At 46.3% G+C, this 144,179-nt stretch overlaps 2 protein-coding genes and 1 long non-coding RNA gene across 9 annotated transcripts; 1 reads left to right on the forward strand and 2 right to left on the reverse strand.

Annotated features, from left to right (window-relative positions):
* Positions 1–14,555: 14,555 nt before the first annotated feature.
* On the reverse strand, positions 14,556–33,139 carry LOC139056109 (uncharacterized). The gene is made up of 4 exons (XR_011512163.1): positions 32,776–33,139; positions 29,968–30,118; positions 24,052–24,191; positions 14,556–15,306 (listed from the first exon to the last, which is right to left on the reverse strand). It is a non-coding gene; the product is annotated as an uncharacterized lncRNA (long non-coding RNA).
* An 18,648-nt stretch (positions 33,140–51,787) lies between these two features.
* Msr-110 lies at positions 51,788–120,429 on the forward strand. The gene is made up of 6 exons (XM_070533997.1): positions 51,788–52,111; positions 84,534–84,701; positions 86,698–86,790; positions 99,327–99,416; positions 114,265–114,421; positions 120,135–120,429. The coding sequence occupies exons 1-6, from the start codon at positions 51,845–51,847 to the stop codon at positions 120,197–120,199; spliced, it is 840 nt and encodes a 279-aa protein (XP_070390098.1). The 5' UTR covers positions 51,788–51,844; the 3' UTR covers positions 120,200–120,429.
* Positions 120,430–130,265: 9,836 nt separating this feature from the next.
* On the reverse strand, positions 130,266–140,871 carry LOC139052801 (ileal sodium/bile acid cotransporter-like). 7 transcript variants are annotated; one of them, XM_070529933.1, is made up of 4 exons: positions 140,155–140,871; positions 137,581–137,752; positions 135,702–136,285; positions 130,266–131,209 (listed from the first exon to the last, which is right to left on the reverse strand). In XM_070529933.1, exons 1-4 carry the CDS (start codon positions 140,665–140,667, stop codon positions 131,147–131,149), a joined length of 1,332 nt encoding a protein of 443 aa, XP_070386034.1. In that variant the 5' UTR covers positions 140,668–140,871; the 3' UTR covers positions 130,266–131,146. The 7 variants fall into 7 exon arrangements, with proteins under 7 accessions (XP_070386034.1, XP_070386019.1, XP_070386051.1 ...); XM_070529918.1 differs by having other exon boundaries at positions 130,266–131,955; positions 135,596–136,285; XM_070529950.1 differs by having other exon boundaries at positions 135,722–136,285; positions 140,155–140,870.
* Positions 140,872–144,179: the final 3,308 nt, after the last annotated feature.

Genomic DNA, 144,179 nt, shown 5'->3' on the forward strand with positions numbered 1-144,179 from the left:
GAAAGTCATTTATTATAAATAACGTAAAGATATTTGGCGCACCATTCGGCGTATCTCACCAAAAAAGCATTAGGTATTTCGTCGACGCCTGGCGACTTCTTTATATCAAGATCAAGAAGCAAGGACAGTACACCTGCTTCGTTTATGTCGAGATCATCGATGGGTGGAATATCATTTAAAGCAGCTATGTGCGGTGTGTTTCCATCATCCCTCGTGAACACAGAGCAAAAGTACTTGTTAAGTGCATTTGCAATTTTCAGTTTATCTTTCACTATGAAACCATCCACACAAATATCAGACACGTGGGTTTTCTTTGGTGATAAGTACCGCCAGAATTTATCCGGGGATGACAGAAGAAAATTTTTTAGAACAACATTTTGATAATAGTCTTTCGCTTTCGAAATCCCAGTTTTTAGCTGTAGACGCAGGTTGGTTAGCTTTTCGGCGTTAGCCTTTGAGGGTCGTGCTTTATGTTGCTTTCTTACATGCTTTAGTTTTCGCCCAAGTCGTACGAGGTCTCTTGTCATCCACGGATTCGTTTCACATACAGCTTTCCGCTTTATGGGCACAAAAGCGCCGATACAGTTGTGAACAATATTTTTAAAGAAACACCATAAATTGTCAACGGATACAACGTGAGATTCTGAAAGAGATGCAAATTCAGAAAATTTACTCTCTAAGGCATCAAGTATGTCGACATCACTAATGCGCAAGAAGTCAGGAATCGAGTACTGGTTTTTAGAGGGTTTGAACCTGAAATTTAGCTCTAGTGTAAGGCATATCATTCTATGATTTGAAATTCCCTGGAATATGTCGACACTCGGCTTACGATTGAGGACTTGGTCGTTTACAAGAAAGAGATCTAATGTGCTTTGCGCGCGAGTCGGTTGTTTTACCAGTTGAGTCAAAGCATGAAAAAGAACGATGTCAGTTAAAGGCTCAGCTGCCGCGCAAAGGGCATCAGGGAAATCAGTTGACCAGTCCACTGACGGGACGTTGAAATCACCAGCAAGCAAAACATTCTTGCCCTGTATGCCAGTTGTACACAAAAATTCATTCAGAGCGTCAAAGAATGCGTCACAATGTGGTGGGCGGTAAAAACCACCAATTATAAGATGCAAATCGTCCAGAAACACTTTCGTGATGACGCATTCAGTGCTGGCAATATCAGGTAACCTTTGTACTTGCAAACAGTCTTGAAACAACAAAGCGACTCCGCCTCCGCGGGAATCTCGATCTTTCCTGTATATTTTGTATCCTGGTGGTGTTATCTCGAAGTCCAGGATGCCAGAGTGCAACCAAGTTTCAGTTATTATCATTACATGTGGCTCATGCGCCACTGCAATGCTATGAAAGTCAGAAAGCTTGTTTACAATGCTGCGTGCGTTTAAATTAAGGCATCGGAAGCTTTTTTGAGTGCCCGAAGAAGTTCACTGTTTCTTCCTAGGTTTTTTGGTGGGTGCTAAAACGGGAATTCTTTTCATTTCAGTAGCGTCCCAGGTATACATTTCTCCCTTTATAACGATTTTGTCACGCACAAGCCTCACTTTTTCGCCGCCCTTTCTGATATTTGCCGTGCTTTCCCATAGATGCCTTCTTATTTGCCTAGTTTCTGCAGAAAAGTCTTCTGCAATCGAGATTTCTTTTCCTTTTAGCTTAGAGCAGTTTCTGAGCACTTTAATCTTTTCACGGTGGTCAATGAGTTTGAGCACAACTGGCCTATTTTTGTTTCGCTTCTTTTGTCCGATTCGGTGAATTCTTTCGACTGTTGACACCTTTACACTGAGCATATTCTCAAATATTTCGGAAACCACAGAATTTGTTAGCGATTGAAACGTTTCATCAGGACGTTCCGGTAAACCGAACACGAGAAGATTATTGCGCCTGCTCCTGTCCTCGAGGTCGATCAATTTACTTTGCATGGTATTTATGGTTGTCTCAAGACTAGAAATCTCGGCCGTAAGTTCTGTAAATGTTACTGTGGAATGTTCGACCTTGGATTCGATAGTGTCAAGTCTTGCTTGCATGGTTTTTTGACCATCAAGTATTTGACGCAATAGCTCCTCTGTGCTCGGCCCGGGGTTTGATTCTATGTCACCGCAAAGCATGAGCAATGAAAATGCAACGTCTTGCACAAGAGAACATAACCCGTATAAACAAGTGGGGCATGTCAGCTGGATGAAACAACGGTTGCTAGTTTTGATAGTCGAGTAGCTCTTACTAACTTGCACAAAATACAGAAACGGGTTCATGCTTGTTGGGGAGCCGCTGATGTGCCCACTGAAGAAGCTGTCGTGCATCCCTCTTCTTATAGTCTTCGGCTCCGATGACGTCGAACTGGGGGGCGGATGCTCCTGGTCACTGCTGCCGCCGGGGTAACAAAGAAGCCCATCTGCGCAGGCGCCTCCAGTAGTGTCTGCCGATCGGGTGGTGTCCTTTTCCGTTACCGTAGGTGCGCCGGTCAGTCCAGCCGAGCTGAGAAGTGCAATCTGCACAAAATACAGAAACGGGTTCATGCTTGTTGGGGAGCCGCTGACGTGCCCACTCTAGGTATGCCCTTCTCTGGTATGGTCCAGAGAGGGGCGACAGAGGCCGAGGGTCTCGGTCGAAGCGGCGATCAGCATATGGTCAATGCGAGGAGTACCAGTGGCTACTGCGGCAGTGGCGGGAGATGTGACTGACCCGGGAGCAAGCAAATCAAATTGGCCAGTCATCCAGTGTTCGCCACTCAGAGGGGTTCCGATATCGATTCGGGAATGGCTGTCGAGGTGCAGCAGAGGCAATGACAGAAGCGGTAGGGGTGGGACGTGGGTGGACGGCAGACTGGATTTCCATGTTTGCAATTTCTTGGTGGACAACAGCTTGAATAAGTGAGATGGTCATGTTGTCATGCGTATGGGGGCAGTGAGAACGTGGAGCCATAGCCTCAAGTTTGTGACGAATGACCTGTGTCAAGCTTGGTGTTGTAGGCGGATGTGAGGCCGGAGGGTCATTGCAGGAGGAAGTGGCAGCCGTATTTGAAAGTCGGTCGAAGCGTTGTATGATGAGTTTGCTCTTCGCTTGCTCAAAATTCCGGCATTCCTTAATGATGGACTCAACCGAAGAGCAGTTCCTGCAAAGCAGGAGGTTGAATGCATCGTCCGTGATGCCCTGCAAGATGTGCCCAACCTTATCGGCCTCCAGCATGCCTGCGTCCGCTTTATGGCAGAGAGCCAGAACGTCTTGAATATACACGATGTACGATTCGGTTGATGTCTGGGCATGAGACACTAGCTCTTGCTTGGCCTCCATTTCATGTCCTACAGGTCTTCCGAAAAGATCGCATAGCTTTTCCTTGCGGGACCCCAGCTTCTAATGTCGGCTTCATGCATCTCGAACCATACCTTCGTGCTTCCTCCCAGGTAAAAGATCACGTTGGCCAGCAAAAGTGTGGCATCCCACTTGTGCTTACCGACGCGTTCATACAACGTCAGCCACTCTTCGACGTCGACCTTGCCAGTGCCGATGAAGATTCCCGGGTGACGTAGCTGGGTTAGCACTACTTGCGCTGGTGTCTGAGCGGTGGAGGCAGCGTCGGTAGCCATAACAGCGGAACCGATGTGACGCCTGCTATGAAGATCCAGGGCCGGCTTGTGGCGAGAGTACCCCGCACGTCCACCAAAATGTTACGGGGAGAAAATATATGTATTTACAATATATACAGTTACAAGGTTGTAGCTCAGTAGTCAGGGTAACATCATCGACCGATCGTCGAGAAACTTCAACCTTTTCTCCACCTCTCAACGGCCTTTTGTCCACAGCGGCACAAACACGTACGTACAATACGTTAACTCCAAAGTAAACCGTCATCAGCGACAGCAAGCAGGCCATCGGCAATTTCGTCCGAGGTAGAATTTGCAAACAGGCGTACCATGTCCTCACACGACGCCCCCTAAGCGGCTTGAAAACCCTCGTGTGGACCCCCACTCACGCGGCTGTGCCCGGCAACGCGTCGGCTCACAGTTTGGCTCGAGATCTCGCGCGCCGAGCCTCGTCCGCGGATGCGGACGGCGTGAATGAGGAGGAGACACACGAGGAACCCTGCGAGACTTATTATGAAATAGCCCATCGGTATCGCTTGAGGCGTCGCGCGCTCCCACCACCGGCCAAGCAACTCGACAAAACGCAAGCGGTCGCGTTTCGGCGACTTCAGACAAATACATACCCACACCCAAAATACATTAACAAAATCACAGGGGGCAGGGAAAGCGACGAATGTAGGCTCTGTTCAGAAACAGGAACACTCACACACATAATGTGGGAATGCACCTCGCTCCCGTTCTCTCATCCCCCCGTCAGCAGCGAGACTGACTGGACAGCCTGGCTCAGTTCCGGGGATGTCGACCGACAATTGGAACTGGTGGACTGGTGGCTGAGCCTCTGCTTGGGCAGCTCATTTTGCAGCATTGGCAGACGAAGCATTTCCACTGGTTGTGTCGCTCACTGTTCAGAAAGAAAGCGAGAACATGAATGCGTTGCATGCAACACATTCTCTAGTGGGAGGGGTGCAGGTGAAGTAGCGCACGTGCAGTTGTGTCCGCAGCCCATGCCGGTACTTCGTTTCCATAGCGCTCGCCGCACGCCTCTTCGCCACTGTTGAGCATGTCTAGCGTGGCACTCTGCTTTCCTCCTCACCCTTTTGCCAGACTCTCCTCCTCTTTCCTCCTCACCTTTTTGTCAGACTCTCCTCCTCTTTCCTCCTCATGCTCTCTTCGCTCTCATTGTCTTTCATCTCCTGCTGTGCTCCGTGTTCGCACTTACATTCTCTGCTGCACTTGTTCACTCGGTTATGAGGGACACCGACGCCAAACGCAGGAACGGGCATCCAACACCTGCGCTCTAAATATTCTTTGCACTTGAAAAAAGGGGGTACCAGCGAAACACAAAGCACGCGCACACAAGGAAAAGGCGTTAGACACGTACAGACGCTGGACTTTCAACTTTACTTTATTGGAATTCACACTGCCGCACATAACCTCCGATGCATGCGCATTTTCATCTCCTCCCAAGTCATTTTTTTGCATTAGCCCATATTCCACACTACTTAACCCTTTCTATAAGTAGAATACAGTGAAAGACATTGAAGGCTCTTGAATAATCTAGACATATGCCTAAAACTAGGTCATTCGCCTTAAGCGCAGAACTTATAAACACCTTTTGCATCAGTAAGGCCAGCTTGGTTGATTTGTTCAAGAAATTTGCTGTGCTGTTGAAATGACCAAATATATTTGTCTAAAGAAAGTGCAGAGTTCCTTGTGCGTAACTTTTTCTAAGCAATTCGAAATAACTAGTAGAATGAAAATCAGCTAAATTAAGTTATATTTATCTAATTTTTGTCACCACCCTTGTGCATTTATATTACCTTTGCTATTTGCATTTCTTACAAAAACAAACCAGTGACAACAACGACCTCCCATGGCTATCCTATCCATTGCTAGGACATAGATATCCTAGGGATGTCTCGTATATGTCCTGCAGACATCCCTATCATGACTGTTTGGCTGCATTTTCCGTGTCCTGCAGGCATCCCTTAAATGCCTGTGAGCAACATCGTAGGGAAATTCTGCGTACATTTTATGGACATATGCGAGGACCTTTTGCGCAGTGTTTACACAGTGTTTGTTGTAATGTACATTATGGCCTTGGCACACGATGTGTGACAGGTGCAATGGGGAGAGTGCTCACGCATCAAGAACTGATACATTTTGTGTGTACATTACGCATGCCCGCATGCGTTCAGAAGTGCATCATCATACTCCTCATTCTCCTAGGCCATCTGCCACACACAAGTGGCTTATTGAACTTACTGAAGTTTTCAAAATAAATTGCATCAGAAAATTTGCAAAGTACAATGTATGCGTGAGCTGCAGACATGACAGCTTCGGACTGTAATTCGAACATGCGATAAAAAAAATTCTATTACGAGGAAACTCAGACAAAACCACAAATGGGGGACAAATATTCATGTGCGTGTATGCCAAAAAAAGTCCATATAAAGTAACCTTGGGACATGCGTGGTAGCATACCCGATACAGGTTCATTTGCAATATCCTTGGGACATCCATGGTAGGATATCAAAAAGTGCATGTCCAGTAGATGTCCTATTTGTCTCCAAAATGGTGCACGGACGTTGAGGCACGATTTGAATGTCCTACGGCTTGAAGTGTTCACACTAGGATGTTGGAGAGTTAGAACAGTTATGTGTAGTAGTGGTCCAGCCAGTTTAGGATTTGGAGCAATTTTTGGAGCAGTAAGAATGTTCTGGGGCAGTTTAGGAGCAGCTATACCAGCAGCAGTTTTGCAGCAGAAAAATTGGTCATGTTGGAACACTTGGAGTAGTACAGCAGTAATCTGTAGCCATTTGGCAAAGCTTACAGTGTGTTGCAAAAATGGTGATCCCGGTAGAGAACAATATTTGTATCATCTCGTACACTTTCTTTCATTGTGAGGTAGTTTTTCAGCTTCCTGTGTGTCATGTGGCCTCTACGAATAGGTATGAGTTGATTCAGCATAAAACCGTAACTTTTGTCTCTGATACCCGACCGACCTTTCAAAGCACTACCTTTTACTGCCCTAAAGGCTCAAATCACCCCAGGAACGTCCAAAATACCTATGAAAACCTGCCAGTACAATTATTAGGCATATCAGTGCTCGTACTATGACAGGAGATGGGGGGTGTACTCATGTATAATTAAGGAATAGATACTGTGTCCCATGACAATTGCCTCTTTCCCCCTCCTAATATGCTTCTATGCGTAACAAAGCTCCATTGAGGAGAAGCTGACTTTCGGAAACCAGCATTATGAAACGTGGTGTGCATTCCGAGCTTTGAAGCCATTGGTGAGGATTACAAAGGCGGAGTCAAGGCCACTGCAAACAGCGGCGAATTGTTTTAATGAAAAGCACCGAACAGCAGGACGCTCGGTAGCGAATGCCGAAGCAGCTAGGCCTAGGCGTTGCCGTGGTGGTGGCTACGGCTGCCAGCGAACCTGCGTGCAGAAGCACCAGTTCAAAGCGGCGAAATAATCAAAATGGCGGTGGCTTCGGTAAGTGCCGTTTCAGATCTGCCACCGCCGCCGCACAACCTCCTCGCCTCCCCCTCGCCCCTTGCGCATCCCCTATGTGGGAACCGGTTTTGCGGCAGTTTTTCTGCACTACGATTGATCTCCCTGCCATTGCCCTAGGAAACGCACAGGTCTTGCATATTGTTTGCATTTTTCTTTCTTGTTCGCGCCACTTTTTTCCTTAGCTAGGCTGGCTTGGCGCAGCGAACATTGCCTGCTGTGTTTCCTGCATTGTGCTAGCGCTATGCAGTGCTCTAGTGCATATAACTGCAGCATGTAGCCTGAAGATGGTTATGCAGCTTTTATGATACCACAAGGAAAGTGTGATGGCTTGTGCAAGAAGCAGTGGCTGTACAACATTGGCCGAAATAACTTTGTTCCGACAAAGAATAGTGTTACTTATGAGGCAAGGTGCCTTTCTTGTTGTTAGTAGCAAAACGTCCCCTAATGCTGCATTTTTAATGCATAAGCATTCTTTAGCAAGTACCCCAGTCGGTCACGCAAAAAGTGTAATGCTTTGCATCTGCACGAAAATGTGTAATCTGCGAAGTTACAACATTTAATAGTTATAATAGTGCAAATGTAGATGCAAACGTAAATGCATGGGGAAGTCTATAGTAGGGGTGGGCAAACTGAAATTTCAGTGTGGGCCAACTTAAATTTCTGTCTGGGCGAAATTAAATTTGGGGGTGGGCCAACTTGAATATTAGGGGTGGGCGAATTGAATTTTGGGGGTCAGCCAACCCAAATTCCGAGGTGGGCCAATTTGAAATTTGGGGGCTCGCGAACCTAAATTTGGGGCTAGGCCAACCTATACAAGGTCCTGAATATTTGGGTGCGCACGTTAGAAAAAGGTTTTACGCTCATCTCTGCACTGTTCTTACTCAAATTTTGCAGAAGGTTCGCATTTTGGCGTCGACTTCGTTTAATATAACACATGGCACAGTTAATTGCCTGATTTATAAAGAAAAGTGCAAATTTGCCTGCGCTTATGGGGATGTGAGCTGCTGTTGTGACGGCGCAAGAATAAACTTGTGTCGCCGCCTGTCGTCATCTGCAGAAAGCAGCGTTTCGGGAAGGGAAGTTACTCGTTCCAGAAGCAGGCAACACGCAACAAAGTGCGCTTGTAATGCATTACCGGTCCATTTTATCCCGTGGAAAATAAATTGCCATCTTGGGAAACGCCACGTGATAGCCAGCGAGCTTGCATTCCGCATCCAACCAATCCTTTCTGACACTAATGCGCTGTGAAGACATCCGAATTATCGGGAATTTCTGAAAAATTGGCCGTCGGGTGTCCGGCAACTCGGTCGTTGACAAACCCTATTGAAAACATTGCATTGCCACGAAAACACGAAAACACGAAACACGCGCAGAAGAATCAGTGGCGGCATTATCGGAGCGTGCGGCATAGGGACGAGAAGGGCCACTTGGGGGGCGAGAGTAGGCAGTATAAAAAGACCGGGTCGGGAAACTCCAGTGACTGCGACAGTGCTGAGAAAGTGCCCGATTTGATGGCAGTGAAAACAAATGGGCTTGTCGTCAGCAGTGCGCCATTCAGATGGATTGCGGAAACGTGGTGGGTAAGAAGATGCGGGACGGGGCGAATTCGAAGCTGGGCGGGTATCAGGGTGATGGGCCGAGCAGATGGTGTGAAGACCCATGTTTTCGAACTCCTGGCGGACAACTGCCTGGATCAGGGAAACCGTGACTGCACAGGTGCATTGGTGAGGCTGGAGTCGAAGGCAGCCGCATAGGCGGCCTCGATCTCACGCCGGATGATCTTGGTAACATAGCCAGTGTTGTTGGGACGAGGAGCGTCGGCACAGGAAGATGTCGCTAAGGTGTTGGGCAGACGGGCAAACTGCTGGTCGATACGTCAGCTTTTAGCGAGTTCCAGGCGGTGGCACTCTTTTATAACTGCATCCACCGTCGCCACGTTGTTGAAAACGAGCAAGTTGAAGGCGTCATATCGGCAATGCCTTTGAAGATGTGGGAAACCTCGTCAGACTCAGTCATATGTGCGTCAACTTTGCGGCACAGAGCCAAGACGTCCTGAATGTACGTGACGTAGGGCTCCGTTGGTGTCTGCACACAGCTGGATAACGCCTTCTGTGCGGCAAGTTGGTGACCGTATGGGTTGCCGAACAAGTCTCGGAGCTTTTGCTTAAGCGAATCCCAACTGGTGAGCTCATCTTCGTGCATCCGAAACCAAACTTGAGGTGTGCCACAGTAAAAGACTACGTTGGCGAGCATGATAGTAGGGTCCCACCGGTTATTGTGGCTGACGTGTTCGTACAGGCTGATCCAGTCATCGACGTCTTCCCCATCTTTGCCCGAGAATACTAATAATATATAATAATATTTGGGGTTTTACGTGCCAAAACCACTTTCTGATTATGAGGCACGCCGTAGTGGAGGACTCCGGAAATTTTGACCACCTGGGGTTCTTTAACGTGCACCTAAATCTAAGCACACGGGTGTTTTCGCATTTCGCCCCCATCGAAGCCCGAGAATACGCCAGGATCACAGGGAGTGGGGAGAGTGATGTAGGTCGTCGAAGTGGCAGCAGGTGTCGGAGCCGGCGGAGTCGAGTTGTCGCCGGGAGCCATGAAGGAAGGCTCGACGTACCGTCCACTGCGAAGCTCCGTGATGAGGCAGAGGCAACGTCCACCTCCACCAGATATGTTATGTAGGAAGACACAGAAGAAAATAAAATTTCCTTGTAAATATACAAGTACATTTACAAGGAAATACGACGCACTTGGCCAAGAGGCAACAGCCTGCGCTAGCCTCTCATCGTCATCGTCTTCACACTGTTCGCCTCTTCGTGATCGCAAATACTGTTTTGTAGCAATATCGTACTTTCGTGCAGTTGAGTGGGCGCAGTCAGCAGCAAGCAAAGCCAAATGGTGCAAATGGTGCAGTTGGACCACCACTGTATGCGCTATGACATGTATAACAAATCTAATTAGCCAAATCTGCATATTGTTTGCATTATGTGACCTAAAATATTTTAGGCTACGGAACACATTTTTAACATACATCATTCTTTGTCATTGGAAGAAACACCACACTACCAGAAAAGCTTGCTCGATTGTAATTTTTAGGCACTCTGACAACTACGAAGTGGTCATTAAGACATTGAGGAGGTCTGTACCACAGATGACAATATTTCCGAGTATGTTATTTTCATGAGTTGGAGCTTTCAGTTTTATCAGGCTATTTAGTCGCTTCCAGAAAAAAAGTAGAATTGTTCACTGCATTGTTAGAATAGGCTCCATAATAGTCGTTCTTGCGGCTATTTGTTTAGTGCATAGTTTATTCTAAACCATAAAATATGCTACTAATTATAACGTTTGATCTTTTCAACTGATTATTGCATGCACTCTGCAATAAGCTTTCACTGAAGGTTAATAACATTTGCTGTAGGCTTTATGCCTTTATTTCAGAATGACAGCTTAATCAGACATTATTAATTGTCCAAATATTTATTAGCGGAAATGTGATGAAAATCACTTATTTTTCCTGTCTGTGATCTGAGTATTTAAGGCTTGCTTCCCGATCAGTATATATATACTTGTTCATGCGTTTTTTTTTCATGTCCCTGGGACCAGAATTAACCGCAGCATCATTACAAAAGTATTATTTATAAGCAAAGGAAATGAAGCTATATGTTATTTTGAGCCATATCGCACTGAGTTGAAAGTTAGGACTACAACAATCACTGCATTGTGAGCTTAACCACAGAGTTAAATACGCGATATATGGATATGAAGTACAGCAATATACAGATGGATAATTGGGCTAGTTGACATTTCATTATTGGAATAAATTACAGCTCAGGAACGACAAGGCACAAATAAGGCGAAACAAACAAGCGCTTGTTTGTGTCAAGGTTTCTTGGTGTCTTGTCGCTCTTGTGCTATCCAACGTAGTAGAGGGCTGGGCTTTAAACCTCAATTTTATTTCTCTTCCACTCTATTTGTATGGAGCAGAAGGAGAATATAGAGGGCTATAAACTCTGATTTATTCCTTTTGAATAGCAAAATGCTCGTATTTGCAACTCCATTCGTCTGCATGCATGCAGGATAGCTTAAATGACCAAAGAGTGAAAGCTGCCCACAGTGATCATGACAATGACAAAAAAACTACATTATATATATAACTATAGTTTGCCAAGAAACTGTGACTCTTGTAAGTGACAAAGCTACGGTGAGCTTCGCCGCAAAAACACAACTTCAACCCGTTCAAGGTATTTCGCACACAAATAATGGCTGAAAACGAAAATGACCTTTTGAAACCCAGATTTTCAGCTTCTGCAACTCTCTTCCTGTGCATGTGCTATGAACAAGACCGAATTTCCCTAGCTCCCATTCTCAAGCTTATTTCTCTACGCAATTGAGGAATTTAAATACGTGGTAGTACCCTAAAAATCTGTTGGGTCAGCCAAGGTGGCAAAAAAATTTTCTGCTCTCTACGTTCTCCATGGAGAGCCAGTCAAAACTGACACACAGTTCCTCGTTCGCAATTGGTCACACCAGATTCTGCCATCACCTTTACCGACGTTCAGCGCGTCATCGACACTGCAGACATGCAGCCAATCCTTCTACACCTAGACATCTCAGAACTGTGGCCAAGCACTTCATGCCCGGATGAAATGCCGTTGCAAACACTGGCAGTACAATTCAGCCGCGCTCAAAGTCGGGTATCGCATCATCTGAAGCTTTTCATGAGCATGCAGAGACAGTGCAAGCTTCCGTTACCAGAAAGCATGCACCTATCTAGTAGACGTCTACCTTCTGGCTTGATCCGGCCAAGGCCAAGGCTAGTAGCTCTTTCATAAGCTATATTCTAAGCCATAGACCTCTACAAGCCAGCTGGCAGCTCAGCTAATGCTCCCTCCACTTACGGCTAGTACCTGCAGAGTAAATTGTTAATATTCAGGCTTGTTTTGGCTTCGCAGGTGCTAGTAGCTTAACTTATCACATTTACGAGAGCAAATCAGAAAGTCCTTGCCCATTTTTTTTCAGCCAAATTACAGCTAAATATGTGAAGCCAACACATCTATTCCCAGCGGTGCACCTTTCTTGGACTGGCCCAGCCTTATCTGCCGATAGCTCTGTGGCACGGCGCTGCTGTCAGTTGTTGAAGCTGTGCTTCAACACGGTTGTGGTTTACACGGTTGTGGTTCACAACAAGTTTGTGCTTCACACGTCCATGGCGTATGAGCAACGAAATGTGATTAATTTTCTAGGGAGCAAGGGCTGAACGCCCATCTAAATAAACAGGGAAATGCAGCCCACGTATGGGCAAAGTGTCTCGCTTTGAGACGTGCGAGTTGGTGGTGTTAAGTTCACAAAAGGCCGTCAAGACATGTATGACAATGAGCATTCAGGGAGGCCGCGTGCGTCGCTGACTGACGACAACATGGCACAGGGGCATCTCAAATTTAGTGCTGCGATGGGACAAATGTCCGAACCGGTGTGGGGACTATGTGAAAAAGTAGTGTAAAGTATGTAGAATAGTATGTATATTTGTAATTACCTGCATGTACCTTATTTTGGCTAATAAAAAATAGGTGCAAAGACTTTCTGATTCGCCCTTGTACAATTTTGGAAGGTTGAATTCTTAACTTACATGTCACAATAGCCCGTGAAAGGGACTGACCACTGTAAACTTTTCACTCAGACTGTGGTCAGTGTCTTTCTTGCGCCAAGTTCATTCTGAACCAGATGGGCTGCTGTCAAGCCCTAGATTTCATACCACTGTGATACTGTACGAATACCAGATGTCCCGATAAGCACTAATAACTACAGTGCAACAGAATATTTTTCTGAACACACAGCACGAATATCAAAATAATTGTCCCAAGATTTATAAAGAAATGCATTTGTGTTCTATAAATTGTTCTCTTGCACCTTCTTTTTAAACTGCAGGTTAACAGTTCGTGGAACAGCTACACCCTTAAGAAAATTACACCCTTTGGGTTATATCTTGCCACACAACAATAATTGTCATCTGTCTTGTCCGCATTTCTCTCTTTAACGCTGCGAGCGCGGTACTTCCAAGTCACTAACGGCATGCGTGTTATCAGCATTACAGTGCATTCTCAACAGGAAAGCAGCGAGTGCAGCGCTTCAAAGAAAGGAAATGCAAGCAAGACCGATGACGATTATTGTTGTGTGGCAAGTATACAGCCCAAAGGGTGTACATTTGTTTAAGAGTGTATGTGCTCCATGGCAGATTGTGCCAAGAAATTTGCCTAAGCTCGTGCTAGTATAAGGATTTTTAGTGAGCACAGGGCACCAGCACTCACTAACTTTCATAATGTGTAGGAAAGTTGGTAATGAAACATAATTGGAGACTTTCATACAAATTCTGACATCTGCTGCTATGCACGTATGGCAGGAAATGCAATTTTCACGAGTCCCCATTATTTAAAATAATTCAGAGCCATTCCACTCTGTGAAGGTGGATGACCAGTGGAGCTGCATATAACTATAAAGAAAAAAAGGTGCATGCCTCAGCACATTCCACGGCAAGGCTCTTACCCGTCGTCAGCAAGGTATAGGGCGCAACGGCCGTGCTGTCATTGTTTGCATATATATTGAAGATGCATTACGAACAAGCCCACATTGCAACCCTCGTAAACTTTATTGTTTGCATAGATTGCAATGCATCAAACAACCATCCATCAACGGTTTTGACACATCTGGCCTCAAATGCAGCTGGGACACATACGCTGATATGATTTTGCCTTATGCTTAAGCTACTTTAACTCTATAGATGCTACCGTCGTTTTTGCCTATGCACATCACTAAACGCTGAAAACTAGCCTAAGACAGCTCCACTGTAGAAATACTTAAGATACAGCTGAAACAGATGTTGAAGTTCATCCTAAGCACACACACAGAGTGCACAGAGTAAATTGCAGTCCACTCATTTTGCTCAGCTATTCTCAACCTTCAACACCATGCCTGTAAATTGTTCTGCATTTACAGAGTCTGAAGGACCATTGTTTTTTGACACTAATGGATTAGTACTAGCATACTATACCATGTATACTGGTCGTAATATTTCACTTAATAAATATGTTTAACTGAAATACTGCAACAAATGTACTATTCTATTTTCTTTGTTCCACATGCCGAGTAGATTGCACTGCATGTGCATCTTATGCACCAGCAGACTTTCACTGGCACAGAAATGCATGGATTCATATGCAAAATCCACATATCCAATTTCCGCAACCGAATACAGTCAATCAATGCCACTATTGCCTTAGTTAAACTGCACTATAAATGGTTGCATGAAATACTAATGGCAGCAGAACCAAGTGCAACAATGTGTGAGAGTGCATATTGAGCAAGGAAAAACATCATGCAGAAAGGCTGTTTCCTGTCTCTACACAGACACAACCTTCTATAATGGCTCATAGATACTTAAGAGAACAGTAAAAACACAGTTTATTTAATAAATACAATTGTGATGGAGTATGGTTGCCATGAACATGACTAACACAGTGGGTCCTTAGTAAGTTTGCAGAGAACTTACATTATCAATGCAATAAAAATAAAATTGTCTTAGTTAAAATTGTAAATGCAATGTTCTTAAAAATATAAAGCGGCTGATTAGCTTTTCTTTGAGAGCATCACCGTATGTAGCACACTGAATTTTCAGACAAAGCAAACATTGCTAAGTCTTGGACGGAATTGTAAGTTATTTTAAAAGACAGCAAAGGTACATTAACAATGCTCTCTTTTGAATAAGTCTTTCCAGTAACCAATGTTTTAAAAGACTCATTTTGCCTAAATAATGGCTGCAAAAACTACACCACTCTTCACATTAGCTTATAGAACAATTTCTCAAAATACACACACACACACACACACAACTGATTTGTGGTGCTTTCAAAAGTTACTGATTGGAATTACAACTGAACTTCAGCTGGTCTATCGCAAAGAGCTCGTTGTGGGCCCTGGAGCCATGTTTTGATCAGCAGGCCTACCATTTCTGCTAACTGGAAATGCTTGATTTTCACCCTGGAATACTTGGTTGCATTCTTCTATTTACAACTGGGACTCCCACGCAGAAAGTTGGTCGATGAGATGACAGGTGTGGATCTTCCTTCTTTGTGCCATGTCAGGGAAAGATGCAGCTGCTTACACGGGGAGTGGCGTGCTCAATAGTTTCAGGAATTCTGCACCAGTCAAAGAAAAACGTTAAATGTAAACCAAACTGCACATCAGAATTATTGCTCTCTTTTAAAAGCAAGCAGTGCACCTAGGAAAAATTAGAGTACAGAAAATTACAAAAAATACAAAAATTATACAAAAAATTTTGTATCCCACTGTTTTGCTTCATTAGGTAGCTGCTGACCACACAATTAAGACATGGAGCCTCAATTCCCTGAGCAGCAGTAATAAATATTACATCACATTTTATGTAAATAGTTTAAGATGTGCACCAAGTGAAGCACTACTTTAGACTTGAAGCAGGAGACTATCCACATTACCAAAACCAGTTGGCACTCATGCGGTTCCACAAACAACTCAAGTAGAAACCATTTGGCTCAATGCAGCAGTTGACGGTCTTACAATGACAGTTTCGCTAAAAGCTTTCAAATTGGCCCTTCCAACTGTGCGCTTCTTTTGGAATGCAGAACTCCTTCCCCTGTTATGCTGTTCCTGTTGAATAGTCTTTGCTTTCATCAGCATGGTCATAGTGTGCGTTAGAGCACTGCACAAGCCTGGTTTTTCAGCCTGGGCTCGGCCCGGGCATACATGACCACACCCAGCCCGGGCCCATGTTACTTAGCCTGGGCCTGGCCCAGGCCCAGTTCATTACTAAGCTTAGCAGGGGCTCTGTATGCATGACCAGGCCCAGCCCGGTCACACTGGAGGAAATTTGTTGTTGATGATGATTATCGGTCCCTTGCCCTGTGTAGCGGGTGATCAGACCGAACATCCGGTGTATACATACATTGAAATGTTACTTTACCTGCAATGGTAGTTTAGCGTTTAAGCTGTTGCGCTGCTAAGCTCTAGGATGTGGGTTCGATTCCTGGCCATGGCGGCCGCATTTTGATGGAGACGAAACGCAAAAACACCCGTGTACTTATTATGGAACGCATTGTAATCATCCCGTGGTTTTGGCACGCAATGCATCAAAATATAAACAAAATAAGTTGCTTATGCGGTACATGAAAAGTCATTACAATAAAAGCATAGCAACACCCGCTGTGGTTGCTTAGTGGCTATATAGTGTTGGGCTGCTAAGCACAAGGTCACGGAATCAAATCCCGGCCACAACGGTCACACTTTGATGGGGGCGAAATGCAATAACACCCGTGTACTTAGATCTAGGTGCACATTAAAGAACCCCGGGTGGTCCAAATTATTCTGGAGTCCTTCACTACAGTGTGGCTCATAATCAGATCAAGGTTTTGGCACGTAGAACCCCATAATTTAAAAGTATAGCGACAATAAAACATAGCAAGAAAGTTTTCAAAACAAAGTATACAACTAACATGAAAAAGCGGATAGAAGCAAACCCAGGGAATTCTCTTTAATGCGCTTGTCTACACTTCATGTTCGAAACAATAATATTACAAGTTCTTAAAAGAGGCTCCTGATTAATAATTTGTTGCAGAAGACAAAAAAGCTTAAGGTGGTGGTGAACAGAAAGCAAATGCAGATGAAATGCAAACAGTTCATATTCCGACTGTGACATGAAATGTAATCACAACGTACAATATAAGTTAGATAATCAAGCTGTCATGCACCATGCTTCGGGCTATCCGAGATAAAAGGTTCCTCCCTTTTTTATGAAATAAAGATAGAAAGTACACTTAAAATAACATGCACCGACACAACAAGACTGCAGCCGAAAACGATGCCACAAGAATAGCACTGCATGAAGGCCAGCAATGAGCAAAACTCTACATGTTCTTGTGTAAAAACAGCAGGTTGTCCAGGCCCTCCGGCTTCAAGCAGGTCTTCCCTCTTGGAGTACATACCCAGCTGCATTGAAATTGCGTTCGCTACTTACAAACTGTACCTTATGTGTCAGCCTCAGCTTCTTGGGGTTTAATCAGCTACAGTATGTAAGCAATAAACGATCAAAAGCTTTGTTTCTCTCATGAGAACATCAGTGGTCTGGCCCATTGCCTGTGTTGTTATTCTTCTGCTGGTGAGCATGAATTTACCTGGATCGTACGATTTTGTCCAGTGAGGTCCTCTAGCATGTTAATATATATATAGTCAAATTCATGAGCATACAGCATAAAATAAATGCACAAGTAGAAAGAGAATGAATGAATGAATGAATGAATGAATGAATGAATGAATGAATGAATGAATGAATGAATGAATGAATGAATGAATGAATGTGTGGTGTTTATTGGCGCAAGGGCCAGGTATGGCCAAAGAGCGCCAAGCCAGTGTTGATGAGTTTGCAGTAGAGTTATAACTTCTATGAAGTTGGTGTGACGTGGCTGTAAAGGGGCCTAAAATAGTCGCTGTAAAGTGCGCAAAAACTACATGCAATAAGATTATGGCAATGACAAAAGACGTGTACTATGAGCATTAAGATGCATTGCGAAATAATGATACCATATAAAAAATGTATAAGATTCTAAAATTCACTAGAGCACCACGGCCTCATTAGAGCCCTTAAAACACAAGGGCCCAGAGGCGTGTGCTTTACAAAACAACTATCACAGCGGCATCCTCTGGAAAGAGGATGCGCCACGAGTTTAATGGGCTTATAACATGTAGGACAACATCATTTAAAAAATTGAGGACTACTTTGGTGTTAAAAAACCGCTCACCGCATCGACCACAGATTGGCGGTTCATTTCCAGTGAGCAGAAAACTGTGGGTACCAAATGTGTGCCCTATTCTGAGGCGACAGAATAGGACATCTCTTCGGCAAGATTTTGTTGGGGAAGGCCAAAAACCTAACTGTGGCTTTATAACCTTGTCACAGAGTGCATGCCCGCGCCCCTCTCAAGATGGCCGCCATTGCCGCAGCAGCAGCAACGCCGCTTGAACGGCGATGGGGAAGAGAGCTTCCCATTGTCCCGAGCTCGCACGACCTGTTTGGTCACGTGTGTCGCCTGAGCGCGGCGGAGGGACGAGGCGGCTCGGTGAGCGGCAGAGCGGTTTGGAGGACGGAGGAGGTTGGTCGGGCACCGGGGGACAGCTGAAGATGTGGTCGGCAGGCTGAGATCTCCAGGCTGAAGCCTTCGCCGGTCGAGCGACAGACGGTGCAAGTCCGTCAGGATCTTCGGCAGCGAGGCTGCAGCAGCCCGACGCTCTTCAGATCGGGACCTCGGCAAGCACGCCCCAGATAAGCCTCGTGTTCCAGCCCGCTCTCAGAACTTTCCGCCGGACTCTCTTTTCTAATCGCGTAATCTTTCATTTGTCATCGCGTGTTAATTTTTGTATGTTCTGTTAGTGTAGTGTTTGCCGTATTTATTGTCGCGTATATTTGTCATTTGTGTCGCAGATTTTTTTGTTCTTTCGCGAGTGTTAATGGTTCGCACGTGGTGGGCTTAGTGTCGCGCGAGTGGCGTCAGGGCGTGTGTTGTGTGACCCGCACGCCTTCCGCGAGCTAGGACCCACTACTGGAAGTTTGCATGTTTTTTTTTCCATTATGTCTCGGACATGATTTGATCTTATTAAATTGAATGTGTGTGTTTTACGTTGCCTCCCGTCTCATGCCTCTTGTTCACGGTCGATCAGGCGTGGACCTTATCGCCGGTCAGCAGTCGAACCCTCACTAAACGCACGCGGGGTGGGTTTGTTGTCGCCCCATCCCCTCCTGTTCGGAGAGTGCGAATTACCCCACCATCAATCTTTGACAAACGTGCAGTTTATTATTTGTTTCTGCGTTCCACATGCGTTGCCAGTGTTCTCGCAGTTTCTTTCTTAAGAAAGGCTTCAGATCTGTGACAGGGACAGCAGCCGTGGGAAAAGTGGTTAGTGATGCGAGTGATGTGGCCATTTTGTCAGCTAGTACATTACCCTCAATGCCTCTATGGCCAGGCACCCAGCTTATTACTACGTGTCTATGTGATAGATAAATATTGCATAAGAGCAAGTAAAGTTTAATGACAACAGGATTTGTATGCTTTTGTAAAGAAATTAACGCTTTTACAAGACTTAACGAGTCTGTAAATACTATTGCTCTGTCGAGTTTTAATTTATATGTTTTGCTGCTGACGGTACTGCATAGGCTTCTGCAGTGTAGATACCTGTTAAGGGATTCAATACGTCAGATTCAGAAAATGAGGGATCAACAGCAGCAAAAGATACACCAGAATGTGATTTTGACGTGTCTGTGTAGAATTCTGAGCACGAGTACTTCGATTGACGTTCACGGCAATGCATAGTGATTTCTAAGTCAGGTGCGTGCTTTGTGACCTCTACAAAGGACATGTCACAGTCTATCACCTGCCACTCTCTGGGCTGTAATGGCTTAGCTGGAGGCATTAGGCGATGTTCGAGAACTGGGACATTCATTTCTTTGCTAAGTTCTCTTGCACGGAGTGACAAAGGAAGTCTCATGGAGGGTCTATTACGAAAAAGTGTTTCGCAGGTCAAGTCGTTTACAGTTGTGAAACACGGATGTTCTTTATTAGAGCACACTTTGAGAAAATAGGTGAAGCTGATGTATGTTCTCTGAAAATGGAGTGACCACTCATCTGACTCTACGTATAGGCTTTCGACAGGGCTTGTTCTAAAGGCGCCAGTGGCCAGGCTGATATCCAGGTGGTGGACAGGGTCTAATATCTTTAGCGCGCTCGGAGCGGCAGAGTGATAAACCACGGCACCATAGTCCAGTCGTGATCGAACTAGGCTCCTGTAAATATTCAATAAACACTGTCTGTCGCTACCCCACGTTGTGTGGGATAGGATTTTAAGTAAATTCATTGTTCTAAGACATTTTGCTTTAAGACATTTAATATGTGAGATGAAAGTAAGCCTCGAGTCAAGTATAACACCTAGGAATTTGTGTTCATTGTTCAGAGGTACTTGTTGTCCGCCCAGTTCTACACAAGGATCTGGGACCAGGCCTCTCTTTCTTGGGAAGAGAACACAAGAACTTTTGTGGGGGTTGACTTTAAATCCATTTTGGTCTGCCCATTTTGACACCTTGTTTAAGCCCTGCTCTAGCTGTCTTTCGCATACTGTGAGGTTGCAGGATTTGAAGCCTATTTGTATGTCGTCTACGCATAAGGAATAAAAAATGGCTGGTGGCAGTGAAGCACGTAGTGTGTTCATCTTAATGATAAAGATAGTGCAGCTGAGCACGCCTCCCTGGTGTACACCAGTTTCCTGCGTAAAAGGACGTGACACTGCGTTACCGACTTTTAGTAGCTTTCAATTATTTTCAACATATTTCCACGGATGCCCATTCCCGACAAGTCTCGCAAGATCCTGTAATGCCATGTTGTGTCATATGCCTTCTCCATATCGAGGAATGTCGAGAGGAAATACCGTTTGTGTACAAATGCATCGCATATATATCCTTCAATGCGCATAAGATGACCGGTTGTCGACCGCCCTTGTCTGAATCCACACTGATAGGCATCGAGCGTATTGTTGAGTTCAAGGAAATGTATGAGTCTGCGATTAATGATTTTTTCAAAAAGCTTACACGGACAATTTGCAAGAGCTATCGGACGATAACTTGCTACCAAGGAAGGGTCTTTTCCCTGCTTCAGAACAGGAACCACAATCGCTTCTTTCCATGTAGATGGTTGGTACTATCCCGCAGCCCAAATAGTTTTGAAAAGTGTGAGTAGTGTAACCTGTGTGTCAGTAAGTAAGTTTCTGATCATGTCATACATAACTCTGTCAAGTCCCGGTGCAGTGCTTTTGCATGTGTTCAAGGCAGCTCTCAACTCGGCAATACTGAAAGGACGGTTAATGGTTCATTCTGTCGACATTTTCTGATGTTTGGCTTACATGCTTCTATTTGTTTGTATTTGAGAAAGGATTGAGAATAATGGATTGAGCTCGACACGCTCTCAAAATGCTCCCCAAGTGAATATGCCTGGTCTTGCAGGGTATCGCCTTGTGTGTTTACCAAAGGGAGTGAATATGTTTGCTGCCCTCTTATCCTATTAACCCTGTTCCAGACTTTCGCCTCATTTGTATACGAGTTGATGCTCGATAAGAACTTCTGCCAACTCTCTCTTCTAGCCCGTCGGCACGTTCTCCTGCCTTATGACTTTACTTTCTTAAAGTTAATAAGATTCTCCACAGTGGGAGAGGCGCATAGCAACCCCCACGCTTTGTTCTGTTTCTTACGAGCGATCCTATATTCGTTGTTCCACCACGGGACACGCTGTTTACATGCCAAGCCATTTACTTCTGATATGCATTTAGATACGGCATCTATTATGAAGGCTGTAAAATATTCCACAGCAGCATCAATTCCTAACGAGGACATGTCATCCCATGAGATACTAGTGAGAGTTCGGAATTTCTCCCAATCAGCTGTATCAATCTTCCACCTATGAGCCTGTATTGGATATTAGTTTTCTTCAGCTGTTCTTAGAAGTATGGGGAAGTGGTCGCTTCCGTAAGGATTGTTGGTAACTTCCCATTCAAGTTCAGGCAGTATAGACGGGGAAACTAGGCTAAGAGAAAGAGAAAGAGACACCATTACGGTAGCACTAAAATAGTATTTTTGTATTGAGATTGGTAATAGTGCAATCACAAAAGCTGTAACAGGAGAACTGTATGAAGAGCGTCTTTTGTATCATTTATTTTTATTTATGCGGAAACAACATACGGTTTTGTGAAAAAATGAATGGGAACTTCATGTTTTTCTGTTTTCTTTGCTGACGTATACTAAGAGCCAGCTCTTTGCATGTGTCACTTCAGCTTGGCACAGAGTATAGCACATAAATGTTATGCAATGCTTAACATTTCTCTGTGCTCAGAGGCCCAACTTTTGCCCTTTAATGAGTGAACCCGAGCCGAGCCCGGGCCTCCTGAAAAACGCTTTGGACGGCCTGGGCCTGTGCAATGCTCTAGTGTGCGTGCACATGTCTGTTAAGTTTGGTACCATGAGACTGCCACATCAAGTTCCGAAGACATGAATCAACTTCTGTTTCATGTCCAAAGCCATACTAGACTTGGCATATGTTTTGAATGGGGGTGGTGGGGGGTATTCCTTAAGCACCCACCTAGTGGACTGTCCATTTTGGCTGCTGCTGAAGTGCTGATTGGCTAGGGCTGGGTTACCAGTGAAGAGGAGGCACGTGCCCCCAGCAAGTCTCGCCTTACACCTCCTCACTGGTACAGCTCCAGCGAATTAATGGTGGCCGAGACGGACAGTCCACGAATATCCCTCCTAGACACGCTAAAAGGTAATCTATTAATTCTAATAATACTATATTATTGTAGAAGGAATTGAGGTTCCATAGCATGATTACGAAACAGCGCTAAACCACAGGACGAAGAGAGAGACACAGACCATGGTATTGTACTAACAACCAAGTGTCCTTATTCTTCTAGTCAGCATATATATACTCTACCACTATCCCAAAGCACAAAAGCAACTGAAATTCAGCATGCACAGGGGCAATAAATTGTAATCAATGAGAGAGGAAGGCTATTTCCTTTGGGAGGAGAGAAATGGAGGGGAGGCTTACATACGTTTCACCGCTATTATGGATGTGAAAGGTTTCATAAATAAGGCGTCCACGGTCATCGTGGTATTTTGACAAGTAGGTTACATCTTTACAAAAGATGGCTTGCAGCCGCATTCATTGCAATGAAGTGACAACTGACTATCTCTAGCTTGTTTCGGTCCTTGTTCGAGTGTTTGCGCATGCGGTCATTGATGCACCACCCTGTTTGACCAATATAGAAACGCTTGCATGAAAGAGGAATCTAACAACACAGTCACAACAGTCAACAACAAACCTCTCCCTGTGCTGCATTTTACAACTTTTTTTGTTCTCGGTCACTCGACTGACTTGGTGGCAAATGCTACCTAACTTATTTTGGGCAGTGAACAACAACGTAATGCCTGCCCTGTTGACAACCTTTTTGAGATTATCCACAACCTGGTGCATATATGGGATAACCGCAACCATTTGCCATGGGTGATTCTCAGATTGAGTGGCTGCCGATTGCTTTCCTTTAAGGCCTGTTGCGAGGCTTTCAGTGACGCTAGTTTAAAAGCAGTAACGGGAAACATGCGAGCTTCAGCCTGGCTACTTGCGATTCGAAGCTTGCATTTACTTGGTGGTCACAGGATCTGATGAGGGCTACCTTCATACAAAATCCTGCTATTACTGCGCTTGCTTATCTTTGAGTGCACCGAGAAAAAGGGGAGAAGTCTCTTATGAGACCGAGGAGAATAACCCCAACATACACGTTTGTTTAAGAACAAGAGCTCCAAGTCTAAGAAACGCAGCTTATTGTCTGACGGATGCTCCGTGGTCAACTCAAAGACACCCAATACTGTGCGGAACACGTCCTATATTATAGCAGGAGCAGGCTGCGCATCAGGAGTGTTATTATTATGAAAAATTAAACAGTCATCAACGTGTCGCATCACTTTTACAGTGTTCGTCTGGCTGAGCTTAGCTTTAAGATTGCGGTCATAGCTGGCCAATAAAATTTCACTTTGAACAGGGGCAACACATGAACCATGCACACACCTTTCTTTTGTATAAAAAGCTTATTCTTCATGCTGATGAAAGTGGAAAGCATATAGAACTTTAAGAGTTCTAAAAACCTGTCGACATTGATGCCACATGAATTCTGAAACTTAAGAACACCATATTTGTCAATGCAATGGCCAACTTTGATGCACACACCTTGTTGAGGCAATAAGTAATATAAGTCTTCGATGTCCACAGAAAAGGCTTGGACAGCCTTTGGACATTCTTCACGGTGAAAGATGGAGACAGTACCTGGCGTCTTTATGAGGAAGGGGTCATCGATGTCGAGGAGGCACAAAAACTTTTGCAGGAACACCCCCACTTGTCATTTCCAGGTTCCGCACTCAGCAACAATGGCCCAGAACGGGCACAGTTCCTTGCGAGTCTTGGCACTGAAAAACACAGAAAGGTTGGTTCCTTTGCAGGACTTTACAGAGGAGGCCAGTTTTGAGAGTCTGGCTTTTTTGCAAAGCTGAACAGCCTTTGTTTTCACCTTCACAGGAACCACTCCTTGCACTTCTTTGAAATTGCCTAGAATAGCCAAATCTGCTTTGTTCTTGTACAAACCACTAAGCATCACGACAAATTCACCTTCTTTGTCAGACAGGAGCAGCTTAAGCCCAGCTTCTCGAAGGACGGTCACTGCTGTGCGGAGCCGAACTATGTTGCCTTTCTTAAACTGCTGGGGCAGGCAGTCAACACTTTCTCTGATACATGTCAGTTTCATCTGTTCTTGCTCTACCAATAGCTGTCCTGACGAGGCTGAGCAGTTCCGTCTTGTCCAGAACAGGATGCTCACAAAATTTAGGGTCAAGCTCCAGTGAATCAGCCACATTCTTGGGGATTGAGGCGTCTCTGAGTATCATGACTTCTTGACCTTAACCTGGATTCCGATGTCTTCTAAGCAGATGAACCACCAAGTTGCTCAACAAGAACACAACTGTCTGGGAGAGGAAAAAAAAAAACCCACAGGCCACAGCGTTGTGGTCTGCATCCCTTCTCTTTGACCTGTGGTTTAGTGCTATTTTCTGCTCGTAATCATGAGCGAACCAGCTCCAGCAATTTACTGGGTTGGCAGCTATTCATTATTGGGATAAAACAAAAAAAAATTTGCAACATACTCTTTAGGAGAAAAGAAAAAACTAAGTACTAGTGTCAGAGCAATGACAAATAAGCTCATCACTATTGTTTGGATATCATATTCACATTGGATATAGTAAATTTCAACAAAGAAAGGCCATTTTCCTTACTTACAAGTAGCACAACACAAAAGTTCCTTTCCTGAAGCTGACACAGCATTTAATAACAGTTCAAGAGACAACACTGCAATTTGGCAAGGTAGAATTCAGGTGTGTTTACATCTAAATCAAAAGCTAGAAGGCTCTCTTTCAATAAATTCAAGTATTGTTCACTTCCCTATGTGTAAAAAAAGCAGAGCAAGCAGGGCTGAATTAAGAAAAATGGGGGCCCTGGGCTAATGCGCATGCAGGCCCCCTTTCCCTATACTGATACACCAACACATATGTTCACTTTGTGATTAATCTGCATTCTGTTTTCAGCAAAAGCTAGGCTTTAAGGAAAAGTTTAGTGCACTCAAGACGAATAATAATGTAGAAAAGACAACACAGCTCAGATGTTGGTTCTTCTGAAGCTAGGCTTTGTTTGCATCAGTAAGTTTAATCCCGTGAGGAGACGCATGGTTGTATCCAAAACATTCTTTATTAAAATTCAAATATCAGACTGCAGTAATCGTTATACACGTTACTCTATAAATATGCAATAGACATATACAATACTTAAGGCAATACAAACACCATAAAAATGCACTAGAATACAGATGAAAATTACCAACTGTAATTACGAAACATTATTTGAAAATATTTTCGTTAAAGGTAAGGCAAGCAAGGAAGACGCCAAATAAATGTGGCACTATCAAAAACAACAAAAATACAGTTCTTTATAAGCACGCTAAATATCACAAGAAGAACGAACAAGAGACGAACAACGAATATTTGCATATCTTGAATTACACTGCTCAGCGTTTCATTGGCAACGTGGAGGCTGGGAGGCAACACAACGAACTTATTGGAACTATTCATGTATAGCGTAAATAGTCCTCTTTTAAAATGGCATCTTTCGCGCCTTCACTTTGGCGAAATCAGATATAGTCTGTTCGAAGGATAGATCGCGGAGGTCACTTTCAATGGACATGATAGCAGGCGAGTTCACCTTGTCGTCAAGGGGGCTCGAACGTAGGCGATTTTTTATCAGCGACAACTTGGAAAACAATTGTTCGGTCTCGAGTTTGCCAAGGGCATGCTTAAGTACATTCGCAAAGCTATAGAAAGGTTCGGAAGCACATCAATAAGCTTTCTTTCGTGCAGCAACTTCTTCATTCCCAGGGGACTCATGTCCTGGCATACAGAGTTGTGCAGAAAATTTGCAAACTGAACAATTTCAGCGGAAAATGCTGGCTCCAAATCATTTTTGTAGGTTTTCACCAACTTCTCAGCCTGCTGTGCCACAGAGGCCTCGCTCCCAACTTCTGTCAGCAATTTTAAGAATCCGAACCTTTCGCAGAGTTCAGTGTATAGGCAGCCTTTCACACTCGCAAAGCAGAGCCTAGACTGTCAAGTACAACATTGTAGGTCCCTACGATAAACTTTTTTCTACCTTGTAACGCACTATCGCTTTTTCCGTCCGGGTGCTTACTCAAACAATGCGTTTGCTCTCATCCTGATAACATTGATTGGTACATAGCGTGCGTGCTCTCTTCGAAGGTATCAAAGAGAGGTCGCAAAGAATTAACAAAGCCTTCTAGAGAGCCCAGCAGGTCTACAGCAGTTGAAATGTCTAGGCCTGGTTTCTGAAGTGCTACGCTCGTTTTGTCAAAGCGCTCCAAGGTTTCACTCCAGAAAATCGCTATGAGTGCAGTCTCTAGTTTTGTCTTTTTCTTGAAAAGAGAGTGCGCTTCGTTCCTAGTGTCACCGTTTTCTTCCTCGTTCTTTGATATAGCTTCAAGGCAACACAAGACTGCATTGAAATTTTTCAGAATGGCCTTGCATGATTCAGCGTGTCTTGACCACCTGGTCTCAGAGAGACTTTTCAAAACAAGCTGCTGGTCAGTTCCGCCCATGCTGTCCAAAAGATACGTCCATCGCTCAGGTGAGGCAGCAAGGAACACATACAGTCTCTGAATTACAGTGAAAAATTTGACTGCCTCAAGGCAACTGTCAACGCTACACACGCCAACTAAGTTCAGCGAATGACCAGCACACGGGACGTAGACTGCCAATTTATTCAGGTGTTTGATTTGAGCTTGCAGTCCTTTTTATTTTCCTGACATATTACTCGCATTATTATAAGCTTGGCCCCTACAATCATCATTGAGATACCACTGGTCGTCTAGAGGCACATCATGGTATCGAAAAGATACACGCTGTTATGAAATTCAATTGGAACAAATCCAAGAAAGCATTCGTACACTTTCCCATTTAAATAGTATCATATAATAACTGACAGCTGATCAAAGTGAGTAAGGTCTGGAGTCGAATCAACAATTAAAGAGAAGTATTTTGCGCGTTTCACTTCGTCAACGAGACGTTCCTTGACAGCCTTTGCCATATGCTCGATAAATTCATCACAAATGGTTTTTGACAGATATGATGGGTGACCTTTTCCTTTGTTCCCATAGCGTTTGATGTGCTCCTCTAGAAAGGGATCAAACTTGGCAATGGCCTCAAGCACTCCCATATAATTGCCATTTCTCGGAGAACCAAAAAGCTCCTCACTGCCCCTAAACGCTAGGTTGCGCTCAGCTAGAAGCTTAACTACAACGACTAAGCGTTTCAACACCTCGGTCCAGTAAGCGGTTTCAGTGACAAGATGCTTAACCAGCTCCTTGTCAATTGTGCTGCTCGAGTAATAGCGGGCGAGCCATGCTGCCACGGAGTTCCGGTGCTCAACACTATTTTAATGTGCGCAAACCTTTTCTTCTGCTCTTTTCCAATCAGAAAAGCTGTGCGTGGTGAAAGCACTGGGGTTGCTTGAAATCGAAAATAGTTTGCACATGAAACAGTAAACGGAACCTTTGGACTCCGAGTACATTAACCAGTGTTGCTCGTACGCCTCCCCATATACAGCCTTTCACATGAAAAGATGAGGTGACATATAGCGTTTCTGAGTTCTGTATTGCCTTTTGGAAGACGGAAAATTTTCTGCCCGATTTTGAAAATACAATGGCCCTTTCTCAAGGGATACACTCCGAAAGCTGTCAGTAATAACGTCCGGCCACTTAGCAGGGTCACTTCAGAGAATCTCGCAACATACCGCGCGTCGTAGGCGAAACATAACACCACCTGCCAGGCTGCCTTCCAAAAACAGTCGGCCCGACGTCTACTTCCAGCTACATCGGCACGCGGCCAGCCACACGGGCTGGGCCTCCGTCGGAGCATGGCTGGGTGCCGAGCCCGCCAAACGCTCGTCGATTCGACAAGCCGGCAATGCATCGGGCCGGCTTTAGTTGCTGATTGAACTTTGGATCAACGTATTTTTTTGTTAGACAGCATAAAGTATATTGCACTAAGTACATAACTACGTTAATAACAAGTATTTTGCATGCTGCCACAGCCGATGCAGACTGCAGAAGTCTCAGACTGCGACTCTGGACTTTTTTTCATTTTCAGTGAGTTTGCTCGTGGTTTCAACTCGCGTTTCACTAAAAGGCAACATTTTTTGTTTGTTTGCATTGGTAAAATGCTTTGCATTGCTGTTAAACTTGTAAAATAGAGTTCCTAGCTTGTACAAATTCCCTCCTTTTCTCGTTCTGGTCTCGTCTTCCTATTGGCTAGGAGCAACCGTCTGTTCTGGGAGGTTCTCCATTATTCTTTCGCCCCGTCGACGCTGAGCATGAGAACAAAGGGGAGAGGGCGACTCCTAGTGTGGGCAAAGTTACGCGCCCTCCGTCACCTCTGAGTCATCTTTTTCTACTTCTTTCTGGAAAGTTCGGCGGCCAGTCTGACCTACTTTTTCCTTCGAGCGCGCGTGAGGGTACGCAGCCACTAGGCAGGAATGGGCCCTGGAGACAGGCCCTTTGTGTCCAGCTCTCCAACTTACCCCTTCACTCTTCCACAACCCTGGCCCGAACAGTGAACATTCCATGCCCCACGGCACGTGGACAAAGGCACGTGTGACGTATTCTTTTCTTTCCTGCCTAGACTCCGCCATCAGACTCATCATTATCTGCTACTGGACTCATCCTCCCCCGCCCAAATTACCATCGCTGTAAAGAAAAGTCAAATGGGAGGCACTGTTGGGTATTGCAGCACATACTTTCTATGAGAAGGACAGCGGCGGAACTATTTGAGAAGTGGAGGGTGGCATGGTGGCGACGAGGGGCAAGGGAGATTTAGGTCCTCATCCCAAATTGCATGTTTTAGGTGTTTCCCCCTTGCCCCTCCTCTCCAGACAGCACTGGACAGACGGACTGACAGGAAACCACGAAAAATCTTCCAAGCAAACGCACCTCGCCTCATAAGAAAGAGGGCCCTGCCGGGGTGGCGGGGGATTCCTGTTTTTGCAGCTCGACAAGCTCTCCCCAAATGATCAGGCTAATGCATGCTGTTACATTAGGCGGGGGGCCCCGTCTACTCATTCTGGTTTTCTCGCTACATACATGTTGCTCGAAGTTCCGTTTCCCATAGTTCCATGTACTAAGCAGGTTAGAATAAATGGGCCCCCTTCTCCTACTGTCCGAGGTGAGGCCCTGGGCTGCAGCCCCCTTAGCCCCCCCCCCTAATCCAGCGCTGAGAGCAAGCATTCTATGTAATTAAGGTCATAAAATGCATCACATTTATCTCCGAGTTGCAGATGATACTCAAGCAGCAGTTTTGTTAGCCATGCTGCTACTGTTTTGATAGCAGAATGTGACAGCACACTGGCTCAAGCGGGGTCGTTCCTAGCAACCTCTGAAATTCAGACAACATTAATCAACAAACGCAGGTAGTACACATGATTACATAAATTAGAATAGCATAATCTGAAAGGAACAGTGCAAATGTGATAGCTCATTATTCTACAAAGAAAATGCACCTTGCGTTAGCCTTGTTCATGCTGGAAAAAAATTGTCATTGCCTTTTCTGTGCAGCCAAATGAATTCTGCATACATACCTTCAAGGTCGCATTGAATGACTCGCATTCAATTTCTCCTGAAGTGAGAAAGGGCACCAGACTTTCTTTACTATTTGGCACAGATTGTGAATTAAACAAAGACAGCTTGCATCGAGTTTCAAATGCGACCTGCCAGGTGAAGACAGGTGCTCTGAAAGATAGAAGGAGAAATTCATATGCTGAGAACAACAAAAATTAACGATACAGGCTACATTAACTTCCATTAAACATTACTTAGTGACATAACACTGCAAGCGATACAGCTGTCTTGACAGCCACACAGGTTAGTGCAGCACATAAACTATAAGTAAAAATAGAATAAAGACCAACTGAAAACTAGGATTTATTTAAAAAAATTTAAATAAATTGTATGCATTCTACAGAAGCTATACATGCAAAACTAATTTAAAGCTCACCATGATTTCCAGCTCAGCATTTTACATTTCACACTGGAACACTGAAAAGGGCCAGACAGTACTAAATTTCTTAAGCTTGTAGTCTCATTTAGCTAATGCAGAAAGGTTATTTTGTGCACTCAGAACAGCAATGCCTGACAGATTTTTGAACTGCTTTTTTATGAAAGTTGCGTGTGAATTCTGCCACTGAAAAGCCAAAACTGTTTGGTGTGCTTGACACTTAGATGAACCTGAAATATTTGGTCTGGCCCTAGCTGAGATTTAACACTATTGCTTACACCAGCCATGTCTCTCAAGGCAGCATAAAGTTCGTCATACCATTATCATTTGTCTTATCTGAAACTTTGAGAGCTTTTCTCTGGGTCTGTTTACCTTTCATATGGTTCACTCACTGTGCTCTTTGTTGTCTCTGTTCGACATACATGACATTTGAAAGGAACATATTGAAGGACTTAGAAGTATGTTCAGCACAAGAAAGTGGCTAAGAGTTTAATGTGTCTTCATAGCACGTGGGGGATCTTCTTCCCAAAACCTTACAATATTAATAATTGTGTTTGTCTCGTGCACCACTCTTGTTATGTGAAGCTACAGCCTGAGCTGCTGAGGATTTTGTTTTACTACCTTGCGGCTGTCCTTGAAACAGCATCGCAAACTTTCCTCTTCACTGGCATCATTGTTAAAAAAAAAAAAAGGCCTCAGCTGTAGGCGACCGTTGGTTTTATTTGCATTGCCTTCATGTCCGAAAGTGGAGTGGATACACTTGACTTCCATGAGCTAAATGTGAGGCCATTAGCAGGATCTTTTTTTCTAGATTTGCAAAAGATAATGTAAGATGTTGAGACTTGCATGAGAAATTTTTATGCTTACGCTTATTTTTCATCAGTAGCTGCAGCCTGCATGTGATGGTTATGTGATCATGTTTTCCTAGAGTGCATAGTGATGAAGAATACAACGGTTTAACATCACAACATGGCTGGTGATCAACAACCACATATACAGTCTGAATACACAGTTCTCATAGCAGCCTCAAAGCCAGTACCACAATCACATAGCCAAAAAGGTATTTATAAAAAATCATCCTAACAAACTTAATAAACTTGCACTCTGAAACAGGTTGCGTCAATAACTGCATGAACACAACAATCCAAAACTTTAACTGACGTTTGTTCAAATCGTGCAACATGGTTTTCAGCAAAATAGAAACACTTCAGACATAAAAATCATGCAGATCCCTCGCACTGTGGGAATCGATGTAAGCAAAGCTTTCTGTACTGTTTGTTTTGATTGACGATAATTTGTGTGATGTTGCCGGCAAATGTTTAATTTCTTCAATGTTTTGTCCAACACAAGAGTGGTGAGTTGATATTAAACGTTACCTTGCGTGCACCACTGCTGTTTGTCTGCATAGCACACAAAACACAAAGGGAGAGGTGTTTGCTTGAGGCGTTGTTGTGCGCCATATTTCATAGCCTCTGAGAGGGTTGAGCATTGTCATTGTCTCACATGGCACATCGCATCGTGGCAGATGCATTAAACATGAATTGGATTATGGGGCTGTATGTGCCAAAACTACAATCGGATTATGAGGCAGGCCGTAGGGGCGCACTCCGGATTAATTTTGGCACCGGGGTGTTTTTAACGTGTCCCTAAATCAAAGTAAGAGGGTGTTTTTTTATTTCGCCCTCGTAGAAATGCGGCTGCCTCGGTCAAATCCGCGACCTTGAGCAATGCCATAGCACTGAAGTGTTGATTTGACGTGCGACCGCTTCCATTGTGTCACCTAGACCGTGCGGTGCGCTTTAATTAATACGGCTCTGCTTCTGCACACCCTGTGTAAGTTGTCCACTAGACATATTTGCATGGTTTTACTTTTTAGAAATAGTAGAAACGCACTGTACCGTACCTTGAACTTATGTTTATCCAGCAGTTCCTTGCGTTCTCACGTCACCTACCCCCCCCCCCCCCCCCCCCCGCCCACACACGCTTTGTATATGGGAACTGCGAGCGAAGAAAGACACTTGTTTCGCGACTGCGTCGGCTCTACTGGTTCTAACCGTTCTCTGCCTCTTCTCTCCCCTCCTCTCTTCCATTCTAACTACCTTCCCTTTGGACTTGCTCGTTGTAGAACGGTAAGCGCTTGCGGGGGGTCACGGATAATTACAGCTGTCAAGAGGCTTAATGGCAACGACCCGGGAGCTTCAGGGGGCATTGTACACATTCGACGCAGTGCGGTCCAAACGAGTCCTTCGCGTCTCTTTTCTTCTCTGCCACGCTCCTTCCATGTATACGTGCACACGCTCTGAACCACTCCCCGACGCAGTGTGCCGGACAGCAGGAGTGGGAAAGTCGAAGGAAAAGGCAAAGAAAGTTTTGCTTTAATAAAAGCACTTACTGAAGTTGTTGCTGCCGTTCCTCCTAACACGATCCAAAGTTCTCCACCATAGAATAAATAACTTATCTACTTGAATACTCGCACCACAAACACGAACGAACCGCCAGAGAAAGTTTCGGGGTTTCAGATTTGACGACAGAAAAGCGCGATTCACAGGGTTGCCAGATGGCACCAACAAAAAATAGCCAAATGATCTTAATATCTAGCCCTAAAATACACGAAAAGTTTGCACATTTTGAGTCGTATATCTTGCCACACAACGATGGACTTCTTAAGATTTTCCACTTCTGGTTACCCACGGGCTGCCAGAGCTAGCCAGCATCTGTCTTGCCCGCATTTCCTTTCTTTAACGCCGCGAGCCCGGTACTTCGCAGTAACGAACGGCACGCGCGTTATCACGACAGGAATGTAGCGGGCGCAGCGTTTTCAAGAAAGGAAACGCAAGCAAGGCAGATGACGATTATCGTTGTGTGCACTCTGAAAACAGTTTGCACCCTTTGGGGCGTATATTTGTCCCACAACGATAATCGTCATCTGCCTTGCTTGCGTTTCCTTTCTTGAAAACTCGGCGCTCGCTACTTTCCTGTCGAGAATGCTGCGTCACACTGATAACGCGCGTGCCGCTCGTGACTGGGAAGTACCGGGCTCGCAGCGTTAAAGAAAGGATACACGGGCAAGACAGATGACGATATTATCGTTGTGGGACAAAAAACAGACAGGGCCGCGATTTCGTAGCGATGCCTTTTCCCGATGCCAATTCCTTTCGGCACCCCGTGCGGCGCGTCGGACGCGGCCACTAGAAACGCGAAAACCACGAAAACGCATTAGCATCGAAAAAGGCATCGCTACAATATAGCAGTCGGGCCGAATCTTATAACGGTTCGGAATACGAACCGTTCACTTCGCCGCTTACGTCACTAGATGTGCCACTCCCAAGCCGGCGGTGGAAGAAGGGGAGTACGCGACCAATAGAAGAGAGGGTGCCACCTCTGAAGTGTACGTCATTATATGACGAGCTAATCGAGGAATTGCAGAATGTTTCTGCTTGCTAAATAAATGTAAAATATAAATTAAATATTATACGCCAAGTTTTGAAGTATAAACTTATGGTGCCGGGCGTTTACGCAATGCAGAAGTAATTTATTAATGTCATTGTTTTTCATTCTCAGCCCACAGGTGGTATCGTAAGCGTAAATGAGTTGGCAGAGCGTAGCTCTATGTCGTCTGCTACCAGGAGCTCGCACGATGCATGCAACAGGAACGCACTGCCAGCACTTCTCAAGTAGCTAGCGCGACAAAGCCGTGAACTGGTTCTTAGGGACACCTTTACTAGCCGACTATATCAATTTTCCTTCTTTTTTCGCCCTTCGTCATCGGCTCAGACATGAGTTGCTCGCCGCCGCGCTGCCGCTATCGCTGCGATCTGCCCCACGGCGCGTCGTGTGATAGAAGCAATGGAACTTAAATCGAACATTACGATACACGGGCCCTGCATTGCCTGCGCGAAGTCAAATCGAAGAATGTGGTGCTGACGGTGCGCGCTGTGCCGTGAAATTGAGAAATAAAGTATGGCACTCCCGAGCTAGAGAAAAAAGGGCAGCCAAATAAGAGAGCTCCACAATACCTTCCCGTCCTGTCTGTATAGTTTTATCAGACGAACGAAAGAAGCGCTGAACCAGCCTAGGTTGAACCCTTCTGACTGCTGAACGGCGATCTGCGAGCTATTCACACTGGCGATAGCACTGCGAATTCGATCTCACCATGCAAATATCTCCTTGGCACTGACTTTGAAGCTGAGGTCACGGGAAAGCTCACCCAGCCCTTTAACCGGCCAACACAGTAATTGCGAGAGCAACTTTGTGGACAATGTCGGCAGCAGAGATCTAGGCAATTCCGATGAATGCTTCGCGTCCGACTGAGCTCTGGGAGCTGCAGGCCGGTCGCAATGAACCGCAGCGCGCAATATTCCTCCCTCTGCGTGGAATGGCCACTCGTACGCTTGCACCCGAGTCTCCTCCATTTGATAGCGTAGCCTGCAAAAGGTCTACTTAGAAAGCCAGCAAGGGCGGTGCAACTCATTATTCGTCACTTCTTCGAAAGCGTATCGCATCTGACACCGAAAGAGCAACGCCAAGCAGACGACGAAGGCAAGTAATAGCCTCCGAAGCAACCAACGCACGCGCGCGCGACGCCCGCGTGTCTCCGGGGACGCGCGACCGGCGCGCGGCGCCAGGGTCACAAGCCAACAGCCAAGACACAGCAACGGAACCCAAAGCGGACTACCCCTTCGCCGGTTCCTACGACCGGTTCGCTTTGAAGATGATTGACAGATGCGTGACGTATTCGAAAATTGCGATACCGCCCCGCTGCCTCTGACGACCTGTGACGTAATCAAAATTTTGGCCAATCAGGTGAGGCCAAAGGAACGGTTCCCCAACCGAACCGTTATAAGATTCGGCCCCAGGAGACGTACCTGTCCACGATGCCATTTCTTTAGGCCATAAATAACTCTAAATAATTGTCTGTGGCAGATAGCGTAATTTTAGTGATTAAGTTGGATTACTCAAACAGGTGGACGTTACTTCCACAAGAAATCGAAAGGCATAATCAACTAATTAGCAAAAATTCGCGAATTAACGTTTTACTTAATTCTTCTACGGCGCATGTTGCAATTTACTAATTGTAGCCGGTAAGTTCGCAAGGCGAATTCCTAGTTCACTTGGAACGAACTTTCAAGATGACACCAGTTCCGAGACACTCTTTGCCAAAATGTGCTACGAAATACATGGGCGTTCCAGTTGCTTTCGTGCTCCAATGCATAAAACGTCGGTTTGTAAAAAAAGTAAGTGGAACGCTAGCGCACTTTTGCCGTGGGTTTCACGGCGCATATCTCGAAACCCATGCAACCCTGAGAATTCTTTGCAAGTTAATATGCATTACAAACTCACCAGCTACAATTTGTGAATTGCAATACATGCGCGCCGTAAGATAACTGTATTATAGTTAATTAGTGACGTTTTATTAATTAGTCGTTTATGCGCTTCGATTTCTCGTGTGACTAATGTCCGCCGCTTCGAGTAATCGAGCTCAAAGATTACAATTACGCTACCTGTCACTGTGTAGTTCAAGAAAATACACATGGTCTAAAAAAAAAAAACACCCCATTTATTTAAGGCACGAAGACCATCCAGGTAAGAAAAAAATTCACAGCGTCTCTTACGTTATCCCTAACGACTTTAACGCGAAAGCCCAAGAGCCGATGCACATGGCGTACACATCCGCCGTAATTCGCTTAGTCTACTTCGATTAGTAATCCCTCTTAATTCGTTTACTCATCGTCTTAATTCGCTTAATCTACTTCGCTTAGTCATCCACCTTAATTCGCTGAATCATCCTCTTAATTCGATTAGTCTAATACGCCTAGTCATCCACTTAATTAGCCTATCATCCTCTTACATCGCTTAATCATCAATCTTAATTCTGTAGCTTTTATCTCGCCTGAATCATCCACTTAATTCGCTTAGTCATCCCTCTTAATTCACAAACTTGACTCGCTTTATCATCTATCGTCATTCGCTTTATCATCCATCTTGTTTGCTAACGTGGGTATGAGTTTTTTGTACCTTCGCTTCTTCGACGCGCGGTTTTGCGGGGGTGTGTGATCCATTGAGAACTGAACGATGAGTTGGAGTTGGGCCCGAGTTAAAGCTTTCTCTTAGCATCCCAGCTGCATTAGTAACGGTTTACGTAGGTAAACCACATTACAAATTGTTAAGAAATATGTGCGACAAACACTTCCTAACTTGTAGTTTAATTTACTGATCACGAGATTACACACACACACACACACACACACACACACACACACACACACACACACACACACACACACACACACACACACACACACACACACACACACACACACACACACACACACACACACACACACACACACACACACACACACACACACACACACACACACACACACACACACACACACAATCATCATCATCATCATCAGTCATTCTTGCTGCAACTGACGAAATTTATTGCCGGCGTTGCTCGCTGTATTGGTATTGTGGCACTGACATCTTGCATGAACTGAATTGCTCATCATCATCATCATCATCATCATCATCATCATCAGCCTGGTTGCGCCCACTGCAGGGCAAAGGCCTCTCCCATGCTTCTCCAATAACCCCGGTCATGTACTAATTGTGGCCATGCCGTGCCTGCAAACTTCTTAATCTCATCCGCCCACCTAACTTTCTGCCGCCCCCAGCTACGCTTCCCTTCCCTTGGGATCCAGTCCGTAACCCTTAATGACCATCGGTTATCTTCCCTCCTCATTACATGTCCTGCCCATGCCCATTTCTTTTTCTTGATTTCAACTAAGATGTCATTAACTCGCGTTTGTTCCCTCACCCAATCTGCTCTTTTCTTATCCCTTAACGTTACACCTATCATTCTTCTTTCCATAGCTCGTTGTGTCGTCCTCAATTTGAGTAGAATCCTTTTCGTAAGCCTCCAGGTTTCTGCCCCGTAGGTGAGTACTGGTAAGACACAGCTATTATATACTTTTCTCTTGAGGGATAATGGCAACCTGCTGTTCATGATTTGGGAATGCCTGCCAAACGCACCCCAGCCCATTCTTATTCTTCTGATTATTTCCGTCTCATGATCCGGATTCGCCGTCACTACCTGCCCTAAGTAGATGTATTCCCTTACGACTTCCAGTGCCTCGCTGCCTATTGTAAATTGCTGTTCTCTCCCGAGACTGTTAAGCATTACTTTAGTTTTCTGCAGATTAATTTTTAGACCCACTCTTCTGCTTTGCCTCTCCAGGTCAGTGAGCATGCATTGCAATTGGTCTCCTGAGTTATTAAGCAAGGCAATATCATCAGCGAATCGCAAGTTACTAAGGTATTCTCCATTAACTTTTATCCCCAATTCTTCCCAATCCAGGTCTCTGAATACCTCCTGTAAACACGCTGTGAATAGCATTGGAGATATCGTATCTCCCTGCCTGACGCCTTTCTTTATTGGGATTTTGTTGCTTGCTTTATGGAGGACTACGGTGGCTGTGGAGCCGCTATAGATATCTTCCAGTATTTTTACATATGGCTCATCTACACCCTGATTCCGTAATGCCTCCATGACTGCTGAGGTTTCGACAGAATCAAACGCTTTCTCGTAATCAATGAAAGCTATATATAAGGGTTGGTTATATTCCGCACATTTCTCTATCACTTGATTGATAGTGTGAATATGGTCTATTGTTGAGTAGCCTTTACGGAATCCTGCCTGGTCCTTTGGTTGACAGAAGTCTAAGGTGTTCCTGATTCTATTTGCAATTACCTTAGTAAATACTTTGTAGGCAACGGACAGTAAGCTGATCGGTCTATAATTTTTCAAGTCTTTGGCGTCCCCTTTCTTATGGATTAGGATTATGTTAGCGCTCTTCCATGATTCCGGTACGCTCGAGGTCATGAGGCATTGCGTATACAGGGTGGCCAGTTTCTCTAGAACAATCTGTCCACCATCCTTCAACAAATCTGCTGTTACCTGATCCTCCCCAGCTGCCTTCCCCCTTTGCATATCTCCTAAGGCTTTCTTTACTTCTTCCTGCGTTACCTTCGGGATTTCGAATTCCTCTAGACTATTTTCTCTTCCATTATCGTCGTGGGTGCCACTGGTACTATATAAATGTCTGTAGAACTCCTCAGCCACTTGAACTATCTCATCCATATTAGTAATGATATTGCCGGCTTTGTCTCTTAACGCATACATCTGATTCTTGCCAATTCCTAGTTTCTTCTTCACTGTTTTTAGGCTTCCTCCGTTCCTGAGAGCATGTTCAATTCTATCCATATTATACTTCCTGATGTCAGCTGTCTTCCGCTTGTTGATTAACTTCGAAAGTTCTGCCAGTTCTATTCTAGCTGTAGGGTTAGATGCTTTCATACATTGGCGTTTCTTGATCAGATCTTTCGTCTCCTGAGATAGTTTGCTGGTATCCTGCCTAACGGAGTTACCACCGACTTCCATTGCACACTCCTTAATGATGCCCACAAGATTGTCGTTCATTGCTTCAACACTAAGGTCCTCTTAGTGAATTGAATTGTCCTCTTAGAACTGAATTGCTAGTTGAACTGTAACTACTCCGTCAAACAAGAGATGTGCCAGAAATGTGCAGCGACTCTTAACTGTAATTACTTCCTGTCGATCACTTCGGTACATATGATACATGACAGTGGCGTAGTCACATGGTAGCTCACCGGGCACGTGCCGCCACCCTTGCCCCACTCGCGAGAGAGAGAGAGAGAATCATAACGGAAAGGCACGAAGGTTAGCCTGGGCACGAAGGTTAGCCAGGCTTATAGCACCATAGGCTACCCCTCTTCCTCGAAATTTCTCGGTTAGTTTGTGGCCATTCCATTCCAGTTTCCTTCCCGTTCCTTCCCATCCCCGTCCCCAGTCAAGTGGGTCCCTCCCACCCCACTCGAAAAAATATTTCTGGCTATGCCACGGATAAACGAGCAAGAAGGAAACACCTGAAATCAAACAACATATGGTTTCGTATATAACTCGGCCAGAAGTCTGTTTAAACCTAAATGTGTGAACTACACGTGAAGCCAGCAATAATTTTTTAGCACGCGATGACCCGTTGTGTCGCTGCAGTGTCACACCTGCAGTGACATTTGTTTAACGGTCAACCTTTTTTTTAAAAAAAAAAGATCGATTAGCATTCTTTGGTAACGTTACCCACTTTGCGGTATATGTCCAACCTCTTTCCCCCAGTGACCCCGGTTGTCTACTAGCTTGAGCTACTTGATATCTGCTGGCTACTGTATTGCCGAGCGGACATGGGCCACTGAGTAAGTGTCCGAATAGACATACAAATTGCTGCTGATTACTGTCTATAGGCCAAGTGGACAGCTCGGGCAACTGGTTATGTGCCCTAACAGACAACTTGGGTGCTGCATATGTGATGCTGGCATGCGCCCATTCTTGGCAAATCCTCCAGAATGGATGTAGCAAGGTGGCACAAGGAATGTGTAGCCTTAAATACGGGCTGTTGTTCACGGTGATTAGCATCTTTAGGATACTTCACGCGCTTTCCGGTGTCTGTCTGTCCGTAGCAACACTTTCCCCGCCGACTTGGGTCAGTGGGTGGTCCATGTTCTAATGGGTAAAGCATTGGGCTGTTGCACTGAGGGAACCCGGTTGGAAACCAACCGTCGGTACCAACTTGGGTCACTGGGTATATGCCGTCCTTCACTGACAAAAAAAAAAAGAAGCGTTTAAAGGTTCTCGGCTGCTGGGCGGAATCGAACTCGTGTCATATGTATTCGTAGATTATATATTACATTTTTTGTAAACCCTGACGAAGATCGGTCCACCGATCGAAACTGTCGAAATTAAATACTTGTTCTGTTTACCTTGTAGCACCACTCAAGTTCTTTACGTTTGAAAGGTAGCCTGAAGAAACCCTCTTTGCCTATATATATATATATATATATATATATATATATATATATATATATATATATATATATATATATATATATATATATATATATATATATATATATATATATATATATATATATATATATATATATATATATTCAAACACACGTCACGCGCGCTACCCGCCGTGGTTGCTCAGTCGCTATGGTGTTGGGCTGCTGAGCACGAGGTCGCGGGATCGAATCCCGGCCACGGCGGCCGCATTTCGATGGGGGCGAAATGCGAAAACACCCGTGTGCTTAGATTTAGGTGCACGTTAAAGAACCCCAGGTGGTCAAAATTTCCGGAGTCCTCCACTACGGCGTGCCTCATAATCAGAAAGTGGTTTTGGCACGTAAAACCCCAAATATTATTATTACGTCACGCGCGAACTTTGTAGCGGCGCCGACAGATGGCGCACCGTGTCCAAAGGGGAACGCGAGAGAAGAGCCCGGCTGCATACACGCCTCACACACGACTGGTATCTGCGGTGGCAATACGGTGTGTCGCTACATTGCTTCAATGCTAATCGCAGTACCGTCGACATTCATACTGAGATGGTTTCTGCTGAAATTTTTTAGACTATACAGAATTTTTAAAAAGCACGTGCCTGTGGCAAATAGCGTAATTGAAGTCCTTGAGTAGGATTTTTAGAAGCAGCGGCATCACTTGCTGAAACGCCCACGTATTTTATCGCGCACTTTGAAAAAAAAATTATGGGGTTTTACGAGCCAAAACCACTTTCTGATTATGAGGAAAGCCGTAGCAGAGGACTCCGGACATTTCGACCACCTGGGGTTCTTTAACGTGCACCTAAATCTAAGTACACGGTTGTTTTCGCCCCCATCAAAATGCGGCCGCCGTGGAGGGGATTCGATCCCGCGACCTCGTGCTCAGCAGCCCTACACCATAGCCACTGAGCAACCACGGCGGGTATCGCGCACTTGAGAATGAGTATCTCGAAACTGGCGTGATCATAAACATTTAAGTTGGTACGCCTTGTAAGCTAACCCACTACTTTTCATAAATTGGTATATGTGCCGTAAGGTAATTAATTAAGAAGTTAACTAGTGAATGCTTGTTAGTTAGTATACTATGCATTTCGATTTCTCGTCCAAGTTACGTTCGCTTATTTGAGCAATCCAGTTAAAGGATTAGAATTATGCTATCTGCCAATTATCTGTCCTCAAGCCAATATCTGTCCTCAATTTGAGTAGAACCCTTTTCGTTAGCCTCCAGGTTTACGGGGCAGAAACCTGGAGGCTAACGAAAAGGGTTCTACTCAAATTGAGGACGACGCAACGAGCTATGGAAAGAAGAATGATAGGTGTAATGTTAAGGGATAAGAAAAGAGCAGATTGGGTGAGGGAACAAACGCGAGTTAATGACATCTTAGTTGAAATCAAGAAAAAGAAATGGGCATGGGCAGGACATGTAATGAGGAGGGAAGATAACCGATGGTCATTAAGGGTTACGGACTGGATCCCAAGGGAAGGGAAGCGTAGCAGGGGGCGGCAGAAAGTTAGGTGGGCGGATGAGATTAAGAAGTTTGCAGGCACGGCATGGCCACAATTAGTACATGACCGGAGTTGTTGGAGAAGTATGGGAGAGGCCTTTGCCCTGCAGTGGGCGTAACCAGGCTGATGATGATGATCTGCCACAGGTGATATTTTTGAAAACGTTATGTAGTCTAAAAGATAAAAAGCACCTTATAATGTATATTAAAGCGATGGAGCGCCCCAATCACAACAAACACCTTCGCGTCGAACTCTTAGTGGAGAGCTATTGCAACGAAGTATAGCAGCCAGGAAACTATAGGCACACTATAGTATACGGGGTTTCAACTAAGGTGCAGTGATTACTACAACACCTGCAACGTAAAGAGAGAAAAAAAAAGAAGAATAAATGGGTGCTTTACTGGAGAAAACCACGATCGGATTATGAGGCACTCCGAATTAATTCCGACGACCTGAAATTCTTTAACTTGCACCCAAAGCATGGTACATGAGCGTTTTGTGCATTCCGCCTCCATCGGAATGCGGTCGACGTGGCCGCGGAATCGAACCCACGACCTCGCGGTCAGCAGCGCAACGCCCACTGGGTTACCGTAGTTGGCGCCTACTTACGGGAACGCCTACGACTTAAAATTGGTTATCTTTACAACTTGACTATAAGACGACGCGATGGATTGAAGAAATTTTTTAACAGATTCCAGTGAAGCTAAATGATTACACTTCAAACCGTTCGCGAGATAAACCTGGAGTTCTCCAAGGCACCGTACTAGGGCCGTTGCTCTTTTTAATTTACATTAATGATATCACCTCCTACATAACTTCACCAGCGCGGTTGTTTGCTGACGATTGCATCATTTATGGGTAAATAACTAGCGATTCGGATGTCCGTTCTTAACAATCTGATCTAATAAAAGCTAACAGAATGGTGTAAGACATGGCAGATGAAACTTGATGAGCAAAAGATTATATAAGCATCTAAAATTTACTTTAGCTTCGGTCAAATGTGCTAACCAGTACACAATTAATGGGGTCAATAGTGAAACCCTTTCTTCGTTTGAGCACCTGTGAGCCTTCTTTAACTTTGATCTAAGCTGGAATAATAACGCAGTATATATTACTACTAAAGCTCTAAAATCACATGATATTTTAAAACAACGTTTATATCTCGCGAATATGGATACAAGAATATATACGCGCGTAAACCACCTTAATCAGAGCCCCATTGGGATACGCATCATTCGCATGGAAACCTCGTCATGAAAACTTTGCGCGCCTGCTCCATTCAGTACAAAACAAAGCAGCATGGTTCATCACCACCTCAAACTCACGCTACGAAAGCGCGCCCATTAAAAGAAAGAATGCTCATCTGACGTCGCTTGCCATACGTAGAAAACTTTCCTTTTTTTTTTCAGGGCCTTTATTAAGTGATTTGCCATTGGCTCGCAACTAACATCCTCCCCGCTCATCACGTTTCAGGCTTGTTACGAACTTGCACCGCTGCACCACGATTACGACTTTGTGGTCCCGTAGCGCTCGTCACCCGTTTTGTGACAGAGCGTTGGTAGCGAAGACTCCGAGCCTGGCGTCGATGAGAATAACAAAAGGGACTTTATACATTATATACAGGTTATCATACAGGACATGAACGGGTCGGCACTGGGGCCGAGTGCTCACAACAAACGCGACTGTTCTCGCACGGCGACGTCCGGCGAAAACGCGTGACACATCTCACCCCAGTCGGGAGCGACACTGTCTCCCGGTGGGTCGGCGGATCCTGTTTTTCAGGCAGCGCGTCGCTGCTTTTATAATCCCCGAGAACCATTGTCACTCAAACGGCCCAATACAAAGTCAGCACACGACGGTCGTCCGAGGGGTCCAACCAGCGACCGCGCTGGCCACCCGGTTCAAAGTTCGCGCGCGTGGTGACCTCCATGCAAGAGGAGGTGCGGCGCCGGGCTGTCTGGTACTCGCGGACACGTCCAAATCTGCTGCTCGCCGAGGCTTCTCCCGCAGGATCCCGCTGCCTGACGGCTCAGCATCTTGACTTGTGAAGGGAGAATTAGGGCGCTCGCAGGATAGATTCTGCATCTTGCAGATTCGGAATGCGGGCTTGTGGTGATGGCACAACAGGCTGTAGTGACGACCGTGCTTTTAAAATTGAACCGATGTTTTCGCCCTAACTAAGAAATACCAAAATTCACCGCTTGTTTTATGAAGAAAATAATGGAACTCTTTAGCAAGGTGAAGTTGCAGGTCACTTGGTGAGACATTGTGAATAAAAAACCGCTACGGACACAGATCGACGGAGGGAGACGACAACACAGGGTGGTACTAGCAACTGAATTTTTATTGAAAGACAGCATGGCTTTTATAGAACATGGCACGTGTAATCCGACGACCAAATAGTAACCAGGATGAAGCAAAAGACCAATAAAAAAATTTTGAAGATGGTAGAGTCTTCTCGGAGGATTAACATACTCGTGGAAGTGAAAAGCTGAAAGTGAGCAACACGAAATGTAACGAATAACACATAAACGTGAGGCAACACACGGCTGCATCTGCCCCCCCCCCCCCTTGTAAAGGTGGCTTCCCCGCAACGCGAATGTAATGGCGGCGCAGTCAGTTTGAACCAGCGCTTATATGTGCACTGTTTGCACGTTTTATGAGGTGGAAAATGTAGACGTCGCTCTCGTGGACGCAACCATGCACGCGCTGTATATAAACAAGCACCGTTACACGGAGTTGCATCTCGGGGACTACAGTCCTCAAGGACGACAGAGCTATAGCCGTCGCTTGTGTACTCCACGAGCGGCGAAACGTCGAACGTCGTTACACCGATGGTCCGAGGACTGCCGTATCAGTGCCATTAGGACGACGAAGGCACCGCCCGCAGGAAACGGGGACGGTCGGCGAGAGGCCGTGCAGCGCCATTATGCCATGAAGCTCCCAGCGTTGTTCCTGGCAGCGGGGAAATAAGTCAGAAGGTGTCACAGAATGAAAGTCTTTCACCCCTGCAGCTTGGTCGTCCTCATCCCTATGACTGGTTACCGAGGGTCCCTGTAGCCTGATTGAGCCTTCGATTCCTGACAACGCATTATCGCACTTCGTCTCGATTTGAATATCACGGCTGTCGCCTTATAGTTGGACCAGTGTATACTGCATAGAAACACACTCGTGATTCAGAAAAAGGGTCTACATGGGTTCCACGTTTTCGAGAGTGGAGTGGAAACGCATTCTGAGGGTTGCACTGAAGTACTGGTCACGCCCTATTGATCTTACATCCAAAAAAGCACCCTCGGACACTTCGGAACAGTACTATGTACTATGTGGAGCGCCAGTGCATTTCCCATATGGCACATTTTGGGGACGGCCACATGAAGCCAACGGACTTAACTCTTAACTACAGGCGTCGCATATAGCTAGTACGCGTGCAACTCTGGAGCGGGAAACTGGCCAACGAACCTTCGTGTGGCGCCACACGACATCAGGGCTGCAAAAGTCGAAACCTTTGCTATGCGATGAGCGAGAAGAATGAGGGGAACCGAGGACGTCGATTTCTTGTTAAATAGAACCACATAAGGCCAATGTAATAATTAAATGTGTTGTTTTTTAACTGATACGCCGAAATAATATGAAAAAGGTAAATTAAAGTGAACGAAAAGACAACTTGCCGCCGGTGGGAGCCAATTTGCTTTCAAATATAGCGGGAAAAAAATCGAGCCCTTCGGCTCCCTTTGTTTGGGGACGGATGTCTAGAGTGAAGTTTTGCGATATAGGCTTTATTACGGCACGGCTTCAAGCCAGCATTCTAAATACGCGTATCTGCAGTGAATAAATAATATGATAATTAGTGGAACTTCGTTAACCAGCCATTGAACATTGCGATTTGTTGAACGCCAAAAATCCTCCGCGGTAGTCCAGTGGGTATGGCGTTGCTCTGCTGAGCTCAAGGTCGCGGATTCGATTCCGGCCCCGGCGGGGCAGCCTTTCAATCAAAGAAAGTTATTTTGAGTAGTAAGAGAAGAAATAGCTCGTACATTGGCCCGAGCTGCGCCATTATACCGAAGTAAACATCGATCGCGATTGTTTTACTTTGTGTAAATTTATGTCTGACTGTACTTTCACTCTGTTTTAAAACTCTCAGGCAACCGTTCCCATCTCTGCGTGTGAAATTGCCAGGCATCGCATGCAAGTTTTTATCATAACAGGATGGACGCGTCGTCAGCGCGGATTTTCTATTACATGAAACGCTATATACCTGAAGAACAAACCAATACTTTAGCTTGCAACTAATCTTCAGGTCATTCAGTGAAACTTGGGTCGGACAGTCCTATATGAGCCCTTTTAGAAAAAAAACAAAATAGCGGCCTCCACAAGGTGATAAAGAAAGAGAATACATTAGAATCTATGTAATAATCACTAATGAAGGGATTAGCTGAACTGGCTAATAAACTTTTAATTGATAACTTTAGGGGCGTGTAATCGCAAAACTGAAGCCAGTGAATACGTGAACATAGACCTTAAACACGTATCTGCCAACTGTCCCGAATTTTCCGTAAAGTTTACGAATTTGGGCTTATTCTACGACTTCACGTAATGTTCGATCAAATTTTACGGAAAAAGAATCTATGTTCGCGGAAGTGTTTTAAAGCTATTGAAAGGCTGGGTGGTGCAAGATTGCAAAAATACATGCAAAAATATATTGCGAAAGTACTTGCGCCATATACCAAAAATGTCACATACCAGAAAGGTACTTGCTTTGATCAAGTTTATTCATTTAAGATCTTGAAGCAGGCAATATCGATAGCAGTGAAGGCGCTGAAAAAACTCGCCGCGATATAAAAACAAGTTGTAAGTATCTCTTGTTCCATGTTTACTGCAGCCTGTGTGCTGCATGTAAAGGCACATTGTACAGGTCCAACGTACATCTTGGAGCTAAGTTGACGCTTTTGCGTGCGAAAACCACCATACGATTATGAGACACGCTGTAGCGGGGAATTATGGATTAATTTGGCCACTCGGGGCTCTTTAACGTGCACCCAAATGCACGGGCGTTCTTGCCTTTCACCCCCATCTAAACGAGGCCGCCGTGGGCGGGATTTGACCCCACGCCCTCGGGCTTATCATGGACAACGCCAAAAGCCACCACGGTGGGCACATCTTGGAATATATGCGAAGCGAAGTTATCGTGAGGCGGTCGCTCAAATTTTATAAATTTGCCCGTTTCATTCCTGCGTCTTTGGCCTAAAGGACACTGGCAAGCGCGCACCCATGCTACACAATGTGCCACACGTGGCGATCATCTGAAAGAGTTAGTTGGCGTTGCCATTATGGAGGTATAGGCGAGATTGTGGCCCAGTGGTGAGCACCGGGCTGCTTGGCCGGGGGAACAGTTGTTGGGGCCCGCCATCACTCGGGGCCATTAATTCAATTTCATTTTTTTTAGTGTAGGCTTTTCCGCAAGACAGCAGCAGAAGCACCCAAGCAGACACGGCTGGGCAAGTACGGGAGGGTTCGCAAAGAAAGCTTCGCGTTAAAAAATCGCCAATAAAGTTTGGTAAGTGTCGGACATGTAGTGTGAGTCACCAAGGCAAAGAAAAAAAAAATGCTCCTGAAAAAAAAATTTGCCGGTTCTGCTCGCGGCGCTGCTGATCGAAAGCTGCCTGCTCCTCAGGAGTTCGTATGATGCGTGGCCTATTAATCTCGGAGCTGGAGAGAAACTGTTGCGCGCGCGCTGAGCTGCGACGGAGAGCAGCTACGTCACTACTGGCGCAGCCAATCGCGCGCCTCTCTCTTCTTTTTTTTTCGCGCATGCGCACGGGCTTGCGCAGGAGTTGATTGATTAATTGATTATTTATTCGTTTATCACGTACACATGTGATGGGAGGCGAAGGGAAAAGCCATTCATGGATGGCTTGAGGAAGTGCTTTGCTCCCATACTGGCAAAGACAGCAGCAGAGGCACACACATTTTGTTCACATGGTCAAACACTTTCACAAAACCATCATATTAAACACAACATTGTCATAATACACTTTGACAAAACCTTGAAATTAAACACATCCCTAGTTACTGCCCTACACAGGGCATCATTCGTTAACATACGTCACTTCGCATCAGCATGGAACGCCAGCGCAACATTTCATAACAACGTACGCGTAATAATAATGGCACTAAAACAATATAATTAAATACAAATCATAAACAGCTCTAGGAGTCAATTTTAGGCTAGAAAGAACGCGTACAAGTCATAATTTTACTTCGGGAATTTCTATTTGTTTTTCATTATATTCATTTAGTAAAAAAAAATAAATTATGGGGTTTTACGTGCCAAAACCACTTTCTGATTATGAGGCACGCCGTAGTGGGGGACTCCAGAAATTTCGACCATCTCGGGTTCTTTAACGTGCACCTTAAGTACACCGGTGTTTTCGCCCCCATCGAAATGCGGCCGCCGTGACCGGGATACGATCCCGCGACCTCAGCAGCCCAACACCATAGCCACTGAGCAACCACGGCGGGTACCCTAATTGTACAGCACTTTTCGTGCAAAATTGGCAACTGCAAACAAGAGTCGCTAGGTGTTGAGAAATTAAGCGATCTACTAAGGGAGAGAGCCAAGGCAACAACCAGACAGGGAGGAAAAGCGAAAATTCTTTGTGAAAATATTTATGGATCAACATCTTTTTATTTAAAAAGGAAGTAGAGAAAACGCTGCCGGAAGTGGAGAATAATTCCGCGCGTTTTGAATGACGCTTCTACAGTTATCATTCGAGCCGCCTGACATAGCCACTTCTATACTGTGCTAATGTGGGTACCTCTCACAGGCGTACCTGTGAAATACACGTTATTTTAATTCTCTTTTGCGGGTTTACGCGTCTTCATGGCGAATGGTGGGCATTATTAACATTTCCTCTAGTAAAAGTATCTCCTCCCCCTCATTTTCATGGAAAAGTTACCTGGGTTTGCCCCCCCCCCCCCCCCCCGCCGCCCCGAAAAGATATCTGCGAACGTGCCTGATTTGATGACTTGGTTGCTGAAGCATGACTTTACGAATGGGTTTAGCGAACAGTCCAGAAAGCAGAGGCAGTGTTTTTGTCGTCGCCAACCACGAGCACGATCAGGTGTTGCGCACTCGTAAGCGAGTTTCGATCGTGGTGGCTACCTTGCAGAGTGAGGCTAGTCGAAAGTCGTTACTAGAGCGCTACCATGTGCTCCTATATAACCACGCAGCAGCAAGTCTCCACCGTCGAAAGTTCTTGGCGAATAAAGTCAAGCATCGGGACACGTTAAGGCCACAAAGTGCGGCGGAAAGGGTTGGCGGTTGGGGAGGTGAATAGTTGGGTAGCGGACGTTCACTTTTTCCTCACTGTGCTGCCGAGCCGTGTACCTGTAGTGACAGTCATCCAGATACTTGGGGAGACCCCATTGCATACGCAGTCACTGTATACATCCCATCCTCCCTTTTCTAAAGTGATAAGGAGAAGTGCTCTTGCTTCTCTGTGCAGAACAAATTAGCCGTTGTCAAGCCGAAAGTAACACGACAACTATCTTGACCCTCTGTTCGTTCTCCCCTATAGCCGTTTCCTCATTGACTTCCTCTCATGCCTTCTTTACTGTTGGGTTCAATGAGCCCGTTCAAGTCCACTCAAACTTGCGACATTCAGACTCCCGCATGGCCCGTATGGTTCCGAAATGCTTTTTTTTTTCTGCTCGGTTTGTTTCCAGTTTGCGGGGCGTAACTGGTGACGTGTGTAATTTCGCGCGCATCACTACCAACATTCTGTGGATTTTTCCGCCCAAGCTTTTGAATTTCTATGTCATATGCGTCGCTGACTCATGACAGGGTGCTTCCTACTTCCCGTCTTCGCTTATGCTGATATGAAAGGTATTGAATCATTCCCCTCGTTCCTTTGCTTTGTCTCCTTCCATCCTATTTCTTGAAAGCGAAGAGCACCGATCCATCTACTCTTCATGGCGGATATCTCTCGTCGTCATCTCGTCATGTTTTCAGCAATGAATGAAATCAACTAAGGCTGAAAAAAAAGTGAGCTTGCTCGGGGAGCTATAACCATAACATACTTTTTTACAATCCATGATACCGTACAAGACTGCTTATTGCGTTTTGTACCCCAAAGGACAAAGCGCTTAGAAAAAAAAAGAATCATTGGGCAACGCGGAACATTATCCAGCTCAAACGGGCACTACGCCGTGCGTGTAAGAACAAGCCAAAAAAATGCTTGTCTCATTCGAACCATTGTTGAATGGAACAGATTCGATGCCAATGTGTTCACAGGATGCCACTCAGCGGAAATGTTTCAGCAGAGGCTGGAAGTGCTTTTTGTCTAAATGTGTTTAAAATGTTCTCCCACTCTGTAACAGCCCGTAAAGGCTTAACAGTATTGGAAATAAATAAAGTAAATAAATTATAGGACTGCGCGTCACTTGAGGCATGACTCAGCTAATTCAAGTGAGGACTCACCTCGGAGACGGAGAGCGAGAAACAAACATAGACGATATGTCAAAGGCTTTCCGGCCGTCCTTTTAGCAGAGGTTTCCGCCCACCGTTCTTTTATCCTGGCTTGGGACTGGCCGTTCGGTAGCTGGGCAGATTTAAGCAACACGAAATCACACGTATGCTATACAGAGATATAAGAAATCGCGCACAACAGATTCCAAATTTTATGCACGTCTGGATAAGTAACTAATTTTTTTACTAACACCTGAGGTTATAGAGCAACTCTATAACACATGATCATAACAAAACGTTTAGCTATAGAAGCCGGTGATAATGTAAACGCATTCACCGTCCACGTAAGCGCGGGCATCGAAAAAGGCGCATGCAGGTCGTCAGCGCGTATATTAAGCACTTCCGGCAAGAAACAAAACATTCACGGCTCTGCGCTCGTTCGAGCACGCCGTCGGTGCGTGCACGCGAAGCTTCCAATATGACTGCAGCCCGGGTTTTGAGCCTTCAGGGTGGGGTGTCACAGACAAGATGCAGTCGCAAGATGCAGATTCTTTGCTCGAATCACTCCGTATAGAGATCGTCAACAGAGAACAGCGGCGTCGCCTGGGGTCGACCTTGTAAGCTACGTCTGTACCTCTGGACCTCATGAAGGCCTGACGCACCGCTTTTGGAAATATATTGGAACTATTAAATGCCATTGGAATGACCATAACTTGCACGCGGTGTCTTCGGGCGCATCGAGACATGTTGCTATGACGCTCCGTTATAGTGGTGTCTGGAGAGTACACTGCACGATTTGACCGGCATCATTACAGCCGCCTAGTTGGATCCCGGGCCGTATAAAGGAATTATTTTCGGGAGAGGGTTTGACATCGCTGACATAATACTGTAAATATATTATACATTTACATTTTCACATATAATTGTAAGCACATATATGTAAGTTGTGCTTAATAGCACGTCACCGCAGTGATGGTTTCGGTGGAGTCGAAACCTCCTACTCCTCCCCCTTGTTGCAACCTGGGTTGGCTCCGTTTAGGGCATGGTTCATGCTTACGGATACGTCTGCATGTTCGAGCACTATAATGCACGGTTGTTGCTCGCACTCACTATGATTTGGTGCGCCGTTTGGCTGTTTCCTAAGTTACGTAAATTTTAGAGTTCACTCTCCGCTTAGGAGACAAACAGAAAAGTATGGCGAGCAAGAGGTTGCGTGAATGAAATTGCCGCATCCGGCCTGCGAAACGAGCCGCGTGGGACACGGATTCTCTTGCGACACTGAAAGACTCGGTCGGCACGCGTTCGCGAGCGCCTTGCCCTGCTGGTGCTGCGTTTTCGGAAGTCCTCGGCGGCGCAATGCACGCTGCATTCGCGGCTGCTCTTGGGGCGTGCGGGGTTCCTTGGCTTCCTCGCGTCGTGCGTCGGCGGCGGGGCGAGGGTCGCTCGGCGTGCGCTCCATGCTGTCAGCCACCGCGCTGTGCGTGTCCGCGCCGGCGAAGCCGGACATACGGTGTCGTGGGCCCACAAAGGCGCCGAGGCGCGCCGCGGCGGCGAGGGAAGGCACAAAATGGGGCTTTCCTCGGGTCGCGCTCTCGCGGGCGGCGTTCAACCTGGTTGGCTGGCTGCGAGTGCACTGTCCTACTTTGGACGGCGTCACGGGCCCCCGCCGCCTCGGCCAGCTCCAGTCGGTTCGCTGCAGGTGCGACATCACACACACACAATCGCTGCCATGGACAAGGCCCAGGAAGCTGCCGCCGCCGCCGCTGGCATGGCGCAGATGGACTACCCGGCTAGTGAGCTGGGCTCCATCGGCAGGGACCTCCTGCCACCCCCGGTGAGTCGCGCACTGCAGGGCCCTTTAGTTCTGGCGGATGTCGCACATCCACCCCGTTCGAACAGCTGAGCCTTTCTTTCCAGTTCCTCCTCTTTCCAATGCCTTCCATGATGGTACACGCGTGTCTGAAGAATCGTCATATTGCAAGGCTTAAAGACCTGTTCGCCTTATGACGATGGTTTACGACTTTTAATCACTGCGAGAATGTTTGAGCCTTTTATTCGAGGTCTGCGTCTAACAGCTATAGGTATGGTGAGCAAAACGAGAACAAGGTGAAAGCAGGAGCCAACGTGTCAACAAGTGGACTTGTCTTCTTCAAGCTAGGTATGGTGTGACATGCACCTTTCTTACGGCTTTCTCGAGCCGAGTGCTGATGTCGGATTATTCCGCCAAGGAAACTTGTCGGAACCCATAGCATGCGTACCCTTGCTGAATCACAGGCCGCGTGTGTGGCATATACGTTCACACTGCTCTCTAGAGCGCTCGAGTACACTGCACGGGCTGCGGCTTCTTTCAAGCGTCGTCTCTCATGCCGAGCAGCAATGCAACAACATCGCTTTCTTAGCCTCGCAGCGCGCCGCTCAAGCGTTCTACACAGAAATGGGAAAATGCCGCTTCCGCGCTGCCACAACTGATAGTCTGATAGTTACTGATAGGCTGATGTCATATTGTTGCTTGGCACGGTTCGGTGGTGAAACGGAACGCTGGGAATATCGAAACAAAGTGGTATTATGCGTCACAATGTGAGGATCTTCCCAGTCTCTGTACAGAAGGCGCGGCGCCACAGAAGGACGAGGGCTCACTGACCGAGCCGGTTCTGTATCCTTCCGTAGCGCTCAAAAGCAAACAGCACGGATACACTAAACGCTGCCCAGGGGAAGACAACTGTGGTGCACTCTCTCCCACCACAGTGTATGCATTGTATTAAGGCACTGTCAGGCAAGAGAGAGCGCGAGAGAGAAACGCAGAGGGAAAGGTAGGGAGGTTAACCAAGGGCGTGCCCGGTTGGCTACCCTACACTTATGGAGGGGGAAAAGGAAACAACGGACAAGGGGAGAAAAAAAAAACAATAGTCAGTCATTCACAGTCAGTCGCAGAGGAATTTCCGCTGTCACAAGCATTCACACAATCCAGTGTCCTTCAAGAAACGCAGAAGGGCTTTTGGGGCCTTTTGCATGCAAGAACGCATAGGCCATGGTCCAAGAACCTTTTCTTCTGAGAGCGCTCTATTGTCTAGCAGGTTGAGTTTCGCTTGTAAAGTACGTCGTTGAGTGTCAAAGGATGGGCAGTGACACAGAAGGTGCTCTAGAGTCTCATCGCACCCGCACAAGTTGCACGCCGCACTGTTGGCCATCCCAATTAGGAATGAATATAAATTTGTAAATGCGTCGTTCAACCACATGCGACACAGTAAAGTTGTTTCGCGACAGGAGAGTCCAGGTGGCAGGCGAAGTCGCAAGTTAGGGTCGAGAGAGTGCAAGCGTGAGTTGGTGAAACCCGGTGAATTCCATCGTATATAGAAGTGTGGTGTGGTGAGTAAGTGATTGAAGTTGTCGCGCAGCATCAGTTCTTGAAAGTGGTATATAGGAACCCGCTGATGTTTTTGGTGAGCCGAACGCGCCGCTTCATCTGCGCTGTCCTTGCCGACAATTCCGCAATGGCTTGGCAACCATTGAAATACAATGTCGTGGCCTTTATCGAGCGCGTGATTATGAGCGTGCCTTTTCGTACACTAGCTGCTCGTGTAACCCATGACGTAAGGCAAACTGCAGAGTTTGTAGGGCTGCTTTGTAATCGCAGAAAATGGCCCACCGATTCGGTGGCTGCTGGAGCACGTACTTGAGTGCACCTCCAAGAGTCGCAAGTTCTGCTGCTGTCGACGTTGCATTGTGCGAATATTTAAACTGCAAAATGTCACATCATTTGTGATATCCCGAGCTGCCATCAGCCATGGCTTAACTTTACTGCCGGTGCGTGCCATGAAAAATGTATCTGACCGGTTCGTTGAAGGCAACGGGATGCATTGTTTTCGCAACAAAGTGATAGATAATATGGGGCCCAATTCGCAAAGCGTTTTATTCGTGTTCTTTGCCATCGGCAGTGCCGCCTTCGCTAATGATATGTCCAGCATCGAGATTGGCTAAACTTTTCTCTTGCGAACAATTCTCGCGTAAGAGCTTCTTGTGAATACGGCGTACTGTTTGTTGAAAGGGCTCAGGGATAAGAGTGAGCAAGTCATGGGTGGAGGAACTGTTCGATGCGGTACTTTACATTGGTGACGTAGGCCCTGTAAGTGAGTGGGGAGGAGAAGCCCTCTGGTGTTACGGGGTCCTCGTGAAGAACTTCAGCCTTGCAAAACTATGTAGGACGTACAAACTAGCCAACGACAACGAGAAAAAAAAGCCAGAGAAAAAATATAAACAATGGAACTTCGGAATCGGGCTGACAAGCTGGCACGTGGCTCGTTGACCGTCCTTACGATTCACTTATACGTACCACCTGACAGTGCACGTGACACCCAATGCCGCGTGCTGGTTCATTGGTGTTTTTGTACTTCTTTTTATCTATACGACTGCCTTGTTATACTGCATTTTTAAAAGCAAGGGATATTCAACTTCGTAACTGCGTTTTTGCGTTTGTTTGTTAGTTTGTTTAGAGGCTAATGAATTAAGCCATCGTATCTTATTGCGAGGTTATATTACTCCGTTACGTTTTATCTCGCTTGTGCACTCTCTCTTATGTCATGATTTGTGTCTATATCAAGCTGGTAGAACAAGTATGGAGTCACATACAAGGATTTTAATTAAGTCATCGGAGTACAGGTCGTACGCAGGCTGTATGCAGGTTGCGTTGTTTAATGCTCAACAAAACATCATCGCCCGTAGCTTGGGCGATGGCACAAAAGCCAAGTAACCTCCCCCCCCCCCCTCCCCAAAAAAAAGGGAAATATGTGGATCGCACGCACTGTGGGAATCGATGTAAGCGAAGCTTGCTGAGCTGTTTGCTCTGATTGACGATAATTAGCGGCGATGTTGACGGCTTATGTTTAATTTCTTCAGCCTTTAGCCCAATGCGAGAGTGGTGAGCTGAAGTTAAACGTTACCTTGCCTGCACCTCCGGTGTTTCTCTACGTGGTACACAGAACACTCGGGGGGAGGTGCACGTTTGCTTGAAACGTTGTTGTGCGCCATACTTGATAACCTCTGAGAGGGTTGAGCATATTCATTGCCTCAGATGGCACAGAGTGGCAAGGCTGTTATGCACTCGTTTCGCGACTGCGTCGGTGCTACCCGTTATCTGCCTCCGCTCTTTCCTCCACCCTACCATTCTATCTATAGTTGGATACAGCTCAAGTCTGCAGTGAAGCCCCGCCCACGCCCTCATAACCGCTAGCCACTGTTCCTCCGCAAGGCTGCAAATAGTTCGTACTTCAAACTTTCCCTGTTATCTAAATTAGGTAGTTTTTACTCATCTATTATAGCGGAATGGTGAAAGCCTAATTCTTTATTAAACTGACATAAAACGCTTGCTTCGATGCAACTATTTACTGTCAAGTTTCACTTCAGTTGGCATTGAAGTTTCATGAGTAAAACGGACTCAGCAGTGAAATGAACTGTACCGTGGACTTTTGAAGGGTGAAATGCTCAGACTCCATACACTTTGTCCCTGTCTCTTGCACACCTAATCGCTTCCGCCGATGAAAAGACCCTTCAAGAACAGCAGACGCCACGGAGGTATCAAGTACGACGCCATTTTGAAAGCTTCACATGACGACGACTTCGTTTACTTCTGTGATTGGTTAACGGAGTAACACAACCCCACGCGGTCCGTGTGCCTTGGTTGCCAACTGCTGTTCTTTAACTTTGTATCCTGCTATAGCTTCCCTCTGGGCTTGCACGTTAGTAGAAATGTAGGCGCTGCAGTTTCTGCAATCACAGCTCTCAAGAGGCGAATGTGGCGACGCCCATGGAGCACCAGAGGGCATTGTGCACATTCGACGCGTTGCAAAGGTCCAAACGAGTTTCTCGTGTCGCCTTTCCTCTCTGCCGCGCTCCTGTCATGTACACACACGCTCTGAATCACCCTCCGACGCGGCGTACCAGACAGCAGCAGCAGCAGCAGCAGCAGTAGGAAAGTCAAAGGAAGAGGCAAAGAAAGCTTCGCTTTAAAATAAAATTAGCATTACTGCACATTTCAGCTTGCTCCTGTATCTGTTGCTCTATATATGTTCACACAACAAGCAAAAAATGTACCGTGCCAAGCTGTTCAACGAAAAAAATAACAATAAAATATAACGGTGTGAGATACAGTCATAAGTTCTGTGGCTACGGTGTTTGGTCGTCAGAGGTCTGACGACCGAACACCGTAGGGCTCAAAAGCGTATCTTGCACTGTGCTTTTCAAATCTATCTCTCTCTATTCTTTTTTTTTTGTTCGACAGCTTGGCTAACGTTATCTGGGACACCCTATACCGTGGGGCACCACGTTCCTAGCTGCTGTTAGATGATGATCCACTTTTAGTTGGAAAGTATTCCATAAATGCATGCTACAACTTGGTTATATTAAATGTCAGTGCTTGTAGATCTTCAGAATGCCAAGAACAAGAAGAAAAACACTGCGGCCTCATTACTGAATTGTTCACCTGTTGTAACACGTTTGCCGCAGCACTTCATGGCGGCGCATATTATTATTATTGATATCATTATTATTATTAACAAGTTGCTTTGCTCGTTCTCATTTTGCACGGATTCGCCTCAGCTAGATTTGTCTATGACGTCTATGAATGCGCAAGAATTAACGGCATTTTTAACCAGCATGTCTGCCGTTAGCTGCGTGTATGAGCCGCTCCAGTCCGAGCTCACAGTGTATTCTTCCCCGTGCCGGCAGATCTTGATGCAGGGAGTGAGTTCAGCAGCGGCGTTGCGCCGCAAAAGGTTATTTCTGCGGGCACCTACGAAGCACACTGCACTGTTGCTTTCATTTTTGTTAAGTGCCTTAGAATTGAAGGCGTGCCCTTTTTAACGCATCCATACAGGGTCAGCGCGCAAACTTAGGCGTGGCGGTGCAAGACAGGACCTGAGCGCGCCATCGTCGTGCGTGCACTGCGAAGCTCCTGGTGACGTCGACCATTACTTGTTGAAGTGTCCTGAATTTGACGCAGATTGTTAAATGTCAGTAGGTGGACTGAAGTTCAAGATTGCCCCACACACAAACGCGTGATGTTTTGCTCTCACTGGACATATAGGAAGGAGGTGTTCCGGCTCGTCCCCAATTTATTCCCCGATGGATAGCTGGAGTGTGAATGATGATATGTGTGGGCGGGGTAGCAGGTCGAGGTGGAATGGATGGCGAGCAGCATGTTGCGCCCTTTCCAAATCCGTGCTCGCCGTTAGTCTTCCACGTACGTGACGCGACGTGGTTCAGACTCTACTGCACTTGATAAGCGGCGCTCGGGCGGTGGAGTTGCCGGCAGCTTTGGCTTAGATAGGTCCGCCTGCAGCATACTCCTCCTCCTCCTCCTCCTCCTCCTCCTCCTCCTCCTCCTCCTCCATCATCGTCATCATAATTGCTTCCCCGCACAATGTCATATTTCGCAACTATTCGCGTCACTCACATGCGCCAGTCACACGCCACCTTCCGATAACTGCACTCCGCGGGGGTTCGCCGCGCTTCGCAAAGATGTCGCTCGCCTTCTTGCGATACAGACGCGAAACATCACTCATGAACCGACCAAGGTGTTCGCTGCGGCACACATTGTCAACTTCAATGAGAAAGAATGCTTTCTGTCATGTTGCGATCGTGCGCAATTTTTTAAAACACTCAGCGTACGACAAAGTCGCCGTCTCATTTGAGGAGCACTATAAGCTAATTTGTCTTACTTTCTTTTTTTCTGAAAAATTCTGAGCCTGTGGAATGAGCAACTTGCCCGTTTAATGTATAAACCTGTGCCTCCCCTTGCCCCTCCCCCAGTACAGGGTAGCCAACCGGAGATAATCTCTGGTTAACCTCCCTGTCTTTCCTCTACCTTTCTCTCTCTCTGTGCCTACTGCTGTATTTCTACAACGAACCAATGACATCGGATCCTGCCAAGCACACTGAAGAAAGAAATCGTAGAATAAAATAAGTCACAGAACTATATTAAAAGACAGCGGTCCTAGTGGTTGTCATGTTCAGGAATAAAAATTTGAAAAAAACGCACCATGATAAAATAAAATTTGTTGGTTGATTAATTGATCGATTCATTCATTCATCCATTCATTCGTCGGGTTTAACGTCCCACAGCAACACTGAGGCTTTGAGAGATGCCGTATTGAAGGACTTCCTATTAATTTTGGCCACCTGGAATTTTTCGACGTGCACCCAAATATTAGCACCACGAGCGTTTTTACATTTCACCCTCATTAGAACACGCGAGCGTGTTCTCAGCAGCAGAATCACTGAGCCAGCGCGGCAGATAAAAGTAAAGGTGTCACTTCTAGCGCGAATCAAGGAAAACGTATGTCGGCTACGGGCGGAACATATGGGTAGGTTGCACAATAAATGGGCAGAAGTACCAACGCAGAGAGCATGACACGTCGTTGATGGCGGAGTTCTTTCTTATTTGGGCATATCCACATGGAATTGCCAGTGATAATGATAATGATGATGATGGTGGTTGGTTGAGGGGCCCCACCTCGTAGCGGCAATTAGCGCGACGCACAGCTGAGGCAAATTTCTGGACGGTAGAACAGGAAAAAGCGAACCCTTCCCATACCTGCCGGCGCAAACGCTCTTACAGCGTAGACTATCGTGCATCAACTTTTAGTCGTAACAAAGTTTCGGTTTGGTGAATAGAGTTACTATACTAAAAGCCGACCCGCATATTTGAAATTAGATGCCACCAAACTCGACCTTCACCACTCCTCTCCTCCTTTCCCCCTTCCCCTTTTATTAAGGCGTAAGCATGAGTGTCCGGGCGCAGTCCGTGGGGGACGCAGTAAAGCGGTGATCACCGGCCAGGGGAGCAAGGAGAGGAGGCGCGCCAGGCCAGTAGCGCTGTGCGAGTGGGCGCGTGGGAGAGCGCGGACATGCGCGTTGGGGTGCGCACACAAAACCTTGCAGCCATATGGCTGTGATTGCATCCCATGCACGCGGCCACCGCACGTCCGTTCGCAGAACAGTTCAGACAACAGCAACAGAGGCAGTCATAGATAGGCTTTCGGCTATCGCAGTTTAGATCAGCAAAGTGCCCATAGATTTTTTCTACCCTATTCAACTTCATCTCTCGTCTTTCAAATTACCAAGAATCTTTGCACTACTGGGTGCAAAGGTTATGCATACAAACGGTTACCCCTGCAAATATACACCTGCAAATTCACTTGTAACGATACTGCATAAACAATATATCGCGTGGAACGATCACCCGATTTAGAATTATCAATTTTTCATTAACTCTAGTTGTCGGTCATTGTGCATGCTGTTGGGTAGGGGGCGACAAGCTTGCCCCTTCCCCTCTCCCACACACAAACACGCACCCCCCTCCCTTCTCCTTGAATCGCACTCTTTTCAAGCCCCACAACGCACAAGCACCGCATGACCGAGGTTTCAACAATCCTATTCGTGAGAAGTCTCTTTCGAGGTGAGATGCTGGAATTCTGTAGCTGCCTGCGCGGCAAACGAGCCTCGTATTGTGTGCCGCATCACGAACAGCTTTGACTGTTGTCAAAGGATCCCTCGAGATCCCAGGTCGCGAGACCAGCAAACGCAGCAGGCGTCCGTGTTTCATGCCAGCTTAAGCAACGCTCTGCCACACATGTGCGAGCAGATTTTTGGAAACCTCGTGCACTTGCCAGCCGTGGCCGGAGCATTGTGGTCAGCAGGGCCCTGCGTCGTGTTCGAGGCCGGGCATCGCGTGATGAGGCCACTTCACGCCACCGCCATGTCGCGCGCGTTGCATCCCACCTCACTGCCGGGCGGATCGGCTGCCGGCCCTGCCCGCTTGGCTTGCAGAGCGTATAGGGGTCGGTTAGCGTGCGCCAACACGTTGGCCCATCGACGCCATCCGGCGGCACGTTGACGTGCATGGCAGTTCCCGTTGCGCGCAGATACACCTGCGCGCCGGGTCGAAGGCCGTGCGCGGCCTTCGACTTTTTACCGTCAGGGAGACACGTTACGAAGAAAGTAAGCTCGGCTGACCAATTATAACCGCGCACGCAGAACACACCCTAGACGCTGTCAACGAATGAGCTCCGGACGACCGGCTGGCTGACCGAAACTTCACGTTCGTGTCAGCGACATTGATTGACACGGTTAAATTTGCACAACGACGCAAGTCATCATCATCAGCAGCAGCAGCAGCAGCCTGGTTACGCCCACTGCAGGGCAAAGGCCTCTCCCATACTTCTCCAACTACCCCGGTCATGTACTAATTGTGGCCATGTTGTCCCTGCAAACTTCTTAATCTCATCCGCCTACCTAACTCTCTGCCGCCTCCTGCTACGCTTCCCTTCCCTTGGGATCCAGTCCGTAACCCTTAATGACCATCGGTTATCTTCCCTCCTCATTACATGTCCTGCCCATGCCCATTTCTTTTTCTTCATTTCAACTAAGATGTCATTTACCCGCGTTTGTTCCCTCACCCAATCTGCTCTTTTTTATCCCTTAACGTTACACCCATCATTCTTCTTTCCATAGCACGAACCAAGTACTGCTCCTCAAAAGAGCGTCGAAGGCAACAAATGAATGTCAGATGTCGAGTGGCAAACTTCTTGACCTACGTCGCTAGGCTCGCGTTTCACGATGTCGTTTTACTACATGAAGAATGTAAATGACGGCGGCAATACTGAAAGTTGGCTAATGGAAACACAGCTCGCCTAAAGCAGCGGGGATATAAAACGTGGCTTCATGTATAGGGTTACATGTACAGTACCTTGTTGATATTCGTTAAGAAAAACCCGCGAATTCGAAATATATGCGTGAAATATTCAGCCGAGTCATCAAATGTGCATGTATATTCGCTCTACCCCCGCCGCGGCACTGTATATAAGTTTTTTTTTTTTTTAAAGCTGCTCTAAATATTTCAAACATACCTCTGGCAGATAGCACAAATCTAACCCTTGATCTATATTACTCGATGAGGAGACCATCACTTCTGCTAGAAATCAAAATGCTTAATTTGATAATTAACGTAGTTACGCTAATCCACTTTTTAATTATTCATTTTACGGCACAAATATTCATCCACGAATTGTAGGTGGTTCGGAAGGCGTATCCACTTGGAACGAATTCTCAGGACTGCCCCACTTTCGAGATATTAATTTTCAAAGTGTCCGACGAAATGCATTGGCGTCCCAATTACGTTTTTTAAGAAAACGATGTTTTATGCACTGACGCTCAAAAGTAACTGGAACGCCAGTGCATTTCGTCGGACACTTTGAAAATTAATGTCTCGAAAGTGGGGCAGCCCTGAGAATTCGTTCCAAGTGGATACGCCTTGCGAACCAGCTACAATTCGTGGATGAATACTTGTGCCGTAAAAATGACTCATTGAAAAGTGGATTAGCGTAACTACGTTAATTATCCAATTAAGCATTTTGATTTCTAGCAGAAGGGATGGTCTCCTCATCGAGTAATATAGATCAAGGGTTAGATTTGTGCTATCTGCCACAGGCATTTTTAAAATATTCGGGGAAGCTTAAGAAAAACCTTGTAGTATACATACGCCGGGAACAAGCCCGTCGTCTACACGTTGTATACAGTGCGCCTTCTCACCTACTCCTTAATTTTTTGCTCGCACAAAATCCCCCGTGTTCCTTCCCGATCCGCTACGTTTCTGCGGAGCTGTCCATCTCTGAGCGTATTCCCGAATGCTCGAGGACTAGTATTACTTGCGTATCTCATGTCCGCATGCGCTTTGCGACGATGAGTAATAGGGCCGGTATACCTCACAGCGACGCATTGTTCACGTGATTTCCCGTCGAACGAAACTCTGGCCACGTTGCGCTTTTCCGCATGCAGAGATCATGTGCTTACTCACTTTTCCTGCGGTTCGAGTTGCCATCTGCTATAGCCTGCCGGTTAGCTCAGATAGCAGAGCGACCGCTTCTGAATATGCGTTGGTGTGTCGGATCCAACTCCGTGCCAGGCCGTTTTTCTTTCTTTTTTTTCGACTGCAAAATTTCTTTCTGAGAAAAACCTGTACATTGGTTTTTGTGTGCCCCCTAATTTCGGGTGAATTACCAATTTCACGAATTTTTTCCCCCTTTGCGGATTTCCGCAGAATTTGCGTAATCAAGGAGGGTAAAAAAAGAAAAGAAGGAAGAGACCTCTCGCCGCCCCGTTATCTTGCGTAACTCTTTCCGGCCACAGCGATGTTGGAGTTCATTACACATCGCCCGGCTGTCTGAACGTGTCCCCATTTGTCCAACAGCAGTCCACTGTGCGTGTCGTCCTTTCGCCACGTCCCACTGCGGACGCCGGGCGGAAGTGGTCCGGCCGAGTCCGACCCCCCCCCCCCCCTCCCCTTGCCGCTGCTGCCGCCTGTGCCCCGTATCAGCGCGCATTTCCGGCCCGCTTGTGTGCGCGGCGGAGGGGAAATAAGAGCAGGGAACGACGGAGGAGCAAATCGGAGAGAAAAACGAACGTGGCGCGATTAAGCTGGAGTGCGGCCTTTCTCGACATTATTTGCCGACACTGTTGACTCGCGGCGCGCGCGCTGGGGACCCTTTAACGCAGAAGGAGAGAGCCTTTAACGACTGTTCGTAACCTCGTAATCGCGGAGGTATATGCAAAGAAAGCTTTGTTATTAAATAAATTATTTAGGTGATGCTAGCCATCAGTTGGCTAGTCGCGCATGGTCTCAATAACTTCGGCGAAATGAGCTAACATAAAAAAAAAATAATAATCCGAGTTCGCAGTAGCATTTCGCAGTCAAATTTCACCATATGTTATAGTCTAAAACACGGATGTGATATTTCTCCTATTATCTCTCAATTTGTTAGTTGAAATTTAGTTTGAGAAATGCCCGCTTCATTTCCAGGGATTGTATGTCTCTTGAGACGTATCGGACAAACGAATTTTCCCCTTTCTCTTAGTTTCTTGTGTATACAGGGTGTTCATTTTTAAGTTATAATTTCTTTTTTTTAGATGGCCTGGTGCAGATAATACAATTTTAGTCCTTGATCTGAATTATTCAGTGAGGCGGACATTACTTGTAAGAGAAATCAAAACATATGTTGATCTAATGAAGAAAATATTACTAAGTTACTTCTTAATTAATTATTTTAGGCACGTATTGCAATTTACAAATCGTAGCCGGTGAGCTTGCAAGGCGTATTCACTTGGAATGAATTTACAGAACGACACCGGTTCGGAGATATGCGCCCCCAAACTCGCCGTAAAAATGCACTGTTGTTCCACTTACTTTTCTGAACAAAACGCTATTTTATCCATTGAAGCACAAAAGCAACTGGAACGCCCACGTATTTCGTTCCACACTTTGGGAAACGATATCTCGAAACTGGTGTCCCCCTGGAAATTAATTTCCAGTGGATACGTCTTGCAATCTCGCCGGCTACAATTCGTAAATTGCAATATGTGCCGTAATTATTTACGAAGGCAATTAATAATATATGTGTTTCGATTTCTCGTGCCAGTAATGTCCGCCTTTTCGAACAACCCAGCTCAAGAACAAGAACTATGCCATCTGTCACAAACGATTTTTAATAATTCCGTAAAACCTAAATATGATCACCCCGTATAGCTTCGCTCTGTAGCCTTTTTGTAGAAATTCATGGTGTCGCGTCGACTTGCGACGACACTCTCGTGACACTCTCGATGCCACTCGCGGTGTTGCCATTACCGCTGTACGAACGAACCAACGAACCAACGAAAGCATGCCTCCGTGTGTCGTCCTTATAGAACGCATTTTCGAGCGGGTAGACTCGGTCTGAGTTGTTTCGTTGTTGGCCGCGTTACAGCTTGCTGGCGCCGGAGCAAAGATGATGTGGCGACCGCTGGCGACAGGCTTGAAAACAAGACTAACCAACCATCGAAAGCGTGTCCGCCCATGCGCCCCATTTATCTCTAGCTGTTCCTGGCCTTGGAATGCAAGGCCTGAGCACTGCTTTCGGCAACCTCTTGTACGCGACCTCTGCGTGTTTCTCTCATCGTACTTCACAGGTGTTATTCTAGCGCGTTAGAAAGGCCGTCTGGCGACCTTTGTTATCCACACAGCGAGCAGCGCGCGAAATGAGCGAGCGAGAAGAATAAAATGACGGGACCAACGACGAGGCCACGTCTGTCGGTGAAAGGGTGTGAGTTATACTATATATAGACTCACAAAAACGCCCTTGCGGGTGTAATTTTTTTTTTATTTACAGTGATATACACCATCTGGAAGCGGCCTCCGTGCTGCTGTGGACACGACTATGGTGATGATGGTGATGATACCATCGTTAGGCAGAGGTCGGCGAAGGGAACATGATAAAAAAAAGAAAGACGGGAGAAGCGATGCTTAAACCACGTTATAGTCGTTTTGTGGGCTGCTGACTATATACAGGAGTATAGTATATAGATTTCTGGGGTAGCTGATTTGATAAATGTACACAAGCGCCACCGTCCGTTCCTTTCTTATCCGCATCGCTTAAGCGCTGTGGTCCCAGGCACTATACACGTTCAGCTCGCCCAGTGTACCGGCCCTTCAAGCGTTGGTATTATGGTTAATTTTTTCTTTCATCATGTAGCTACGCCCCGCGCCAGAGAAGTCCCTATATAAGGGTGTGCGCCAAGAACATTTTGCGAGTAATTCTAGCCTCGAGGGCATGAGCTTTGTCTCGTGTACGTGTACGGGCGAGGTTATTTGCGACTTCGCAAGCGAACTTGGAAAATCACGTTCTCTCCAACTGGAACCGCGCGCAGGTGATGCCGGTTCGTCCAATGAACGCGAATTACTAGTTTTCCAGAGCACCAACCGTAATAACATTTTTGCCTGTGCGATATTCAATAGTGCTGGAACACGAGAATACAAAAATATGCACGCACGTTCTTTCTTTTTTTTTTTTTAAGGCCAGAAATGCGTGATGTCTTGCGTGTGGCTTAAAGAGCGATGCGACTTGATTGTCATGTATGGTGGCTGCTCCTGAGCATAAATAGTGCTACTCAGATGCCGTATAGTCCTAACGTAATCTTCTCTCTATACTTTTCTTTTTTTGTCGCGAAACAACTTTACTTTGTCACATGTGGTTGGGCGACGCATTTACAAATTCATATTCATTCCTAATAGGGATGCCCAACAGTGCGGTGTGCACATTGTGCGGGTGCGATGAGACTCTAGAGCACCTTCTGTGTCACTGCCCATACTTTGATACTCAACGACGTACTCTGGGGGCTACACTGAACCTGCTAGATAATAGAGCGCTCTCGGAAGAAAAGAACCTTGGACCATGAGGCCATGGCATGGCCTATGCATTCTTTGCATGCAAAAGGTCACAAAAACCCCTCTGCACTTCGTGAAAAACACTGGATTGTATGCACGCTTGTGACAGTGGAGGTTCCTCTGCGACTGACTTTGTGAATGACTGACTCTTCATTATTTTTCTTCTCTCTGCTTATCTCTTCTTCGCCTTTCCCCCTCCCCAAGTGTAGGGTAGCCAACCTGACACGTCCTTGGTTAACCTCCCTACCTTTCCCTCTTCGTTTCTCTCTTTTCTCTTCTTTATAATCTTCTATAATCCTTCTGTAAGCTTTCTGCATAACATTCTTGTATTTTCCTCCAGAATGCGCATGATAACTTATGGAATAAGGAATACAGCACTAGAATTTGTTTGGACGGGAGAGCACGTTCCCGGGCTGATCAGTAAAAACAGAAATGGAGAGAAAGAAAAAGGGCGGGGGGGAGGGAGGTAGATTTAACATGGCTGCTTGATAGCACGGCACGATTGACGAAGTGTCGCGTGTGCAGCATGCGCTGCACGGCCGCCTAATGGAGCACTAACCTGAAATAAATTCTTGCATTTTACTCGCCAAAGCCATCTTGATTTCGAGGCACGCAGTAGTAACTTCAGGTTCTTTAACGCGCACCTAATTCCATGTACACGAGCGTTCTTGCCTTTCGCCCGCACGTAAATGTGACCGCCGGGGCCGGGATTGAACCGGCGACCTCGAGCTAGCTACCGCGTCGGGTTCCAGTCGAGCACGCTTTCAATGACGAGTCGAGAGTAAAAAGCAAAGGGGGACACTTATAGGTAGGCGAGAGGCATCAGAGAGTTTTAGTTTAGGGGACGCAAGCGGCTTGCGTACGCAAGAACTAGGGGCGACGGTACTGCGCACGCGCAGACCCTTACGCCATCTTCTGCGCATGCGCAGTATCACCGCCCCTAGTTCTTGCGTACGCAAGCCGCTTGCGTCCCCTAAACTAAAACTCTCTGATACCTCTATCATAGCGCGATGCATTCCGCGCGTTCAACGCGAGCACTTCGCCTAACGCTATAGGATGGGAGTGACTCGAAGTCATTTAGTTTGACCTACGGAAACGGCAATCGTTCGAAAAAAAAAAAGCGCAAGCAGGCGTAGGAGGAGGAAAGAGAAAAGTAGAAGGTAGGGAGGTTAACCAGAACAACGTCCGGTTGGCTACCCTACACCGGGGGAATGGGAAGGGGGAAAGCAAAGATCACAGGGAGAGAGAGGGGGGAAGGAAAGAAGGAAATTGCGGCAAGTTCGCTGACGCGTGTGGTTTTACAGAAATTGCATTAATAGTCACAGGTGGTCGCACAAACCCGTCGTCCTTGAGAAACACAAAAGCGCCTTCACCGCTTTATGGGCCGGCGGGCGATGGGGGCGGTGTTCCAGCAGCACCTGCACAGAAAGCGGCCGATTGTACAGTTGTCAAGCAGCAGAGTGTCAAGCAGGCGTAAGCGCATAAAGCAGATAAGCAGATAAGCAGATAACCTTTTTATTTTTCCTCTCTCTCCACCCCGTTCCTGCATTCTCCACCCATAGTGCACCTGTGCGTGTGTTTTTTTTTTCACCCCCCTATAGATGCACCCCTCTCAAACCGTCATTTCTTTCCACCACTGGCGAAACTGAAAGAGAAAGAAACGGTGACCCAAATTACGTGGGAATAATTGAGTGTGACTGCACGGTGACGGGAGTAGAAGCAGTACACGCGTCGTCACCCCGCTTCGTGCAAGTGAGTGCCGACGTGTCATGATACATCATCGCGCGCACAAGGACAGGACGGGTTCCGCGGGGCGCCAGGTGTTGCGGCCGCCGCGCACGCTGCGCGTATCTCCTGCGCGATATTGCTCCTTCCCGCAAGGGTATATCGAGGCAGAGTAAATAAATAAAAAAAAAGAAAGAAAGAAAGAACCCGACGAGTGTTCCGCGAAGCATTGCTTCAGCGGTGGGGTCGCCTGTTGCCCAACACCCGTTTTACGTCTGTAGATGCGTAACCGCGCCGCTTGTCTTCGACCATGGATGCGCGCGTTCCTGCATGGGAAACTTATCATCTTGACGCTCCGTATCACAAGTACGAGAAGCATTTGCGTGCCATATTTATTTATTTTGCTGATTTGTTTGAACTCTTGTGGAGGCTTCGTGCTGTTAAATGTTGCTGCCGTGGTAAAAAAAGAAGGACGAGTACACTACGCTCCTACACTAAGCACGAGGGCCACTTATCACCGCGATAGCAGGCATTTGTAAGCCAGAGAAGAGTCAAAAACGAAAGACGAGTGGAGTCGCCGCTCAAAAGTTCCTGCGCCAGTTGGCAGTGACGTCACATATTCTGACAGCTAGCCTCGTCGCGTGTAGTTAATCCTTCGTAAGTAAATAAGGACTGCATGCACTGTCACGTTCTATAATGACTCATCCTAGCAAGCTTGCGAGAACGTTTCCTGTGCCAAGCTGGCCCATCCAAATAGGAGAAAATACATTGAAACCAATGAATTCGCTCTGCATGAGGGCTCAGTACGAAGTTCAAGAAAGGGAATGTTTGGCCCTCATTTTAAGCAATAATAATTTGTTACCCCACTCCCCCTCCTTGAGTGAATTTTTTTACGAGTTTATTTTTTTTAACACGTTACCAGTTCAACGTATAGTCTGCCCCCGTATTCTAAATTGTTCCTACACTCCACACAGCACCTCGACTTAAGAAAGTAGGTGGCAGCGCCGACTGTCGACAGAAGTGTTCAATGCGCTTCCTTTACAATCCACGACAATTCCTGGGAAGTTCTTCAATCGAGTGGTGGCGCTGTACTGAACTCGGTCGAGGGGAGGGAGAGCTTCGAGTCGAGGTTCGCTTGAGAATACGAGGGTTAGTGTCGCTCTTTAGCGCCCATTCAAATGCAACCTAAGGAAGGAAGGAAGGAAGGAAGGAAGGAAGGAAGGAAAAAGTGGAGAAGGAAAGGCAGGGAGGTTAACCAGTTTAGCTTAACCGGTTTGCTACCCTACACATAAGAGAGGGATGGGGGAGATGAAAGATGTGGAAGGGGGAGAGGGAGAGAGAGCACAAAGCACAGCACACGCACAGCGTCCATTGCAGTCCATCAATCTGGCATGGTACGTGATTTCACAGTGAAATGCAACCTAAAGCACCTAATGCCCCACGACACTGAAGGAAAAAAAAAATGACGACGATGAGAACGCGGCAACGCCGTCAGGACGGCAACAACGCAACAGCTCGCACATAGCGAATCCTGTATCGAGTCCTGGTTTGGGACAGAGAGGGAGAGAGATAGAAGGCAGGGAGGTCAACCAGACGAGCGTCCCGTTTGCTACCCTACAATGGGGAAAGGGAAACAGGAAGAGTAAAGCGGGATAGAGGGAACACTGTGTGTGCACGCAGCAAAGCGCCTGGAAATCAGTCAAGTCCAAGCAAGCGCCCCGCCGATACATTGGGCTGCCGTCATTCTGCTGTCCGAAGCTAACCTTGGTGCTTCCCCGTAGCCGGTGATGCACGTTGAAGTCACCTGTGAAGACCAAGGAGCCGCTGGTCGTCAGCAGTACGTTGCAGTACGTGGCAGTACATCGTTAAAGGAAATCCCAGCCCTTTTGACTTCAGTGCAAATAGAATGCTGCGGGTGAGCCATGATGCCTACTCAAGACTTGCAAGTACTGAATTGAGAGCATCCCAGCACTTGCATTGCACTTCGCGCTGACGGAGCGTGCAGGTTATTCAAGAGCATTCGAAAAGTATTCATCAGAGACCGGAGCATCATGACCACTTGCCGATCTTCTTCGGGCAATTTATCAGGAACCCGCGCTGTGATCTAGGACAAATGACGCTGTTTTCTTACCTGGCGGCTTCTCCTGCGGAAAAAAGATGATGATAATTCTTCAGGTGACATGAACATTACAAGAGTATATTTGAACATCAGTGTCCAGTGAGAGGTAACACGAATAAAAATTGTGGGGTTTTACGTGCCAAAACCACAATCTGATTGTGAGGCACGTCGTAGTGAGGGACTCCGGAATCATTTGGACTTCCTGGGGTTCTTTAACGTGCACCTGAATGTGAGTACGCGGGTGTTTTCGCATTTCACCCGCACCGAAATGCGGCCGCCGTTGCCGGGCTTTGATCCCGCGACCTCGTGCTTAGCAGCCCAACACCATGGCCACAAAAAAACCACGGCGTGTCGGAAACACGTATACTGCCATCAATGAGAACTAATAAAGACGAGGAACAGTTTATATATAGTGCAGGTATATATAGTTATGTATATATAGAACAATGTACCTCGAGCAGCCAGTCGCGCGGCAATTTTTCGTGTATTCTCGGGCTTCCTTCATGTTTAGAAAAACACTTTTATGTAGCCCGCATTAAGCAACAGAAAGCTGTATCGGGAGTTTTTCATGTTGCTCTACAATTTCCTCATTGACATTTTTCATCTTATTATAATATTTGATAAGTTGATTATTTAATTAAGACTAATTATGTAATTAGGCGGAACGCAAGAAATAATCGGAGTATCTCCAAGCGACGGCAAACAACATTACCTTGGTTCTGTCCAGTCACGTGGCATTTCCATATCTTTAAAGTTTTGCTCAAGTTACGTGGGACACCCTGTATACATATTAAGGAGAACTCGACCTAAGCAGGTGCATCAAACACAGCTTTCCAGCCGAACGGCACAGTTTTCTGAATGATTAAGTATGAAGTGGATGTTATATCTAGCCACGTTTGCCTCTTCAGTGGAATTATACTGAAGAAAATATGATGAGAACGAGAGAAAGAATGAAAGAAAGGAAAGGTGAATAAAGTAAGGAAGAAAGAAGAAACAACGACCGAAAAGAGCCGCCCTTAACAACTTCTGGCGTCTGCAGTTGAGGGATTCTCAAGCTGTGACGGGGCTCTCTACGCCGAGGTCGCTCATAACAATATAATTTTGGTAAGGCCTAGCTTTCTTTCGCATGAGAAATCATCTGCATTGTGCAAATGAAAAGAACAGGCACTTTGTTCGTTGTAGGGAGTACTTAGCTACAACCGTAAGCTCATGCTAACGGGGTACGGTATTTAACTAGATCTGGAAAACAGTTTATTGGTATTTTTACTACAGTAGTGGTAGTAGTAGTAGTAATTGCTGGATGCCTTTTTTTTGTGCCAAGGGTTATCTTGAGCGCCAAACACAAGCCTCACGAAACGAACAAGCTTCGTATATACGTAGCAGTAGACAAACAATAGCACTGCATTTCGATGGGGGTGAAATGCAAGAAACGCCCGTGTACCGTGCAGTGGGTGCACGATAAAGAACGCCAGGTGGTTAAAATGAATCCGGAGTCGCTCGCTACGGTGTGCCTCATAATCAAACCGTGGTTTCGGTACGTAAAACCCCGTAATTTAATTAATTTAAACAATGGTAACAACAGAAGGCCGTCAGAGAAGGCACAGCAGCTTCGCTTACGGACGTCGCTACACTGAAGCTCTGGCGCCTTTTCTTTTTCCCCTCTGTCTTAAAAAAAGAATAAAAAAACGAAAAAGAGGAGCGCGGCAAAATGTACAGCCAAAAAAAGAAAAGAAAAGGAAAGCTAACAAATAAAGGGGTCCGGTTCGCGCGTGCTGTATTGTGCGTGCAGACGCTCCACTTTCCAGGATCCCGCGCGTTGTGCGCACCCAGGCGGACCTACTTCTTCGGGGCCGCTCTGTTCCTCGGCACTAACCAGTTTCTACCATGTTAGGAAGGAGGATGGAGCACGATAATCTTCTTCCGCCTCGATAACTTTGATACGCGGCGTGCACGCCGATGGCCGCGCCACTGGTGGCGGCCTTGCGCAGAACGCATGGGAGAGGAGCGAGCCGCGCGCCGTAGCACGCCGTAGTTTGTTGCGTCGCTGATAGTGCTTCTCCGCCTTATTTGTGTTTTCAGAGCAAAATAGGCAACACCCTTCGCATGTGTGGGATGGCCAAAGCTTCCGAAGAATGTCGAAGAAAAATTGTTGCAGGGTGGGGGGCTCAAATACCGGCGAAAACGTGCCGGCGATACGGTTCCAATTATTCCCCGCAAAGCCTCATCAGCAGGAGCAACGGTGGCAATGGATCGTCGCTTCGGCGCGAAATTTCTTGTTCTCATCTGTTCCTTTGTCGCTTCGGTGTTTTTTTCTTTTTTATTATTATTTTTACTCGATTGTAGTTAGACGCGTAAGCGACGAAGTTCGTCTGCAGTGCAACATGCGGTTTAAAGGCATTTCGCTAAAGTTCGGAATGCCGTTTGCCGCTTATATTGTTTTCCGCTTCTTTACCGCGTTGGGCTAGCTAGGCAGCACGACTGCACGAGCGCATTGTATTGTATGTTAAAGCTACAGAAGTTTGCAAGAACTGAAATTGTTAGTTTTATGTGGCTCGGTAAATCCTCGCACCAGCTGTCACGCAGTTCATGTTTTTACATCGATTTTATGCGTGGCTTCGCACATGTTTAACTGTTGCTAGTTGCTTCATGCATAACTCTTGATTCTTTTAAGCTGCGAGGTTTTCACCCTGCCTCGTTTGTAAAGGGTATAAATCACGCTGTGTCTTATCGGAATGACACCAAGCAAGTGCTTCTTTAACAGCTTTATTCATTTCGCCCGAGGGCATCTTAAATATTCTGGTTTTTTGGGAAATGTGTTTAGAAAATAGGTAGCTCAGGGCGAGAATTGCTAATAGTTCCTGCATATGGTATTTTTGTTACATTTTTCGCTGATCCATTTATCGCTGAATAGTTCGCGTCACGTTTGGTAAGTCATCACACCTTGATGCTTTCTGAGCAGACTTAACACGCCGAGTGATTTGTTTGTTTCACAACGTAGTCGCTTCTTGCAAGTGAATTTTGTACTCAACTGAATTATTTCTTATTATGCTTACGCCGCATAGGACTAAATCCGGCCTTGCCGCCAGCGCTGGATCTAAGTTGACTGGCGCTGCTCTGCCTTTAAATATATCATGTGGCACCTCTCTCTAGTAACATTAAAAAAAAACTACTGCAAAGTTAGTCAGACTATAGCTTTGTACGTTTCCAAGCAGCTCCCTTAGGGAATTTAAAATTGCAAAAACTGCAGCGCGAACGGCAGTTCATCGGCGGTACAGCGCTAACACGCGCTTTTATTAACCCGTGCGTTTGGTGGCTTCGTTGACTATATAGTGTACGCGCTTCTATCAATAAATTCGCAATTATTCTTCTTCAGGCGACTTTCACTACACTTATTCGGCGGCGTCACATGTATTCATCGGCAGAATAATCACAACGGCATATGCAGACATCGCACCGTGCGGATTTGTTATCTAAGTCTGCACTAACGACGGGTGCTTATTACCGAGGTACAGAAGCAGCATTACGGCAAGGGTAGAATTTAAAAAAGAAAACACGGTCGAGACATCGCATTAGTCAACAAAATTTGTCGGCAAGTTTGTCGGCAAGAGCTCCACTTCATGTAAATGGTCTTCATGGCGTTTGTCTGCGGGACGCACCTGGCGCGTATGTGGACCATGTTGCCCCAAACACCGGTAACATCTTGTTCATACCCGCTCCCACAGAGGTCTGCGTCTTCCCTACAGCTGTCACCGCAGAAGAAGCAGTCTGGCGCCCGAATAAAGGACAAATCGCAGCCGCGAACTTCAGTCACCCTTGCTGCAAAGCGTTGTCGTCTGCTACTGCTCCCACGCGTATTGTTGGAAGCGCCCGCTAGGTGGCTATCAGTGGCGCCTCTATAGGCGGTGCACGCGGCCTATATTCTGGAAGGCGCGCGGCGATCGCCGGGGCGCACTAGCGCGTCGAGAGCGCGATCACGCGTGTGCGCCTGTCTGGGAAAAGGAAGGACCGGCGATAAAAACGCGGCCCGAAATCGGCGACGATCCGCCGCCTTCCGCGCCGCCCCAGACGTCCTGCTTGGCCTAAACTCAGGCGCCCCGCGCGGTTGCAGTGATCGCAGTCTGCCCCGGTATTGAACCGTTAAGGGCGTCGTGTATTCCCTGTGGGCCGGTCGGCAGAGGGCGCGCCCTTTTTGGTGCTGTAGTCAAAGCGAATGCGTGGAAAGCAACACGAACGGTGTTCCTGTTGCTGTCCATGCATTTTCCGCCGATATATATCTTCTTTAGTCGCTCTCGTTCGTGATTTCGCTCTGCGAGTAAAAGTCTATCAGGACAGCGATCAGGCCGTTTGTCCGCGTCCTTTAGCAGCGTGTATGACCGCTTCTAAGTTGTCTTGCGATAGCACCAATGGGCTGAAGCACTTCGAAAGTATTGAGCATTCGTCTGGTTGTGTGCATAAAGTTACTAACATGGCTCTATTCGCGCAGCGCCTAAGTTTGGCAATGCGCTTCCATGCGCGCTGGTGGTCGTCCGAGCAGACCCCGTACACTTTCCACGAGGGTGCACGCATTTATTCAGAGTATACCGGAGAGCTTTAGATTAGGGGACGCAAGCCGCTTGCGTCCCCTAATCTAAAACTCCCCGTTGCGTACACACGACGAGCGTAAGTCAGCATAGCGCATGCGGTGCGGCATATATGCACTACGAGCTTCTCTCAGGCGCTACATATGCGCCTGAGAAAAGCTCGACAAGGAGCTTCTCTCAGGCGCCCCGTGCTTCGATATTGTTCTTTATAGTAACCCGCGTATAGAAGGTTCCCGTGCTCAAATGCTGTGGAATAAATCAGAGCCGAGCACGTGATTTCATGCAGTATCGTTGCGTGCCCGTGCATGCATTCAAATGTCCAACTTTTGATTATATATAGCTGCTTTGCCTTGCTGTCGCTCGTCTGCTTCTCCCAATAAGACTAACCGATTTACGCTGCACGGTCTCTCTTTTCGTATCTGATGTCATGAGTTAGTACGTCTTAGTGGTTTGCCTGCTAATATTTAACCGCCACCCGCATTTAAAAACAAGAAAACAGCGAAAATGCGTGCAGCATACATCTCTCCAGCATGCGCAGTGCGCTTCGAATCGACCAACTCTCTTCCCGCGGCACTGCATGTTGCGCTCGCAGAATTAGCGACGAAAGTACGCGATTTTCGCAGACACAGCACAGGGAGAGAGGCACCAAATTGGGTCAATGAGTCTCGTGTATACATCGCACTGGGTACATACGACCCGCCACACTCTCTTCGCGCGAACAAAAGAACGTCACAGGTTCAACGACCGCACGGCGGCTCTTACAAAGCGCAGCAACCTGTCGGTAATTAAACGCGCGGAACAAAAGGAGTGACACGACAATCGCACCACGAGACTCGATCTCAGCGCGTGCGTTAGAAGAGCGTAACCGCCCTGGAAGCAGTCGCAGGGGCCGTTTCGTGTCGTCGCAGACCTCACGGTCATAGGCGTGCCATGCAACACTTCGGCTCGGCGTCTTATTTCCATCGTAGCAGACGTACGATTATGGTGTTTCTATATTGTCGGGACGACAGCGAGGCGAGCGCGGTGCATTGTGGTCGCTGTCAGGCCCACGCTCACAACGTCCAGTATCGGGATGCATGATCTCAACACATCCAGAGTGCGGGCCTAGGATAATCTATACAGACAGTGGTAGCTGGCTCGACAACGACTGTGACGGAACGACATCTCACGCATCGCGGACCTCGAACGGGGGGACAAATGTCGTTTTCTGCCATCCTCATCTTGCGCCAAGGAAACATGATGACGATATAGCTGCGACAGACGCCACAAACTTTCAACAGCCTTAAAAATGTACAGAGGACATCACACTGAGCGCGGAATAAGGTTGTATGGCGTGGTCAGGGTTGTCAAGCGAACGTGTGCAGAAGTGCAATACTGTCAAGGAGTAACGCAATGGGCGAGCGGTGAAGTCTCGCCTTGCGGGATCACGAAGGGCCACCCCGAAGCGGGAATGGTTTTCCGCTCCAATGCTCCATTCATTCTTCATAGCGCAGCAGGTCTGCACAAAGGCTGTGATGCCTCTCCAAAGGTACATTCACATAATAAACATGTCTATTCTCTCACTCTCTCTCTCTCTCTCTCGCGATCGGTAGATTCAGGCGTCCCTTTGGGAGGTTTTTTTGTACACCGTTCCTGTGACTGCAGTGTTTCTTGAGGTCGCGGTGGTCTGATGATAGCTCATTGCGGTGTAATCCCCTGCTGCTGCGCTAGTTTATCATGCTGTCTGGTCGAGAGAAAGAGAGTGAGAACGTGCCTGCTGATGTCAGACATGTGATATCCGTGAAACAGGGACATCCCCTCCACGGTGAGAGCATTCCAGTATAAAGGCGGATTGCAAAGAACGCCCGTGTATTTAGATTTCTTTGTATACGTTTTAAAGCCTGAGCAATAAAAAAAAAATACCTGAAACCTTCCACTTCGACATCATCACGCGTCTTGCGTTGCGACGTTAAACCGCCGATGAATCGCCAGTCAATCCGGGTGGTACGGCTGCAGGCGCTCGGGCCGGATGTTGGCGCGAGGCAACTTTGCGAAATCAGACTATGATCGGTTCGAAGACAAACGTTGCAGCACGTGCCTAAGATTGAAATAGATTATAAAATGCGATAAACGCAATGAGTGCATGCAGAGCGGGTGTGTTCAAATATCGTACGCGCGTCACGTAATAGCCCGCTGGATAGCCCCACCATGCAGTGATGCCGAGAATCCGACGTTGGGATGCGATCTACACAGACAGCGTGTACTAGGCTGCGAGATTAAACACGAGCAAAGAAAAAATCGTTTCCAGCAGTGCATTACAAATGAGCTATCTTCGCATGCGTCGAGGCGTGCATACGTGCAGGACCTTAGTGGGCCGAAAGCCACTTCCGCGAAGCATCACCCGATCGCAGCATGCCTTGCCTCCATACAGCATTCTGCGCCGAACAGATTTCGTTGGACGTAAATACCACCGTATCGTCCAAATCAATTCAGAGGCCTCGATTGCACAGCCTCCCCCATGAACGTGTATACAGCAGTTACAGCGAGGGAACCCGGCTCCAGAAACTGACTGACTGCATGGCTGGCTGACTGACTCACTGATTGATTGATTGATTGATTGATTGATTGTATTTCTGTATTTCCAGCGTTAAGTCTCTGTTGTCGTTGGGGTGCTATAGTGGATATAATCTAGTGGAAGCCTCCGATTAATTTATACCAGTAGAGGTCACTAGAGGCGATACGACATACGACTAGTCAAGAACCGCCATCCGAGTTTCCAGCCGACGCCAACGGACCGTGTAATCACCTTTCAGTCGCGTCGCATGTAGTGTCGCACTCTGCGTCGCCCGCCATGAGCGCCGGAAATCGAACAGGCGACCTCGTACGCAGAAATGGAGCGCCATATGCAAGACACCGCGCGTGGGGGACGAAGCCCACACAAGAGGCTCATTGCCGCGACCCGCGCGACGTTCCGGCCTGGTGGCCTGTCGGGGCTAAATATAGTATCTTGGCTGAGCCCAGCAAAGTGGTGGCCGTGCGGAAAGAGTGGCAATGGGCTATGCGTGCCCGCAGTTCATGGCGCAGCTATGCAGCCGACGAGAAAGGGTTCCCGCCGCTGACCGCCCCCCGACGGGCTATGCAGAGGCGGCCTTGGGGTCTTCGGTCCAGCGGCTCTCGCCGGAGCGGACGAGGCCAGCCGAGAAAGCCTACGCCTGGCCCCCAGACGTTCTTTCTCTTTTTCTTACCTCTCTCTATTTCGTTAGGCAGGATAAAAAGAAAAACACCCATCTGGCTCGGTCTCTTTGCGGCTGGAGTAACATCTAGACCAGCAGGAAACTGGCGGGCTGGAAGAACGCGATGCAACCGCCGGCGCAATCTAGCACCGCGACGGAGTATTTTACTATAATTTTTATTTTCCAACCCCGCGGTATTGGGGAAGAAAAGAAACATAAGCGAATTATAATGGGCACGTGCGCAGTGCGCCGTGTTCCCGCATAAAAAAAAAAAGATATAGGAAGTGGTGAAGCCTGCGCCAATGTGGGCCGATTGTTCTCCGCTCGCTGAGGACCATTGTTTGCGCTGTCGGCTGCAGCCGGGCGTGGTGACGAGGGTTATTTTGGCGAGAAGGGGGTCAGCCGGCCATCAAAGCGAGTTGCGAGGGCCGAGACAACGGGGCCGTGACTCAATCGCCTGCGGCGGCGGACAAGTCCAGTCGGACCACGGGCCGCCATCGACCGCGCGCTATAGCGCCGACGCACTTTCTCGCGCCTTCCTCGATATATACCACCGGCCTCATAGGACCTTTTACGGGGGCGCTATAGTACATACTAGTATATGAGCTTCTCCAAGTCTCTTTTATCGTATACGCGCGTCATCGACAGGAAATGAACCGCCAACGACTGTTTATTACGCCACGTACGCGTTAGCTGCGCGTCTACGGCGCCTTTCTCCGCTGTTTGCCCAATGTCTGCAGTCAACGGGGCGGGTGTACTGCGTGTCTCTTGGAGAGCATGCTATAGCGCCTCGTCACGACCGTCCTCGCCGAGACTGCAATAACCGGGCGCTCGCACGTCTCCCTTGATTGCAGTGCGGCTCGCTGGTAATTGCGTAGGCACCGCCGCAGCGTTGCTTTGACACACACAGCGCGGAGGCCGATGCATGGGTGCCGGGATGCTTTCCCGTGCAGGTCCGGTAGCCTCTCGCGGGCTGACCGATTTGGCACGCATCCCGGTGCGCGCCTTGGTGGTGGAGTGCGCGTCCAAGTCGGGGGCCGCTTCCATGGTCAGTGTCCAAGGATGAATTCCGAGCGACCTTTTATAACAGACAAGCTCTTACGGAATCGCGCTCGACTCCTCCCGCTTGGAAACTACGCCTTCTCTGCACCGCTTGCACGCACTTCTGCACTAAGCGGTTACGTGCTTAGTGCGGTGGGCGGGAGGACGGAGTAACAAATCAGTACCTTCAGTTGCACAGATACTCGTTCAACGAGAAGGACGGTATATACCAGCTGTATTGATGTTGACTCGTTTGTCTGCCTTCACTGACGGCGCATACTCGTTGGAGGGACACGGTGGGAAGATGATGATACAACTCGCGGGATTGTGGTCGTCCTTGTTTCTTTTCTGTTCTTCTGTTGCCGTGTCCTTGTTTTGCTGCGCTGCAACTTCCTGGTGCTACGACAACTCGTCTATTAGTCCGTCCTTCTAATAGTCGCATCTACGTTCGCTGGGCTGGTCATTCGACGTTCGTTACGCATCCCATTGTCATCGGTATATTTAGTAATATCGACACAGTTCCGGTAGGCTGCGTCCTTCGCCGCCATTGCGCGCCAGAAAAAACGCACTTACGTGCCGTCCTGCTCAGAGATACAGATGCTCTGCCGCTGAACACATTTGTTCGAAAGCCCTACTTTATGAATACTCGCTTATGTAAGTTTTTGCTCTTGTAAAACGTATGTGTGTGTGGTGGTGGGGGTGCGGGGGAGAGGGGGGTGGGGTGCGGAGATGAGACCTGCGAATATGTAATGAATGCCCATATACGTAGTACGCGAACGTTTGCAGGATACACAACGCCGACGATAACGCGACAATTTACGCTCTAATTTAACTTCAATTCCTCGTCGAAAATCGCCGCGCACGAAATCCACCTAAATTCACCGTTTCCTAATTCTGTACGCCCTGCCCCATGCATGCACTGTTACTCTGTAACTTCAGCGTGCGCCAACCGGACCAAGTTACCATTCCTTCACCTAAACATGCAATGCCGTTGTTGTATCTCGCGCGGCAAGTGCGGGCATCCCCGCCGTGCTTGTATTCCCCAGAAAACTTCCGGCTCCACTTTTTTTTAAAAATATATTCGCGCAGCTCTTGGTGTACCATTCTGGCCGCATTTCGCATCGGGAGGGATTTTTTTAAAAAAGCTGCTTAACCCGCCTTACCCCAGTGGCTATGGCATTGCGCTGCTGAAACCGAGGTCGCTGGTTCGATCACGGCCGAGATGGACGCATACTCATAGGGACGAAATGCAAAAAAAAGTAATAATAATAAATAAAGGAAAAGAAACCGCTCGTGAACTTTGATTTAGTACACGTTAAAGAACCCCAGGTAGTCAAAATTAATTCGGAGTCCCCCACTACGGCGTGCCTTACAATCAGATCGTTGCTTTGGCATGCATATTACCCGAGAGATTAATCATTATATTAAAGCTGGTTAGTTGCGGCGCAAAACAATAGCTGAAAGTAGAGCGTCTCGTTTGAACGCACTTTTGCGAATTGCTCTTCTGTCTTTTACTCGCCTAAATAAGCGGGCGACATTGAAAGTTTCCGGACAGCTTTTTTTTCTTTCTTTTTTAACGCGAAAAAAAAGGGGGGGGGTAGGGGAAGTAAATGTCGACGCGAGCGATGCCACCTGCGCGCATGCTCTGTGAAATTCTCGCCTCATTTCGCTTGCGTTCGCAAAGTGCGCAGCAAGCTTGTTCCAATGGTGGAACCCTCCTGAGAAGTCTGAATTCTCTGCAAGTTCGTGGACACTCGTCTGCTGACACCGTTGGGGACACGTGAGCTGTGCCGAGCGGCCCCGCAGTGTATACTTGAAGTAAACCATTTCGCATACCGCTATAGCTCATTTTGAGCGGTATGCGTATAACTTCTGCATAATGTATCCAATGCATTCCATTAAATCCTCCGAGCCCTTACCCCACTAACGAGCTTTGGGAGAGAGCCTTGGCCAGCTCCGACCTCGAGGATCAGCAACGGCTGATTGCGAGGGCCCAGGACGCGGCCCGAGCTCAAGGCATTCTGGAATGAGGACGCCTCTCCAAAGCTGCCTTCACCCAATAAATATGTTTATTCTCTCTCTCTCTCTCTTTCCAGCACATTCAAGCGCCATGCAGTTCTGCCCGTAGAAAATTGTGTTAAACATATTTTCTGCATTCTTCGATCAGCATCGTCATAAAATACCACAGCAAGACTGTAGTTCAGAATACTGAAAATTTCAGTGAGTTTTATTGCATCTACAAATGTGATCTCCACGCCTGAAATCTCAGGAATAACTTGAGGTGTGCGAACCGTCAGTTGTTGTTGCGGAAACAGTAGGACACCTCAGAAATTTCTCTTGTTCAAATGATTATACTGCAAATAAATAAATAAATAAATAAATAAATAAATAAATAAATAAATAAATAAATAAATAAATAGAAATGAAAGTAAACCAGCTCAAATATTTTTCGCCAACACATTTGGTCCATATTCGTAAATATTAGATAAGTTATATCATAAGTATTTTAATATGTATATGGCGCGTATGAGACATCGTTACTTGCCTATAAGTACTTCTGATATTGAGTCGTTTTCGTAGATTATATAAATGTATCCGCAGCGCTTGAAGAGAACATTGCTTCGAAGAAAATTAAAAATATACATAATACAAAAGTCGCAACGCCTTTGGTAAACAATAGAGTTTTTTACTGAGTTACTGGAGAGAAATGTGGCACAGCGATTGGGAATGGCGGATACTTCATGCATTTTTGTCAGACCTTCGTGCATGGCGCTTCAGATCTTCTTGCGACTTTATTTATTGTGCCGTATCGGCCTTTATCAGCCTAAAGTTCCACGCGTCACTTGTTGCCGAGGGAACTGCGTCATATGCTGCGCACTACAGGCGATAATTCGCTTCCAGGTGTCGCGATATAAAAAAAAAAAGACTATTTTGCAGAGGCTACCGGACTCACAGTGCTGCAAGATGGTTTTATACTGTTTGCGATCACGGATGAAATAAAATGGAACGTGCCGTTCGGTTACTGTTTTTCTTTTATTGCCTACAGATAAATAGGAAATACGGGCCCGTATTCACAAATAAAACATTATCACGCAAGAACTGACCGTAAGCGCAGGTAGCAGCCAATCGTGATGTTGGACATATCGCTAGCAAAGGCGACCGGCCAGTGGCTAACAGTACTTACGAACGAAAAACTTTCTGAATTCGGCCATCCGAAAATTGGAGCTGAAACATCAAAGCTCAAGAAGAAGAATAAAATAGGAAGAACACAATAACGAAAACATTTCATGCTGACTTCAGCGATGTACATGTGTCGCTGACAAAAGTGCTGCGCACTAAACCTAAAACAAAAGGTCGCAAGCACAGACACTATCAAACGCAGTAGCAGAAACAGCGAATAACCTTTAAACGACACGAGTACGGATTCTACTCGACTCCCACTGTCAGGACAGTGCCGCTGGGATAAAAAAGAGCAATCATTATCCACCCCCGTTTTCCTGGAATGTTCACAGCTGTAGTGGCAAATAAAGGGAGTGGATGTGAACGCAACTGCTTTCGCGCACCAAGCGTCGGTCGTGACGTCCTGGCCACTGCCGTCGATCGAGTTCGCACGATGAATGCGTCATCCTTGCGCTTTGCTTTTGTGGGCGTCTTCGCAGCCGCTCGCTTTCGCCCTGAAAAGCATCATATTTCATATTTATTTTTATCCTTTTTTTCTCCCACTCTTTTCTGGAATCTTTTAATCCCATTCCCCATCCCTATACAGAGTAGCATGCCAGCGGTTATATGCGCGCCGGCAAAATTCTCTGTTTTTCTAATAAAGAGCCCTCTCTCTCTCTCTCTCCCTGAAAAGCATGCGCTGGTTCAAAATCTGAAACTCCCATCTAAATTGTGCGGGAACGGAGAGGTCGTGTTGTGCCGGCGTGGCTAAAATAAAAAAAAATTATGCGGTTTTACGTGCCAAAACCACTCTCTGATGATGAGGCACGCCGTAGTGGATGACTCCGGAAATTTCGACCACCTGGGGTTCTTTACCGTGCACCTAAATCTAAGTATTTGGGTGTTTTCGCATTTCGCCCCCATCGAAATGAGGCCGCCGTGGCCGGGATCCGATCCCGTGACCTCGTGCTCAGCAGCCTAACACCACTGAGCAACCACGGCGGGTTGTGGCTAAAATCAGTTTTGATGGTGTTTGTTGCATTTGAAAGAGAAACTTGAAGAAAAAAAAATAGAAAATCGTGACCGTTGTGAACAAATTATTCATTAGGCCATCGGATATTTTACAGATATTGCCGAAAGATGAAAAAACATTTACAGATCTGTACTTTAGAAATAAAAACCGCACCACAAGTGCTGTACACGGCATAGAGTGGGAAATCTAAAAATTGGTATAAAATTTATACGTCATGCACCACTGGGAACCGTGCCAATAATTTGTGGAGATGACTTTCACAAAACTCACGTACACAATTTTGCGGTTTCGCGTAAGCTGTAAACTAGTACATATTTGTCCGCTATATACGATATGACAGAAATAGTTTATATACAGAGTTGTGATACCTGCTTCTTCACTTTTCTCTTCCTTTTTTTTTCCTTTCTTCATTTATTTCTTTCTTTTTCAGTTACGTGCTAAACTGCTTACTTCAATTTTCTTTTTCTTTACATTAACAAAATTTTGTCATTTTGTAATCATATATAGGCCCATAAAAATTCTGCTTCCTACAGCTGGTAAAATTTACCTTTCTCTCCTAACTGCAACAAATTTAATGAATATCCATTCAGTGGCCGTCTAATAAGAGGATTTCAGCGTTTCGTGTGTATTTGAATAGGGAAATGGGAGTTTACCCCGAGCTCAAGCTTCCTCTTAAGACGAGTCCGAATGCACCTGTATGCTGGAAGAACGATTAATGCGAGAAATAACAGGGCGTGTTTCATGGAAGGAGGACATCACTGGCAGGGGCGACACCGTGAATTGTTCCTTGATAGAAAGGAAGCCATCAACATTCTCACTTGATTTCTTTCCCAAGCACTGCTACCAAGCGCAATACTGCTTAAACCCGGCGGTGTGACGAGAACTGGCGCATTTAGAATGGCAAGGCCGATGACCATGTTTTCTAGAAAAAAAAAGGGGGGGAGGAGGGGGCGGAATATGGATGTCTACGTGTCTGCTGGTAACACCATAATGACGTCATATATATAGAGGGGTCTGTTCTTTTGCAACTCGCGACCATGTACAAGGCACGTTTCTGAAGTGCCTGGGTGTCTTTCGGGCACACTGCATTTGAAAAAAGAAAGATGGTCGAGTTCCAATAGTGCCTTAAAAAGTAACTTGGACAAGGCCTTGTCGCCCGTCTATAATTTCCTGTCTCCCACGCATCAAGGACAAGTGTCTGCGCGAGCTCTCGATATTGCCTGTATTGAGTGGGCGTGTATAGAAGGGCGTAACAGGGGGCGTATGTGCTTACAAATGTAGCGTGCATAAAGAAGGGTGCACTAGAGTGCGTATACATAAAATAGCGCATGATTTAGTGCATATACAGTAGAATGATTTACACAAGTGGGTGTGCAGAGTTGTCAACTCTCAAGGGAGAACCACTCATTGGCGTTCAACCGCTCGTGAAGCAGCTTCAATTTGGAAAGAAGGTCCGCAGAACAATGGTTGATGAATAGTCATTAGGGACTTCTCAAATACATGTTTTCCCCCAACAAAAGTGAATAGTTATTAAATGGTTCCCCTAAGAATGGACGGCCTTGGGCAGCGGTGGCTGAAACTGCGCTTGCGAGCTGCACGCAGCTCTTGGGTCTACTTGTGGCTCGCAGCCCGCTGCACATTCGGGCCGTCACTGTCTATTTCTGATGTAAATACAAACGTTGTGCTAGATATTGCCGAATTAGGGTGGTTTGTGAAGACTTATTTATCTGGACGTTAGTAGTGTGTTCAACGGGGCTGGTTGGCTCATCTTAGAATTAGAAGAGGAACAGCGCAACGCAGTACAGTGCTCCTGTCCTGTGCTCTTTACTCGCTCGTCCTGTGTTGCGCTGTTCCTGTTTTTATTCTAATTTTATTTATCTGCTTTTCTCAAAAACTAGACCAGCGTTTCTTAGCAGGGGAGACAAGTAGTCAAATCACAGTATATGACAATGAGGTTTCCAGTGTTTTGCTGTCACACGTGGAACAATGTGGTGAGCTTTTCTGTGGCTTCTTGCATATGTCTGCCTGGCACGCACGCACGCACGCCCACACACGCACCTGGTGCGTACATGATAATTCGCGCATAAAAGGTGCCCCTGAGTTGCACCCCCTTGACGTGACGGTGATGTGCTGTGCGCAGGCCTACCAGCGTCCGGGCTCGGAGCGACTGAAGGTGAGCGTGGTGGTCGCCAGCGCCCTGGTCGCCATCAGCATCGTCGTCGGCGTGGTCGTCGTGCTCGTGGTGCACCTGCGCGCGCAGCAGACGCACTGCGCATGCGCGCCCCTGCCCCAAGCCGCCGCCCTCAAGGTATGCATATGCCGCCCGAGTTAGTACAGACTCGTGCAGACCGGCCAAACGCGAGGACATCAGAGTCGGGCCTTTTTTTTTCTTTCTTTTTTGATTCGGCCTTCTATCCCGAGATGTGGATACATACATGGAATGAATTTTCGATGATGGTGCTTAGGCCTATTGGAGGAAGAGAATGAATGGGATAAAGTTTATTAATCGTGATGGATGCCGGTCTCCTGCAAAGGATCACAAGCTCCGGGTACCTTTTCAGGTTACACGTGTTGCCAGCAGGCGTCCTCCAAGCCTGGGTGGTCCCAGACAAAGTGACACGTGGAACGGAAACAGAATGTGCGGGACGCCTCCCTCATTCGTGTTATCATGAACGGTTGCGTAGCCGCATTTCGACTTCTACCTTCTCCAGCTTTTTTTTCTTGCAAGTATAACTAACCTCCGAAAAGTAAGCGAATCAGAAAGAAAAAAAAATCGCTCCCCCCCCCCCGCTCTTTCCACCCCATTGTCTCTTAAAATGTAACAACCATATCGGCACCGTGACGTACGGAAGATGACTGAATCACGTTGAGAAGACGTGAACAAAAATGAACGAAACAGTGCCTCGAGACAAAATGTTTATCACGGAGATGGTCGAGGTATTCCGCGGACAGGAAACACGGGAGATGCGAAGAGCCATGACCTCATTGCGTTGTCTGAAAATTTCTTTATTCGTTCGGAGAGTCGTGCACCAGCATTCTCGCAAAAAAAAAAGAACGTAGTAATAGTAAATGTTCTCTAAATGGCTGCACGGCTGTGGCCGTGTTCGTGAGCGCGGTCCTGGCGCGGGAGCAGCGGCCGTGCACGCCGGGCTCCCCGCCGAGCACTGCAGGCTCTCCCGAGCGAGACGCGCTCGCTGACCTCGTGCACTGCGCGCCCAACAACGCATGCACGGCGGACGCGTGCACTGCAACAGGTCGGACCGCGGCCGGTTTCTGCGCGTGTGAGCCGCGAAGAAGGGTGGCCGCCATGATCGCGGGGCCACTCGGCCGTGGAACGGGAATAATATCGCGCGTGTGTACGGCCCCGCAAATAGCGCCGGCACATTTGGAGCCGAGCGAAATTATACGTATAGCCCCCCCCCCCCCCCCCCTTCTTTTGTGGCTGCGCCGCCGCGTAGCCCGTCTAAACGGCCGATTGAAACTGCGGGTCTCTTTCTTTATCGCACTCTCGTTTCGTGTCGACGACCGCGCGGCGCCTATTGTGTACGGGCCCGTGCGGTCAATTCAGCGACCGAGCGCGTACGAACACGCAGTACGTGCGCGAAGCTTTCGCCCCAGAAACGGAAAGCAAGCCCGCGCGGCCTTGGTGCGCTATGAGATATTAAACTTCTGGAGGTGTCAGTACGTCATAGTACACGGGGGTGGTCCGTTCGTATAGGGCACCGAAGCTCTGCCATACTTCCATTTCTAGTCCCTGTAGTCTCGGCCGCGTTAGGGACGTCGAGGGTATTCGAGTAAGGGTTAGGATACTGCATTACCAGGACCCTCCCCCCCCCCCGCCCCCTGCCACCTCTGTAAGTAGGAGGTATAGGGAGCCTTATCAGACTTATCAGACATTTGCGGAAGATTGAAGGACAAGTGTATTGCTCTTTGTTTCTTGTAGCAAAATGTAACCAAGGGGCGGCTAATAATCGAACGCTCCATCCCTCTCTATTAACTGCCGACGTTTTCCTTTAATCTGTGGTTTGGTGAAGATTTCACATTTCTAGCTTGTTTTGTTGCTTTCCTGTGACCGCTCAAAAGTGCACCATGGCTTTAAGGACACGCTGTAGCACGCACCATATATATGTCAAACCAACTAGCCTGCAGTTTACGTTCTTGCGCTATTAATACTATCAGTAACCGCTGGAACGATTATGATACGCGCCGCTGCTGCATTCGCGCATTCAAACACTTCTGTCATACAGTATACAGCGTGATTTTCGTTTTCGCTGCACTGAGGTCGCGTTTGTCATGTGCCGCAGGGAAGGGCCGGTGACCTGTCCTCGGCGGCCAGCGGCAGCGTCATCTCCAAGCTGCCCATGCCTCTCAAGCTGCAGCTGGATCCACTCGCCGGGGTAAGTCGGCAGCGTCGCCCGCGCAGGATGTGTCGCACGACCGCCCGACATGCCCGCTCGGCTCCTCTCCCATATCCCCACCATTCTTTCTCCCCTACTCTTTTTATCCATTCCCCCCCCCCCCCCCGTACAGCGCTGTGGAGGTGCTCTCGCACAAGAGGCAGTAACGGCGCTGTACTTTTCCCTTTTTTCTTGTAAAATCATTCACACACACACCACGCAGCGCTGAAAGGACCGCGGTGCGATGGGCTGCCGTCTGCGGGGACGAAATGGTGGACGCGCAGGCAATCGCGTCAAAAACTTGAAACACATGCACACGGCAGAAGGGCGTTTTCGCTGAATTGGGTGTGGTTCATTGCATAGGGCGTTGAAAGACGCCGGAAGGAGAAAAGGCCGCTGAAGTGGCCGTCGATCCGCAAACTGGTTGGACTTGCCGCCGGAAAGGTGCCTGGACGAGTGCGTCAATATGCGATTATTGCCTCGCAATCCAAGCCTGCGCTCTTATCGTATGCATTTCGGTACCGCTTCGCTATGGCTTGCAATACGTCACCATATATATAAGCACCATGTTGGTGAACGGCGAGCAGCTGCGTCCATGACGTCACGTGCAAGCTATCTATAGGTTGCGGTGGAAACCAGTGCCCGTATTTACAACTTTTACAATGATAAGCGCTCTCCGCGATTGGCCGCCGCTGCAGCGATCGTCTCGTTATCATGCGGATGGCTTTCATGACTGGCGGATGCCCGGATGCTGGCCAATGAGGAGACACTCTCAGATAAGTTTTCGGAATGCGAGCCAAAACTCGGTGTATAAGCTCTCCGTCCCCCACTCCCCAATCAGAGTGGCATATTGCAGTTGCACAGATGTCGACAAATATACCTTTCTCTCTGTCTAATTACCTCGGGCAAAATAATACGTCGCCTCGATCCACCGACTTCGCAAATAAATGTATTTTGTTGCGGCTTAGTTCGCACAATTACTAGAAGCATTTCATTGCATTACCGCATTAAAATGTATGCCTGCGTTCAGAACCAATTGGACGCGGCGTGGTCGCAAAGTCTAATCGCCGCTTCCCTAACGTCCGTTGCCGGCACAAAAATCGGCCGACGTTGCCGCCGAAACCAAGACGTGCAAGCAATATCGCCTAACGTGGTACCAGTTACGAATTATAAAGTCTCGACACGCCGCGATAGCGGAGCTCAAATGAGTCGGCGGATTCGTGCTTGTTTCTACGGGGACCACCTAATAACAGACCCTGTCCGACGGCCTTTGTCGCGAGCGGGCCGTTTTCGTGTTCGTACAGAAGAAACGTCATTTGCCGGCGCCGGAGTGACACGCCTCTTTGATCGAATATGCCCCGCTCTCAGAACCGACACGTCGGACAGAAATTGTCTTGGGTTTGAAAAGTAAAAGACAAGAAGAAATAAAGAAAATAGGGGAGGGGGGGATCGGGAATGTTACCTGGGCCCTGACATGCTGGACAGCTCGAAGAGACGATTGGGGGGGAACCGCCAGCAGATTCCTTATAGAAACAGATCGAAGCGCGAGACCGCGAACCACCGAGGAAGGCTCGCCATGGGCAACGGGGACACGGACAAGCCACACAAACTGCGATTGTTTTAGCGCTCGTCACGCACTACTTGTTCTAGTTATCTTTCTTTCGCACATGCATAAGGAAACAGGCTAAATTAAGTTTAAAGGCAATCGTGAATCGCCACTTGCTAACATTTAACGAGAAGGAGGTACCAGAACCCAGATGGAGAAGACAACACCCCCGCTATTCTGTCTGCGTGTTCCCCCCCCCCCCCCTCTTTCTCTCTACTACTTGCTCAAGTTTGAACCAATGCCAAGCTGCCCAAAATACCGATAACGCCGAGCGGCCATCGCATAAGAATAGCCGTTTGCACTCTCCCGTGATACCTGACTGGATACCCATTGCAATTTTCAGCGCATACGCATATCGTGTTACTGAACAACTCGCATTCTGCCTTGACCTTTGGCCAAAGACACCACTGCTTGAACTGGCTTACTAGCGTGTAAAATGTGCTGAGAGACTGGAGATGAAAGAGATTGTTTTGTACTGAATGAACACACGTAAGAATGATATTGAGGTGAAATATACACGAAAGTTTATTAAGAATATTTGGCTTTCTGTTTGGAACAACGCCTATCGTACACACATCGCTTCGGATGTACAATTGTTAACTGTAGGAAGAAGCGTCCAGAACAGTGAGATGGACGAAACCTGTACAGAAAGAAAAAAAAAACATAGGGCTTTTGGTGTGGACGTCATCGCAGGCATTTCGCTTGCGCCCCGATAGGGGGGAAAAATGTCTTCAAAACAAGTCAAGCTTTGCTTACCAGTGTACGTACCTGCATTTCTTCCTAAGATGTTGTATTTTCATATGCTTATTTTTTTTCCCCTAACAAATAGATTTTGCAGATGCGCGCATCTCTTTTAGCTGTTATCGTTGATTTAAGTCATGTCATGTAATTTTTTTTCGGTAGAAGTAATCAAAAGCTTTTTTATGCGAATGCATTATATGCCCCATGAAGCGGAAAATCCGGCGTCGGGCATCAACATCAGATGGTACCAAAACCCACGTGACCAAGTGGTGACGTCACGTTCCCGGCGCTCGACCTGCTGCGGCTCGCACCGCGAAATCCCGCAGTGAACAGCCACGGCGTCGGACGGGCACCTTAGCCCACACCAAAAAATTGTCGTCGCCAAATTCGAAAACTGGGTTGACGGACGTCCAAAACCGACCTGGCCCACTCCCAAAATTTACTTGAGCCACCCCCAAAATCGACGTTGCCCAATTATAAATCTGAGTTGACCCACGTTCAAAACCGGCCCACTCCCAAAATTTGGGCGGTCCAGCCCCCAAATTTGGCTGACCCACACTCCGAATTGACTTTGCCCAATTCGAGCACATGACCGAGTGAAACGTATCGCGCGGAAGAGTGATACTGCTTTCGCATTCAACGCACGCAAGGAGACATAAGTGCTCCTGTAACTTCTTTACACGGATGTCGAAAGATAACGACGTTGGTTACATCTTAAACGCGCGTTTTCTATTAGCGCAGTGTGTCTTAGTCAGCTCACGGCAGAGACGAGAAAAAGAAATTTGAAAAGAACGAGTGGAGGCACATTGTGAGGCTTTTCCACAGCGTCCAGTCGTGTAGCGGCCGAGCTGACGTTCGCGTCCGCTACGCCTGAAGGAACATGTTTGTTTTTGTTCGTAGAACATGTTGGGAAAAGTGAAGCAAGACGTATATTCTCTCTTGAAGGCTAAATTTCAAAGCTTTAAAATAAAAGGCGACACCCTCATCGTGACGAGCACGCTGATTTGACACCGTTTCTAAGTGGCGTACTTATTATATTAAGCGCGTTGCTTGTGACAGTAACACTTTTCAGCGCAGTTTTGATCCGAATAATAGTTTTGCAAAGCTATGACTCCAAATCCGCGCTAAATTATCTGCTAAGACGCTATGCAGGACTGAAAAGCGCGTATCGTAAAGTGCGAATTTACGCTGTATTGCTATAGGACGTGATTACAAATGACGGCGCAAAGAAATGAGCGCGAAGTCACTGCCGTCCATACCTGTCTCTTTCGTTGTCAAAGTCTGTTGGTATAAAGCATTTGTTAGAAAAACAAGCATTATCTATCGTCACAAAGTTAAGAGCGGACGCCTTCTCACAAAAGCATACCGCGAAAAAAAAAAAAAACTCCGAGCACATCTGTCTTGGTCAGCACTCAGTTGCCTTCGATTAAAAAAGGAGTTATGTATCTTGACTGCCGATAAGGGGATTCATGCCTTGTATGTCGTGTCCCCCCCCCTTTTTTTTATTGCTTTGTTCTGCTGTTTTTTTTTTCTAGCTCACAGCACACATGCGTGATTTCCTGTGTTATATAACTACTGTTCGTCCAAAAGAAAATTTATTTGCGAGTCAGCGCTTGTTTTCGTCATGCTTCCACTGCCCCTTGTCGTTTGCGCTGTTCACTTTCCTGCAAAGATGCACCAACTTGCACAGCTAGCAATACTATCGCTCGTGCCGTTAGATGTAATCACGGAATGCATTTTCATACTTGCACTAGCGCAGCAGCAGTAATGAAGGCGTTGCGAGCTAACCACGGGCATCTGTTCCCCCACGTCGCCGTCTTCACAAAAAACGAAAGAGCGGTCTGTTCGAGCAGTACAGGGATTAAGCGGAGAAAAAGTAATCGTGTTGCACAAAACAATGGTCCGGGTCCCAAAGCTATTTCGACAGCGGCACGGAAATGAATAAGTACCTCTAAACGCGCGAAGGAATTACGCACCTGTGTATGACTGTTGCACAGACCGGTTGGAGATTCAGGAGAGACCACAGCTTAATAGTAGCGAAGGCTATTTGCATTGCATATCCCGTGTCGTGAGTGCGTTTCCATCAAGCTTGGTGCTGCTTCAAGGACTGTACATGTACGGTACAAGTTTCGTGGCCATGAATGCCATGCGGGAAGGCGTGCTTTGTCCGCCGTATAGTAGGCAGGCGTGTCCCTCACTCCAAAGCGGGCAGTTTGCCCACAGGTTGTAGCGCAGAGAAATGGCGCTCGTTATTTGTGTGTGTGTGCGTGTGCCAAGTTAGTGGTGCGCTTGGCTTGCCTTTTTTGAGGCGGTTTTGTTCTTAATCGTTTGTTCGAACACGGTGACCGACTAAGTGACGCCGCCCGCGACACTCGAGGCTCGGCTGGCCTGCCTCGAGAGCCCGATCGGCAGGTGTTGGCACGTGCACGAGTCGTGCAGTGAACTGCAATTCAGCGTTGTTTGAGATTGCTTTCAATTGAATGTGTTGCGTCTAAGGGCCAGACAATGAAATCTTCCTTACCTCAGTAAGGAAGCCTTATTGCAGTGAGGCTACCTTATGTCACTCTGAAAGGTTCCTTACTGAGGCGCCCTCGGTGAAGGCTTCCTTGGTGCTTCCTTGGTACTTCCTCAGCATAAGAAGCCAAACAATGAAATCTTCCTTACCTCACTAAGGAAGCCTTCATTGGGGTGAGGCTACCTTATGTCACTCTGAAAGCTTCCTTACTGAGGGGCCCTTGGTGAAGGCTTCCCTGGTGCTTCCTCAGCATAAGGTAGCTCCAAAGCTACCTTCATGCGTCCTTACGCCGCTCCTGGCCCTGAACGAGCGCTTCACCTCACTGCTTAACCACGTGGCATTCGCTTGCGCATGCGCACTGTCGCCCACCTGCGGAGAAGCGCGAGCACGGTACGTCTTGCCAGGCATGTTCGTTTCAGTCACGCGTGCGGCATGCAAGCATTGCTAGGCGTTGCTAGGCGTTGCAAGACGCCGGCGTGTCAGCGTTGCTGGAGCACATCAAGTTTTGCACTGTAATGCGCAACTTTTTTTAAACTTTGTAAACGAAACTAGAAGAAAGCGTCCACGCTTCTCTATATTAGCTATTCAATTTAAAGATTGTGCGACGATACAACATTTTTAATAGAATAATGGTGTTCGCGGAAAGATTTGAAGAGATAATCTCGAACCCAGGCACGCGGCAACCGCTCCTTAGGTGAGGACGGGTGAAGGGAGCTTTCAGAGTACGCTTGCTTCCTCCATCGGTCCTTCGCTGTAAGGAGGCCTCACGTAAGGTTAGGAAGCGTTCGAAGGAAAGGAACTAGGGGTGTGCGAATATTCGGAATTTCGAATACGAATCGAATATTTTCCATATTCGAAGCGTATTCGATCCGAGAAATGTCCTCGGAAATTCACGAATATCCGAGGACGGCCGAATAACGGTGGAAACGGCGAATATTCGGATAGACTGCGAATAATTGAGCAATTAACCAATTGTATGCTTGCTCCGCATTCTCCTAAGAACATGTTTATTAACTGAGAACTTCGCATGATCCGCTCATTATCTGTATGCTCTGTTTCAGTCTATCTGCTTCAGGCATTCTTTTCACCAAGCTTTATAATTCCAATTATTTTGGAATGCCCCATTGCCTTGAAGGTTGCAAAGGCAACTCAGGGTTTGCTAACATTGATTCAAAATGTATCAAGGCTCTTTGTGCGGAGTGGAAATTTGATGAAGTGGCCAGCCTAGGCATGTTTCTTGATCCGCGCTTTATGGCCACAGTTCATCAAGCATCTGGTCAGATGATCTGGCTGAAAAACCTTGTGACAAGGGAGCTCCAGGAAGCCGTCGTGGAACACCGTGGGGACACCGCCGTGCCAGCGTCGACTTCGTGTCCACAGGTGGCATCGAGTGTATGGAATGCTTTTGACGATCTAGTGATGAACAAAGAGAAGACACATTTGGCATCTGCCCCTGAGAGGGAAGTTACAGACTACGCGCAAAAGCCTCTTCTGGAAAGGGGCATGAATCCTTGCGAGTGGTGGCAGTCCATTGGCCGCTTCAGGTACCCGCTTTTAAGTGCACTCGCCCGGAAGTACTTGGCGATCCCTGCCACTTCAGTTCCTAGTGAAAGAGTCTTTTCTACCGGTAGAAATGTGACAGTGCATAGAGAGCGTTTACTTTCTGGCCATATTGAGCAGTTAATTTTCCTTCACGACAATCTGTAACAAGCGTTTTACCTGACTGAGGGCATTACCTGAGTCCATTATCTATAATTGAGTACCTCTTTAATTTGAAGCAACCTTGTAAAATGCAATGTTATTTTTAAAAGGGTAATAAAGCTATTGTTACCTCTCTTGCAATTTTTTAATACTACACATGTATTCGATATTCGATTCGATATTCGAAGAGAGTTCTTCGCCTTATTCGTATTCGATTCGTAATCGAAAATTTCAATATTCGCACACCCCTAAAAGGAACGTTTTATTGTTTGGGCCAAGCTACCTTCATGCGTCCTTACGCCGCTCCTGGCCCTGAACGAGCGCTTCGCCTCACTGCTTAACCACGTGACGTTTGCTTGCGCGTGCGTGCTGTCGCCCACCTTCGGAGAAGCGCGAGCACGGTACGTTTTGCCAGGCAAGCTCGCTTCAGTCACGCGTGCGGCATGGAAGCGTTGCTAGGCGTTGCTAGGCGTTGCACGACGCCGGCGTGCCAGCGTTGCTGGAGCACATCAAGTTTCGCACTGTAATGCGCTACTTCTTTAGGTTTAGTAAACAAAACTAGAAAAAAGCGTCCACGCTTCTCTATATTAGCTCATCAACTTAAAGATTGTGCGACGATACAACCTTTTTTTATTGAAAAGTGGTGTTCTGGTGTTCGCCTAAAGCTTTTAAGAGATAATCTCGAACCCAGGCATGGCGGCAACCGCTCCTTACGTGAGGACGGGTGAAGGGAGCTTTCAGAGTATGCTTGCTTCCTCCATCGGTCCTTCGCTGTAAGGAGGCCTCACGTAAGGTTAGGAAGCGCTCGAAGGAAAGGAACGTTTCATTGTTTGGGCCTAAATGTGTCCAAATAAACCAGTATTTTGGAGTAGCATTTGAGTGAACTTCAAGAGAGTTTGGTGCATTGTGCATTGCTAGTTGGTACATGGTATTTAGAACGAAAGCAATGCAGAACGCTATAGGCGAGAAAGGGCGATAGTTCCTTTTGCGCTGTTTCGGTTTTGAATGCCAAGAGAGAAATCTTTCACCGCGTTTTTTCCTATGTTGTTTTGTTTTTAAGGCGAAGCTCTCGCATACCAGCACCGCATAGTGTACGGATAAAGTAGCCGTTAAATGTCATCTATACGCTTTTAAAAACTTCGGAAAAGTTCAGCTATACCCACACGCTCCACTAACGATTTTATTGTTTGCACCACACCATAGTACACGCCTTGTTTATGTAACCTTTGCGTGGCGCAATATAAACAACTTAATCCTGTTGTTTAGCCGGTTGGCCTATGTTGCTTAGCGCTACTACTTCATCACTATGCGCTGTCCAATCACAAGCATGCACTCACACATGCGCAACCGGACTTGACTTTCTCTCTCGCTATCGGATAGCGGCTGCAGAGGTTTCGGAGATTCGCGGAGCTTATTTCAAGTTCGGCTACGGACGTGCTTGCTTCTGCCGAGTCTTTCTGTGTAGCCCTGATATTACGAGCGATCTCAGAACAGCTGGTGCAGTGGCTGCAACTTATAGTCGCGCCGTAGTGTTTATTTGTTCATTCGAGCGGACGAACAAGGAACGAAGCTGCCCACTAAGCTAGGAAGAGAGTACATTTCACTGTGCTTGCGTAGTCTAGGCTGTCTTAATGTTACTGCGCGAAACGCTTACGTCTACATGGGGAACTGAATTCGAGGGTCCGCTACGCCACGACGTAGCGTTGCCCGCAGTGCACACATTAAATCGTTCTCCTGGGCAGGGTAAGAGACATGGAAATAATATATTCGGTGCAGAAACAGCCAAAGAACTGGGTATGATATCTGCAAAAATTTGGAGGTTGTGGAGTAATTACAATGGTCATGAATTATTGCTAAAGTGGTACATAATCCAACGCCAAGTAAAGCGCACATAGCCGTTCGCAACGCGGCATCCAGCGCAGCAGTCCTATAGCGTTCCGCGCACAAACACAGCTCTTCGTTGCCCGAGACGTCAGTCGATGGAATGCCGTCGTCCTGCCACCGTTGTCGTCATTGACGTCATTCGGATGTCGTGCCGTCGTGCACGTCCTGCCACCGCCATCGTCATTGCTATGCCATTTATTCCTTCATTCTATTAAAATCATAAGCTAGAATATATCTATCAATTCTCATATGCCTATAACGAATTTTTTTTTACATTACTTTTTCTTGTTGTTATGTTGAACTACCCGGTGCTTAGCCAGTCTCCCAGAGTGGGTATGTGCCACAAATGCACGGGCTCTACATCTATTATTGCGTGGTATATGACGATGATGATGATGACTACGACGACTGCAGAGGACGCGACGTCTACCCACTAAGGTAGCTTTACCTAGATTCGGGAGGCGCAGGTAAAAATGCACCATCGGTGTAAACTATGAAGAGCTAAATAAATGAAACCAAGAATATAGCAGACAAGAAAGCGTGTGGTTGAACCGTCAGACGCACATCTATTAAGTTGTGTGTATGAATGAAAGGGAATAAAGAAGTCTACTAAAAAAGAGACAGAGAAAGCTTTTCTTAAAATATCTTCATTTCATATAATTTCATTTACTTTTTTTTCATTAATTTAACTTCATTTCAGTTCTCATTTGTGTGGACAATCCCGCTCGTGGGTCTGTGCCATGTTGAAAAGGAATCATCAACAAGAACCTTCCTCTGATGTTATACCGCCCCACCTAAGCCAAATTTGATGGCGATGATGAAACAGAAAATGGGAAATGAAGGATAAGAAACTTGTATACGAGCGACATACATACATACATACATACATACATACATACATACATACATACATACATACATACATACATACATACATACATACATACATACATACATACATGCATGCATGCATGCATGCATACATACATACATACATACATACATACATACATACATACATACATACATACATACATACATACATACATACATACATACACATACGTACGTACGTACATACATACATACATACATACATACATACATACATACATACATACATACATACATACATACATACATACATACATACATACATACATACATACATACATACATACATACATACATACATACATACATACATACATACATACATACATGGTTTCGTATATATAACTTAAATCGAAGACCCCTAGAATTCTCTTACTTGAAGTCGTACGATTCTTGGCCGATTTCCCACAGTGGGTACACCGGGCAACGGTGTCTGCGGTCGTCATGGTCACTGCCATAATTATAGTGACGAGAACCGCTGTGGCCGATATAATCGGCCATGATGGAAAGCTGAAACGAAATATGCGAGCTCGTACGGGTAAAAGCAGACAAATTCAGGCTGGTACTTGCAAACAAATATGCAGCCTTAGAACAGAGAGATGATGATGACATAGAGCTAATGAATGAAACCGTAACTAGGTTGGCTTCAGAGGCAGCAGTTGAAGTGGAAGGCAAGGCACCAAGGCAACCAGTAGGTAAGCTCTCCCAAGTAACAAATGACCTAATAAAGAAACGACAAAGTATGAAATTGTCCAACTGAAGAGATCAGATAGAATTCGCGGAACTGTCAAAACTAATCAACAAGGACAAAATAAGGGATATTCGAAATTATAACGTGAGAAAGACTGAGGAAGCAGTAAAGAATGGACGCAGCATGAAATCAGTGAGAAGAAAACTTGGTAAAGGACAAACCAAGATGTATGCACTGAAAGATGAGCAGGGTAATATCATCAGCAATCTCGAAGTTATAGTAAAAGCAGCGGAAGAATTCTATACTGACCTGTACAGTACCCAGAGGAGTCAGGATACCTCAATTACAAACAGTAATGAACAGGATACAGGAACTCCTCCTATAACTAGCGATGAGGTCAGAAGGGCCCTGCAAGCCATGAAACGAGGGAGAGCGGCAGCAGAAGATGGAATAACAGTCGATTTATTCAAAGATGGAGGAAACATAATGCTTGGAAAACTGGCGGCTCTTTATACGAAGTGTCTATCTACTGCAAGGGTCCCAGAAAACTGGAAGAATGTAAACATTATACTAATCCACAAAAAGGGAGACGTTAAAGAATTGAAAAATTATAGACCCATTAGCTTACTCCCAGTATTATATTAAATATTTACCAAAATAATCTCCAATAGAATAAGGGCAACACTGGACTTTAGACAACGAAGGGAACAAGCTGGCTTCAGGAAGGGTTACTCTACTATGGATCACATCCATGTCATTGATCAGGTTATCGAGATATCCGCAGAGTATAATAAGCCTCTCTATATGGCTTTCATAGATTACGAAAAGGCATTTGATTCAGTAGATATACCAACAGTCATAGCGGCATTACGTAATCAAGGAGTACAAAACACTTACGTAAATACCTTGGAAAATATCTACAGAGGTTCTACAGCTACCTTAATTCTACACAAGAAAAGCAGGAAGATACCTATAAAGAAAGGGGTCAGATAGGAAGACACAATCTTTCCAATGCTATTCATTGCGTGCTTGGAAGAAGTATTTAAGCTATTAAACTGGGAAGGCTTAGGAGTAAAGATCGACGGCGAATATCTCCGCAACCTTCGGTTAGCCGATGACATTGGTCTATTCAGCAACAATGCAGACGAGTTACAAATTATTGAGGACCTTAACAGAGAGAGTGTAAGAGTGGGATTGAAGATTGATATGCAGAAGACAAATATAATGATAAATAGACGGGCAAATGAACAAGAGTTCAGGATCGTCAGTCGGCCTTTATAGTCTGTGAAGGACTACGTTTACCTAGGTCAATTAATCACAGGGAACTCTGATCACGCGAAGGAAATTCACAGAAGAATAAAAATGGGTTGGATCGCATACGGCAGACATTGCCAGTTCCTGACTGGAACCTTACCATTATCACTGAAAAGTATGGTGTACAATCAGTGCATTTTACCAGTGCTGACATATGGGGCAGGGACTTGGAGACTGACAAAGAAGCTTGAGAACAAGTTAAGGACCGCGCAAAGAGCGATGGACCGAAGATTGCTAGGCATAACGTTAAGAGACAGAAATAGAGCGGTTTGGATCTGAGAGCAAACGAGTATAGACGATATTCTAATTGACACCAAGAGAGATAAAAAATGGAGCTGGGTAGGTAATGTAATGCGCAGGTTAGATAAGCGTTGGACCATTAGGGTTACAGAACGAGTACCAAGAGAAGGAAAATGCAATAGGGGACGACAGAAGACTAGGTGGAGCGATGAAATTAGGAAATTCGCGGGCGCTCTTTGGAATCGGCGCAGGACAGGGCTAATTGGAGATCGCAGGGAGATCGCCTTCGTCCTGCAGTGGACATAAAACAGGATGATGATTATGCTGCTGCTGCTGATGATGATGATGATGATGATGACGACGACGACGACGTATACATGGAAAGCCGTCGCAGTGCGGAATCGGGGCAACCGGTCTGCACTGAGTGAGTCCCCTGCAGCCGACGCACGCTGTGCTCTACATGAGCGACTATGCAGATCACTCTGTTTCCCAACATTTACGTTTGACTAGCAAGCTGCTGAGGAGGAGAACACCCAGCAGCATCGCGGTGGCATACTCAAAATTTCGTCGCGCTGGTTAGACACACATTTCTGCGGGCCCCATGTGGGCCTCGCGTTTTTTTAGATGGAAAATGACTCTTGTCCTTGTGTGCACTTCGGTTTATGTCCGCATCTGTTATATTGCAGAACCATCTAGCCAAACCCTTTACGTGAGACTTCTGGGCCTGTGTTCATTCACAAAGCCTTTCAGATAGAACGGGTCGTATAAGAACAAGTGCCAGCCTATCATGATGTCCATCACGTACGATTAGCGAGTATGAATGGCCGGTCACTACCATGACGAGTGAGAAACTTTCTGAATTGCACCTCTGGTTTGTATGGAGTGATGTACGCGAGCGCGGTTCGCAGAGTCATGGCCAGGTCATGACGTGCTTTGTGTGTCTTCCGCAGCAACTACTGAGAAAGAACCAGCGGGCCCAGGTGAGCTGCGTGGTGGAGAAGAAGAAGGCCAGCGAGGTGATCGCCCACGAGCCCCGCACGGTGCGTACATATATATATATATATATATATATATATATATATATATATATATATATATATATATATATATATATATATATATATATATATATATATATATATATATATATATATATATATATATATATATATATACCACATTGTTTTATTTGAACACTTTTTTTACAATCGCACGGAAAACATAACTCAATTCGGTCTGAACAGGCGAATTACCTTAAGAAATGGACATTGCTTATCAGTGGCAATGAAATTATTATTATTATTATTATTATTATTATTATTATTATTATTATTATTATTATTATTTGTGCGACAAATCTAAATGTCCCTGTGGCTAAATATAAAAAAGTCTCTAATTAGCTCTTTAATTATTCACTTTAGGGCGTATGTTGCAATTGCGATGTCCAGCAGTGGTGGACAGAAATCATGTGTGCTTTGCAGAAACCCTCAGACTATTATTTACGCACTTTAGAGTTATATAGTATATTTTGAGAACGGATATCCATCCTCGAAATATACTAGTTGGAATCAAGTTGAAATCAGCTAGCGCAAAACAGGGGCAATTGGATATCGCTGGGAGAGGCCTTCGTTCTGCAGTGAACAGAAATGTAGAAGTGTTGACGATGATGACTCATCCTCCAAGTATACTTAGCATGCATTGGTGTTCTAGTTAAAAGAACGGACTGCATACCGTGTGAAAAATACTCATATTTGGAAAATACCAGAGATGTGGATCAAATTTGCGAGAGAATAACTGGTTGCTTAGTAGTTAATGTTTAACTCACTGCGAACTTCAAAATTCAAAGCGAACCATAGAATGCTGTCACAAACATTCAAGCAGTACCATTGTGTTAACGTGACTGGTCTAACCGTTCTGATATACGAGAGGAAACGTCTGTCCGCATCGTAATGCACCTATAACCGAAAAACTTTCAATGTTAATATCTTCGTAAGCCACCCTCTAGTATGTCACTATCGTCAGTCGTGCAGAGCAGTAAACGCCGCTACGATTTAAAAATATTCGAGCCGTACTACGTCACTGGAAAGAAATTCTAAGCGCGCTACTTTTACGGACAGTTTTTTTTTTTTTCTAAAAAGTTCCAAAGCCAGTTCACGAGCGACAGCGCCTCATTTACGGGCCCTGCGGCCGTGCTTGATTGAACAACGCTGTCCGTACCACTCTCCGATACCTTCGTGGAAACGGAAGCATGAATCAGGAGAAGCCTCCAGCACGCAGCCCGGTATTTGAAAGATCCAGTAGAGCTCGCGCTGCGGCGTCGAAACTTTCGGCAAATACTGCGCCGGTGAGCCACGCGCCGCGATCGGGCACTGGGCGGCGGTGACCTGCTTTCCTTGCGAGCGGCGCTTCCTTACCGCCGCCGGCAGCGGTGATGCGTTCTCTCTTCCGGCAGTGGCCTTTCTCTCGCTCCGTCCGTCCCATCCAAGGAAAGGTGCACAGAGAGCGAGAGCGAGCGTTCCCATTTTGGGGCTCATTTTCGTCGACTGCGACGCCGTCGCGTTGCTGATCCGCTTAAAGCCCCTTGATGGACACAGGTCCGCTATATCGAAACAATCCGTCTCTCTCTCTCTACTATCTCTCTCTCTTACTAAATAAAATGAAAATAAAGGAAGCAGGTTTGCGCCTTATTTCGCCAACTCCGCGCAGTGCAGTGAAGTAGACGCGCGTCGCGTCAGCCAATCGGAACCAAGAAGCATAGGAGTGTGCTCCAATTATTACACAGTCTTCGCTGCGTACCGCAAGAAGTTTCGGCTTTTTTTTTTCTTCACATGACAATGAGGAAAAGGATAATATCGCAAGATAGAAAAAAAAAGAAAAATAAGAGAGGAAAGCACAGTTTGAGAAAAGCAAGTACGAGAGAGTTAAAACGAGTTCATGAGGTGGCACGAGAACTGCTACGCCTATAAGGTTACTCCGTCTGCATTTTGACTTTATATGTGACATCATGATATCCATTGCGCCCATTGGGCATGTTCTTCGAGCTGGGAAAATCGGCCCCGCTTGTTGGGGCTTGTTGTATAGAGCCGGTTTCGAGTTTGGCACCCTTTGTTGTGCTTGATGGTGGCGTGGTTTAACTATAACCAAAACTTGTTTATTGTTTAATATATTATCTTCCTTTTCATGCACGAGCAAAGGTGCAGATTCCCTTGTGATTTTGCATCTTTGAATTCCGCGGCGATTCCTCGTAGAAAACACAGTACATATCCTCGCAAGAGTCGTTGGCTGGTTATATTCGGGCGAAGGTATAACCACGCATTGTACACCCGGCCACAGAAGTCTACGGACCACGGGATCTCAGAAAACGTTTAATTCCAAAGCAGCCTGTAGCAACAGCCAGTAGAACTGTATACGACAGTGTTGTTAGCATACTATAGTCGCGGCCTGAAATGCAAATACCAGGCTGTGCTGCGAGGTTACGGGAATATTCAGCTTTTTCTCACATTTCATGGTCCGTAATATTTTGTGGCCGAGTGTACGTCGTGCCGTGTCGCTCTAGCGTTACGTGTCATGCAGAGCACGTCGTCTTCTTTTTCTTTTTTTTTTTCAGAGCATTTATCTACTTAGTTTAATATTGCTCCCCTTTCTGGTAACGCAATCGAGACTCGTGTTACATGCACTGCTCAAGTGAGTCCGCGTTATATATACATTTTTTTTGTGTTTGTGGTAAAAGTAATGCAACCGCGATTTTGTTGCTTATTCTCCTGTTGCCATTTGAGAGTGTCCAGCGTAACTCGCTGCCTGATTTACATTCAGTGATGACAGGATTTTACGGAAAGATCTTTTTTCTTTTCCCGTTTCGTTCTACTTTCTTGTCCACTGATTGCAAAGCACCAACACGGCTCTGTCCACGTCGCGGACGCTGGAGCTTTTAAGTGCCTGCGAGCGACGACAGACATAACAATTGGACGGTGTGCCGTTCTTTTCTTTAGCGATGTTTAACGATTGAGCGTGCGAGACCAATACGTGAACGGCATCATGTAACCGAGTGGTACAACGATATCAGTGCATGCACGCTTTCCAGAGCTTTCTCGTCTATATATCAGCAAGTGGGGCAGCAAATCTTGCTTTTATACGTATTGCTGGCGCGCTGTGTCCAAAGATAAGACGATGCCGACCGCAACAGACCGGCACCGAACTGAAACCATTTTGGTCTTTTACGCGCTACGACTGGTTCCCGAAGCAGCTCTCGACCTTGGCCGAAATTAATTTGCTGCCAGCCAGACCGGACTACATTCTTTTGAAAGTTCGGATTATTGCTTCTTTTTTTTAATTCTATCTAATGCCAAATCGCTCTCTCTATACAGTGCACGTTGGTTTCGGCTCGATTACACCGGGTGAACAGAAATCGATCTCTCCGATCACTAATTCCTCGCTTCTGGTTAGGGTACTGCTGTTGCAGTGAGTGTATACACGAGGGTCGATCGCTGGCGATGCCGCTGCGCACGTTATTCTGCAAAGCACGCGTCGAATAATAGGCTGCGGGCACCGATTGGCTTCGCAGATCACTTCACGCGATGCGGTCCTCTCACGGTTGAAGGGGGTAAACTACAAGTTCAAGAGTGCACTAGTCGATGCAACTGTACCGCAGGTCAAGTGGCAGTACAGAAGACGACTCCGACGAAGTACGAACGGAGAACGAGATTTACTTACCTAACATTTCCAGCAAAAAGAAACATTACATATGCGACTTACACACGACTGCATACGGCGTAGCACATATTATTGTTAAATACGAAAAATATTTACCTATTTGTTATACTAGTGGGAAACAAAGCCCTAAGCAAGTTCTTTCGGCAGAAGCTGGCAAATATATATATATATATATATATATATATATATATATATATATATATATATATATATATATATATATATATATATATATATATAGAGAGAGAGAGAGAGAGAGAGAGAGAGAGAGAGAGAGGAAAGAAACCTATCACATTGCAGGCTGACCCCCCGAACTTCCATTTTTGTGCGCGTATATCGCACGTGGAAAAGCAAGAAATCGGCCGAATGAGGCCAGGCATTGCTCTTCGCGAGGGGAGTTGCGCCGTAGTAAGTTTATTACTGCATGCCGACGCGTGGCCTCCTCGATCCTCTGCGACGAGGCCCGGCGGGCATCGCGAGGCGAAATGTGTCCCGCGATGCGAGGGCGCCGCCGAGGCGGAATCGCCTCCGCTGCGCAGCGACCAACCTGCTCGACTGACCGCGCGCCGCACGAGCGGGAACGAGGTCGGCGACCCGCTGGCGCGCGCCCGGATCGCGGGGAGGTTCGCCTCCTTTTGTCCGGCCAACAAGAAGGCTTCGAGTGGAACTATACATAGCAGGCGCGTAACTCACGCTATCACCACGAAACATCTATACTATCGGTTATCGGTTACTATCGGTTATCGTAACAACACGCTTGCACGCGCTGCGAGACAGCGAAAAAAAAAAAAACGATGAATAAAGCACCTTGAACTTTCTGTTTCTGTCGAGTCGCGCTTTTTTTCTACGCGTTGCGGCGCATTTATTTATTATTTTTTAAAAATTTCTTTCGCGTCCTCTCTCGTTCGTCCCTCAACCGATGCTGGCATTGAGCGAGCAAAACAACAGGAGAAAGCCGTTAGGACTCGTGCTCAGTTTTTAATCTTCGCTCGGGCAGCTTGTTCATCGACGGACGCCACCGCGGCGGTCGAGTCGGCGATAACGATCGAAGCCTTCCGCGCAAGAGTGGCATATCCGCGTCGGCGCATCGCCATTGTGCAGCCGAGAGTTATGCTTCGGAGTGTGCGGATACACTCCCTAAAGAGCTGCTCCACTAATTTTTTTTTTTTGTTAAAGATAAGCGTTTGCTGTGCGCTATATCACTGCCGCGTCCTTCGCAATCTCGACTGCTGCCATGCGAGCGCCGTTCCTGGTTTGAGGGGTAGCGCAGTCGCTGCCGTGCGCCGCTTTGCGGGCGCACGGTAACAAGCGCGTGCTTCGCCCGAGAAAAAGGGGAGAGCTGAGGATTTTCGGATGTGACAGACCACCGTAGATTCGAACGCACCTGCTCACGGACCGGTGCATCTCAGCGCCCAATAAGACAAGGAAGCTTTTGCGAACTACAGGTGTACGTCATATACGCACGCTGCGGTCTTGAATGCTCCAAATTACCGTCGCTTCCGTTGAGCAGGGCACAGAAGGAGAGAGGGAGAGAGAGGAAAGAAATCCCAACGCAGCGCACTGACACAAAGGGCCGCACAAAAGCACAATAATGAAATGTTTTGAAACATGTGTGGTATATAGGCTCTATGCAGTTTCCTACTCACGAACTTCACGAGGAGCGTGATATATCCAACCGTGTAACGCCTGATGGCTGCTTTGATTCATTAACGGAAGACGAGGTCGAGTAGCGAGGGTGATTGATTGTTGGCGTCTGATGGCCCAAAGTGACGCAAGAGCTATGAAAGACGTCATACAACGTAACAATATTTGTTGCTGGGCTAGCGGTTTTATCTCATTTCCCCAAGAGGAAGCTTTAGCTCGGGTCCAACTCCGACGCGGTCTGTTCAAATACATGTAAAACGCAAAAACATTTTTTCTGAAATAACCACTGGGCCGATTTTAATGAAATTTCTTGCGTTTGAGAGGGAAAGTTAAATTCTAGTGACTGTTGGAAGCGGAATTTCGATCTAAGTCCTGAATTTTGTATAAAAGATTCTCAAAAATTCGAAAGTTTGAAAAATGTAGAAGCACGAAGTTCACAAATTCATAGCTCTGCATCAAGGACAGATATCGCGGTTCTGTCAACGGCATCCATTAGATCATTGAAAGCGGACAAATTCGATACCTAATTTTATATCTTACGTGAAATTGTTACGTTGTTCACAGGGGTTCTGCAAAAGCTGTATTTCCATAATGTTTTATTTTTTGAGATTCATGTGTAACATATCAATTTTGTCCGCTTTAGATGTAATATTAGGTGCAATTCACATAATTGTGATATCACTTTTCATTGCTAAGTTACAGAGTTGTAAACTTGATAATTTCGTTTTCCGAAAATTTTGGATTTTTGCCAATTTTTAATGAAAAATTGACGACCTAATTTAAACATTCGAAACCAACAGTCACTAGATTTTAAGTTGTTCTTTTAAATGCGACAAACCTCGTCAAATTTGGTGCAGTGTTTGCCGAGAAAAACGAATTATGCTTTTACATGTATTTAGATAGGAGCACTCGAGCTCTTAACAAGGGCGGAAAAAAAAAAGCTTTAGGACAGGAAACAGCGTTCTTTCCTGTCCTAAAGCTCTTTTTCCGCCCTTGGTTGCGTCTTAACTTCGGGGAATCAGACACGCCATATAGTCGAGGGCTTCGCGTTAATCACCACCTGTTTTGTTTTTCTTTTTCTTTTCTTTTTTTTTAGGGGCACGTAAATCTCGGTACAACAGCGATTTTGGTTTCTGTATTCTACTCCCATTCTAATGCCATGGTGACATCCACTGGGTTAGTTGGTTCCGGCTGGAACACGCAACACTGTACTGTAGATGTAGCTACGTGCTTGCGTTGTCGTTCACTCCTGTCCGTGTTGCTTCCGCTATACAGTGCAATGCGCAGTGCAAAAGCGGGTTGTCTCGGACTGTCACCTCCACAGTAGTCAGTCCTCGTTGAAGCTACAACGACTGCAACTGCAACAAGGTACAAAGCTAAGCTAAAAACACGCTCAACGCATTCCCGTTACGCACGACTAAGGATGTTGTCCCGCAGCTTGTCACAGTCCGCAAAGCACCTGACGCCACCGGCGGTATATATAATTTCGGTTACCATGCGTACCCGCGGTGGTTGCTTAGTGGCTTTGGTGTTGCGCTGCTAAGCACGAGGTCGCAGGATAAAATCGCGGCCATGGTGGCCGCATTTCGATGGGGGAGAAATGCGAAAACACCGGTGTACTTTATTTAGGTGCACGTTAAAGAACCCCAGGTGGTGAAAATTAATCCGGAGTCCCCCACTTTACGGCCTGCCTCATAGTCAGATCGTCGTTTTGGCATGTAAAACACCATAATTGTTTTAAATATGTATGCGTATTTTTCTTCTTTTTTTCTTTGATATGAGCGCGCCTTTAGGTGGCGCCGGCTGCTCCTCGTCTGTCCCTGTATACGGGGACTACTCGTCACGAACTCGTCATGAACTCGTCACAGAACAAACAATCCTAAAAAAAGAAGATAAGAAAGAAAACTGAAAACGCTCAAAGAAATCTTCGAGCACGAACGAATGTATACGCAAGCAATCTTTTCTTTTCCTCGATCACAAGTGAAAAAATTAGGCACAGAGAAAAGAATACAGGAACTCGTTCACAGATGCAGACTCTGTGTGAATTATTGAAACAAATAAAGCAAAACAAGAGGTTGTGCTCACGAAAGCACTAATTTAGGTTACGTTATTCCCGTCCTAAATGTACTGGTGAAGACAAATAGCGAGAAGAATCAGGAAAATCAAGGCGCTCAATCTTTTGTGCCAAATGCATAGGAAAAACCCATAGCCAGTGCCGCGGCGGATTCGACGAATATAAAACGTCCTTTAGTCCCCAACGAACGGGATAGACAGGGCAGTCTCGAACCGAGGGGCGCGTTGGGAGGCGGCCCTGCTCAGCCACGACCTCGCCGATCAACTGTGGGTCGTCCGACACGCCGAGGAAGCCGCCCGAGTCCAAGGACTCGAGGCCGTCACCTAGGCTGGGCTGCTTATGGCCCCACCCCGCCCAAACCGCCGGACATTTCGAATGAAGATTTCACTCACTCACTTACACCACAGGTTTCACGCGTACGGGGTGATAATTTTTTAAGATTTCCGGAATCATTAAATATCGCCTCCGGCAGATAACATAATTATTGTCCTTGAGCTGGATTATTCGAAGAGGCGGACATTACTAGCACGAGAAATCGAAACACATATTCAACTAGTTTTAAGAAATCACTAATTAAATTCTTAATTAATCACCATACGGCCTATGGAGCCATTTACGAATTGTAGCCGGTAAGATTGCAAGACGTATCCACTTGAAATGAAAATGAATCTCCAGGATGACGCCAGTTTCGGTATATTATTTCCAAAGTGTCGGGCGCAATACATGGGCGTTTCAGTTACTGTTGTGCTTCAATGCATAAACGAGCGCTTTGTTGAAAAAGTAAGTGGAACAACGGTGCATTTTTGAGTTTTACGACGTATATGTTCAAACTGGTGTCATTCTGGGAATTCATTCCAAGTGGATACACCTTGCTAATTGACCGGCCACAATTAGTAAATTGCAATACGTGCAGTAATGTAATTGAGAAGTTGATTGGCGTTCTTTAAATTGGTTGAATATGTGTTTCGATTTCTTGTGCTAGTAATGTCCGCCTCTCTGAATAATGCAGCTCAAGGACTTGAATTACGTCATCTGCAACAGGCGACGTTTAAAGATCCCTGGAAAACTTAAACATGATCACCCCCGCATGGTAAGTGCATGACGAACTGTATAGGAGCACGGAAGCGGACAATAAGCCCCCGCGTGCTACGACACCTCCCGGCATGAAGGCTGCCAGAGTCGAGACCCTCGCTATTAGACGCGTTCCACATCCACCGCCACGGCCGGCGAGTGTCTGAAGAACACACGATGCTCAGGCGGCAGAGATTCTGAATCGTGTCCTGAGCCCCAAACCAAGATAAAGGAGCTCGTTAGGAAGTGATTGCGGCTAATCGTTCCAACTACACGAGGAGGCGTGGATTATCGCGCTGTAGCGTCTGTTTACTGCGCACCGCCGTTCACATCTATTATACTGCGAACGCTCCTGGCAAGGGGTCACGAGTTCTCCGCGCGCAAAAGGGGCTTATCGGTAAGCCGGGCATGGCAAAGTGGCGTTCACCCCCTCGAGTATATTGGCGCCGGTAGCCACGGCCCTCTCGACCCTTGGTGGCCATTTCGGTCGTTTCTCCGGCATACAGATAAGGCGGCACTGCAGTTGGCGCCCTTTGTTCGGCAGGAAGCGCGCGACGGGCCCTTGTTTTGTGCGCACAGCCGCGGAATGTCGCAACAACCGTTGCCCGACACGCGGAGCACGCGGCCCGCCTTCACCGGACGCTGCAAGACGTCGGGCTCGCTGCACACAGCGCGAGACAAAGTGGCCACGAGGCGCGGCTGGCATGGTGGCCAAGCGGGACGCCGTGGTTTTCTTCCAGTTAGCAAGTCCACAACTACGTACGGGCTCGACCATTTTGAAGCTGAACACATCATTTGCGCTAGAGGCCTTTACCTGTCCTCAAAAAAATAAAGGAAAAAGAAGATGATCTGTTTCACGTGCCAAAATCAGGATCGGATTAGGAGGCACGCCATAGTGGGGGACTACGAATCGATTTCGACCACCAGGGGTTCTTTAACGTGCACCCGATGCGCGGTACCACGGCCGTTTTTGCATTTCGCCCCCATCGAAATGCGGCCGCCGCTGCCGGGACTCGATCCTGCGACCTTGTCCTTACCAGCGCAACGCCAAAGCTATATAAGCAACCACGGCGGGTTACCTGTCCTTGTTTTGGCATTGAAAAAGAAAAAAAATATCAGAAAAAAAATGAAAATGTTCGTGGCACATTCTTCAACACGAAGACCTTCAAAGTGAGTTCGAACCTCACTGCCGCAGAGATTCAGTTTTAGTTTCGATTTGGCGCTTGCCTTTCTTATATTCTATTTCGTCCGTGGTGCATCTACTGATGCTGGTATTCAACGTTTTCCTTTTTTTTTTTTTGTAAGAAATGCCTCGAAAAATTGTACGGCTCCAAAACGACCACAAGATCGCGCAGCAGTTTGCGCAGTATCTCAGCGCCCGTAACTTTCTGCGCAACGTGCGCGAACAGATCACGGTACTATAGGCTCCCTGTTCAAGCGAAGCGTATAAGGGCTAAAAAGGCAACTTTAACGCAAAAAAAAAAGAAACGTACGGAAATGTGTAGCCAACGCTTAAACACCTGCGCACGTGCGAGGACATGTCGCCACCAGTCTGTAAGAATTGATATTCCCCACGTCCGTTCGATGCGATTTTTGCTGTTTTACTCGAAAGTTTATGTCGCATGCAGTGCAGGTTTCTGATAATTTGCACACATCCATAGTTGCAGAAGGTCCAAGAACGCTTAGCACGCGGCACTTAAATGCGAATACGTGCGTTATCTCGATGCACTAACGTGTGTGACATACAGTGCACAACGCCAAAGGCCGATATGCAACATGCAACAGGCAGGACGGTTATGTGGTCGTCTTTAGTCCATTGAATGCGTTGCGCGCAAGCGAGCAATCGACCAGCTCATGGAAGGACATTAAAGAGAAATATTCGGTTTAGTTATATAGGCAACGCGCACGTTCGTAATGCCAAATGTGTCAATCTTAGATTCAGCCGACGGCCTGTAAGCCAGAATGGACACAAAAATAGAAGACACGTGGCAACGCCAGGTTCAAATTTCCGCACCAGCTTCACGTGACGTCATAGCTTTTGACAGCGTCTTCCCGGCGCTATAGTGTTTGTCACAAAGTGTTTGACTCCGCACTGAATCCTCCCTTCCCTCACCTACCCTTCCTAAGAACCTAGTCTCACAACTTTTGGAAAATGGGCAAGAACAATTGTAATAAACAACAAATACGGTGAAATCCGTGACGTCGCACTTACATCATTGGTACCCTGATCTGGGCACGAAATTAAGGAGATGGAAAATTTGGCGTCAATTTCCTCTGCTGATAAAAACCCTTTCCGCCTAATACACGAAAAATTTAATTTTGATTTAATATACTAGATTACGTACCGCAGCGGTGTATCTTTGGCGATGACGTTGTGCAACTGCATAAAGCACGAGGTCGTCAGCTCGATTACTGTCCGCGGCAGCCGCATTCCGATAGGGGCGGAAAAAATTTTCCTGCGTCGAGCATGGGAATGGCTGCACTTGAAGAACTCCAGGCGGTCAAAATTCACCCGGAGCTCTATGCTCTACTTAGAAGCGATCAATCAATAATCTTCTAAATTGATTTTCTTTCTATGTAATGTCCCTGTAACTAACGCAATTACTTTACAGAGGCGGCAACTGCACTGTACATGACATTAGAGAACATTCCTGTGAGCTGCTCAAAGCAGTCTGGCCATTTATTGCGCAGCTATGGGCTACTATAAGCAGGCCGCCTAACACGGTCGCCCAGCTACAGGTGCTCTCGAGGTGCACACTTGAGCTGTCCCTGAACGTCCGCATTGGCGTACGCGCATGCGATAAAAGCGGCGCCCGAGGCAGCTAGCTCGACGAGAAGTGTGCAAGCGAAACGCTTGTACGTGAAAATGTAGAACATGCTTCGCAACGTAGACACCTCTTTGCCTCGCTCCAAGCTGATGAGACACGCAGATTTCGGAATATGAAATGTACCTCCGCCACCGAGGCTGACTCTTGTTATTTTATTTCTTCGTAATTGCATAGTTCGAGCTCTAGGTGTAGTCGACATCGACATCGTTCAACAGTGACAAAGCTTCTCGCCCACTCTTCCTACAGCGATACTCGCCCCCCCCCCATATATATATATATATATATATATATATATATATATATATATATATATATATATATATATATATATATATATATATATATATATATATATATTGCCTGAATGTGGCAATTACACGTTGGCCCGCCAGTTCAACGCACGTTCTCGGCGGGAAATAATCTAGAGTGAGCCAGAACGGCCACGATGAGTAAATTTAATTGACATGTCAACGTGGTGGGTGGTAATTTATTAACCTAACTTGCGTTAGCCAAATGCGAGTTCAAGAAGTGCTTGCCGGCACGACGGTGTCGTTATATAAATATATATATATATATATATATATATATATATATATATATATATATATATATATATATATATATATATATATATATATATATAACATTCCCCGAGTTAGTTCTAGCAGTAACGCATAAATACCCTAGGAAAGTGGATGGGAAAGCGGCAATGCGGTAGCTCAATCGGTAGAGCATCGCACGCGTAATGCGAAGACGGGGGATCGCTCCACAGCAGCTGCAGGTTGCTTTCTCGTCCACTTTCAATTCCATTAATTTATCATTTCTTTAATGCATTTAGTCAGTATACGAATAAGTTCCCCTGAGTTGTCTTTCTTTGCTGGCTGCTTATCATGTGATTACGTATATTTTCTTTCTTTTTTTACTCGGTCCTGAACGCTTCACCGTAATATTCGTCGTTACCTCATCACCCTCTGTTCCTTCCCTTTGTGTGTACACGTGTGCATCCGGTGATATTTACGAACACAGCTCGGAAGCCGCGCGGTGCTTGCGGCGGTCGCCGACTTTAATGTCATGCGGCACATTTCCGCTCGCTTATTCCACGCATCAGCACAAGGGTCAGCGTTTAATTCACCGATGCCGGCGGGAGCTCGCGCGGCGTGCCGCCGAAGGAAAGCTCGGTGCTCATCAGGTCCACCGAGTCAGGTGACGAATACAAATAAGCCCATTTTTTATTTGCGCTTATTCTGCGCAGTAGATGAAGGTAAAACTCTTCGTCTTGAATGTCAAGGCCAAATGTTCGACATGTTGTCATGTTCAGCGAGACATTATTGAGAAATCTACGGATTCTATGAACAAAGAACTCGAGAATGCAAAAGTCGCGCCGAGGAAACAAAAATAATAACAATACGGAAATACCGGCAAGTAATCGACGTGATTAAGAAGGAACTCACGGAATTTGCGCACCGACAAGGAAGGCAAGGCTGTAAAGGCGCAAAAAGTTATGATTCCGTCGTCAAAAACAAAAGCTTTGCCGAGTGCAGTGGGCGCTTTTACATCGCAACGAAGCTGAGAAGTTATCGCGTTTGAATAACGCTGATCGAGATAAATATTTCACTACATGCGCTGAGACTGGGCTTCATGCTTAGACGGGAAAGCAGCCTTCGCAGCGCGGCTGTCCGGCATTCCGTCTCTTGTTCTGCAATGGAATGGCGTTGTAACCACGGCACTGAATGGCAAATAGATTTTTTCTTCTTTATTATAACCGCAGCTCCTGGCTTGGAACTGTCAGGACATATAACTGCTTACCTCGAGCGGAAAAAAAAGCAATATTACTAATCGAAGCACTAATGATGTAATTTCGGCTGTTTGAGCCAAATTAAAGTGCAATTCGACAAGCGTTTTTCTGAAGCCGGCCGCTTTCTCTCGCAAGGTGCATGTAATCTTGGCGTCCTTAACGGGGACATACGAGTGCCGAGGTTCAATTGTTTTCTCGCGAGGCAAAAGAACTAAGATAGCTGTCACTACCCGCAGGACAAGCACACGTGTGAAGTGAAGTCTTATCCAGAGAAGAAGGTAAGTAAACAGAACAAACGGAGCAAGCAAAAGTCGCATATATGTCGACTGGAAATGCTGGGTGGTGCGGCTCCGATGCACTGCTGAGCGTCCTTTACTGAATCCGTAGCCGCATCCGATGAGGCCACCCGGCGCTTTGAGCTGGCATTGAGCGCCCCAAATAGAGGTGACGAAAGAAAAGGCTACCCGAGTGTTTCGCACTTCGAGCAGGGCGTCGCCCCGATCGCATTCGTCCTGGCTCGATATGTGAGGGCACCCGCCGCGATGGCTCAGTGGCTATGACGTTCGGCTGCTGCGCACGAAGTCGCGGGTTCGTTTCCCAGCCGCGGTGGCCGCATTCCGACGGAGATGGAATCCAGAAAAACGTTCGTGCACCGATCACTGGGTGCAGAACCCCAGTTAGCCAAAACGAATCCAGAGCGCTCCACAGTGTCGTCTCGTGTATAGCCCCTGCGTTGTTTTGTAATGTTAAACGCGATCGACCGATCAATCAATCAATCTGTAGCTGTCTGTCTATCAGTCGATCCAATTTTAAGTACAGAAACTCACAACACGTACGCCTCGCGAACGAAACGTTTGTGGTGGAGCCAAAAGAACAGATGTAGGAAATCATTTTCGTTACCGACGGAGCCATATAGAGCTACACTATAGAGCATGGGATCTACTCATTGGCATTTCGATTAAAGCCACTTCTAGTAGCTCACTTAGGCACCTTCATATAACCAACCTGAATTTTTTGCATGACAGGCATGCGCTGTGCACAAATGTCCACTTTCTTGGATCCTGCGGCCAGTTCCCAATTTCGTGCTGTCGATGCCATGTTGTGTACACTGCTGTCCGTTTTTCAGTTTTTGTGCGAGCAGATGTCTGCGTTCCTACTTTTCTCTCGTCATGTGATCTATTGTTATATGTTAAACTACTTGTAGCGGCATGACAAACGTTTTGTTCGACTAATCTCCCCAACCACCATTAAAATTTGTCTCACCAGCGCGCACGTATTATCAATATTCAGCATATCAGCATTAATTCTGGTTGATATTACGCTTTCCTTGTGATGCATTAATGGAATACGCAAATTGCGTACCCTGCGGATGGGCTGTGCAGCGGGGATAAAGTACTATGACAGTGTGTGTTCAAGAGACTATTGCTCTAAACCAGCGGTCTTGCATAACGCAGCGCTCGTTAACATTCTGAACAGTTGAGCACACGGGACCCAAATGCCAAACGTGATATATTTTTTTGTTCACTACATACACAGCGAGTGTGGCTACAGGAGGTGCTACAGCGGCGCTTATTAAGCCTGTTATGCGTACCGATGCCGGGGCGCCGGCGCAGGAGCAGATGCAATGCATGCTTCCCCAGCGAGCAGGGACCACGCTATGCTGATTTGGGTCGCTCAGGCGCGCACGTATACGTCTGCCATCGCGGAGCAGCAAGGCGGAGGGCGAAAGAGGCCTGACGCCGTCGTGCGGTTCTCGTCTCTCGCAGCTCATGACGCCGTTCGGCAACATGACCACCGAGCCACGCATGGTGCACCTGACCGGCGAGCGCATGATCTTCTCGTGCCTGACGGGGACCCGCGACGAGCCGCGCGGAGCGGGCGCCGCGTCGCGCGGACCAGCTGGCGCTGCCGCACCGGGCCAAGGTACGTGCACTTCGGTTACGCCGTTTGTATACGTATACAGTGTGCCCCCAGTCGACTCCGTGCGTGGGCACACTATAGGCGAGTTGGTATATTGCAGAGTGACCCGCGGACTCTTTCAGACTCGCCGGGTCCCAGCACATAAAAAAACAAAAGGCCATTTCGTATAAGCACTGTATAGCGGGTCTGCCTCGCTGCTGCCATTAATGAGTGAAAGATTAACTCTCAAACAAGAACGAGGTCCATAATTCGGCTCGACTGCCATCGGCCGCGAGCGTCCGATGGCGGCCGGTCCGGTCGGTCGAGCTCGAGCGCTCGGTCGGCGCCCAACGAAGAACTCTCCCCAGTCTTGCAACGCGCTGCTTTTGATATCGTACAAAAAAAAGGTGCAGCGCCATTTGGCAGCAGCTAAATTAACATATAGCGGCGTAAATGGCACCGGACGGCATCGTATATAAAGCTCTGGGTATTCTATGTTAAAAAACATAATTAAAATGTGTTGCACTGTTCCGTCCTTAATTCTCCTTCAGAGGTTCTTGTCCCTGTTTTTAGTGTGGGCACTTGTCTTTTAGTTGACTCTACTTCTGTCCCTAAAGAAAGACGTGAAAATAAATTAGTACCTCACGGAAGGACTCCGAAGATCTTTTACATCCCACCGAAGGAAAACGTACGGTTTTGTCGTTTGCATGGTGGTCTCTCATATATAGGTCATCCAGGAAAAGGAAAGCCGCTTGTTCAAATAAAATAAAATGCTTGGTGGAAAACCAACGCAAGGTGGGAAAAACTGTCTTGCGAGGTTAATTTGAATACTTTTGTCCTTTTTCATTTCTCTCTCCTCCAGCCTACTTCGAGAGAGCACGCAAATAATATAACGTCGCCTGAAGCGCCCTTGTTCGCGCCCTATGCAGCGCGCCCTCATATTTGTTTAGGACCTTCTAACAAAGGGACAATATATGAATGGCAGGTGTGCGCCGAGTCGGATGGCTCGCTCTTGGAATCACCGCCCAAGCTTTGGCTCTGTTCAAGAGCGAAAAAAGGAAGAAAAACAGAAGAGGAATGGAGGGAAAAAGTAAGGAAAGAAAGAAAAGAAAAAGGTCTCGCAACATCCACCGCGGACCTCCTGCGGCAAGCGTTAAGAGTTGTGCGAATTCCTATTGTCGGCTCTTTTCTGCCCTGCGAAGCGCAACGTCAGGTAATGGTGAGATCACGCGCACGCTATAGACACCGGCCCGTATATATGGATGCACAATCGAACAATGTACGTACTCCAGTTGTGTCGCTGTGTATGTCTCTTCTGTGCTCGTCCCTCATTCTATATGCGCGCTGTTATTGCATGATTCATGAATACACAACTAGCCCGAAGTTCCGCCATTGTTCAATTTACCCTATACGTCAAAGACACGCAGTTTCAGGCGCTTTTGGATGCGTGCGGACAGATTCGCGACCTTCTTATGTTGCGCAGCCGACGCTCGTGAGCTTCTTATACAGTGCGGTCGGCTGCTCAAGTCTCCAGAGCATAGCTCTGTAGAGCACGGTGTTTTCAGGATCCTCACCGCAGTTTTGGGCGAAAGCTACGGTAACTCTCGCAACATTCTTCCACGCTTCTAGAACTTAGCCTTCCTTGATTCCTTCTTGCCGGCTTCGCGCATTTCACAGAAGCGGCGTACATTACACTTCGAGGCTATTATTTATTTATTTATTTATTTATTTATTTTACCTGCGACAGCTACCCGCCGCGGTAGCTTAGTGGCTATAGCGCTGCGCTGCAGAGCTAGAGGTCGCGGGATCGATGCCGGCTGCGGCGGCTGCATTTCGATAGAGGCAAAATGTGATTTAAAAAAAAAAAAACTCCTGCACTTGGATTTAGGTGCACGTTAAAGAACCCCAGGTGGTCAAAATCGACCCGGAGTCCCCCACTACGGCGTGCCCCATTATCGGAGTGTGGTTTTGGCACGTAAAATTCCTGAATTTAATGTTTATATTCTACCTGCAACAGCTTGTATACGGCTCAGACTGCGACGCACCTTCTTTTAAAAGGGTTCGTGAAAGGTGGCTTATCCGCAGTAAGAGTGCTCGTAGGGAGAAGCTCGCTTTAGTGGATCACTTTGTTTCATCGGTGATACGGTCGGTATATAGAACGTGAACAGCGCAAGTATGGATTACCAACTAGCCCAGTCAGCCACATTCTATATTGAACGCACGCTTGCCTGCTTAGCCGAAAGTTTTACCATACTAGCGGGAAACGCTTTTTTTTTTTTAAAGGAAATTGTAACTTAAACAAAGCGCTTCAGATGGTATCGAACTTTGACTCTCTCGCTTCCGAGATGGGCTGTCAACCTGCTGCACCGTTAGGACGTCGGCTATCTGAATGCGTTTGAAAGGAACCAATGCTTTGCGGCACAGCGCGCATGGTGCCGGTGCGCACGCCATGGAGGAAAGAAACAAAATAGGAGAGGCCCTGACGTCACGTTTTTGAAGCCGGAACTGCAGCCATGTTGACGTGCCATCTCCCTTTGAACTTCCAATCAGCACGCCGGAGCAGATAGGCGTGAGCTTTGACCTTGCATTGCTACGAGCCGCCTGAAGTGGGTGCTGCTGACGCGCGTCAGAACAAAGCCTACGAAACTTCTGCAACAGTTTCAGTGAAGCAGCCGCGCTCCTGGGTTATTTTTTTTTCTTTGTCGTAGCACGCTGAAGAAGACAACGATAACCCGCGTCGTGATTGCTTGAGTGTCTCTGTTGCCTGTTGACACTCACACACACAAATAGCCAAAACACAACTGTCAAGCTTACACACCACGCTCCAAAGTAAGCTTGTCTTGCGAACAGAATGTGCTGCCAGAAAGACGCGGGCCGAGAGAACTTATCTCACTTTTCAGAGGCCTAGAGCAGCAGCGGAAGCTTCAAGGGCGCGGTTGCTATATGGCAACGTTGACGTTTGGGGTACCAGTCTCAGTGCTCCTTTGCGAAAAACAGCGAGCGACTTCCGCCACACTTTATCCAACACGTCCGTGCTGGCCGTGGCCACTCCTACGCTTTCATTCCTCCATGCCGCACGCTGATGATGCCTGCCGCATCCTGTAGCAAGCTAATCACGTGACAAATGGAACACGACGGCAGTGGCGAGAGTGAAAACACGCTCGAAAACGCGCACAGCTATCGCTTGTTACGTTTTATAATGCTTGTAACGCCATTAAAATGCTGCGAATATATCTGAATTCGTTTTGCTTAAGTAAAAAATAGCACCGCGTGAATTGGGTGGGAAAAAAAAAAGGAGGTGAGCTGAAACAACCGTCGTCTCCGTCGAGTGTTCACAGAAAGCTTGTCGCCAATCTTGCACATGCAGCCGGCAATGCGTTCCTATATACTTAGCGTTTCCACGTGCCTGTGATCCAGCGGGGCTTCACGGAAAACATTTGCTTCACTGCACGACACACGGAAACTATTGCGCTGTCAAAATGCCGCTGCAGTTTGAACGTGTGCCTGTCGTTCTCAGCTTGTACACGTCGGTCGGTTATCTATATATATATATATATATATATATATATATATATATATATATATATATATATATATATATATATATATATATATATATATATATATATATATATATATATATATATATATATATATATATATATATATATATTTATTTATTTATTTATGGATTAAAGAAATGATAAATTAATGGAATTGAAAGTGGATGAAAGAGCAACTTGCAGCAGCTGCGGAGCGACCCCCCGTCTTCGCATTACGCGTGCGATGCTCTACCAATTGAGCTACCGCGTTGCCGTTTTCCCATCCACTTTTCTAGGGTATTTATGTGTTACTGCTAGAACTAACTCAGGGAATGTTATATATATATATATATATATATATATATATATATATATATATATATATATATATATATATATATATATATATATATATATATATATTTCCTGTCTGCTTGTCGGGTGCGGAAGGCTCCCTGCAAGAGTTTGTCACCAGCTCAGGACGTCAAAATGACTTAACTTCGCCTACTTAACTGCAAGTCTGCAAAACAGTGTGGTATTACAAGCACGAAACATTTCCCATGCACGGAGATTTCCAGACGCTTCGGCAGCACCTAACGCTGAATGCGCGTATAATATTTCACTGCTCGAAAGTGACTGGCTCTGAATAAGGGGCCGGAGACACAAAACTTTTTGCTCGCAAATGATTTCTTTCCGCTGGCCGGCCGCCTTCACTAATACGTCCAGCTATATGATTGCCGTGGGCCGCATTTGCTCCTACGAACAGTTGTAGCGTGAAAACATCTTTTTTGTTTTTGTGAATACGGGGTCAAGGCTCTTGTAAACTATCATGAACACACGTCATAAACGCATTCTCGGCGGCGACCCAGAAAGCATTGAAACTAAAGCACAACTGCCGCTTACAGAGGGCGGAAGCGTCGTAACAGTGCAGCATGGGAATGGGGCGACCTAACTCAAACCGCACCATTGCCTGCTGTGTAGGTGCTGTTATCGAGATTGCAAACGCTGCACGCAAGGGTAACAAAGGCAGCCCTTTGAATATCGCGCACAAATCTCCATGTCATTTCGCGCAGTTCCCGAACAGACAGAGCTAGTTTACTGCCAGCTGTTTATCACTGAAACGGTCACTCACTAAAGTTTTACTCGTGTTTCCGCTTTAAAAGACAATAAGGGATCTCCTTTAGCATTTTTTTTTTCTCTCACAAGTTTGACTTAGCGAAAGTATAGCCGGCTAAAAACGAGACGGAACGACGCGAACTAGTGGCCAACCGACCACTGTCACATAGAGGTATATACTTTCGCATGTTCCTCTATGCTTTTAATAAAATACGCCATCGCAAATAATACATTGCGCTGAAGTACACAAGAAGCACGAGCCTACGATGTCAAGCAAGCTCGAAAACTCTACAAGGTTATCCACAATACTCTGTCGTAGAGGCGGCCTGAGACTAAGCGAAAGCCGTTTACTCAGTCATTTGCTACAAACGAAGTGAATTTTACAAAAGCAACGCCAAATTCAATTCGAAGCGGGCAACCGGGACCGCCGCCATGTTTTACGTAAACTACGCAAGCCACGCAAAGACGCTAACGATAAATCTAATAGAAATAACGTGCGTACGCTATATACGCTGTGGGTCGTTTAGCGTTCTGTGCATGCACAGTGACGACCCGCTATATTATAGCGTACGCAATGGTATAGCGCACACTAAACTAAAACTGCCTATACTCCGACAGTGCCTATATTTCACCTGCATTAACCAAGCTGTGTCGACTACATTCAATCTCACCAACTATACCTGCATTGTAGCGAAAGCGACAGCTCTCGCCAACCAACGAGGAACGACAACCGGCTGACTTATCTCCTATTGATAGTAGAGAGAAGAGCTAGCTCATTGTCCGCCACTAATCCTTCCGCGGTTGTTCCTTTTAACCTACATCCACCGCGCGGTGATTTTTGTTGTTGTTGCTGTTGTGCGATATTGTGCTAATTCTGCAACAATCAGCACTAATCTGCGATAGCCGTGCGAACCGCCGTCCTTCATTTCCCCGCCCTTCATTGGCTGACGCCTTTGCCGACACGGCTCGTAGCGTTCGCCGCATCGGCACAGAGTATATGGTATAGCGTACTTAGGTGCGTGGGACCGCCCACGCCGCCGTCGAAAGCGAGTGTGTGACGTCTGCTTCCCTCTTCCCAGGCCCAAGCCGCATGAAGCGGGGCATCGCCGAAAAGAAGGACTGCGCCTGCAACTGCTCCTGCTGAGCAGCGGAAAACCGTGGCGCTCGCCGCTGGCCAGTGCGCCGGCGGCCACCGGACCGCGGCACAACACCGCGTGACCAATATCCTATCACCCCACAATGAGAGAGATGCAACAAACGACCGGCCCAAAGAGACATCCGCCCTAACCACAGACGCCACATCTGTGAAGTACATTTGTGTATACCTTCGGACACCCTTGGCAAATAAAACAAACGCGGTTGGGAATTGGCGAACGGGACGGACCAGGTTGATTTCCCAAGGCTTCGCCTCAACTGAAACGCTATCATTGTTATCAGATATACGGCCTGTGCTCCTATGTCGACAGGGCGGCGAATGCGCTCATCTATTCTGATGAACGCAACCGCACAATGGGGACGCCTGGCTGTGCACTTCGTGATATCCTTGCGGTGACCTTCGTCACTTTCGGAAGAAATTACTCATTGTCGCTTGTACAACGCTTATCCAGACTGTGCTGCGCGATCGGTGGTTTCCCAACGCCACGAAAATGTCTCAGCCAACAATACCTGTGCCCATGAAGTTTCCTCTGTAAGTTCCCGGCGACTATACCTGGGAACTTCACGCAGTTTTGAAGGAATGAACTACAGACAACGCGCTAACAAATAACTCTACTGGTTACACCTATTTCAGATAAGTAATATAAACAAAAAATATATATTTTTTGGAATCTACGGCCTTATCTACTGCATGCAAGAACCAAGTATAAGAAGCATATATAGGGGAAAAAAGGAGGGGGGGTGGGACATGCCCTCTCTCCCCATTAACGTCAACCTACAGAAATATAAATCGGATTCATCTTGTCATCACCGCAGCCCACTCGAGTCTGGGCTAAATTAGTTGCTGAGACACCCCCCCATACCCCAAAAAAATGTTAATTTATTTTTTTTTTTCGTTTATCCCGAGCTGTTCAAGAATTTCATAGAAACTTTCGGCTAAATGGGTATCGAAATGTTTGGACGCTGACGAAACGCGACGTAGAGTGGACAAATAAAATTTTGTTTGGGGGGACATTTAGCGGCTGGATCGCAACTTTGTGCAGCGACTGATCGCTGCAGACGAGCGATGAATGCGCGACTATGTTCAGAAAAGCGAACCCACCGAAATGGTGGAAGCCCGATTCTCAGCACCCCACGAATGCCACGTATCAAGGATAAGTCAAAGAGCTGGAGGTTATAGATTTTTACGAATAAATAAGGCGTTCTAACGATAATCGATTTTTGTAATTTTGATATACTGAACACAGATTAGTTATGCAATTCGTTAATTCAAGGGAGAGCTGAAAGTATCAAGGTGATGGAAGTTCCGAGGAGTTTTCGCTTTGGAAGGACAATGCGCCAGCTGCTAGGATTTCCGGAACAATTAGCTTTTTTGAAATAATTTTCCATGCACTGACCCTCCTCGTTACTGCGAAATTTTGGTCTTTCTATTTTCTGTTTCTTAATCGCTATATAGATCGATTGAAGGGAATGCATTTTTAGAATAATATCAAAAAGAGATCGTTACAGCGCAGAATATGTCAGCGACCAGTGATCATAACTTCTTTCAGATTGTATAAAAAATTATTTTGCAAACAATTTCATAAGAGCATTTTGAACTGCATAAATGGTATGCCGGGTCAGCTGATATTTTCGCGGCTTTATAACGCCTCTTCTTTCTCGGTCTGGGTGGGAACTTTTCTACAGCCATGTATGTTTTCTTCGCGTTATGCTTTTATTATTATTATTATTATTATTATTATTATTATTATTATTATTATTATTATTATTATTATTATTATTATTATTATTATTATAGGTAAACTCTTTGGCATCCCATTTAATAACTATAGTTACCGCGAAGTAAATGCCAAGGAACAAAAATACTTTCAAACAATGCCCTGCAGTTTCCTTGACAGACCTGTATGTTTAATATACGCCCTCGCACATACTACCACCCATTTCACGGCGTGGGTTTAATATACACTTCGGAGAAAGGTAGATGCGTTGTTAACTGGTGGATTAGGTTAGCTACTTCATTTCACTTCCGAATGGACACGAAAATCCAACTACGTACTAAACGGATGCAACACATGCTAGAAAGAACTCGGGAATGAGAACAGCTAGTAACCACGATCGAATGTTTGGAATTATTGGAAGCGAGAACTAAGTCTAACCAAGGACAAGAAAGAAGAGAGAGAGAGAGAGAAAAGCGGCGAGCGAAAACTCAGATTTGAGCGGGAAGTTAAAGTGCAAAAACAAAGACGCTCACCGAGTTCAGAAGCATGCACACAATGCTCTCAGCAGACTAAGCGACGCCAAGCTTAGGCAATTATCGTCAGCCTTACACGCTGTAGTCAATTTTGACGGCCCCTTGACATCGCCGAGATGATCACGCACCGTTCCCATTCACAAGCACAGCAGAAGAGGAACGCTTCGGCAACAACGCACACGACACGCCGCCTTCACTATGCTTGCTGTGTATATGCCTCATCGCGATGAATATGCGAGATGAATATGCAGTGAGCGGTTGCCAAACTACGCCATACCAGTTTACTCGGGAAGTGACTTTACTACTCAAAGTGGATTCATACTATCCGATGTACAGCGCAGACGACATACGGACCAGGAGAGAGAACGAAACCTTTATTTGAATCAGTGACTTGTCACTCGAGGTGGGAGGGTCCCTTATTCCAGGAACCCTCTGGCTTGGATCGCCCTCCGGGCCCGGAAAAGAAAAACAAAAAACGCACACGAACGCTGCGTTGTCTACGAGAAGCAGACGACACAAGCGGTTTGTTGTGACTACGTTCCCCTCCGTGCGAAAGAGAAACGCGATCCGCACAGCGCTCGATTTGCCCGTGTATATCCCTCACCTGCGTATCTTCCGCGCTGTACATTTGGTCGCGTGAATATTTTGATGACTGCAGCTACTTGTCTGCGCCGAAAAAAAAAAAAAAATCACGCTCGCCTTGACGTCTTAAAACAATACGAACACAGGGAATATACCGACGTCCCTTCTGTTTCCAATTCACATCGGCGAAGCGTTACTGACGAGATGCTGCGCTCTCAACAGCATCTGCAGCAAGGATTAAGACAATATTCCCTGTTCGTAACTTTCAACCCGTATTTTGAGCGCATTCCAGGTGAATCGTGATTGCGCTACAACGTTTTTTTTTTCTCCGCCTGCTGAAGTCATGCAAAGCGATATGTCAGGCAAATTATAATATGCATAACTGGATAAACATTGCTCTTAATGTTTCGAGAAATTAATTCCCAAAGTGCGCGACGACACAAATGGGCTCGCGCGATATTAATAAAAAGAAAGATTGCAAGGGTGTACGCAGCCGATCACTGCAGAAACAACATTTCGTTAGTGTCGAAGCGTCAGCCTAAAATTTATCGAAATATTTTTGAAAAAGAAATATCCATTAAGAGTCACATTGAATACTCCCAAAGTACACGCGACGAAACACATGGGCGTAACAATGATTTTCGTGCTTCAATGCATAAAATGGCGTATTGTAAAAAAAAAAAAAGGGTCGAAACACAGTGCGTTTCTACCGCGAGCCTTCATGGCGCATATCTTAGTCGTCCTCAGAATTCTGTCCAAGTGGATGTGCCTAGGACCCCCACCAACTACAATCAATAAATTGCGATACGTGTCCTGAAAATGAGCAGTTAAAAACTTAATAAGTGAATTTTGTTTAATTAGTAGATTGTGCATATCGATTTCACGTGAAAGTAATGTGAGCATCCTAGGGCAATCTAGCCCAAGGACTACAATTATGTTATCATGCCACAGGAAGATCTTTCAAAATTGTGTACAGTCTAAAAAAAAGTATTAGCATCGTACGTTGGCGCATATACTTCTCGTTCGTTATGTACCACCAGTTTTGTTGGATACGTGTAACTACGTATATTTTATAATAAGCGCCACAGGAGAAACATTCAAATACGCGGCCAAGTTACGATTGCCGTTAGAAATATGACAGAAATGATTAAGTTTAGCTGCATAGAAAATGGAGCAAATAGCAAGTTTGTCATCTGAAATACGCATCGCAAATTATACATGCGCACAGAAAGAACTGCGTGCGACTGCCGTAACTTCCACTTTCTTGTGTATACGTTGTTCGCAATACATCGGAGTGATCGGACGGAGGAATGCATTGCCTGAAAGGAAGCAGAACTCATCCTGCGGAAAATTTGCAGCCGTGCGAATTTCCTGGCAATAAGTACACGTCCCTTAACCGTGCTCAACTTAAGCAGATATTTGCCGCAACACGTAAGTATCCGTCTGCCAGCACGTGACCAGCATCACAGATTGACTAAGACCATTCCGTTAATACATTTCACATACAGGGTGTCCCAACTATCATATGCACCAATATTTAAAAATATGCAAATGCCGCGTGACTGGACAGAACCAAGGTAATGTTGTTTGCTGTCAATTGAAGATACTCATATTATTTCTTGCGTTCCACCTAACTACATATAATTAGGTGAAAAGTGTCAATGAGAAAATTGTAGAGCGACATGAAAAACTCCCGATACAGCTTTGTGTTGCTCAATACGTGCTACATAAAAGTATTTTTCCCTAGCACGGAACGATAATGCGTCGCCTCTACCCGACGCTCTACGGCTACCTCTGCCCACTCTGCAACGTACCCGACACTCTGGCACACTTGCTCCTGGAATGCCCGTGGCAGGAAGGCAGCGAAATGCAACCAGAGACGCACGGAAAACGAGTAATAGAAGCAAACGACCTATTCGAAACGTGGGAGGCCAAGCTAACCCTCGGGGACCTGGCAGACCAACGACAACTCGTCGCCAGGGCCAAGAGGGCAGTCGAAGCCAGAGGGTTCCTGGACTAAGGAGCCTTCCCACCTTAGGGTGATACCCGTCCTCGCTCGGGACACTGTTTCGTATAATAAACGTTTCTTTCTCTCTCTCCCTAGCGTGAAAGCAGCCCGCGAAAACGCGCAAAGTGCCTCGGGCGGCCAGTCGCGCGTCAATTTCGCGCGTATTCGCGGGCTTCTATCACGCTCGAAAAAACACTTTCGTGTACCACGTACTGAGCAACACAAAGCTGTATCGGGAGTTTTTCATGTCGCTCTACAATTTTCTCTGACACTTTTAATCTAACCCTAGTAGTTGAGAAATTCATTGATTTAATTAAGACTAATTATATGCAATTCGACGGAACGCAATAAGTAAGACGAGTATCTCCAGGCGAAGGCAGAGAACATTACTTTGGTTCTGCCCAGCTACGTGGCATTCGCATATCTCTAAACCTTGGTGCATGATAGTTGGGACACACCGTATGGTGGATTGCGGCATTATTTTTCGAATAACAGCTGCAACGTGGGAAACAAAAAGGCCAGACCACTCTAGTTCCTTAGAATCAATCGCAATTTTCGTTTTACCTCATTTCTCAGACAGCACGCTGCTAAGCTCACGGATTCGATGCCGGTCGCGGCGGCCGCATTGCGCCAGGGGGCAGAATGCAAAAGGCGCGCGTGTGCCGTGCGTTAGAGAACACCAGGCGGTGAAAATTCACCACGATTCCGCCACTACTGTGTGCCTCATAATCAGACCGTGGTTTAAGCACGTAAAATCCAAGAATATATTTAATTTTTTTTTCAGTTGTCAGAACGAATGCGCCGCGGGAGGACAACCTTCGAATGTTCCCAGCCGTCACACATCTGGAGTAGAGCAACGGCAAATGCTGTATAGAATCGAAGCCACACATAATCTCGGACGTGACGCGCGGCGTCTTCTTTCGCCAGTACTTCCTCGATGTCTCTCACGGCGCGGTTGGAAATAACACACGTACAACCGTGCGGGTTGCCTGTATATCGAACTTTTCTGTGATCCCTTTCAGATTCGATATATCCGGGTTCGATTGCATTCTTTTTCTAAATAAAGTCTGCCACTACTACAGCGGTGGCTACAGGGCCGGCGCCCTCGTGCGTCGCATTGTCGGTTCCGCAGCTCGCACAACTCGACGGTTTACACTGAGACGAGATCCACTGGACAGCGTATAAGCGGGGAGGCAGACGAGGGACCCAGCGAAGTTCAATGTTGGCGTCGAAGAGACGCTAAAGGGGAGAGAGACAAGTGCATCCAGCGTGGAGCAAGCAGCGTGCAGTGTTTGGCGATCTCCCGAGCGACCGCGCGCCGAGGAACGGTCCGTTCCAGCGGCAGCGACAAATAAAGGTGTTCAATATCGAGTACACCTTCTGGAGGCGCGAGATCTTCCAACTTGCTCAGCATGACAGGGAAGAGAGAAAGAGGACTCCGACATGTGCCCGCAGAACTCAACCATTCGATATGCTCATCAGCCGTTGGACGACGACCGACTATATAACTCCTTCGATGGTAGGAGCGGATTCGGTGTCCTTCCTCGCGGACAACTATTCGCGAAGTGCCGTAGACCAGTGATGTTCCGTGCAGGGAATTCTCGGCTAATATTTTGGACGAAAGGAAAAAAGAAAAAGAAGGAATCTTTGCAATATCGCGGGCAATTTTATTATTGGTTAATACTACAATTATGCTTTTGAGCGAGCCATCACTTTGACAAAGCACAGCGCACCCTCCTCTGCGCACGGGCCAAACGTGGAGTCGGTCGGCTTCAAGCTCTAATAGCCATTGTTGTTGAAAAACTGATGTGCTGTTTCGGTACAACACGCGAACTGCAATTTGTTGCACAAGTATCGCTAACCAGCTGCGAGCCACCACTGTTAGTTGAGGCTATGGAGCTCTGCGTACGTGGTAGATATGTCGGGAACCGACATTAGAAAGTGCCACATCAAAAATCGACTGTCGAACTGTCAAAAACTGAACTGAACTGTCGAACTGTCAAAAATCGACATGTCGAATAAACTGTGTAATGTTTTTGAACACACACACACACACACACACACACACACACACACACACACACACACACACACACACACACACACACACACACACACACACACACACACACACACACACACACACACACACACACACACACACACACACACACACACACACACACACACACACACACACACACACACACACACACACACACACACACACACACACGCAGGCGCGCGCGCGCGCACGCACGTGTGCAGAGAAACTTGCGGTTTTTTTTTCCTTTTTTGAATAATACAGGGAGCATTGTCGGAAATAGGGAATTTTCGTGCATGGGAATTCTGCTGCAACGTATGCAGAACATTATTACTGTAGAGTGCTATCGGCGTACTGATTGCAGCGAGCAGGTGCACAACTTGACACAACGAACTCGATTCTGTCCCACTGAAAAGCAGACAAAAGAAGACGGTTTATTCCCGTTTCCTCGTGTAAATGCTAATGACACAAGCTGCAATGACTCGAGTAGCCATGTGCTTATGCACAGTATAAGTTGCTAAGGTACACCGATAGAGAAACTACCTATATTACAGCCAGCGTCACGCGACGACCTCGCGCTCAAACCACGGTGTAAGATCTTCTCTTTAGGGTGTGGACAGTGCTCCTTGCAGGAAAGCCTGATAATGCCCCGTATTTTGAAATCATAGGTATGTCACGTGGTAATGCTTTTCTATAGGAAATGTCCGCAGTTCTGTTGTTGATCCGCGCCGGTCCTGTGCACGATGAGCGAGCGCACTGTCTGCTAGATACCATGACAACGAAACATTTGCTTTCTTTCTATACGTTTCCCTGGTATGTTGCGCCTATTTTTCGACAGTTGACACTGCAATCATCGGTCTGTTTGAGAGCAGCATGAAGGGACATTATCTAGGGCTCTATAACGTAAAACTATTCTGTTATGTTTTTAGTTCAATCTCCTGACGTGAAATTTGCGTAACCGCCGACGCAAGCATCGGGCGGTCACCCGCAGGGTTGTCTGAGCAGATCACTCAAACGCTCTCCTTATTCATAGGAGGTTACGCTTGTTTGCTTGAAAAACGAATAACATTGCCTACACTGAGCGGCTTCCATTACCTAATCGGCTGGCAAGAGGCTAGGAGCACGCTCAAGTGGAGAAGGATTCGATGGGGCTGAGCCACTGCATTGAAAATCGATAACCGGATGAAGAGGGTGGTGCCGGCGTCTGCGATTGGTCCGCTTTCCCTTAATTAACTTGCGGTGGAAGGTCGAAAATCGTGGCGGCATGAAACGGAAGCTTAAGAATGACGCTAAAACGGATCCTCAGCAAAGAAGAGTTGTCAGAGCGAGGTCGTAAACGTGCCGAAAGTGCTCGAAAACGTTACGCGGCCACGCAAAAAGCTTTATTATACGCAAATAAACCCATGCTCTACAGCAGGTGCGAGTAACCAGTGCCTGAGCGATCGGCCGCAGCTATATTTTATTTCTTTCGGAACGGCGCAGCCTGCAGCTGTTCAGAAGTAAATTCAGTGTTGTTCGGCATATTGATGCATCTTTAACGCGTACACGTCACTTTGACGCGTGAGTTCTTGCGGTCTTGTACGTCGCGTGACAGACAGGTGAACTGGGTACAGCCCGAACGCTTTTGATCAATAGCCGAGGGCTATAATGGCTAAAAGGCGTCGAATCAGAGATAACAATTTTTCTTTCGCTCGGTCAAATCATGTATAATCACTGCGTACACGTGATATAAGATGGGGAGCTACCACGCTTTTCGTGACGTCGCGTGGCAGACAGGTTAAGTGGGTGCAGCCGGAAAACTTTTGACCAATAGCCGAGGGCTAATGGCTAAAAGACGTCGAATCAGAAATAACCATATTTCTTTTGTTTGGTTAAATCATGAATAATCTGTGTATACACGTCAAATGAGATCGGGAGCTATCACGCTTTTCGCGATGTCGCGTGACAGACAGGTGAAGTGGGGGCGGTCCAAAAAAGTTTTTGGCCAATCGTGGAGGGCTGATTGCAAAATCGGAATAGAAAAGTTTGGAATAGTTTTACGTTATAGCGCCCCTCGACGCGCTCGAGATGGCATTCATTGCAATGCGCCTACACCTTAAGAGTATAAAAATTTTACACAGTCGCACAGATTGTAGCACGCCGGGATACGCCATGCGTTGTCGCCGCCAAAGCGAGTGCTGCAAACATTTCAGACGACGGATAAAGGAATACCAAGTGGTAATTCTTCCCTAGGGCACTTGAGTTTTCTATTCATCAACTGCTAGCCTTTCAGGCCTCAAAGGTTATTAGCCAACATTTCAGCAAGTGTGACGCGACAGCGCTTCGCGAGCTGCGTCCAGAAGAAAGCTGACCTTCGCGTCTAGTAGCAGCTGCAGCGACTGCACCGCGGGGACATTGATCGCTGATATAGACCCTTGACACCTGCGTTTTGCTTTGCGTAAAACCGATCGTAATAACCCGATAGACGATGAGGAAGTACTTGAGGAAGGACCTCCGACTCGGGTATTGTTGGAAATAAACTTGACACTTGCAGAAATGCAGCACAGTAAAGGGTTGGTTGACCGCATCGCGTAGGTAGCGGAAATAACGCCAATCGAACTCGCAGACTGTCCATGGTTTGGTTATACTGCGCGCGCGCGTTTCGTTCGCACTCGTTAGGGCCCAGCTGTGGCTGTTGAAAATGCTAAGAACACGACCTCGAGCTTGACTCACGCTAGTACATTCGACGTTTCTTGACATTCGTTCCCTATAGCAAGGATCGTGAAAACGAGCTCAGAACGACAGCGAGCCAGGTTGCCACTTCCTGCACTGTCAAGAACCGAGAATTTTTCTTTTCATACCAAGTTGGTACTCAGTGTTCTCACAAATGCAGTACAAACGGGATATATTTCCTTCTATGTATATTTAAGGAGGCCCACGACAAATCACAAGGCAAATAAGAGTGAAGACCAGAGTTCACACTCGTATAGCAATATAAGGTGCAATTCTGGCTCTATACTGCTAGTAAAAATTGGACAATATGGGCTCCCACAAGAAAGCACCATGGTCACACCTGGCCAAGCCATATTTAAGGAACACTTGTAAAAAGCAACAAAAGAGTGTGTCTAGTCACTGCAGTTGCAGGATACAGCTGTATCCAACTATAAGTATGAATGAAACAAACAAGTCTATGCAAATTTGCTTATGCTAGTTTATTTGCTTTTATAACAGGAAAGTATGCATCTAAATAATTTGTTTGAACATTGGGCTACAGTGACACAGACATAATAAACACACTTCTGGTCACTCTGAAGCATCAAAAATACTTTTGTGCTTCTTAATAAGTATCAGTACATATGGGCCATTTTAAAAAGATCACCAGACACATGTTTAAGTACCAATCATAGTTGCACATTCCTTGTAGCTTAGCTTACCAAAGGTAATGATGCCACATGCAACAATGAAAACACTCCCAGCTGCAGAATGCAAGGTTCATGAAGTGACTGCACAATTGAGATGATTTGTTTCTAACTGACAGTATTAACCAGCCAGAAGTCAATTCGTTAAACTACAGCCTTTAACAAACACCACTCCTTAAGCGTGCAAGCAGCTAAGAAATGAAGCCACAAGAACAGTGTTTATAGAAGTAAAACTATATGATGGCCCTTGATATTCACTTATCACCATGATTCCGACAAATAGAAGAGCAATGCTTTGAACACCAATGACAGAAGGCAATGAAAAGTGTTCAAAGAATCACCTGGAAACATCATTGAGGGCTCAGAATAAGCCGAACACTTGAAACTCACTATTTGTTCACAGCACAGCACAGTGTAAAGCATACTGCAATAACTCCATTCAATAAACACAACAACAGGAACAGAGCTATAAAACCCATTTTACATGCACGGTTAGCAAACATGCAAGCATTGAGAAGTAAGGAACTAACATATCCTACAAAAGGCTTTATATGAAAAGGTAGATTGCACCAGTTGACTGGCTTGGATCCCAGCAGCCAGGCAAGCTAATTCCTCTTCCGTTCAGTGGATGGCGTAAAAGGGTTGACCACTTGTCAAGGACCAGCTGCAAGCTCCACTGCTAGGACATGCAGTGATGCCAAGTCACGAGAAGGTCCCTAGGAGAGTCAACAAGGACAGGGCCACACAAAGAGAAAATCGACGCAGACAAGAAAACAGAGAGAGAGAGAGACCGGTTAGTAAAGCAGTCATTCCGCTTCTTTCTGCATTCTTCATGTGCACAATGTCATCCCACTGCATTAGCAAGCTGCCTGGATTCCACACCGATAGAGGAAGACAAAATATTTGCTTTTCCACACGCACCAAAAAATAAAATCACTTCAAGAGAAAATTACCATGAGGAAAATTGAAACGTATTCTGGTCTCCCACCTTGCCATCAGAAAGAGCTTGTCAGGCTTATCCTCGAAGCTACTATGCAGAAGCATGGTGTTACAAAGCTGTTTGTTAGTGAAGCACCAAGCACAGAACAGCTAAAAAACCAAAAACAAGGGCTCTACAGAGGCCAAGCTATGCTACGTGACAAAGATCTGAAGAATGCAAATACTAATGTTTTCACAAGATAATGTGTAGCACTCGCAGGCTTCCATGTCAGTATTTCAATACTATAAAAAAATGAAATATCAAAACAAACAAACAAAGAAACAATCAAACAGTGCTTCAAACAGGCTAACAACTCACCAAACACAAGGACAAAACAAAAGGAAAAGAAAATGAAAGTCAGCAGAGCCACAAAACACGCTAAGCAGCGCTAAAATAAGGCAGACAGCAATCCGCACGTATCTGGTTCCCTGCTCCATGAAATCAGTCAGACAGTAGCGGACTATCCAACTTGTCGTACCGCACCTGAAGATCAAAGAGAAAGATAGTTGGAAGAGAATTTTGTAGTGCCCCCCTCTCATTCCAGAACCGATAATTGAAATGTGTCCAACTGAGGCAATTTTTTAGCGGTACACATTTTGTCATTCATTGAAGGAGCAAGAGCTAAGGCACTCATGACTTGAACACATGGAACATTAACCAGTATGGATTTTACTGGCTAAAGAACAGTGCACTCGACAGCCACTTGCTATTGTTGCAGTTGTCACACAAAAGCTATCTAACCTTCTACCCCTACTGCTGAAAGTCATCAATGATTGCTTCACTGTGGCATGAGACACGCATTAGAACTATCATCTTAGTGTTTAAACTACCTTGGACCACCAATAGATGAATAATTCCTAGCAAGTTTCTACAAAGACAGACTGGATTTTTTTGCATATATCTACAGCCGCTGAACGATTTTTCGGACACAGAGAAGGCAAGGGTAGTACCACGATTTTTCTGTTAGGGGTGCAGAGACAGAGCTTTTAATTGGGGGTGCAGGAGCGCACTTCATTACTTGGAATACCATGGTTGTAGGAGAGGGCCATTGCAAGGTGGGGGGGGGGGGGGTCGTCCCTTTTAGAACTACCCCTGAGAGGAGGCCGTAAAAATGTAATAATTAAGCAGACTGAAAAAACTAATTTTGAGAGAAAAAAAAGTCTTGCTTTTTTTTTACAAGGCCAGCAGCACAGAAAATTTGTTTAGACTTTTGTTTGGCATTGTGCTTCAGTGACGTAACATCTACTTGAAATTTTGTGGAGGTCAATGCTGAATAGATGTTTCACCACAGAACATTTACGTTTCGCATTCCCTCATTGCATGCCATCGCAGGGCCACTATAATGTGAGGATTTCTTTAGCTCGATCGATTCTATGTGCTTCTTATTATCCACCCTTTACAACAATCTGATCCTGCTGATAACGTGGGCTGAGCACCACTTAACCTCTCATGAGATGTGTTTGAATACAACCGTTACATTGTCCTGGCCTAAATGTCGCTTGCAACTATTTCTGCACGATGCCAGCAGTTTAGCCTGTTATGCACAAATTCAATTTGGAACTGTCCATACACGTGAGTGCTTACACATTCCCTTAAGCGCACACACGAGTAAGCACACGCTCGCGGTAGTTGCCAGCTGGTCACTCAGGGACCTGAACGTGGCTTCTGTGACTGTCAGTCTAAGCCATGCACGTAATCTCTGCCCTCATCACTGATGAGCTGCTCATATGAACACTTTATAGCAGAAAGCTTCGATAATCATCGAATTTTGGTCATGGCCACATTGCCACGATCATAGGCCTAATGATCGTTGCTTGATTGCGTGTCAATGAAAGTTATGGTTTGGCACCGAATTGGCACAGAACTATTAGCAACAGCTGCATGGCATTTGAAAAGCCTTAAAACAAGCTTGTCAACAAAAGTGAGGGTATCGGCAGCAACTTGAATGGTATCAACCATTCACAGCTGCCACCGTTGCGACATCACATGCACAGATCATATCTGAAAGGCTGAATGAGATGTCCATGAGGCACCATACAACATCCGAAAGTTCAGTTGTTGTCATACATTAGTTCAACGGAGAAGGTGGCTCCGCCGTGGAGGATGTCCAAAAATTCGGTTAGCGGCTATATGTATGAGCGTCTATATACAAACAAGCAGTTATTTCCGATATACTTCCATTTTAATGGCAGCATGAACCATTCATATGTCTCTATTAAGCAATCTGCCAGACATAATTTAATGGCCTCATAGTGCTTTTGCCACAAACTTTGGGTGCTGAGACAGACAGAACCAATAAAGACGCCACACAACAAAACAAGCACAGAGCATTGCAAGCAATAGTTGTTAGCCAGTGTTAATTCAAACAAAGCAAGAAAAGTCAGCAAGCAAAAGCAACCACGATGCAAGTTTATCCTCCACCACATCTCTCTTACAAGTTCTTAAGTGGTGCTTGAAAAAGGCTTGTCATGTGGGAAAAAGTTGGCCATCACTGCTAAGTACTACATTATTAAACTAAAAAGCATGTATTTCAATTTGGTGTCAAAACCTGGCACACTATGAATAACAATGTAAACTTGAGCCAGAAATCAAATATGAACAAAACAGGCTATCACAGTGTACTGAGAGATTTCACAAGCACTTTTAATTATATCAAAAAGAAATAAAATGGTTCCTGCTGATACGAGATTCTTCAAAGCCGTCAGTAGTACGTTAAAAGTCAGATCGTCGAACTAAATTTCCTCTGCAGTTGCAAAGCAAAATGCACGACAGCTATTTGTAGTGCAGTGAACAAATGAAGCTGTCCAGGCTTAAGTTTTAAGTTTCAGAGATCTTTGTAAAAGAAGTATGCAGCCACAAAAGACAAAGTGACATTCTTGCACACTAACCATAGCATTCTGCTAGCTACCAGGTCGCTTCTGTTCTTTTTTTTTTTTTCAATGTAAGAATGTTTGGCACACACTATAAAATATGCCTGTTGGGTCCACCATAACAGCATGCCTCCTGCATTAAATTGAAGCATAAAAATGCCTATGCAAATATACCTCTTTTAAACATGTCAACAGCTGTACATATTGAAATGAAGCTCGGACCACGTAACTGCACTGAGCCCCCTGCAGCCAGGAAGAAGGAAAAACAGAGGCCAGAATAGGCCGCTTACAATGTAAGCAATACACATTCCTCCTGAATGCAAGTAGGCAGCATGCACTAAGAAAAAAATCAAATGTTTACAGAAATTTGTTAGTTCTAAGGGGGGATGCGGTGCTAAAATTACAATTTTCATCATAACCACACATTTCCCAATTTTGTGTGTTTTTGATTTCTAAGCATATAATGGAGGCTCTTGCTAAGTTTGCTTATTTGCATGATAGAAGAGAAGAAAACGAGCTTCTTATCCAACAGTTGCATACGTTTTGGCATGTTTTGAGACCTTTGAAGCGATTTTTCTCTATTCGCACTTTCTGGCTAATTCACACTTTTAGGAAACTACTGTTTTGAAACAGCAAAGGTGAAAACTGTTTCTAAGATCAGTCAGCTCGTAACAGCGCGTAACTGTTTCAGAACATCAGCTCGTAAGTTTACCTTTCGGCCCCGCATCACCTCTTAAATGTTTTCTTTTTTACTCGCATTATCATGCTTCAAAAAGTAAATAGATTTTACTACCTTAACTTATCACTAGGTTCAGTAAGCATGTGTGTCCCTATATTTGGCAAAGCAAGCAGGTTAGGGAAGCTAATGAAGAAGTGCTAAGCTTAAGGGTGTGATTAAATGCATAAGCCTTTTCTCAAGGTCATATAAAATATGAAATATGATGAGCAAGCGCTTCTTGTCTCTCGACAGAATTGACTCATAAAAAAACAAGAAACATATAAAATTGAGAATACTTCTGACTCATAATTTCAGCTTGCTCTTAGGCACACTTATTGGTTAAAATATTGTGCAGGCCAACAGTGTCAGTAGTAAGCAACTGAATCTCCTCCCAAGTGTTCAAAGCGTGTGCTTGTAGGGAAAGGATGGAAAGACAAGCAACCCCCAAAACAAGGCCACAGCAGGTGCACAGGGAACAGGAGCGAGGGACACCAAGTCACACCAACAACACATCACAGCCGCTCAGGATCGTCACCGTAGCTGGCCTCAGCAGCCTTCCCGCCACCGAGCGTGCCGTTGGCTACTGTTCCATTGGAGACTGTCAATGCCCGCTTCTCCTCCACATCACCCGCGGCGCCTACCTCAGCAAAGGCTGCCACACCTTTTGCGTCCGCCACTGTGTCGGCCCGGTGACAGCAGCGGCTGTACACCTTCTGCCCCAGCAGCAGCAGCAGCAGTGGAATGGGAGTCACAATGGAGGCCGCCACAGGCACCACTGATGCAATGTCTGCCTCCGGCTGAGGCAGGGAGAAGCCCAGCAACACAATGGCAATGCCCGTGTTCTGGACGCCAGTCTCTATAGACACTGCGAGCACGTCAGCCCACGGGAGGCCTGCGCATCGGGTGGCCAGGGCACCCACTGCAAAGCCTACCCAGACGTTGGCTGCTGCAGCCAACAGTACTTGCCAGCTCATCAGCTGGAACATGTACAGGTTGGCATATGTGCCAAACACAACTATGTACACTATCATGGCCACGGACACTGGGGCCAGCAAGCGCTTGCACACGTCAGCAGCCTTGGGCCGCCAACGCTGCAGGGCCAGACCAACACCGAGTGGCAGCGTCATTGACACCAATGTTGTGAATATGTTGCGGAAGGGAATGCGCAGCGATGCCTCTTGGAACAGGTTGCGTCCAAGTGTGAACAGCCAGAGGGGCATGGTGCCTGCAGTAAGAAAACAATACTCTCAAAAACAAAACTGTGCCTCTACACGTGAGATGCATATCTGCTGTAGCTCTTCAAGCATCCATCAAATATATTAATAACAATAAACCTGCATCTTGGCATTCACAGATCTGGTAGAAAAAAATTGTATATGTTGGCCACAGAGTACCAAGTGCATTTCCCAATTCAATGTCACCCGCCAAAATGTGGCATCAATTGTGAGAATTCTATTTTCCATGTGAACTGGCCCAGGTGGTACCTTTCAATATTTTCTTGCCTAATTGATTTAGTCAGCTTACAGAGTCAGTTCAGCGGTTAATATAGACTTTCTCTTTATAAATATATTTAGATGTATCAAACAATCTCCCGATAAAAAAATGATGTTCAAAACCAATCAAAGGCTTCAGTGGTCATCTTTAATACATTGCTAAAATAGCAAGGTATAATAAATAGTCTTGCAAGCTAAGTACATTTCAAAATTGTATAGTGAAACATTTGCTGTTGTACAAGCTGAAATAATCTCCCAGATGCCTCAGTTTTCACTGTAAGTACATTTTCTATGCAAATGAAAGCCACATTTACAAATAAAACCAATATCAAGAAGGGGGCTGACAGATGGAGTAGCACACTGCGGTATAAAGATTATAAACACGCATAAGGTGCCTGAGAAAGGCTGGGCAATGTCTCAATAGGAGGACCTATGATAAAGATCTTATCGAAACGTTGGCCAGCCTTTCTGAGGCACCTTATCTCTGTTTATAACTTTATATCACAATTTAGAAAAGAAAGTCAGTCTAAAAATATGCAGCAAGAGCCTATGGAATATAGAAATCTTCCAGATATGCACATGCTGCATTTCATGTACATTGGTAAACAACCTGTTAAAGAGTAAACTTTTTACAGTTTTTCATACTACATATTTCCACAGTGCACAAACATATTAGCTGGAACAGCCATTTTATTTCATGGCACACTTAAGAGTCCACATTTCTCAACACATCTAGTAGGCACAATGTTTCTAATAAAAGCTTGTGCTCTGAGTGCTGGCCAATTTCAATTCTGCCATTATAACACACCTCCTAAAGTAAATAATTATGAAGTTAATTACAAAAACTGTTAATCAATAACCGCATTGACAATTATCCTCCAAATTATGATGTTTGCCACTGCTGTGATGCTTGCCCAGTTGAAATGATTATTTTGTCTTGAATGTCCTATTTTTAAAAATCCAAGACCGTTGTCGCAGAAACATGTGGAATACAAAGTTCTCCAGAATGCAAAGAAACAAACCTTACCCAAAGAAGCAATGGTGCTGATGAAGGTCATGGCAATGCTTAAGTTCAGGTTACCACCAAGAAGAACCGTCCACATGTTGCTAGCTCCTCCGCCAGGGGAACAGCCAAATGTGAAAAGTCCTAGCTGCAGGTAAGCTTCCTCGAAAAGCCACTGTGCCATTCCATAAGCCACCTGCAGCACGGAAAACAGTTCCATGCCAAAAGGAGACTAATAGATTAGGTGCACCGTAGGCATAATGTGGAACCAATGGAGAGCAACATTTCAAAGCAACATCGCAGCTGCAAGAGACGCTGTAATGAGATGCTTCAGATTAATTTTGATCCTTTGCAATTATTTATGAGCACCCAAAGGTCAGCACATGGATGTTCTTGCATTATGTCCCTATTTGAATGCAGCGAGTAATTGAACCTGCGACTCCAGGTAAATTAGCTAAGAATAATGCTTATCTGGTGACCAACAAGTACAGTAGAAAGAAAAATGTACCTTCTATGAGGAAATAAGTTTCACCAAAGCCAAGCTCATCATATAGCAGCAGTATCAAACTTGCAGAGAAAAATATAATTTGTTTCATATACTGCAAATTCTTGTACAAGTAGTATTTACATGTCTAGTCAGAAAAGAATGAATCCATCTCAAGGCATCATATAGCAGCAGTATCAAACTTGCAAAGAAAAATATAATTTGTTTCATATACTGCAAATTCTTGTACAAGTAGTATTTACATGTCTAGTCAGAAAAGAATGAATCCATCTCAAGGCTGGTCTCAGAGGAAGCATGATACTCACGAAACGTTAAAAATATTGGCACTGCAGCAAGTAGGCAGGACTGAATGAAAATACAATGAAAACACTAAGAAACAAAGAGAGGTTGGCTCAACATATTTTTGTGAAGTTTTCTCAATTTTTGTAAAGATTTTGTTGCCCCGAAGGGCAACAATACCTCCACAAAAAGTACCCAATTTTGCTCAAAAGGCAGGGAGTCCTGCAGTTGAATCAGCAGACGTTTTGATAGTCTTGCTCTTGCAAGTGCATGGAATCAAGGCACGGGTGCCTCAAAACCACTGACCTCACATCCTGCATTAGCACGCCCCAAAAGCATACGAGAAGTAGCAGGTGAGGCAGCCAGGCACTTCTCATAAGCTTAACCAATCCAGAAAGAAGAAATAAAATCGGAAGTAATAAGCAAACTGACAAAGAAAAGAAGCCCTAACCCCTTCCACCTACAAGACTATGAACAAAGGCTTGCACAAGAGTGATGCTAAATACATCCCAGGAAAGAGGAATCACTTGGCACAGTGCTCAAGGGGTGCACTTTGGAAGCCAAGTTTATCCCTTCGCAAACCCACTCAACACAGTAAAGCATCTGCTGTGCCAATCATTGCTTGCACATTTAAGCGTGACTGAACATGTCAGTTCTGTATCCTTAATGTAATGAATATTATGTAGTTGTAACCAGTCATACACTTGTGACGTGGGGTTAGTCGGAATTTTTTTTCATGCCCCAAAGTCATGCAAAAAATAGTGCGTGGAATACTATAAAACTGCAAACAGAAAACAGTACCAATAACGCACATACTGCAAAAAACGTAAGGTAGCTACTCAACATGCAAGGCAAGAGGACTATAGAAATGAAACTGTTTCTACAGTGAAATACCTCAAGGTGAAGAGGAAACAAAGTGTAGTTCACACATAGCTTATGCTCTAGCAACAATTTGGAGCTTTTCTTTCAGAATGAGGAGGAATAAAAAAAAAAAAGATTAAAGCTGCATGACAGTCCAGTACAACTACATTTTTCGGTACAGCCTCCAGCAGAATTGTCTTGAGCTCACTTTTCACATGCTCTAGACAAGTGTGCTGGGGGCTGTGCATATTTCAGTTCCTTGCACTCGCTTTCAACCGCTTTTGAACCATTATTTAAGAATAAGCAATGTATCACATAGTGGACAATAAAGCTGATCGTACACTGAATGATACCTTTGCCTGTTTAACGTGGTGGAAGCATAAAAATGAAAAAACAACCCATGCCACACTGAAAATATGTGGTTAAAATCGATCATTTTGTCATGACGTACAACTGCAAGGGGCCTCCCTCACTCGTGCCACATCGAAAATAACTTCTTGAAAGCGATCATTTTGTAGTGAATTATGTAACTGCACGAAACCTGCAAGGAACTGACAGCATCCACGCGAAATACCTGCTATCTAGTGACAACAAGCTATAGGAAACCAGTGGCGACCGACACACCACATCCGCCACTCGATGCAAGACCTCTTGCGACAGGTTTCCTAGAAGAATGGGTGGCGTCAAGGTCCGTCTCTAGACAAGGCCTCCGGCGTTCACTCTCGCGTGCCACAAGCGCGGTCTTGTTGCCGGCACGCGAGGGTCAACCACTTTCAGCCAACGCCGTGAGCGTGTGTTATGCCAATAACGTCGCTCAATCATCGGCTGCCTCAGGCGGCGCCGTTCAGCGAGCAGTGCACGGCAGTTGCTGGGATTAAGTGCGCACACAAGCAGCACTTTCGCACGACAAGCGCCTGGACGGAACAACGACTATGTAGGGCAGTGGAACTCACCAAAGGCATGGCAAGATACTGGCTGAAGAAGCCTACGACTGGGCCTATAGGTCTTCGCAGCACATCTTTCACAACTTCCATGTCTAAAGCACAACCCATGTTGATGTAGTTTAAAGAAACTAGCACGGCCACGGATACCGTGAATATTAAGGAGAGTCTGTTCTGCTTCCGCACTACGCTGACGGGAAGAAACTCGTTCGACTCAGTGCCATTGGTCACAACGCGCACCTTAGCGTGACCCAGAAAGTTCCCCTTCACGGCAAACGTCCCGTTGACAAAAGCGCCAGTTTCAGTCACATTTAGATCGGACACCGATGCCACATACGGATTGTCCGAGGCGACGCTGAAGAATCGTGGCTCCAGAGCGGGTGCGGAAAACGAGACACGCGCCAGGTCGCCCTGTTTCAACTTCTCCACGCGCGCTGGGTTGAAGGCCACGGACAGCGCGGCCACAACCTCGAGCAAAAGCAACAGGAGGCTCAACAACAGCGCCAGCAGAACCACGGGACACATGGCTCAGGATAGGTCACGACAACAGCTTGATGGAGACACACTTGATGTTCCAAATGCCGGCGCCACTTGAAAAACCAGTCTCCACAAACGAGGCCGCGAGACGAAGCACCGCTGCCTAGACGGCCCGGCAGCTGAAGCAAGGACGCTGGTGTGCGCGCCTTCCACCGCTGAACACGAACCAAATGCCGGGCTGACGTCACGCGGCGCCAGCGACGACAATGAACGTAGGCGCTCTGGGGGGGAAGCAGAGGGGAAACGAAGCGCGCACACCTGGCGGTGGCGGTAGTAACTAAGAACTGCGCTGCCGGCATGTCGGGGCGTGCGTTGTCAACTACGTTTCGCCCGAAAAACACGACGCGTCCGAACGTTGGGAAAACTTTCAAATTCATTATTGGTTCATCCAGTAAATGCTCTTTACGACTCGCAGGTACTTAAAATGAACTGCAGAACAAACGCTGGCTTTACAGATGTAGAACATACGGAAATTGTTTAAGTAGGTCAGAAGCAGTTCCGGCGCTCCGAGGCGAAACTTTCACTTTCGGAGAGAAATCACGATTTTGCGCGGATAATTCATTCTTGTTGGCGTCTCACGCTTTACCGACGACAAAAACACACCATCGTAAAAAATAATTGTTTGCTGTGATTAACGTAACGGTTGAAATGACTAATTTTACAATCACTCGCACAAACATTTAAAAACTTGCTTGAGGTAGACGCCTGTGGATTTCGATATAACATTTTTGCCTTCTTCTTATACAATAAGACATTTTCTAGCGGGTACATTTTTCTTGAACAGATAGAATGTCAGGGGCAAAATTTTAATTAGATTTTTAAGTTTCAGTTTGCTGGCATGAATTAATATACTTTACAATATGAGTGTCGTGTTAGTAGGAATCTCCGCGCGATAGGCTCTTTATTACCCTGCTTGTGAACAGTGTGGTCGCAATATTCATCTAAAATATTAATGACACCCTACAAATAAGGCGGATCAGTGGGCCGGGAGATTAATTTATGCGTGATGAATATCCCGCGGTGCAATAAGCGTGTAAGAAAATAATCAGCAAGAAGGGAACACTTAAATCAAATACTGTAATGGAGGCAAGTAGTTAAAGAAATATTGTTTGAGAAAAAAAGATTTGTTTCATAGGTTTACATGGCTCCATATCTGCCAGATTTTGTATTCGCACAGACGCAGCCTCCGTAGATACTGAAAAAGCAGCTCCAGCTATTACCTGGTACTGACGGTGCTCAAAAAAAAAAGAAGAAAACAAAAAAGAGCACCAGCACAAAGAAGCATTGAGAGGAATATACGTGGCTCCCTATCCACAAAAATATTCGTACGCTCTCATTGTTCGTAATAGCATGTGCCTGCCTATCGTGATCTCGGACATGCTATTAGCGAAGGCGGCCGGCGAATGTGAAACAGCTGCACCACTTGCGAATGAAAAGCTTTGTGAATTCGGGACCTGTTCGTTGGGCGCATTAGCTCCCAGGAAGCGAAGCAACACTTGGGTGGCAACGATAGCGGCGAACACGGTCGGCGATCGTCCAATCGAATCGCACCCCTGCGCGAGTCAACAGCCAGCGGTGCCGGCGGCCGGTTCGAGGACTGTAGCCGCAGCGTTCGCGACGCGCGTGCTACCTGATTGGGAATGGATCCACCGAAAGCGCGTGAACGCGACAGCGATTGTTCGGTAAAAGCAAATCACGGGCCAAGAATAAAACAATGCACGCGTAGCAGTCTGTGTGCCTTTTGATTGCTGAGTATAAGTACGCACTCACGGTAATTGTTCAAACGTGAATAATTAGGACCCAGGATACTTCGAGTAATTTAGTTCGAGCGTTCGAGTTCATAGTGTCGTCACGAGACGCCTGCGGTGCTATACGGCCGAATGAGGACGGCGTCTCGTTTCGAGGACGGTGTCTTCTCTCGAGCGCCTCTGCGAGTGTATTAGGACACTTTCTCCTCTTTTGCCGGCCGTTTCCTACTGTAAGAAAAGGTCATTTGTAACCTCTCTGCTCTTACTTTATCCTTTCGTGCAAGCAGCCTGGGTCGTCACCCGCCGCGGGGGGCTGCAGAGAGGTTGATATTTATAGAAGCGCTCTGCCACATTATGAATGCGGTTTTCTCCATCCCTCTCTCCCTCATCTATCTATCTATCTATCTATCTATCTATCTATCTATCTATCTATCTATCTATCTATCTATCTATCTATCTATCTATCTATCTATCTATCTATCTATCTATCTGTCTGTCTGTCTGTCTGTCTGTCTGTCTGTCTGTCTGTCTGTCTGTCTGTCTGTCTGTCTGTCTGTCTGTCTGTCTGTCTGTCTGTCTGTCTGTCTGTCTGTCTATCTATCTATCTATCTATCTATCTATCTATCTATCTATCTATCTATCTATCTATCTATCTATCTATCTATCTATCTATCTATCTATCTATCTATCTATCTATCTATCTATCTAATCTTTCAACATTCAAAATTTTATGAATCTTAATTTTTTCAGCCGCCACTTGACACTGGGTCCGTTCCTCACAGTTGCAATGTGCGCGCGTATAATACCAACATGCAAATCTGGCAGTAGTTCGTCCTCGTAACGATTACCGCTCCATTTCACTTACCTATATTACCAGATTACTTATTCCGTCTACCCCCCACCTCCTCCCGCATATCACGGGTCACCTTAACTTATATAACTGGCTACTTGAAAACCAGAATGGCCTCAGATTGAAATGTTCATGCCAGAGGCAGTTACTTGTATTATGTAAATATTTTACACGACATATGCATATGTCGATTGATTAAGATAACGACATATATCTGTCTATTTCGCAGAAAATTCGGTGTCGGCATCCGGCGCCGGTGTCCCCGTGAACAAGTATTCCTGTATATATTTAGGTATATGCCACGCCTTGCTATATAATACGCGGCATATGCGGGTTAAATCGCTACACCATTCTATCACTAAAGTTGCTCATACCTTGTGTTACATTCTTGACAAAGAATTTAAGGAGATAACGATTTTGGGGAGAAGCCAGGACCAGACTGCCCGAAGAACTGATGGAGGCATATCACACAAAAAAGAAAGGCCAAGACTGTGTTAGTGACACTTCCATTCGGTTGTTTCAATCGGAGAGATATATATTTTTTTTATAATTGGTTGCCCCGCTAGGCTGATGAGTGTTCTTGTTGCTGCGTTCTGAGCATGTTCTATTTGTCTATATATTGCCACGGGTTGCCGTGAATAAACCAGCTGAAACTTACCGCCCGCGTCGCTTTTGTGTTCTCTTCCGCTGTCCCCGTCTTTATTTGCGGTCAGTATGATAGGCATTAAATGTACATGACTGCCCAGGTGAACCATGATATCATCGGGTGCGTAAATTGTAGCTATTGAATTTATGCATCTTACTGTCATGCTCATTGACTGAGTGAGTACATCATGCGTACATAAAGTTGGTGTTATGTTCTATTCATTTTTTCCCTCGCACTTCAACAGCATCACACAGGC

The sequence above is a fragment of the Dermacentor albipictus genome, chromosome 1 (assembly GCF_038994185.2).
Source record: "Dermacentor albipictus isolate Rhodes 1998 colony chromosome 1, USDA_Dalb.pri_finalv2, whole genome shotgun sequence".
Classification (NCBI taxonomy): domain Eukaryota; kingdom Metazoa; phylum Arthropoda; class Arachnida; order Ixodida; family Ixodidae; genus Dermacentor; species Dermacentor albipictus.

Excerpts from the sequence above, each read along its gene's own strand:
- Msr-110 (XM_070533997.1), top strand. The coding sequence starts at position 51,845 with ATGGGGCTTTCCTCGGGTCGCGCTCTCGCGGGCGGCGTTCAACCTGGT. Across the intron at positions 84,702-86,697 it reads CCCAAGCCGCCGCCCTCAAG|GGAAGGGCCGGTGACCTGTC; the intron begins GTATGCATATGC and ends CATGTGCCGCAG. Across the intron at positions 114,422-120,134 it reads CGCTGCCGCACCGGGCCAAG|GCCCAAGCCGCATGAAGCGG; the intron begins GTACGTGCACTT and ends CCCTCTTCCCAG.
- LOC139052801 (XM_070529918.1), bottom strand. The coding sequence starts at position 140,667 with ATGTGTCCCGTGGTTCTGCTGGCGCTGTTGTTGAGCCTCCTGTTGCTT. Across the intron at positions 137,753-140,154 it reads AGTATCTTGCCATGCCTTTG|GTGGCTTATGGAATGGCACA; the intron begins GTGAGTTCCACT and ends TCCGTGCTGCAG. Across the intron at positions 136,286-137,580 it reads CAGCACCATTGCTTCTTTGG|GCACCATGCCCCTCTGGCTG; the intron begins GTAAGGTTTGTT and ends TTCTTACTGCAG.